The following is a 144,179-nucleotide window of genomic DNA, read 5'->3' on the forward strand; positions in this document are numbered from 1 at the left end:
AATCATTCAACTCACCATAATGCCGAATCAGTGGGCTCCCTGAGCGTGTCATCTGCCACGTCGCCTGCCACCAGCTGTCTGTCCTTGCATCAGGTGCCCCAGCGGAGCCCCCCTTACATCAGATGTCCCCAGCGGAGCCCCCCTTACATCAGATGTCCCCAGCGGAGCCCCCCCTCACATCAGATGTCCCCAGCGAAGCCCCCCCTCGCATCAGGAGTCCCCAGCAGAGCCCCTCCTCGCATCAGGAGTTCCCAGCGGAGCCCCCCCTCGCATCAGGAGTCCCCAGCGGAGCCCCCCTTACATCAGATGTCCCCAGCGGAGCCCCCCTTACATCAGATGTCCCCAGCGGAGCCCCCCCTCACATCAGATGTCCCCAGCGGAGCCCCCCTCGCATCAGGAGTCCCCAGCGGAGCCCCCCTCACATCAGATGTCCCCAGCGGAGCCCCCCCTCGCATCAGGAGTCCCCAGCGGCAGTGGGCCAGGGGGTAGGCGGGCGAGGCGGAGGGTGGGCTGCGATGGACTCATTACATCTCTAATAATACACAGCGCCCATTATCCTCCCTTCTACAAGCATTACTTAGGGCCAATTCAGTGCTGAGCACCAACAAGTTCAAGTTCACTGCACAGACAAACCCATCCTGCTCTCCCGCAGATAATCAATGAGACTATCAGCACCGTGCCCACAGCTCTATGTCTGTACATACCGCTCTGCTCTACCAGTGCCAGCTCACCTGCCCAGTGGTGCTCATGTCTCACGTTGTACTCCGCCATTGTGCCTGGACTCTGCCAGAACTTGCCCTCCCACTCTTATCCCACTAGATGAGGCGCTATCCAGTGGCAGTCTCCGTGTGAGTGCGCCCCCTGCCGCACGGAAGGACCAGAGCAGAAGAACATCCGGCCCGGGGGTAGGCGGGGCTAGGCGGAGCAGGGCGGAGGGTGGGCGGCGACACAGGAGCTCCGTCTAGCCCCCCAGCCGTCTTCCTCTTAAAAATGGCGGCCTGCGGAGACAATGTCTCCGCCGGCCGCGGACCTCTAGCGGCGGCGGCAGAGAAAATCCATGAGGAACCAAATTTCTCGGGACATTTCCCGGGAAACAAATAAATCGGGAATAGAGTCTAAATCCCGGGAATGTCCTGGGAAATCCGGGACACTTGGTAACTATGACATTGTTCTGTACATTATCTTGCCAGTTCAGGGGATGTGAATCTTCCTGCGCAATCTAAACGTAAAATTGTCACGTAAAAGGCATCAAATAGACCAACTTCTCTCACCGCCACAGCGCACCCGAGGCATCAAATAGACCAACTGCTCTCACCGCCGCAATGTGCCTAAGGCATAAAATAGACCAACTGCTCTCACCGCCGCAATGTGCCTAAGGCATAAAATAGACCAACTGCTCTCACCGCCGCAGCACACCTGAGGTATCAAATAGACCAACTGCTCTCACCACCGCAGCGCACATGAGGCTTCAAATAGACCAACTGCTCTCACCGCCACAGTGCGCAAGAGGCATCAAATAGACCAACTGCTCCCACCTCCGCAGCGCGCCTGAGGCATCAAATAGACCAACTGCTCTCACCGCCGCAGTGCCCAAGAGGCATCAAATAGACCAACTGCTCCCACCTCCGCAGCGCGCCTGAGGCATCAAATAGACCAACTGCTCTCACCGCCGCAGCACACCTGAGGTATCAAATAGACCAACTGCTCTCACCACCGCAGCGCACATGAGGCTTCAAATAGACCAACTGCTCTCACCGCCACAGTGCGCAAGAGGCATCAAATAGACCAACTGCTCCCACCTCCGCAGCGCGCCTGAGGCATCAAATAGACCAACTGCTCTCACCGCCGCAGCACAAATGAGGTATCAAATAGACCAACTGCTCTCACCACCGCAGCGCACATGAGGCTTCAAATAGACCAACTGCTCTCACCGCCGCAGTGCGCAAGAGGCATCAAATAGACCAACTGCTCCCACCTCCGCAGCACGCCTGAGGCATCAAATAGACCAACTGCTCTCACTGCCGCAGCGCACCTGAGGCATCAAATAGACCAACTGCTCTCACCGCCGCAGCGCACCTGAGGCATCAAATAGACCAACTGCTCTCACCGCCGCAGCGTATCTGAGGCATCAAATAGACCAACTGCTCTCACCGCCGCAGCGTGCTTGAGGAATCAAATAGACCAACTGCCCTCACTGCCGCAGCGTGCCTGAGACATCAAATAGACCAACTGCTCTCACCGCCGCAGCGCACCTGAGGCATCAAATAGACCAACTGCTCTCACCACCGCAGCGCACCTGAGGCATCAAATAGACCAACTGCTCTCACCTACGCATTGCGCCGGAGGCATCAAATAGACCAACTGCTCCAACTGCTCCATTTTTTCTTCACACTCCATCTATCTCCTTTGCGTGTGAAAGAGATGATCGGAAGATCAGACAGGGGACGTCAGTCTTCCCGCGCAGGCGCATTGCTGTGATTTCAGTTGGAGTATTTGATAGGATTCTTTGCTTCACAGTGCGCCTGCGTGGCCTTCGTATCACAGGCTAAAGGAATCCTATCAAATACTCCAACTGAAATCTCAGCAATGCGCATGTGCGGGAAGACTGACGTCCCCTGTCTGATCTTCCAATCGTCTCTTTCATACATAAAGCAAAGGAGATAGATGGAGAGTGAAGAAAAAACACAAGTGTGCTTCGGCAGTGAGAGCAGTTGGTCTATTTGAATCCTCCAGCGCGCTGCGGCGGTGAGAGAGCAGTTGGTCTATTTGATACCTTAGGTGCGGTGCGGCGTTGAGAGAGCAGTTGGTCTATTTGATTCCTCAGGCGCGGTGCGGCGGTGAGAGAGCAGTTGGTCTACTTGATGCCTCAGGCTCGCTGCGACGGTGAGAGAGCAGTTGGTCTATTTGATGCCTCAGGCATGCTGGGATGGTGAGAGAGCAGTTGGTCTATTTGATGCCTCAGGCGCGCTGCGGCGGTGAGAGAGCAGTTGGTCTATTTGATGCCTCAGGCGCGCTGCGGCGGTGAGAGAGCAGTTGGTCTATTTGATGCCTCAGGCGCGCTGCGGCGGTGAGAGCAGTTGGTCCTTTGATGCCTGAGGCAGGCTGTGGTGGTGAGAGAGCAATTGGTCTATTTGATGCCTCAGGCGTGCTGCGGTGGTGAGAGAGCAGTTGGTCTATTTGAAGCCTCAGGTGCGCTGCGGCGGTGAGAGCAGTTGGTCTATTTGATGCCTCAGGTGCGCTGCGATGATGAGAGAGCAGTTGGTCTATTTGAAGCCTCAGGTGCGCTGCGGCGGTGAGGGCATTTGGTCTATTTGATGCCTCAGGTGCGCTGCGGCGGTCAGGAGAGCAGTTGGTCTATTTGATGTCTCAGGCGCGCTGCGGCGGTGAGAGCAGTTGGTCTATTTGATGTCTCAGGCGCGCTGCGGCGGTGAGAGCAGTTGATCTATTTGATGTCTCAGGCGCGCTGCGGCGGTGAGAGCAGTTGGTCTATTTGATGTCTCAGGTGCGCTGTGGAGGTGAGAGAGCAGGTGGTCTATTTGATGCCTCAGGCGCGCTGCGGCGGTGAGAGCAGTTGGTCTATTTGATGTCTCAGGCGCGCTGTGGAGGTGAGAGAGCAGGTGGTCTATTTGATGCCTCAGGCGCGCTGCGGCGGTGAGAGCAGTTGGTCCTTTGATGCCTCAGGCACGCTGCGGCGGTGAGAGAGCACTTGGTCTATATGATGCCTCAGGCAGCTGCGGTGGTGAGAACAGTTGGTCTATTTGATGCCTTAGGCATGCTGCGGTGGTGAGAGAGCAGTTGGTCTATTTGATGCCTCAGGTGTGCTGCGGTGGTGAGAGCAGTTGGTCTATTTGATGTCTCAGGCGCGCTGCGGTGGTGAGAGCAGTTGGTCTATTTGATGTCTCAGGCGCGCTGCGGAGGTGAGAGCAGTTGGTCTATTTGATGTCTCAGGCATGCTGCGGAGGTGAGAGCAGTTGGTCTATTTGATGTCTCAGGCGCGCTGCGGAGGTGAGAGCAGTTGGTCTATTTGATGTCTCAGGCGCGCTGCTGAGGTGAGAGCAGTTGGTCTATTTGATGTCTCAGGTGCGCTGCGGAGGTGAGAGCAGTTGGTCTATTTGATGTCTCAGGCGCGCTGTGGAGGTGAGAGCAGTTGGTCTATTTGATGTCTCAGGCGCGCTGCTGAGGTGAGAGCAGTTGGTCTATTTGATGTCTCAGGTGCGCTGCGGAGGTGAGAGCAGTTGGTCTATTTGATGTCTCAGGCGCGCTGTGGAGGTGAGAGCAGTTGGTCTATTTGATGTCTCAGGCGCGCTGCGGTGGTGAGAGCAGTTGGTCTATTTGATGTCTCAGGCGCGCTGTGGAGGTGAGAGCAGTTGGTCTATTTGATGTCTCAGGTGCGCTGCGGCGGTGAGAGCAGTTGGCCTATTTGATGCCTCAGGCGCGCTGCGGAGGAGAGAGCAGTTGGTCTATTTGAAGCCTCAAGTGCGCTGCGGCGGTGAGGGCCTTTGGTCTATTTGATGCCTCAGGTGCACTGCGGCGGTGAGAGCAGTTGGTCTATTTGATGTCTCAGGTGCGCTGCGGCAGTGAGAGCAGTTGGTCTATTTGATGTCTCAGGCGCGCTGCGGAGGTGAGAGCAGTTGGTCTATTTGATGTCTCAGGCGCGCTGCGGAGGTGAGAGCAGTTGGTCTATTTGATGTCTCAGGTGCGCTGCGGAGGTAAGAGCAGTTGGTCTATTTGATGTCTCAGGTGCGCTGCAGCGGTGAGAGCAGTTGGTCTATTTGATGTCTCAGGCGCGCTGTGGAGGTGAGAGCAGTTGGTCTATTTGATGTCTCAGGCGCGCTGCGGTGGTGAGAGCAGTTGGTCTATTTGATGTCTCAGGCGCGCTGCGGAGGTGAGAGCAGTTGGTCTATTTGATGTCTCAGGCGCGCTGCGGAGGTGAGAGCAGTTGGTCTATTTGATGTCTCAGGCGCGCTGTGGAGGTGAGAGCAGTTGGTCTATTTGATGTCTCAGGCGCGCTGTGGAGGTAAGAGCAGTTGGTCTATTTGATGTCTCAGGCGCGCTGCGGAGGTGGGAGCAGTTGGTCTATTTGATGTCTCAGGCGCACTGTGGAGGTGAGAGCAGTTGGTCTATTTGATGTCTCAGGCACGCTGCGGCAGTGAGAGCAGTTGGTCTATTTGATGTCTCAGGCACGCTGCGGCAGTGAGAGCAGTTGGTCTATTTGATGTCTCAGGCGCGCTGTGGAGGTAAGAGCAGTTGGTCTATTTGATGTCTCAGGCGCGCTGCGGTGGTGAGAGCAGTTGGTCTATTTGATGTCTCAGGTGCGCTGTGGAGGTGAGAGCAGTTGGTCTATTCGATGTCTCAGGCACGCTGCGGCAGTGAGAGCAGTTGGTCTATTTGATGTCTCAGGCACGCTGCGGAGGTGAGAGCAGTTGGTCTATTTGATGTCTCAGGCACGCTGCAGTAGTGAGAGCAGTTGGTCTATTTGATGTCTCAGGCACGCTGCGGAGGTGAGAGCAGTTGGTCTATTTGATGTCTCAGGCACGCTGCAGTAGTGAGAGCAGTTGGTCTATTTGATGTCTCAGGCACGCTGCGGAGGTGAGAGCAGTTGGTCTATTTGATGTCTCAGGTGCGCTGCGGAGGTGAGAGCAGTTGGTCTATTTGATGTCTCAGGCGCGCTGTGGAGGTGAGAGCAGTTGGTCTATTTGATGTCTCAGGCACGCTGTGGAGGTGAGAGCAGTTGGTCTATTTGATGTCTCAGGTGTGCTGCGGTGGTGAGAGTAGTTGGTCTATTTGATGTCTCAGGCACGCTGTGGAGGTGAGAGCAGTTGGTCTATTTGATGTCTCAGGCGCGCTGTGGAGGTGAGAGCAGTTGGTCTATTTGATGTCTCAGGTGCGCTGCGGTGGTGAGAGCAGTTGGTCTATTTGATGTCTCAGGTGCGCTGTGGAGGTGAGAGCAGTTGGTCTATTTGATGTCTCAGGCACGCTGCGGCAGTGAGAGCAGTTGGTCTATTTGATGTCTCAGGCACGCTGCAGCAGTGAGAGCAGTTGGTCTATTTGATGTCTCAGGCACGCTGCGGAGGTGAGAGCAGTTGGTCTATTTGATGTCTCAGGCACGCTGCAGCAGTGAGAGCAGTTGGTCTATTTGATGTCTCAGGCACGCTGCGGAGGTGAGAGCAGTTGGTCTATTTGATGTCTCAGGTGCGCTGCGGAAGTGAGAGCAGTTGGTCTATTTGATGTCTCAGGCGCGCTGTGGAGGTGAGAGCAGTTGGTCTATTTGATGTCTCAGGTGCGCTGCGGTGGTGAGAGTAGTTGGTCTATTTGATGTCTCAGGCACGCTGTGGAGGTGAGAGCAGTTGGTCTATTTGATGTCTCAGGCGCGCTGTGGAGGTGAGAGCAGTTGGTCTATTTGATGTCTCAGGTGCGCTGCGGTGGTGAGAGTAGTTGGTCTATTTGATGTCTCAGGCACGCTGTGGAGGTGAGAGCAGTTGGTCTATTTGATGTCTCAGGTGCGCTGCGGTGGTGAGAGCAGTTGGTCTATTTGATGTCTCAGGCACGCTGTGGAGGTGAGAGCAGTTGGTCTATTTGATGTCTCAGGCACGCTGTGGAGGTGAGAGCAGTTGGTCTATTTGATGTCTCAGGTGCGCTGCGGTGGTGAGAGCAGTTGGTCTATTTGATGTCTCAGGCACGCTGTGGAGGTGAGAGCAGTTGGTCTATTTGATGTCCCAGGCGCGCTGTGGAGGTGAGAGCAGTTGGTCTATTTGATGTCCCAGGCGCGCTGTGGAGGTGAGAGCAGTTGGTCTATTTGATGTCTCAGGCACGCTGTGGAGGTGAGAGCAGTTGGTCTATTTGATGTCTCAGGTGCGCTGCGGTGGTGAGAGCAGTTGGTCTATTTGATGTCTCAGGCACGCTGTGGAGGTGAGAGCAGTTGGTCTATTTGATGTCTCAGGCGCGCTGTGGAGGTGAGAGCAGTTGGTCTATTTGATGTCTCAGGTGCGCTGCGGTGGTGAGAGCAGTTGGTCTATTTGATGTCTCAGGCGCGCTGTGGAGGTGAGAGCAGTTGGTCTATTTGATGTCTCAGGCGCGCTGTGGAGGTGAGAGCAGTTGGTCTATTTGATGTCTCAGACGCGCTGTGGAGGTGAGAGCAGTTGGTCTATTTGATGTCTCAGGCACGCTGTGGAGGTGAGAGCAGTTGGTCTATTTGATGTCTCAGACGCGCTGTGGAGGTGAGAGCAGTTGGTCTAGATTTAGATTGCGCGGGAAGACTCACATCCCCTGAACTGGCAAGATAATGTACAGAACAATGTGTGGATATGTATGCGAGTGTGAACATAGTTCTGCAAATACATTGTTCCGTACATTGTCTTGCCAGTTCATCATGTTCATTGCTTTGAATCTGGTATGATAAAACTCTGTATTTTTGCTTAACTGTCCATCTCCTTTGGTTTATCTGTGTGAGACGGTTGGAAGATATGACAGGACATGCTAGTGTTCCCGCGCACGCGCACTGCTGCCACAACAGTTGGAGAATTTGATGGAATGATTTTCGTGTGTTACACGCAGGCGCGGTGCGGCGGCGAGAGGACTTGGTGTACTAGTTGATGGCTTTTACACCGCAATCCAACGTGCAGAAGAAAGCCGTTCTCGTGCCCGCGCTCGCGCATGCGCAGTACAAGAGGTTGGAGTTTTTGATAGGGTGGAGATTATGACAGAACACCGTGCCAAGCCCTTAGCAGCGGCTCAGCTTCCTGGAGCTAGTGCTGTCATCATCGTCATCATCATCAACTGACCCGGAGGAAGGTGCGGGGCCCCGGAGAGCGCCATGAACTACTTATCACTGCTGGTGTGTGTGCTGTACTCGGGCTGGTGTGCCGCCTTCTACCTCCCCGGCCTGGCTCCGGTCAGCTTCTGTAAAGGAGAAAGTGGGAAGACCTGCAAGGTGAGGAGGACTCGGCACTGACAGGGATCGGAGGGAGGGGACACACATCGCCCTGTCATACACACTCCTATAGGATGACACTTGTCTTATTGGTGGGGATCGGAGGACAGTCTATGCCTCATACTGACTGATCCACCAAGTTATGTCTGTGTACACGGGGGAAATCTCCCTTCACTTCCTGTCCCAGAGACACAACAGGAAGTCCCGCAAACTGAGGGACTGTGTCAATGAGCCCCATGATAGTTGTCACTGGAACAAGTGTCCTCCCCACCCCCTGTTCTGGTGACAACTGTTCGAAGATTTCCCATCAATTTCTGTCTCTTCAACCATGGTGACCGATATAAATAAGGGGGTTAGTCCTCCAATGAGGACAGACAGAGGGTCTAACCTGCCCTACTCTATACAAAGCAAAATAAAGGCCATCGGCCCGGTCACTTGTTCAGCTTGTTGATAGTGTGGTGTGTGTGCACAAGGCCATAGAAATGAATGAAATTAAAAAGAAAGGATCGTCTTCTAGCCACATCTGTAGGTTGTTTTCCAAAATAAGCCAGATGTGTTTATAAACACACAGAATAGAAGTTCCCAATCCTTTCCTCAGCATCTTCAAAAACCAGGCCAATTCTGACATTTCTCACGTGCATTTTAAAAATCTCTCTCTCTTTCTCTTTTTCTCTCTTTCTCTTTCTCTCTGGTGGTTGTTACAATTTTTAATGTCACATGATATTTGCACAGCAGTTTATTAACCACTTCAGCCCCTGAAGAATTTACCTTCCTGACCAGAGCACTTTTTACGATTCGGCACTGCGTCGCTTTCACTGACAATTGTGCGCGGTCCTGTATCTAAACAGAATTGACGTCCTTTTTTTTTCCCACAAATAGAGCTTTCTTTTGGTGGTATTTGATCGCCTCTGCGGTTTTTATTTTTTGCGCTATAAACAAAAAAAAGCGACAATTTTGAAAAAAACGCATTATGTTTTACTTTTTGCTATAATATCCCCCCAAAAAATATATAAAAAAACATTTTTTTCTCTCAGTTTAGGCTGTAATGTATTCTTCTTCGTATTTTTGGTAAAAAAAAATCACAATAAGCGTATATTGATTGGTTTGCGCAAAAAGTTATAGCATGTACAGAATAGGGGATAGCTTTATAGTATTTTTATTATGTATTTTTTTATTAGTAATGGCGTTGATCTGCGATTTTTATTGTGACTGTGACATTATGGCGGACACATCGGACAATTTTGACACATTTTTGGAACCATTGGCATTAATACAGCGATCAGTGCGATTAAAAATGTCACTGGCAGTGAAGGGGTTAACACTAGGGGGCGGTGAAGGGGTGAACTGTGTTCCCTGGGAGGTGATTCTAACTGAAGGGGGAGGAACTAACTACAGGAAGTGACAGATCATGGTTCCCAGCTAATAAGAACACACGATCTGTCACTCCTGTCAGAACAGAACAGAGAAGTGTGTTTACACTCATGCCTGTTCTGTGTCTCCAGCTCATGATCACTCGTGTCCAGCGGTCATCGAGACCATTGGCCACGAGCATCGGCTGTGCCTGCTATCGGCTGGTCCGGAAGCGGTTAAACACACATTTTAATTTACAGAGAGATCCAGTGGCATTTAGACCCCATATCTCTCCTTTTGGCCTCCAAAGCATTTGATCAGATGCTGTACAAGCCGATAACGGCTTAAAAAACAAACCGACTGTAGCCAGAAGTGATGAGAGTCTTGTCACTTTGGGCTTCTGAAATAACAGAAGGGGAGGAACAATGCCAGTTCCTCTCCCTGTGTTCAGTGCAGCTAATTCCACCGGTCGGATCAGTCCTGGGCTTCCTGGTGGGATGGGAGAATCCAAAAAATGTGGGAGGGGGAGGGCCCCCTTCTGCTGCCTGTAAAAGTGATATACAGCTATACAACGATCACTTTTACTTTGTAGGAAATCCACATCTCGAAGAAAACTGTATCATGGTTATATGCTTAACCATGATACTGGTATATTGACCTCAATACGAGGCCGTATATATATGTACAGTAGTATTGAGGTGGTTACAAAAAGCAGCCTCTTGGAACCACCTGGTGCTGTGGCGCAATGCAATTTCATGCACCCAAAAATGCACCACAGAATTTAAGAATTAATAGCCCTATGAAGTCCACTCTCTGCTGACATCACTGGAATCAGTCCAGGCAGTGCGTCATCCCGATTTAGGAAGTCTGGATCTGCCAGCAGCCTGGACTGATGGCAGTCTCAGCCTCTCAGCTAGCCGCTGAGACGGTCGCTCCCCACCCCTCCACAGCTCAGCGCTCCAATGAGCAAGGAAGAGCAGAGCAGGAGAGCTGCTGTTTGAAAGTTAGCAGCTCTCCGCTCGGGGAGGTGAGAGAACCGAGCCATTGGTGGCGTTCGGTGGCTCAGCTCTCGGTGAAGAGGAGGCGGGGGACAGATGCAGCATCGGTCAAAAAAACCCAAAAAAAAACATACTTCTCTTTTAAGGCTCGTACACACTATACACTATAAGAAAATTGGGCGAACGTTTATGACCAAAGAATTTTCGTTTAGTGTGTACACAACTTTCAACAGCCGATTCCGAATTTTCTTACGGCAGGAACAAACTCCAAAATGTTTCTCATATGGGAATAGAACGAACAATTTTCATTCAATGTGTACCATTTTCGTACAAGAAAAATCAGAGTAGAAAGACTGCGCATGATCAGAAACAATAAACAACCAAAAAAAAAGCCTTTGTCTTAGGAGAATTTTCATACAAATTTTCGTTCATCGGTTCCGATTTGCTGTAAAACACAGAGGAAAATCGGACGATCGTTCTCCCAATTTTCTTATAGTGTGTACCCCACTTTAGCCTCTGTTTGATCTCCAGTTGCCATGGTGCTGTACACATGATCAGCCCTGACACCAGCTATTTGATGGCGTGATAGTTCAGTTGAGTGCACAAGCAACAATGACTGTTCTCTTTCATGGGATGCCTGGAATGTTTTGGGAAACAGTTAAATTGATGGGCTTAATTCCCTTTTAAAATTTAGGAAGCAATAAAAATATAAATCCAGAGAGAAACCTAGATGATGATGAAGAAGAAAGTTCCCATCTTCCACCGGATTGGAGCATACTTTATAAGTGTTCGTGCACACACAGAGTTAGGCAGGCAATGGCATAGAGGGCCGCTAGCGATAATCGCAAGTGAATCCAGCAGGCTGGTTGTACCCAAGTTGATTGATTCATCATCTTGGTACATTCAGCCTGCCCATACACGGTTCTAATGAGAACTGGCTGTTCATTTGGCTTCTGTCAAAGTGGCATGACTGAAAAAGGTCTTCTGCCAATGGCTAAGAGCACTGACCGGAGTGTTCTGGCAGGGGGCTGCCCCCCTGTCAGAACAATAAAACAGCAGTGGAGATTACTGTACTAACATTTGATTGTTAGTACAGCGGTTCTGACCTGAGCTGTCAGTTTTTTTTTTTTTGTTCAGTCCCACAGGGTTGAACGGAAAAAAAGGTGTGTACAGGGCTTTAGCTGTATAGAATAAGGTTTGCACACATGGAGACTAATATACTATAGTTCAGTATAAGTCCCCTTTCACACGGAGGCGCTTTTCAGGCACTTTCACACTAAAAAAAAGCACCCGAAAAGCTCCTATTCTTATTAAAATCAATGAATGCTTTCACACTGGGGCAGTGTGCTGGCAGGGCGGTGAAAAAATGCTCCTCTCCATTAAAATGAATGGAAAGCTCTTCAAAAGCGCTCAGTGTTTTACTGGCAGTTTAGAAGCGCCTCAGTGTGAAAGGGGCCTTACATGACATGTATAAGCAGACCGTTTTAAACATGCAGGAAACTACAGTCATGGACTGCATATAAATGACCCTGGAACTGTTTAGAATACAGCATTGATACGACAGACACATTTTGTTCAGTATCTTTATCAGTACTGATTGAAGATCATTTTTTTTTTCCCTTGAACTTCCTGGTCTGACGCATAACTGCTCCATAAAAGTTAGTGATTGCTGAGATATTTTTGAGTGACTACTATGTTAATAAGCAAAGAAACAGTCCACTGAAGGTACACTTGTAATAGTATTGTGGCACCTAACCCGTTCAAATGGCTGCCGGTGGCCCTTCAAATGAACTTTGAGTACGGGTTCACACCTATGCGAATTAGATGTGTGTTTCCCCACATCTAATTCGCATAGTAGGAGAGAGCCGGTTCACATATCTCCGGGGCGGCTGCGGAGCGCACTGCACAAAAACGCTGTGCGTCTTTGGCTCCGTTTCAGGGCCCAATTCAGGCATAGAATCAGCCCTGATTCGTCCCTGCAACGGGGAACAGGGACGCACAGCGCTCCTGTGTGATCCGCAGCCCGTTATAGTGTAAACCCTTCCATATACACAGTGAAGTGACTGACCTCAGGTGATACACAGAGAGGAAAGAAATCCACCTACATAAGTTGTACCTGTTTATCTTAAGTCTTCTCTTCTCTACAGGTGCATCTCAAATAATTAGAATATCATCAAAAAGTTAATTTCAATAATTCAATTCAAAAAGTGAAACTCATATTTAGTGATCTATTTCAAGCATTTGTTTCTTTTTAATTTTGATGATTATGGCTTGCAGCTAGTGAAAACCCAAAATTCTGTATCTCAGAAAATTAGGATATTACATAAGACCAATAAAAAAAGGATTTTTAATACAGAAATGTTGGCTTACTGAAAAGTATGTACAGTATGCACACAATACTTGGTTGGGGCTCCTTTTGCATGAATTACTGCATCAATGCGGCATGGCATGGAGGTGATCAGCCTGTGGCACTGTTGAGGTGTTATGGAAGCCTGGGCTGCTTTGATTACGGCTTTCAGCTTGTCTGCATTGTTGGGTCTGGTTTCTCTCATCTTCCTCTTGACAATACCCCACAGATTCTCTATGGGGTTTAGGTCGTAAGGGTTCGCTGGCCAATCAAGCACAGCTATACCGTGATCAATAAACCAGGTATTGGTACTTTTGGCAGTGTGGGCAGGTGCCAAGTCCTGCTGGAAAATGGAATCAGGATCTCCATAAAGCTGGTCAGCAGAGGGAAGCATGAAGTGCTCTAGAACTTCCTAGTAGAGGGCTGCGCTGACTTTGTACTTGATAAAACACAGTGGACCAACACCAGCAGATGACATGGCTCTCCAAATCATCGCTGACTGTGGAAAATTTTGCATTTCATTTTAAAATCAAGGTCCCAGAGTCTGGAGGAAGAGTGGAGAGGCACAGAATAGAAGTTTCCCCCTTCATCTTCCAGGACAGCTTACTTAGAGAGATGATAGGCTCCGCCCTCTACAGGAAACTCAAATCAGAGTTTAAAAGGTCCCTCCCTTCCCTTGCACCTCAGTTTGTTTTGTGTTTCCAGAACCTTCCAGGAATACACCACAATGTTTGTTTCTTTCTCCTGTTCTGGTGGCTGTGGTTGCTGGACCCACCTTCTAGATTCAGACTGTGTGTGCCTGGAATCTGAAGTCCCTATGCTAGAAGGTCTTTTTACCCCCCCCTTGGTGGTACTTGCCGTTTGTTGAAATTGGCAACTTCCGCAACCTGCCGGTCTTAGAAGCCCTGGAGATGTGTCACGCATGGTATTCTCAGAGCAGCATGTCCCGCGAGTCCTAAGATGGCGGTGCCATCACTTCCGGTTCATGTATACCCTTTTCCCATTTCCGTCTTTCAGGACAGCACCATAGGGAGACTTTGGCTCCTCCCCACTCAGGAAACACCGCCTTCAATTTCAAGATTTAAACCTCACCGTCCTCCCCGGCCCCTCAGTTCTGGTGTTTACTCTGGTGGGGAGACACCGCTAGGGGCCAAGGGCTGAAACAGCCAGGGAGGCTGAGGCTGATTTATATCCTGAGCGGGGGGGGAACCAAGTTCCCTCTCTCCCTCTCTCCCTCCTACCCTGCAGTCTGAGAGGCTAGTGAGCCCTTAGTGGCTGGTGTTTCCTCCAGTGGGGAGACACCGCTAGGGGCCAAGGGCTGAAACAGCCAGGGAGGCTGATTATATCCTGAGGGGGGGGGGGCAAGTTCTCTCTCTCTCTCTCTCTCTCTCTCTCTCTCTCTCTCTCTCTCTCTCTCTCTCTCTCTCTCTCTCTCTCTCTCTCTCTCTCTCTCTCTCTCTCTCTCTCTCTCTCTCTCTCTCTCTCTCTCTCTCTCTCTCTCTCTCTCTCTCTCTCTCTCTCTCTTTTTCTCTCTCTCTCTCTCTCTCTCTCTCCCTCCTACCCTGCAGTCTGAGAGGCTAGTGAGCCCTTAATCGACTGCACAGCGTGCTCCTCCAGCTTCTCTTGGCGAAGCAGTAAAGCTGGAGGGGTCCGCTTTCTTCTGCCCAGGGGTGGCAGAACAGCACACGGAGGTTAGGGAGACCACACGATCCTCAGAGGGAAATGTTGGAAGCGGAGGCTTCACGAACTGCTCCTGGAGAATCCTGCACCAGCCACTCAAAGGTAAGAGGAACCCTGGGGTGGTGTTCCCTTACCTCTTTCCTGTAAGCTCCACAGGTGTTTGTTTTCCCTTGGTGGTGGGGGGAAGGGTTGTAACCGGGACCCTGGTGGTGGTTGGTCCTGGGAAGAGCACCCCTGGTGGCCCTCTGTGGGAAGTGCTGGTGGATGAATTCTCTGACTGCTCTTCTTTTTAAATTTATTTTTCAGAGCAAGTCTACGGGGAAAAAAAAAAAAAAAAGCAAGTCGCCCATAATGCCAAGAAAAAATGCCCTTCATGCAGAACCACGATGGGGGAGTCTTGGTCCAAGCACAACAGAGTATTGCTCCAAGCTTAATGGATGCTCCCTCTGGGAGTGGAGAGAATCCAGGAGGCGCCAGAGAGGAAGTTGAGGAGGAGCCTGATAGCGTTTTTTCAGATTCCCAAGGGGAGTCGGAGGGAGAGGAAGTGGATGGGGAATCCACAAAAGCCTCTCGCTACAAACTTTCTCTGGAAGAAGTGGAGGAGCTCTTAGGAGCTATCCATACCACTTTAGGAACCCAGGAGGAAAGGAAGAAGTTATCACTCCACGACCAGATGTATAGGGGCCTAGGGGAGCATAAGAAGAAGGTGTTTCCGGTCCATGAGGTCTTGGTCGATGCCATCAAAAAAGAGTGGCAAGACCCGGAAAGGAAACCTTCCTTTTCAAGAACTCTTAAACGAAGGTTTCCCTTTGCAGAAGAGGAGGCGCTGGTATGGAATAAATCTCCTAAACTAGACGCGGCCTTTTCACAGGTCTCCAGGTATACTGACCTGGCTTTTGAGGACATGGGGGCGCTCCCAGATCCCATGGACAAGAGGATAGATTCCCTCTTAAAAAAATCCTGGGATTCTTCCCTGGGTAACCTCAAGCCTGCCATGGCGTCCACAGTGGTGGCACGGAACATGGAATATTGGTTGACGCAAATTAAAGCACACATAGAGGCAGGGACGTCTAAGGAAACGATCCTGTCGTCATTCCCTATGCTCCTTAAGGGGGTGGCTTATCTTGCGTATGTCCGCAAGATCTGCAGCATTATCCAATTCAGCAAGGAGAGCTTTATGGCTTAAGACATGGCAGGGAGATAACGCATCTAAAGTCAAACTTTGTGAAATCCCTCTCACAGGGGACTTGCTGTTTTGGGCCTGGTCTGGAGGCCGTCTTGGATCGGACGGCCGACAGGAAAAAGGCCTTTCCTTTTAAAAGGAAATTTGCAGAGACTAAAAGAAAGTCTGGCCCTCGGAAGAAGTTTGACCCCCCCCCCCCAAAAAAAAAAAACTGAACAGCAGAAAAAGGTTTGGGGACAGAAGGGCAAAGGGCGTGGGGGGGGGGGGGCTATTTTTCGCCCTCCTGAACAGCCCAAAAAGACCAAGTGACGGAACCACAGTGGGAGGAAGATTGGGGTGCCTCCTCCCACAGTGGGAGATGATCACCTCCAATCAGTTTGATTTGGGGATCATAAGAAGAGGATACCGGTTGGAGTTTGCAAAACCTCCACCACTCAGACTCCTTGTCACCGCGCTGCCAAAATGCGCAGAAAGGTCATCAGCTCTTCTTTCATTTCTACAGGAGTTGGAGGAACAGGAGGTGGTAGTACAAGTCCCAGAAGGCGAGACAGGCAGAGGCTTTTACTCCCACATCTTTGTGGTCCGCAAACCATCGGGGAAGTTCAGGCTCATCCTGAACCTGAAGCCTCTGAATGTCTCGCTCACCTACAAGAGGTTCCGAATGGAGTCTATCTACTCGGTGAAAGCACTGCTTCCCCTGAACTGCTTCATGGCATCGATAGACTTGAAGGATGCCTATCTGCACATTCCCATCGCAGAAGGGTACCAGAAGTTCCTCAGGCTGGCGGTAAATACCGAAGAAGGGACATTTCACTTGCAGTTCAGGGCCCTTCCCTTCAGGCTATCCCCCCCCCCCCCACATCTTCACCAAGGTCATGGTGGAAGTCCTAGCTTTTCTGCGGCTCAGAGGCATCTCAGTAGTCGCATACTTAGACGATCTGCTCCTGTTTGCCTCTTCCCCGGAACAGTTGTCGTGGGATCTACAGTTAACAAGAGACATCCTGGAAAATCTAGGTTGGCTCTTGAACCTGGAGAAATCCAACTTGATCCCGTCACAAAAGGTAATCTTTCTGGGTTACATGTTGGATTCAACAAAGCAAAAAGTCTTCCTTCCCTTGGAGAAAATCCAGAAGGTGGACAGGGCAATGTTGTTACTCCAGGGCAGTCATCAGATATCTGTAAGAAGAGCTATGTCAGCTTTGGGCTTACTGACATCATCGCTTCCAGCAGTTCAGTGGGCAGGATTACATTTTCGTCCTTTACAACTGTTCATCCTGAGGGTCTGGTGGCGATCACTACGGCAAGGAGAGTGAGTGAACTTGAAGCCCTCTCTGTTAGGGCACCCTTTTTTCAGGTGTTTCCGGACCGGGTGATTTTTAGAACCGATCTGGCCTTTTTGCCAAAGGTGGCCTCGAGTTTTCATAGAGGCCAAGAAATTATTTTGCCTACCTTCTGTTCGAATCCTGTGAGGGAACAGGAACATATTTTTCATAAATTGGACGTTAGAACGTGCGTCCTTCAGTACTTGGATAGTACAAAACCGTTTAGGATGTCTGAGTCTTTTTTTATATTATTTTCAGGGACTAAAAAAGGATTCAAAGCCTCTAGGCGTACAATAGCCAGATGGTTAAGGTTAGCCATTATTCAGGCTTACGTAGTCAGTGGATTGGAGCCCCCGGAAGGTATTAAGGCACATTCCACCAGGGCAATGGTGACTTCTCAGGCAGAGTGGGCTGGTGCTTCTCCGGAGCAGATCTGTAGGGCGGCAACGTGGTCCAGATTTAACACGTTCGTGAAGCACTACTGATTGGATCTACTGTCAGCAAAAGACCAGGCCTTTGCTGTGCTGTCCTGAAAGACGGAAATGGGAAAATCGGAGTTACCGGTAACATCCTTTTCCAGGAGTCTTTCAGGACAGCACAGATACCCACCCAAATTTTTGGACATTCCTGAAGAACTCATCGCATGAGAACGTCAGGTAAGATAAAGATTATTATGACGTTTTCTTGTGTCTTCCCAGCTGGCCGGAGGTCCTCTTGAAGAACTGAGGGGCCGGGGGGACGGTGAGGTTTAAATCTTGAAATTGAAAGTGGTGTTTCCTGAGTGGGGAGTAGCCAAGGTCTCTCTATGGTGCTGTCCTGAAAGACTCCTGGAAAAGGATGTTACCGGTAAGCAACTCCGATTTTTTTTTTTTTTTTTTTTTTGCATTTCCTTTCGGCTCTAGGTGTACCAAGATGGCGTCTGATGACGCACTTCCGGTGACGTGCCAAAACCAGAAGTGATGGGACGCATTTTCGGCCGCGAGGATTCATTTTCTCCAGGGCTTGAGACTGTGCAGGGCGACCGCTGCTAGACCCTCTCTGGTGGGACTGTGGTTTCACTATAGGTTATTGTTTAGTCTCAGCAGCTAAACAAGTTCCACAGGTGCCCGTAAGGAGGTTACTTGTCGCAATATGGATGCTGACACCACCACTGGAGATGAGGAAGCACCCTGCCAAGCCCATAAAGAAGTGTGGCAATTGCAGATCTAGATTGTCTGACAATACTTGAAACCTTCTATGTGATTAGCTGTATTTCACAGGCAGTAGGATCAGAATTGGTAGCATGTTTAAAGGGTCTGCAAATGACATCTTCATTTCAGGCTTTTACATCTAAATTTGCTACAGTAGAACCCTCCACTTCTCAGGCTGTATCTATTGAGAGAGACTTCATCTCTTTGAATCCTAACTTGAAATTAGAAACCTTGTATTCACGGTCAGTCTCTGACCTAGAAGATAACGAGAATTTAGCCTCCTTCTAAGAGTCCGATGAGGTTGGTAGCTCTGCACATTACTTTTTTCCAGTTGAGGAGGTCGATGAACTTTTAAAGGCAATTTACACGTCAGAACAGATTGAGGAACCTTCTCAGGCCTCTTCTGTTCAAGACAAAAATGTACAGAGGCTCGCAAGGCCGTAAACAGATAACCTTTCCTGTTTATCAGTCATTGTGAGACATAATACTGAGATTTTTAGGGTAAAAGTTTGACGCCATTACACGAGCAGGCGCAATTTTTAAGCATGACATGTTGGGTATCAGTTTACTCGCCGTAACATTATCTTTCACAATATAAAAAAAATTGGGCTAACTTTACTGTTGTCTTATTTTTTTATTCAAAAAAGTGAATTTTTCCGAAAAAAGCACGCTTGTAAGACTGCTGCGCAAAAACGGTGTGAAAAAAAGTATTGCAATGACCGCCATTTTATTCTCTAGGGTGTTATAAAAAAACAATATATAATGTTTGGGGGTTCTAAGTAATTTTCTAGCAAAAAAAAAACTGTTTAAAAAAACAGGTAAACACCTAAATTCCAAAATGAGGCTGGTCATTAAGTGGTTAAGTGCCCTAAGCTAGATGCTTCCCTTTCCCAGATTTCCAAAAACTCAGATCGCTCCTTTTTAGGATTCAGGCGTCCTCAAAGATCAGACAGAAAAACTGAATCCTTGTTACATAAGGCTTGGGACTCCTCTGCGTTTGCCCTGGGTCCTGCATTAGCCACCACATGTGTAACAAGGAATTTGGATGTCTGGGTCAAAGTTTGGATCATTTTCTCTCCTCTAACACTCCGGTGAAGAAATTAGAGAGTCTCTTCCACTAATGGCCAAGTCAGTAGCCTTTTTGGCACACGCTGCAGCGGATTCAGTGAAATCTATTGCCAGAAACTCTGCTCTGGTTAATTCAGCTAGGCGGGCAATATTGCTTAAATCCTTGGAGAGTGAAATCACATCTAAAAATAAATTGAGTGGAATCCCCTTTTAAAGGAAAGTTCTTATTTTGGCTCTACTGCAGAGACTGTGTTGACGCACTCCGCTGAGAGAAGTTAAAAGTTCCCGGAGAAACGTAATAAATTTCGTAGCAAGAAACCTTTTTGTGGCCCTCAGCAAGCTATTTTAAATTGGGCAAATATCAGGCTAAAAAGAAGTGGTCCTTTTAATAGAGACAAGGCCAAGACTGGAGCATTCTTTACTCCCGCAGCTCCTTCCAAGAGCACTCAATGACGGCAGGTTGGGAGTAGAAGGAAGACTATCCCAGTTTTTCAGTTAATGGGAAAAGATTACAGAAAACTCTTTTGTCCTTCACATAAGGCTACAGGCTGGAATTCAGCCTTCCCCCACCCCGTCGGTTCTTTCTCACCCGACTGCCGAGAGAACATGTAAGGAAACAGGCGATGTTAAATCTAGTCTCCCAGTGGGAATTGGAACAGGTAATTGTTCCAGTTCCGGACAATCAAAAATTCCAGGGGTTTTACTCTCTCGTGCTCCTTTATCCAGAAACCCTCTGGCAAGTTTCGAATGATAATCAATTTGAGCCTGCTGAACAGGTTTCTGGTAATCCGGATGGAATATATTTACACAGTGAGAAATCGTTTACTTCGAAGAGCTTTTATGGTTACCCTGGACCTCCAATGTGCGTACTTGCATGGTCTCAAACTGGAGGCCCTCCAGCTGTTGCAGAACTACAAGTCCCATGAGGCATTGCAAGGCTGACAGTTACAAGCATGACTCCCATGATGGGATTCGTAGTGATATGACTTGTAGTTCTGCAACAGCTGGAGGGCCGCCAGTTTGAGACCCTTGGTCTAGAGCATCAGAGGTTTCTGAGGTTTGCCATCCTAGCAGAAAACGGTCCATGTCTTTGGTCTCTTGGCCGACCCGAGAATATTTACTAAGATCATGACCGAGGTTATGGCCTTCCTAAGACTACAGGAAGTTTAAATCGTCCCATATTTGGATGACTTCCTAATTTTTTGCACAGGATCAGCAGAAATTAGAGGGGGATTTATCTCTGGCTCTCCAGAGATCAACCCAGACCTTCAGGTTACTCCCACAGGCCTCTATATGCTAAACAATGCCATTGTTTGGGTTAATGACTGCAGCGATCCCAGGGGTCCCATGGGCTCAGCTGCACTCAGGGACCCTTCAAGCTTTTCTCCTCAGATCATGGCATCACAATAAAAACGGCCTGAATCGGCTAGTCCCCCTTCCATTGGCGGATTCTCTAGATCTGTATTGGTGGGAAATGACAGAACATTTAGTATTAGGAAGGCCATGGGCTCAAAGCACACCAGTCAAACTTACCACAGATGCCAGTCTCTGGGGTTGGGGTGCCCATTCAGAAGGCTGGCATGGCCAAAGAGTCTGGCAGCCAGAGCAAGCGAATCAGTCATCAAGCTACAGAGAGCGTCTGGCTGTTGGCAAAACCTTACGAGCATTGGAACCCAAAATTCAGGGCAGAGAGATTTTGATCTTCGCAGACAACTCCACGGTTGTGGCATATCTGAACAAACAGGGGGGAACCCATTCAGACAACCTTCTGTCTGTCCCAACAGATCTTATGTTGGGCGCAGGCAACCATTTCCTCAATTTCAGCAGTACACGTCAGGGGGTTTCAAACACCCTAGCGGATTATTTAAGCAGAGTAAGCCTCAACAAGGACTGTTGGGCGTTTGAATACAGAAGTCTTCAGGGAGATCACATTGAAATGGGGTGTTCCCAGTAGTAGTTCTGTTTGCATCTAAACAGAACATGAAAGTGGAGGGCTTCTTTTCCTTAGAGGGGGAAAGGGAGCCGCTAGGGACAGATGCATTGACCTTTCCATGGACTTTCAGTCTAGCATATGCCTTGTCTCCTTTTTCTCTACTATCCCTGATAATCCGAAAAAACATTCAGGAACAGGCAACGGTTATTTTGATAGCCCCTGGTGGCCTAGGAGGAGTTGGTTTTCAACGCTGAAGGCGCTGTTGGTCTTTGGATGCTTCCGGAGCGCAAAGATCTCCTTCTGCAGGGTCCAGTTTACTATCCAGGCCCTCAAATTTTCCATTTGACGGCCTGGATGCTGAACAACTGAAGGGTTGTTCAGAAAAGGTCGCTGACACTGAGTAGTCATAAATTAGTCACTAGGAAAATTTATGGAAAAATTTGGAAGACCTTTTAGGTCATGGCAGAGAAGTGTGTGTGACTCCTTTTTCCCTGCCTTTAGTATTGGAATTTCTCCAGAGTGGCATTGACAAAGCTTTGTCAGTTAGTACCCTACGAGTGCAGGTTGCTGCCCTGTCAGTTTTCTTTGGTAGGAGGCTTATGGAATATCCCTTAAGAGATTTCTCTTGGTAAGATCTAGATCCACCCCGAGGTTTCTCAAACAAGTAGCCCCCTGGGACTTATCCCTACATGCCAAAGAATCTTTTTGAGCCTCTATTGGGAGCCACCTTAAAGTGGCTTACATTTAAAATCACATTTCTGTTAGCTATAACTTCGGTAGAAGGATCTCAGATCTGGAATCTCTCTCCTGTAAAGACCCGTTTTTGAGAGTTCTGGAGGACAGGGTTATTATAAAGCCAGATCCCCCTATACCTGCCCAAGGTCTCTACCTCCTTTTTTCACAGGTCACAAGAAGTGATTCTACCCAATTTTTGCAGTTCTCTTAAAAATAAGGAAGAATATGTTTAGCTTCCTGGATGTCAGAAGGTGCTTGGTCCATTATTTAGAAATCACTAGAGAGTTCAGGCGTTCCTCTCGGCTTTTGATTTTATTTAGTAGGCCCAAGAAGGGTACTAAAGCATCTAGAAGTTCCAGGATGATTTTCTTATCAGACCCCCTTCTGAAAACGTCAGAGCCTATTCTACCAGATCATTAGCTTCATCTTGGGCAGAACGTGCAGGAGCTTCATGGGAAGAGATATCCAAAGCAGCCATTTGGTCTTCTTCACATGCCTTCATCAGACACTATAGAGTTCAGATGATTTCCAGCAAGGGTCTTTCCTTCAGAAGGAAGGTTTTACAGGCTGTGGTCCCTCCTTAAGGTATGCAACTTGCTTATTCTCTTTAAGTAAGATGTCCTGGAAGATGAAGGGGGAAAACCCCTGTTAGACTTATCGGTAACGGTATTTCCATGAATCTTCCAGGACAGAGTCCAGATTCCCACCCTTTTTCTTTTTGTCCGTTTTTTTTTTTTTTTTTTACGGCTTGTTTGGAAGTTCCTTCACAACCTGGGTGTTGTCAAAGTTGGGAGTGCGTGTTGTTGTGTGTGTGTGTGTGTGTGTGTGTGTGTGTGTGTGGTGTTTTTTTTTTTTTTTTTTTTTCTTCCTTACGCACATGGTGGGGGTTCTCTCTATCTTCAATACAAACTGAGGTACAAGGGAAGGGAGGGGCCTTTTAAGCCTATCATCTCTCTAGGTAAGCTGTCCTGGAAGATTCATGGAAATACCATTACCGGTAAGTCTAACGGGGGTTTTCATGAGTTCCAATGTGATGTTTCCACTGTCAGTGATGATTTTGGGAGCCAGGTCATCTGCTGGTTTTGGTCCACTGTGTTTTATCAAGTCCAAAATCAGTGCAGCCCTCTATCAGGAAATTCTAGAGCACTTCATGCTTCCCTCTGCTGACCAGCTTTATGGAAATGCTGATTTCATTTTCCAGCAGGACTTGGCACCTGCCCACTCTGCCAAAAGTACCAATACCTGGTTTAACGATCATGGTATCACTGTGCTTGATTGGCCAGCAAACTGGCCTGACTTAACCCCCTATAGATAATCTGTGGGGTATTGTCAAGAGGAAGATGAGACACCAGACCCAACAATGCAGATGAGCTGAAGGCTGCTATCAAAGCAACCTGGGCTTCCATAACACCTCAGCAGTGCCACAGGTTGATTGCCTTCATGCCACGCAACATTAATGCAGTTATTCATACAAAAGGAGCCATGACCAACTATTGAGTGCATAATATACTGTACATGGACATACTTTTCAGTTAGCCAAACTAAAAGAAATGCTTGAAGTATGTTGCTCTGTGTGTAACGCATCTATATAAAATATGAGCTTCACTTTTTGTATTGCATTACTTAAATTAATAATATTCTTGATGATATTCTAATTTTATGAGATGCACCTGTACTTCGGATCAAAGTCCAGAATTTGTAAAGCTTGTCCGAGAGTTCAGATAAAAGGGGGTGGAGAGCTGACATTACACACTACAGAGCTAAGTGAGGAGATCTGAGAGCTGATTTGAAGGAAGAGGCATACCCCCTCCACACAGCACACAGGAACAGAGCCGAGGCTGTCAATCAGCTGGAGGTCCCTCTCTTGTCACCATTTTTCTCTTGGTGTCAGGAAGTTTACAACCACTTTAATGTTGAGAGGCAGAGCAACTTTCCAGGCCATCCCGCTAGCTCCCAATCTGAAGTCGTGATCGAGCGTTATCGGACACAGCTTGGTCACTGTGCTGTGAGCACACTCTCAACACACAACCGAACTGTTTGGCAGCCGATTTAAAGCCCACTTTTCCTGCTGCCACATATGTGTTCCTTGGTCTGGAAGAGGGTAAATTAGTATTCCAGCGGGGAAGGGTTAGAATCCCTTGTCAGATTTTATTGCCAATGCTATGATTTCACAGTAGTTCTGTAACTGTGATACATTGAGAAGTAAAAACATATCATTGTGGCAACAGATGGCAAGAAAGAAGGGCCATCCTTCCCCATTCTAATATTAAAAGATTTATTGTTGTCTTAGGCCTCACTTTCTGTTCTGGAGAGGTGAAGAGAAATGGCTTCAGCTGGGATTCAGCCTACAATATATTCCTGACAGTGGTCCTAACCTTTCCCCACAAAGAAAATTATAATTAAACTCCCCTTTCATCGCTCCCTCACCGATGCTCAGTTTCACTCTGCCTCCTTCTGGGTTCAACATCTTCACCATCTTGATTGGCTGCAACGGTGTAACTCCTGTGCACTGAGGTGTGCCAAGAATGTGTGTTTTTTGTTTTGTTTGGGCCAGTTCACACTGCAGCGATGCTGGAGCCCTGCGAATCCAGTAGTTTCCGCATCGCGTACAACTCGCAAGCCGTTCACCCCGTCCTATGCAAACTGCTAGGAGTGTCAATAGAAAACTAATGACACCCCCAAATCCGTTCGCATATTGCAGAGTGAACTGCAAATTCAGACAGAAATATGGTTGTGAACACCCATGCGATCTGCTTCTGCTGCGGACCAAAAAAAAGGGGCCTGTGCGAGTTTGGGCCGAATGCAATGCAAATTCAGCCATAAAATCTGCGAATCACATCCGATGTCTGACAGCACAGCAATGTGAACCGACCCTTTCTTTAGTAATGTGTTGCAAAAATCTATGTATTCAAAAGTAAAGTGCACTAATCACAAAACACACCACAAAGGAAAAGCCATGAGTTGCTGACATTTATGAACTGCTAGTTGGCTTGTTAATAGATTTCCATTTTTTTTTAATCATCTCTTAGCCTCTCGTAATGTTTGTATTATTTTCATTTCTCTATTGATTAAACCATTTTTCTCAAATCTTGATACTTTATTTTAGGAAGAAATTCAACTCTTCGTAAACCGACTGGACTCTGTAGAATCGGTTCTGCCATATGAGTACGACAGGTGAGTACCAAAACTCTTCTACACAGCTTTAACTTATATTAAAAGTTTTTCTGTTCATATGTGTGTTAAATATATATTATACTGCTGTTATAAAGTGAACCTATAGCATAGTCGGCACATGTTTTTAAAGAAGAACTTAAAGTGGTAAAAAGGAAGTTATGCTTAGTGTCTTGAAAAAGTATGTATACACCTTGAAATTTTCAACATTTTGTCATGTTACAACCAAAAAACGTAAATGTATTTTATTGGGATTTTATGTGATAGAGCAACACAGTGGCACATAATTGTGAAGTGGAAGGAAAATGATAAATGGTTTTCAATTTTTTTTTTTTTTTTGTTTACAAATAAATATGTGAAACATGTGGCATGCATTTGTATTCAGCCCCCCTGAGTCAATGTAGAACCACCTTTCGCTGCAATTACAGCTGCAAGTCTGTTAAGGTATGTCACTTTGCACATCTAGAGAGTGAAATTTGTGCCCGTTCTTCCTTGCAAAATAGTTCAAGCTCTGTCAGATTGGATGGAGAGCGTCTGTGAACAGCAATTTCTTTATCGTACATCACGGGACACAGAGCACCATAATAATGACTATGTGTGTTATACGCTTACCTTTTAGGTGATTGGACACTGGCAACCAATAGTAAGATGGTTCCTCCCATATAACCCCTCCTATACCGGAAGTACCTCCAGTTTTTTCGCCAGTGTCTTGAAGGTGATGGTCATGGCTGTTGAAGCTCTTCAAATTTCTTCAAAAAATGTCCCACTGAGGACGTTATAATCGGATGGCTTAACAAAGCTAAAGTGGATGGTACCCGAATCTTGGTTCAAGAACGAGGTATTGCTTGTAATGTGTCCTATATAGGCGCTGGACCCTTGTTAAGTTGGTATTCCTGGTCATTTATGGCCCAAGGTAAACCAGAAAGGGTGCTTTACAGGTCCAGGGGTGTGGACCCCAATATATGGGGGACCGTTCCCTGAAGGTCCTTAGAGGCGCTACCCGCCGTGATGGGGGAAGATTGGGCCTGGTAAGACAGGCCCTGCTGCTTGGGATGGTGAGTACTCCCTTGGGGATAATATATATATATATATATATATATATATATATATATATATATATATATATATATATATATATATATATATATAATGTATTTCCCTTTGAAACTGCTGGTAACCTTGAGCCTGTGTCTGGGACTACAGATGGCCAGTTTGGCGCGCTTTTTTTGAATACTGGCGTGCGTGAGTGTGCCTGCCGCGTGCGCGCCATCGCTGTGCGCGTGCACCGCTGCAGTGTGCGTCGCTGATGGGCCACGTGCGTCAGGACGGCGCATGCGCCGTGAGGTGGGCGTGCCGCCGGTCGCTGATGCGCGCGCTCACTCCCAAGCTAATGCTTTATAGCCATGGAGCTCCTGGCGTGCGCATGGACAACACAGAGCGATAGTTGGGCACATGAGTCTGGTGGTCTTGGACACAGTGGTGACAGGTTAAAGGCTGGTTATAGTTTGTGGGGAGTACTCTTTTTTTTTTTTTTTTTTTTTCCCTCGTGCGTAAGCAATGTCTTTCACAAAACGAGGTATAGGGAACAAGGCAAGCACAGGGGTAAGAGTCCCACCTCTAAAAACAGGAGACCAACCCCATGCTGATGCAGCCTCAATTTCTCCTGAAAGACCTGCGGCATCTGGCCTGGCTGAGCCATTGCATTTGTCAGGCATAGTGGCCACTACCAATATACCTGCCTCGGCTTATGTTACAAAGGAGGATTTGGCATCTGCCTTAGCGGGCCTTGAGGGCAAGATAGCTGGCATGATTGCCTCTGTGACATGGGGGGGAGGAAGCGTAATAGATCTCCCTCCCCTGAGGCTTAAGGATCTTCGGCTGAGGACTCTGGCTCTGAAGAGCCAATTTCAGCCTCCCATTCCCAAAATTTGTTTATCCAATCTCTAATTGAGATGGTGCGAATTGGGTTTAAGTTACCCCCGGTTCATGAGCCTGCACTCTCCTGTTCTACTTTGGGATCTTTGCGACCTCAGCAGATTTCCCAAGCGTTCCCTTTGCATCCGTTACTGGAGCAGGTGGTTTACGCGGACTGGGAGCACCCTGACAGGATATACTTACCTCCAAAAAGGTTTTCTGTCTTATATCCTATGGAGGAGAAGTTCAGGAAGAAATGGAGCACACCTTTGGTGGACGCTGCCATATCTTCTGTAAATAAAAGTTTAACCTGTCCAGTGGATAATGCCCAGGTATTCAAGGATCCGGCTGATAAAAAGCTAGAGTCCTTATTAAAGGCCTCCTTTTTGGTGGCTGGTGCAGCAGTTCAGCCAGCAGTTGCAGCTATTGGGATTTGCCAATCCCTAAAGGATCGCTTTAAAAGGTTGGTAAGGAACATACCTTGCCAGGAGGAATCTGCCGAGGAGTTATCGGAGATTCCTCATGCCTTATGTTTTGCAGTTGATGCATTGAAAGACTCAATCCAACAGATGTCTCGTTTTGAGTTATTGTCAATTCATATGCGCAGAGTCTTGTGGCTAAAGAACTGGTCTGCTGAGACGCCATGTAAAAGGCTACTCGCAGCTTTTCCATTTCAGGGAGAGCGCTTGTTTGGCGAGGATCTGGATAAATATATCCAAAAGATCTCTGGAGGAAAGAGTGCCCTACTCCCTATTAAAAAGAAAGGGAAGCAACCCTTTTATAAAATTCCTAATGCTCCAGGACCTAGTGCTTCTTCCCCTAAGTGGTATCGACGGCCTCAGCCGTCTGGCTTTAAAAGGCCCCAGGGTCAGAAGAAGCCCTGGACCCAAAAGCCACCCAAGCCCAGCTCCACGTCTACCTTGTGAAGGGGCGCCCCCGCTCTCACGGGTGGGAGGCAGGCTTTGGCTGTTTGGGGAGGCCTGGGAAGAACTGGTTCAAGACAGATGGGTCATTTCCACTGTAAAATACGGTTACAGAATAGTTCCGGGAGATCCCCCCCCAAATCGGTTTCTGTACTCAAGGGTTCTGTCGGATCCAGAGAAAAGAAGATGCCTATTCCTAGCTTTACACCATCTGCTGATGCAGGGGGTAATTGCAAAGGTTCCGCACGAGGAAAGATTCAAGGGGTTTTACTCAAACCTATTCACCGTGCCAAAACCAAATGGGGAAGTAAGGCCCATTTTGGACCTCAAGGCTGTAAACTTCTTTGTAGATGTCCGATCCTTCCGCATGGAGTCGGTTCATTCAATAATAAAATCCCTGAAGAAGGGAGACTATTTAGCGTCCATAGATATCAAGGACGCGTACCTTCATGTGCCGATCTTCGGTCCACATCAAAGGTTTTTACGCTTCGCTGTAGAGGGCAATCATTTCCAATTTGTGGCACTACCTTTCGGTCTGGCCACAGCCCCCAGGATTTTCACAAAGATTCTGGGCCCAGTGTTGGCTTCCCTAAGGTCTCAGAAAGTCTCTGTAGTAGGATATCTGGACGATCTTCTTCTAAAGGAATGCTTTCGCCCCTTACTAGTTCAAAACGTGTCATGAACAGTACGGGTTTTACAACGCCTAGGTTGGATACTAAATATGGACAAGTCAGCTCTTTGTCCGACCCAAGCCTTGGTATATCTGGGTCTGGTCTTGGACACCGCCCAAGAAAAGGTGTTTCTTCCTCCCTTAAAGGTCGCCTCCATAGTGGAACTTGTACAGAAGTTGAAAAAGGAACACCTTCTATTCGGCTGTGCATGAGGTTACTAGGCAAGATGGTGTCATCCTTCAGTGCAGTGCCATATGCACAGTTCCACTCCAGAGTGTTCCAGAACAGTATTCTAAAGGCCTGGGTCAAGTCAGCTCGAACTTTGGATCAGCCTATGGCTCTATCTCCACAGGTTCTATGGAACCTCTCTTGGTGGTTAAGAACCAGCAACTTGAAAAGAGGGAAATCTTTCCCACCGGTAGCCTGGAAAGTCGTAACCAAGGACGCCAGTCTTCTTGGCTGGGGAGCAGTCTTAGAGGAAGCATCTGTTCAGGGAATATGGTTCCAGACAGAAAGGACCCTGCCCATCAATCTATTGGAGATTCGGGCAGCTCATCTAGCTCTGCGATTCTGGACATCCAGATTGCGGGGTCTTCCTGTCAGAGTCCAGTCCGACAACACCACGGTAGTGGCATATATGAACCACGAGGGAGGTACCTGGAGTCGGGCAGCCCAAAGAGAGGTAGATCATATATTGACTTGGGCAGAAAAACGTGCAGTTTCTGTCGGCAGTGTTTATTCTGGGGGTGGACAATTGGCAGGCGGATTTCCTAAGTCGCCAGAAATTGTTGCCAGGGGAATGGTCCCTGCACCCCGAGGTTTTTCTACAGATCTGCCAATACGGGGGGACCCCAGATGTGGATCTGCTGGACGTTTGTATCCAGGACCAAGGATCCGCTTGCTGTCGGGATAGACGCATTAGTAGTTCCTTGGGATCAGTATTCTCTGATATATGCCTTCCCTCCGATCCAAATTCTGCCGCACTTGCTACGCAGAATACAGGAGGAACGAAAGACCGTGATCTTGGTGGCCCCAGTGTGGCCCAGGAGATCATGGTACTCTGAGATTGTGAAGTTGGCAGTAGGGGACCCATTGATCCTTCCTTGCCGTCCAGACCTGTTGTCTCAAGGGCCCATATTCCATCCTTCTTTACGGTTGCTGAATTTGATGGCCTGGCTATTGAGACCAGAATATTGAAAGACCGTGGTATTATGGGTTCAGTCCTGTCTATTTTGATAAACGCTAGAAAGTCAGTTTCTAGAGCTATCTATTATAGAGTCTGGAAGTCATACATTTCTTGGTGTGAGGAAAGAAAATGGAACCCTCGTAGGTATACGATTGGAAGGGTTCTCACCTTTCTGCAAGCAGGAGTAGACTTGCAGCTTGCTTTAGGGACAATTAAAGGACAGATTTCGGCCTTATCGGTTTTCTTCCAAAGACCAATTGCATCCCATTCTTTGGTGCGAACCTTTGTCAATTGTGTAACACACTTGAGGCCGCCTATTAAACCACCTTTATGTCCCTGGGACCTAAATTTGGTACTGTCAGTCTTACAGAGTCAACCGTTTGAACCTATTAGGCATATTCCTTTTGTCCTATTGACCAGAAAATTAGTTTTTTTGGTGGCTATAACATCGGCTAGAAGGGTGTCAGAATTGGCCCCCTTTTCTTGCAAAGAACCTTTTATGATTCTTCATCAGGACAGAGTGGTCATGCGCCCTCGTCCGGAATTTCTACCAAAGGTGGTTTCCAAATTTCATTTGAATCAGGATATCATTTTACCTTCCTTTTTTTCCAAAGCCTAAGACTAGGGAGGAAAGGTCGCTTCACTCACTGGATGTGGTGAGGGCGATAAAAGTTTACTTGGAAATGTCAGCTCCCTTTCGGAAGACTGACTGTTTTTTTTTGTTTTTGTCTTGCCTGAAGGTCCTAAAAAAGGACAGCCGGCAAAAAGTTCAACTATATCCAGGTGGATTCGTCAGACTATTATCCAGGCGTATGGATTAAAGTGCAGGGTTCCACCCCGGGATTTAAAAGCACATTCCACTAGAGGGATTAGTGCATCATGAGCAGTACGCCAACAGGTGTCTATGGCTCAGGTTTGCAAAGCGGCCGCTTGGTCTTCAGTTCATACGTTCACCAGGTTTTACCAGGTGGATGTGAGATCTCAAAAAAGTGGCTGTTTTTGGCCACAGCGTGTTGCAGGCAGTTTTATAGTCTCAGGCCCGTTGGGCTTAGGGATAATGTGTCCCGTCCCCCCCCCCCCCCCCCCCAGGTGCGTTGCTTTAGGACATCCCACATCATTATTATGGTGCTCTGTGTCCCGTGATGTACGATAAAGAAAAACTGATTTTTAAAACAGCATACCTGTAAAATCCTTTTCTTGGAGTACATCACGGGACACAGAGGTCCCTCCCTTCTTTCTGCTTCTCTGATGAATGCTCTCCTTGCCCGGCATGTCAGTTTAGGTAGATGACCATGTCTTGGTAGGTTTGCAGTTGTGCCATACTCTTTCCATTTTCGGATGATGGATCGAACAGTTCTCCGTGAGAAGTTTAAAGCTTGGGATATTTTTTATAACCTAATCCTGCTTTAAAGCGGTTGTATACCTGGAAAAAATTAAAAAAAAAAACCTGTGAGGCAAAGGCATAATGAGCTAGTATGCACCGCATACTAGCTCATTATCAAATACCTTAGAATGAAGCCCCTGCATCGCATCCTGGTGAACCCCGAGGGAGCTGACCTTTTCCCCTTGGTGTTTCTTCCGGGTTCGCGGCTCCGGTGCTGTGAGTGTGATGTGTGCTGCATGCGAGCGGGAGTCCTCCATTCCTGCACGATATGCCGGACCTTCACTGCGCATACGCTGCTGACGTCAGTTGCTGCATGCAGGGTGACTATCTCCTAAACTGTGTAGGTTTAGGAGCTATTCATTTTACCTGTAGGTAAAAATGTAAAAAAGGGGTATACAATCACTTTAAACTTTATCCCTGACCTGTCTGGTATGTTCCTTGGCCTTCATGGTGCTGTTTGTTCACTAAGGTTCTCCAACAAACCTCTGAGGTCTTCACAGAACAGCTGTATTTATACTGAGATTAAATGACACAGGTGGACTCTATGTACTAATTAGGTGACTTCTGAAGGTAATTGGTTCTAATAGATTTTACATAGGGATTTTTAGAGTAAAGGGGACTGAATACAAATGCACACCACGCTTTGCACGCCATAATTTTGAAAACCATTTATCTTCCTTCCTCTTCACAATTATGTGCCACTTTGTGTTGGTCTATCACATAAAAGCCCAATAAAATACATTTATGTTTTTGGTTGTAACATGACAAAATGTGGAAAATTTCAAGGAGAATGAATACTTTTTCAAGGCACCGTACCTGCTCCCTGCAATGGTATTGCACAGAGTGGCCCTTTTCTTCCTCTTTTGAGGTCCCTCAGCACTTTCCTCTCCTCGGAGTGCCCCTTAGCAAGCTAAGCTGTGTGCTAAGGGGACACTTGTGTAGGCACACACTTAAGCTGGTCAGTGTGCATCCATAGACTCACACATTGCAGCTTGGCCATGCCCCCCCCTGCCCGACACCCATCTCATAGGATTTGACTGACTGCTGCAGGAGCCAATTGCTCTCACTGCTGCCTGTGTGTCCTGTGAGGAGCGGAAGAGAGAGCAGTGCTGCTGCAGGTGGAACAGCACTGGATTGAGAGAGGTCTCAGGTAAGTGTTTAGGTAGGAGGGGGGGGGACAAGTAGTGGGACATTCTTTACCTTAATGCAGGGAATGCAATAAGGTAAAAATGTCTGGACTTTAGAACCACTTTCACCTTTTTCATAAAATTTACAACAAAAGGGCATGTTTAGAGATGTTTAGTATTGGCAATTTACAAATGAATACCTATAGATAATTGCAGGCTTTTTATTCTTTGCATACCTTTTTTTTTTTTTTTTTTTTTTTTTTTTTTTTTCTGTTCCTCCCCAGAACCAAGGGCAGAATTATTTCCCTTTTACTTCCTAGAACTCCAACTTAGAATTCTAGGACTGCCTCCTGGAACATGTGACTTCATCTGAGGGGGAAGTACTGGTGGGTGTAGTCTTCCCTGGATTCACTGTGAGGCCCCGGTTACATCACCAGTGCCTCACTCAGCCAGCAAGTGGATTAACAGGTTGAAGGACACTCCGCATTACCCACTTCTGTTAGCTCAGGATGTCAAGAGTCCCTTCCCTTTTATCTCTTTATTGGCAGTCAAGGCAGTAATAGTGTTTTGTTGGTAAGGAAATTCATCTTAGTGTGTGGAGAGAGGCAGAGCTCCGTAATACATCATACATGGCTGACAACACTGATTGGGATTTCAGTGTGGCTAAGGCATTGTGTTGTCAGCCCAAATAGGAAGTTGGGATCTCCCCGGATAACTAGATATTTTAAAGGGGCAAACCGTGTGTGTTTTGGATTTTTTTTTTTTTTTTTTTTTCCCGCTAACTTATGCTTTTTTTTTTTTTTTTCTCTTTTACATAGTTTTGACTTCTGCAAGGATGAACATGAGAAACACCCTTCTGAAAACCTTGGACAAGTCCTTTTTGGAGAAAGAATTGCTTCATCGCCATATATAGTATTTATTTATTCTACCTTACAAAACTGTTAAGATTCTTCGCAAATTATATACTATATTTATCTGCTTTTCAGCTGAATGCAGTCTGTTTTATTATGTGCAAGTTAAACCTATGTCCAGTTCAGTTTATTATGCAACTTAAAACTGGTCGATTAAAATATTTCACTTATACAGTATGTATTTCAATTCTATTTGCTAAAATGCTTTTAGTCTTATTCTTTCTGACTTCCTTTTGTCCCCAGTTTCACTTTAACAAGAATGAAAGCTGTAAGCCTGTTTGTACACGTGAATATGACCCAAACACTAAAACTGCTGAGCTTGACTTCATTAAAAAGGGTATACAGCTTAACTATCAGCATCACTGGTAAGTAGAAGGATCCGTCATCCATTCATACTGCTTCCTTTGTTTAAACTCCTATTAATGTCAATGTTTGCCTTTCAGTTTAGGAGGGCTTTTTTCCCTTTCTGTGTTATCTTTTAGGTTTAATTGCCTTTTAATGTTACACTATGTTGCAGCACGCATGCTCATGCACTATTGTGCGTTGTGGTGTGTTGCACAGATTTGATTTTAGGTCTGTAATGATGATTAGGGGCAGGTCTGATTTTAAGTCGATTGGCAGCCCATTTAAATGAACAGACTGCCTTAAAGAATAACTCCACTTTTGTTGAGAAAAGTACAATCTCCTCTGGGTGATCTATATGCATTACATGGATTTTAACAAACTTAGATTCCTACCATTTTGTTGCTCTGTAGAAATAGCTGTTTGTTTCACTATGCCCTTTGGATACTGATTCTGAATGGGAGTGACTGATTTATTATCAGCTGGTTCACTGGTTTCGATGAAAAAAGCTTGCAGGGTCTGCATCCTTTGAGAAGTATTTAAAGTGGGGTTCCACCCAAAAAACAAAAATACCTGGAAAAATTCTAAAAAAAAAAAAACAAAAAAAATTTGGATATTTTTTTTTTTTTCACTTACCTCTAAATGCCTGTTGCTAGGGGGTCCCTCGTAGTCTGCCTGTTCCTTTGCCTGGGCTGGTGACATCACTTCCCCCTCGGCACAGGAAGGGCTCCGCTCTGCTCCCTCCCTCCTGTCAATCATCTGGGACCCATTACAGGTCCCAGGTGATTGAGTGGCCAATCACGGCGCGCGGCGCCGCTCGCGCATGCGCAGTGGGTGCCAGGCTGTGAAGCCACAGCCCGGCGCCCACAGTTGAAATGCCGACGAGTGGGGGGGGGGGGGCTTCGATCCCCCGCATCGCTGGACCCAGGGACAGATAAGTGTCCAATTAAAAGTCAGCAGCTGCAGTATTTGTAGCTGCTGACTTTTAATTTTTTTTTTTTTTTTTTTTTTTTTTTTGACGGCCCCCCTGGGTGGAACTCCTCTTTAACCACTTCAATACCAGGCACTTTTACCCCCTTCCTGCCCAGGCCAATTTTCAGCGCTGTCGCACTTTGAATGACAATTGCGCAATCATGCAACACTAAACCCATAACAAATGTTTATCATTTTCTTTCACACAAATAGAGCTTTCCTTTGGTATTTAATCACCACTGGGTTTTTTTATTTTTTGATAAATAAGCAAAAAAAGATCGAAAATTGTGGAAAAAAAAAACATGTTTTTCTTATTTTCTGTTTTTTTTTTTTTTTTTTTTTGCAAAATGTTATTACTTCTTTAAATTTTAGGTCAAAATATGTTCTGCTACATTTCTTTGGGGAAAATAACCCAAATCAGTGTATATTATTCAGTCTGTAGGAAATGTATAGAGTCTACAAACTATGGTGTGTATATATCTGAAAATTGATCTCTCATTTCTTGAGGCCCAAAAACACCAGAACAGTACTAATGTTCCCCAAATGACCCCATTTTGAAAAGTAGACAGTCCAAGGTATTTAGTAAGAGGCAAGTTTTTTGAAGTTTTTGGAAAATAGGGAAATTAAGGAAAAAAGTCATTTTTTTTCATCTATTTATGTTTAGCATACTGTCACCAGTGCAGTACAGCACAGCGTTACCATGTGGTGGTGATCAGGGACACTGGTGACAGTATATGTAAAAAAAAAAAAATTATATAATATTTTATTATTATTATTATTATTATTGTTATTGTTATTGTTATTGTTATTGTTATTATTATTTATTATTATTATTTTTTTTTTAACACCCTGTGACCACAACAATACAGTTTTGCCATAGTAACACAGTACTTCTCTGGGGGAAGTGATCAGGATTTTTTTTTTTTTTTTTACACATTATGATCGCTTATACCAGTGAATTTCCTTGGTATAAGCAACCATTTTTACTGAATTAAACTGATTATTTCAGTGTCTTTAGTTGTGATTAGCAGTGATTGGCCAAAGCTAATCACATTGTACAGATGGGCTGTGATTGGCCCTGTCTGTACTATGTGATCACTATGACCAATCACAGCTAGCAACACAATTTGTATACAATGTATTGCATGATAGGAAGCCATCCATTGTTTACAACAGTCATGTGATCTGCTGTGATTGTGCCGTGACAAATCACACTGCTGCGTGGCAACTTCTGAGAGGATGTCATGACATCCACTCTGGAGGAGGAAACTCCCGCCCGGCAGGATGGCTCGGCGGGAAGTTTTTAAAAAAACCTTGGGGCGTATCTCACCAAAACTAAAATTCCTACTGCAAGGCATGTCTAAAGTTCGACTTATCTTAGCGCACTTCTTGGGAAAATCAATGAGCCACACAAGCAGAACATTACATTTCTGGGGACCTTCTGTACACCAACAATGTACAGAATGCCTCCAGGTTGCCATTGAATTACAAAAACTTGCAGCGGCTGCAGATTAAAAAGAAAAGGTAATTTTTAATGACATTAAATTACAATATATCTTGTATAGCAGTTGTATATGCTCCTTCCCTTTTTTTTTTTTTTTTTTTTTATGCAATATTTAGTTTCCATGAAAGTGGAGTTACCCTTTAACACAATGCACATTATGCATTACTAATGCATATACTATGCATTAAGGTGAAAAAATACCTGGAAGTCACCAGCCCCCCCCCCCCCCATTTTACTTACCTGAACCCCTTCATCTCTTCGGGGACATGCTATCTCTCTCTGCGGGGTCCTGGCTCTTGATTTGATAGATTGATAGCAGCGCAGCCATTTGCTCCTGCTGCTGTCAATCAAATCCAATGACGCGGGTGCCGGGGCCGAGTCCGGCATTCGTGTCTATGGACCCAATTGCTGGACTCGGGAGCACGCCCGCAAGGTAACCCCCCTGGGAGAGTGCTTCACCTAGGGGGCTATCTGATGCGGGGAGGAGCCGCGAGAGCTGCCGGAGGGGGACCCCAGAAGAGGATGTTTGGGGCCACTCTGTGCAAAACGAGCTGCACAGTGGAGGTAAGTATAACATGTTTGTTATTTAAAAAAAAAAAAAAAAAAAAACGATCCTTTACAATCACTTGGGTCCTAAGACAAGACAAAATGGGGTCAGGATTCTGTAGACCACAAATGATATGCCAATTAATCTGCATACAGATATAAAAGACACAAATGCATGTAGGTCAGTATCCATTAACCATTTCATGACCTCCTATTGTAAATTAACATTCCCCTGGCAAGCTCCCCATGCCAGGAGGATGTTCATTTAAAGTCTAGTAAGTTTTAGCTGCAGCAGGCTTTGGAAATTACTTTGATTTCTCGCAGACCACTGTACAGTGCAGCTGGATCAAAGGAAAGTTTGTGTCTGCAACAAACTTTCCTGCTGCCCGTTACATTTTTCTAACTGTTTCAGCTGCAAATCGCAGCGATACCTGCAACCAGAACGTGCTGCTGCTTTAAAACCTGCAAGGCTGCTATTCTTTCTTAATGGCACACAAATGTATCTAAAAACGCAACGCGTTTGCAGGAGGAGCAATCGCCGGGAAATCGGATGGTGTAAAAGCACCATGCTATTTCCTGGCCACTGTGTTTTTTAAAATGCTGCATGCACCTTTTTTTCCTGCAGTGCCCGCATAGATGTGAACCAGGCCTAAACCCGAACTATGAACTTCTATTCTTTGTGTTGGGTCTGTTATAACAAAACATTTTCAATGGTATACTTACCTGTTCATAAAATGCAAAGTGATGATCCTGCCAGAAACCATATGAGCTGTTTGTGCTGCACTGTTACTAATACCATTGTTTCTTGTGGACTACAAAAGACCTCCCCCTAAGTTATGATGGGGCTGAGGTGTTTTGTACTCTTATCTTAAGGTGACTATGCTGCTCCTCCATAGATACAGTAGAGTGAAGTGTTGTCACTCTGGGACAGGAAGTGTAATACTGGCAGGATTATTGAGTGAAAATAAAGGAATAAAGCCTAAAAAAAGAGGAAAACTAATGCAGCCACCACATCTAATGACTGCAATAATCTTTTTTTTGGCAGGATTTATAGACGCTTCAATTAATTGCACAGGCAATATTAGGGCTCATTTATGCCGCGTACACACGAGCGGACTTTACGGCAGACTTTGCCCGGCGGACTTTTCAACGGACTTTCTGAATGAACGGACTTGCCTACACACAATCAACCAAAGTCCGTCAAATTCGTACGTGATGACGTACGACCGGACTAAAACAAGGAAGTCCATAGCCAGTAGCCAATAGCTGCCCTAGCATGGCTTTTTGTCCGTCGAACTAGCATACAGACGAGCAGACTTTTCGACCGGACTCGAGTCCGTCGGATAGATTTGAAACATGGTTCAAATCTAAGTCCGTCCAACTTTTGAGACAAACAAACAAAGTCCGCTGGAGCCCACACACGATCGAATTGTCCGACGAAATCCCCTCCGCCGGGCAAAGTCTGCCGTAAAGTCCGCTCGTGTGTACGCGGCATTACACTTGCTTTGGCTTCAACACACATTAACAAGTAGTTTACACTTGCTTCAAAACAAGGCTTTGGACAGGCTTTGTTAAAGTTCCTGTCAGTAAATAAAATGGTTAGTCCTGTTTACACCTTGCTTTTGCTTTGCTTCAAAAATTATACCCCATGTAACTTTAGTGTTGCTTTAAACTGTCTTCAAAGCCTCCATAGAAGTCTATGGCAAAGCTTGCTTGAAGCCTTAATCAAAGGCTCATTGAAGCACCAAGCAAAAGCAAGGTGTAAACAGGATTGTAAGCTAACCGTTTTATTTAGTGACAGGGACTTTGACTGGCGTTCAGAGAGCTTTAGCAAAGCCTGTCCAAAGCCATGCTTTGAAACAAGTGTAGCCTTGCTTTTCTATGTTTTTGTGTATTTTGCATGTTATGGCTAATCTGAATGCTTTTCATATTTCTAGGATCATTGATAATATGCCGGTTACCTGGTGTTATGAAGTGGAGGATGGTCAGAAATACTGCAGTCCAGGGTTCCCTGTTGGGTGTGCAATCACTTCAGATGGCAGAGTGAAGGATGCCTGTGTGATCAATGTAAGTTTGATACTGGCAAGTGCTAACAGAATGTTTTAAGATTTTAAGAAGTGTTACAATGCAGCGGCTGGTATGTGGTGGGATGACCGCAATGCCAATCACATGTATTCAATAAACAAACTTTGACAGTGACATTGGCTGTTGCTGAGTATAAAGCGGTGGATTGCCTTACACTGCGCTGCACTATAAAAAAGTGCTTGTTTGTGGAAATCCAGCATCATCTAGCTCCTTCCTACCTAACTTTGTCCCTGGCCCATCCCTTTTGATTAATTGGATTTCACTTTTTTCAGTCATGGAGTGTCAGCATCACATGTCGGTGTTACCACAGCTTCCTGTTTTCTAGATCCCCCCCAATCAGCCATGATCTGCCTGCATTGCATAGAGAAGTATAAAGACCTGGTGATGATGTCACAGAGTCTAAGATAATGTATGGAATGAAGAGGTTGAGTGTAATAATTGCATTAGTATGATGATGTGAGAAGAAAGAAGAAACCATGTGTTGCAAATCCGCTGACTTCAGTTTTAAAACTTGCACTTAACTCCTGTATACTGTCTAAACTTTTGGCATATACATAAACTCTAAATCATACTGTTAAGTGTTGATTAAAAAGTAATTGAACATAGTTTTAAAACGACCAATGCAAGTATGAATTGGCATCAGTGTCGTCACTGTACAGCAGGCCTTAGACTAGGAAAGGCAAAAGCTGCACATGGAGTTAATCGGTTGTGCTACAGAATTCATGTGCTAACAAAGAACTGCAGGAGAGAGCAAAGTGATGAGGAGATGAGCTCTTCAGACTGCTATTTCCCCATTACTCTTCAAATACAAGCAGAGGACAGGGAGAAGACCTCATTGGGTTGCTTACCTGTAGAGAAAACTCAGGTCATGAGAATAAATAGACAGTAATACAAATCTCTAGGCAGGTACAATAGCTCTTAGAGAGAGAGAGAGAGAGAGATTTAATTATTTATATTTGTAGTCAGTCTTCACTTGGAAATGCGATACCCTAACTACCAAGGGCTGAGGTGTGCCTTGGCCTAGCTGGTCAGTGTGCCTGAAAAATAGGGCATACCCTGAATGTATAATGTGTGCGCATATGAAGGTTTAGGGAAAACGGGTGGGTGGAAACCCTGAATACGAGCCAACGCAGGATCAGGCAGAGGAGGAGGGATATGTACCCCCTCAGACTCCTTCCACAAATACAGGCTAGCCTCCGGTCAGCCTTCTGACTTGTAGTCAGAGTTTTCACTTGGAAATGCAATACCCTAACAACCAAGGCCTGAGGTGTGCCTTGGCCTAGCTGGTCAGTACGCCTCAAAAAGAAGGCAAAAAGACACCAAAGTAGGTGTGATAAGAAAGTTAGATAAAAGGTAGGTAACAAACCATCTAATAGGGTAGCGCACGCCCGGATGGCTTCCATATACAGATCCGATATGTATCAGCTATAACAGGATGAATACCAACGTCCCATGAATTGATAAAAAGGGACCCCCTGTTTGGAACCTGCGACTGCCCAGAACCCAAATAAATATCCTGTAAATGATTTGGATTGTGCACGATTTCCAAGAAAACCCAGACATGGGAACGAACTGCTTGTGGCGAGAGGATACGTGGGGGGAAAGGGAGCAAGGGCTGACCCGAGGATCACTTGCGATTTAACGCTTCAATGGACCCCAGTTAAGTAGCTCAGTGAAATTTTTGTAGTTTGAAGAGGGTGAGCCGCAAAAATGGATGACCTGACAGGAGTTTGCAGGGGTCTGAAGTGCTGGATATCTGTGGATGTGTTTGATAGTGTTGGCGGATAAGGCCAATACGCTGTGGTAATATGCACTGTTAAACATGGAGAAACCATGCCAGACACCCATAAACTGGTCCCACACTATATAAATCGGGTCGTGCTTCTGCTTGTAACCTGACAACCAAGTCTGAGTCCTGGACAGGGGAAGGAGGGCCAGACTCCATTGAGGGGAATAAGTCTCATGGAATGATTCAGCATACCCAAAGTGACTGTAAGCCCCCCCCAGTCAACATTGTTATCAAGAGATTAGAGCCTAGAGTGGAACCCAGAAAAATGATGACGTTAGGCCCGAACCTACCACTTTGTGGGCCGTCAAGGGGATGTTGGCTCAGCACACGCCCTGAGAGAGACTATAGATCCCTGGGTGGTAACCAGGGTCTCCATGCAACAGGACATTAACTGAATGAATTAACCTCTGACCCCCCCCCCCCCCCTGCAGGTACCCAAGACCCAGTGGAGTACTTGGCAAGGTTTCGAAGCAAGGACTGCTTTTGACCCAAGGGTAAGCCCAGAGCCCAGTGGTGAAACGACATCTACACCATTTATCTTGCCCCACCAACAGGCAGGTCTGATGGAAGTAAGTTCTAGCATTGTTGATATCAGCTTGGATACCAATACCCCCCCCCCCCCCCCAACTGTAGCAAGTGCTGAATCGTCAAATCAATGGACGAATACCTTGATGAAAAAATGTTTCCACAGGAAAGAGCAGCCAAAATGTAACAAACGATATTGGAAACTTGCCGCTGGGCACCCTGGTGGCCCGGGCCCCCTACCTTCAGAACGAAGATAAAGAACCAGACCAAGCACCCCTAGGAAATTACTGCCTCCAGTACCTTGATTGGCAATGAAAGCATCTGACGAGATGGTGATGAGGCCCGCGTGCAGGCCTGAAAAATATATCCAGCAGGGCTGTCTGAAGACCGGGGATGGGAGATTCCAACAAACACAGCCCCTGACAAGGAACGTTACTTGGCTCAGACATATTAAACCAGAAGGCCTAATAGACCAGACCAAGGGGATGCTGACCTAGCCTGCAGGAATGTAGAAAGAACAGGAGCTGGGGGTGCGCTGACACCCTGCCTCTGACCGCACAAGCTTCGGTCATCTCCATTCTGACTTGCAACCGAAGAGGTCGTGGAGAGCATATTTAGCCCACATGAATCTGCATCAAATAATAATGCCTAGAACATGTACCATGCTGGTAGATGAGAGTAGCTGGGATGAAATTGGAAACAAAACGAAGCGTACCGCCTTCCCGGCTGTGGCCAGGAAAGGAAACCCCTGTGACAAACTCTGCTGTGTGCTTTGGTATGAACCGACTCCTTAATGATGGAGTGCTACCATACTCTGAACACACCGCCCCCCAGCCAACATTCGCATGTCTGCAGAATTGCCAGGATATTCCCCCCCCATGATGCCGGCATGAAACTCGGGGAAGTGGCAGGGTGGGTGTTCCCCTCGATGATGCCGGATCGAGCACTGGGATAAGTGGGTGGAATATATATCTATATTCTACATTATATTTGCGCCTTTAAAGTTGTTGTTTGGGGTTATGGCTAAAGCGGTCAGCCGTAACCCCGGTATTTCCCTTTTCTTTTTTCTTTCCTTTTTCAGCTGGCGAATGTTTCTGATAAAAGTGATCTGATCAGCTGATTAGCCGCTTTATTGCTTTTAGAAACAGCGGGAGGGGTCAAAACACACACACCAGGCCCCCCCCCCAGCCACTCGCTGGTGTTTCTCGGGCTTACCGTTCTTAACGGCAAGTCCAGGAAATGATCTGCACGGCTGGTCACAGAGGTGAGGAGAGCCCAGCTTGTCTTTGCCCACCTCTATTATTTATTTTTTTTTAAAGCATTAGATCAATGGTTTTTTTTTTAATCTTTCAAAGAGAGAGGAGAGATTTTGGGGTCGTATAGACCCCAGATCTTTCCATAAAGAGGACCTGTCATCCCTTATTTCTATCACAAGGGATGTTTACATTCCTTGTAATAGGAATAAAAGTGATAAAAAATAAATTGAAAGGAACAGTGTAAAAAAAAAATTAATGATAAAAAAAATAAAATACTTTTAACGTGCCCCCCCCCCCCCCCCCCGTAACCATATAAACAGGTAACCTGTAAACCTTTTTAAAGCATCGCTTTAAAGCGGGGGTCCACCTATCTATTGTTTTTTTTTTTTTTTAGTTCATTCACAAACTTTTCTTCTCAGCATTACATACTCACATATTGTGTGTAATATGTCTGCCTGTGTCAGATTTCGTCAGAAAGAATAACTTATATTATTCACTGCAGGCGGTTTCCATCTTCATTGTGGGCATTTGAAGCCCACAAGCATTTATTTCCTGGATGTGGTGAATGCTGTGCTCCCAGCATTCACCGCTCATTCCCGCACATGCTCAGTGGCATCCTGGGAAGCCTGAGACTAGCTCCCAGGAGTCTGGGAGAGGCTAGAAACACGCCTACTCCCATGGGAGGAGAACCAGGAAGTGCAAAGAAGAATAGAAAAATAAAAGGTAATTACGGCGATTTCAGTTTTTTAAACGGCATGTCAGCATCTAGGCAAGGAAGAGAATACATACAGTTATTGTTCAAAATTTGGGTGGAACTCCGCTTTAAGTATCGTAGTAAGTTGCCATTTCATGAGCATGCGCAATTTTAAAGCGGCACATGCTATTTACTTGGCGTAATATCATAATTTTATATTTTACCAAAAAATTGGGTTATAAATAGTTTTTTTTGCTCTAAAATTCATCAAAGTGTATTTTTTCCCCAAAATCTGTTTTCAAAAACCAATTCGCAAATACTGTGTGACATAAAAAATTGCAACGATCGCCATTCTATTCTCTAGGGTCTCTGCTAAAAAAAAATATATATGTTTTGGAGGTTCTAAGTAATTTTCTAGAAAGAAATACTGATTTTTACTTGTAAACAAAGTGGTTATTAATGTGTCAAACATGTATCAAGGTGTTCCTTGTGTGTAATTCTTAAACTAATGACAACCTCATTTATTGACAGTAGTATAGTATTATTATTAGCATACATTAGCTTAGCACTTCTGAAAACATAATAGATTCTAGAATTCCCCTTTCATTTTGCAACAATATCGATCGTAAAATCTGTTCTGTTACAGGATAATTATGTTGAATTAACGCTCTGTGTATGTGTGTCTTTTCAGACCGAGTTTAACAGGAAAGACACCTTTTACCTCTTCAATCATGTTGATATAACAATCACCTATCACAGTGGTAGAGACGAAAACTGGGATGGAGCAAGGCTTGTTGCAGCAAGGCTTGAGCCAAAAAGGTGATTCATCTCCTGTATCTTACTATTTAGACTGCTTTGTATTCAGTAAACAAAATGCATGTACATTTGTATTCTGGTTAGTGGTCTAACCATTTAACTGGTACTGCCCAAAGTGTGTATATATACGTCATCAGTTTTAACTGGTTAATGCAGACTCGCACCTGCCGCAGCCGCTGTCAGCTTGGTTCCTCATTTCAGACAGTGATCAGCTTTCATGTACAAGTGATCTGAGTGGCTGTAGAGCGGGACTGAGAATACTGACATGTTTGTTATCTATTTATCCACGCATAGTTTTATATTTTACCAAACTGTGGGGAAATATATTGTGTTTGTGTGCACTAAAATTACCGTATTTATTGGCGTATAACACGCGCCAGCGTATAACATGCACCCCAAGTTTATGAGGGAATTTTAAGGAAAAAAACTTACATTTAAATACCCATCAATGCAGCCTTCTCAGTGTCCATCTGCAGCCTTGTCCATCATTGCAGAATGATCAGTGTCCATCTGCAGCCTTGCCCAGTGTCATCTGCAGCCTTGCCCAGTGTCATCTGCAGCCTTGCCCAGTGTCATCTGCAGCCTTGCCCAGTGTCATTTGCAGCCTTATTTAAAATGAGCGCCGCAGAGATACACAGAGCCGGATGTCCTGTGTACTCGGCTCCTCTCGCAGTCCTGCCCCTTGGCCCGGCTCCTATGATCAACATAACACAGGTCCAATGGCAGAACTGGGCGTGACTGCAAGCGGAGCCAAGCCTAGCCGAGTACACAATACACTCGGCTATGTGTATATTGGCGGCGCTCGCTCCTCCAGACAGCGGGGATCGGCGTATAACCCGCACCCACGATCCCCTGATTTTAAGGGGGGGGGGGGGACAAGGTTTGACAAACATTACTGAGTCATACAATAAGTTTTTTTTTTTTTTTTTCCACACACTAAAACCCAGGCCAATGAAATATGTCATGACACTTTTACCCCCTTCCTGCTCAGGCCAATTTTCAGCTTTCAGTGCTGTCACACTTTGACAATTGCACGGTCATGCAACACTGTACACAAACACAATTTTTATATTTTTTTTGAGACCAAGCTTCCTTTTGGTGGTATTTTAAAGCGGTAGTAAAGCCCGCTTGGTCACTTTTAACTACAGGTATAATAAGGCTTATCTGTAGGTAAAATTAATATCTTCTAAACGTGCACTGTTTGGGAGATATTCACCCTGGATTCAGCCTGTGACCTCACCGGCAATGCATACTAGCACATTATGCAATTGCCTTGTTGTGTTTTTTTTTTTTTTCTACTTTTCAATCAGCCGCAGTTTACGGCTTTAATTACCACTGGGTTTTTTTATTTTTTGCTGAACAAATGAAAAAAGACAGAAAATTTTGAAAACAATTTTTTTTTTTTTCTTTTCGTTAGTAAATTTTGCAAATAAGTAATTTTTCTTCTTCACTGATGGGCACTGGTGTGCTGCACTGATGATCAGTGTAAATTTCCTCTGTCACAGGGAAGCCAGTTATCATATGACATCCTCCCAGAACAAGAGCAGTCCCGCCCAGCCATCATTGTACAATAGGCCAGGCAGGAATCGGTTAAATACTTTTCTAGTCAAAAAATCTAATTTTTACCATGTGTGTGCAAAAATTATATTGTCGTCGTCCCAAAGTGGTTAAAGCCTAAAATAATCAGCGCTGAAATGCGGAGCTCGGGCAGATGTCCAAAGAATGCTGCAAAGAAAGCAATATTTACATGTTTCGGAGGTTTTCTTTGCACCACCCTATATTTTTTTTTTTTTCTTTAATTAACTGGGTTGTTTATCCAAGAAATCATGTGAGTTTATAGAATCTTGATACAGTTACATCTGCAGTTTGGTAGGGTCTTCTTTTTCAAGACCATTAAGGCAAATTCTCTGGGATTTTAGCTGATTTCCAGGATATATTTGTATTGTATATAAATAAGTGTAGCGCTAATCCTAAACATATACCAATGACATTTAAAAATATATTCATTTAGCAATGTGAATTGCAGAAACATTAAATGTCCAGTGACAAAATAGTGAAAAGTCCTCTTAGCAATCCACCACAAAGGGCAAAGTTGTAAAGTTGAAATCTTCAACCCATGTGTCACCTCCACATCACCAGAGTGGCCTAACTGCAGGCTTACCAGAATGGAATGACCCCCTGAATATGAGTGGTCAAAAGCACTTGTGGCAATATAGAACCCGGTAGCTCCTACTCCTATACTCCACAGAAGCTCACATCTGATCCAGTGGCCTAATAGCAGGTGTTTGATGCTGTGTAATCAGTCAGGCCACAGAATACACCAAAGTGACCCGTTTTCAGCAGAGAGCGGACTGCTGACGTCACGGATATCAGTCCAGGTACTGCGTCATCGTGACAGTCTGGATCCGCCTGGACCGACACCTGTGAGGCTGAGATGGCCCGCTCTGCCCTCTTCACAGCTTAGCGCTCCAATGAGAGTGGAGGGAGATCGAGGGAGATCGAGATCGGAGATCAGCATCATGTTTCCACCTCCGTGCTTGACTGTAGGGATGTGTTCTTGGGGGTCATAGTCAGCATTTTACTTCCTCCAAATACGGCCAGTCAAGTTAATGCCAAAGAGCTCAATTTTGGTCTCATTTGACCACAGCACTTTCTCCCAATCCTCCTCTGAATCATTTAGATGTTCATTGGCATGACTGTACATGTGCCTTCTTGAGGAGGGGACTCGCCGTGTTTGGAGGAAGAAAAATGCTGACTATGACCCTAAGAACATCATCCCTACAGTTAAGCACGGGGGTGGAAACATTGTACTTCGGGCTGTTTCTCTGCTAAAGGTATAGACTGACTGGCTGCAATAAGGGGCCAATGGATGGGGCCATGTATTGTAAAATCTTGGATGAGAACCTTCTTCCCTCAACCAGAACAATGAAGATAGGTCATGGATGGGTCTTTCAGCATGACAACCCAAAACCTACCGCCAAGGTAACAAAGGAGTGGCTCAAGAAGAAGCACATTAAGGTCATGGAGTGGCCTAGCCAATCTCCAGACTTTAATCCTATAGAAAATGTATGGAGGGAGCTGAAACTTCGAGTTGCCAAGCGACAGCCAAGATCTGTAAAAAAATGGACCAAAAGCCCTCCTGAGATGTGTACAAACCTGGTCACCTACTACAAGAAATGTCTTGGTTCTGTGCTTGCCAACAAGAGTTTCTTTACCACATACGAAGTCGTGTTTTGCTTGGGAATCAAATACTTATTTTACTCACTGAACTGCAACTCAATTTATAACCTTTGTATTGTGTTTTTTTCCTGGATTTTTGGTTGCTAGTCAGTCTGTCTCTATCATTTAAAATACACCTTTGATAAAAATGATAGACCCTTCATTTCTTTGTAAGTGGGCAAACATACAAAATCTGCAGGGGATCAAATAATTTAAAAAAAAAAAAATATATATAAATATATATATATATATATATATATATATATATATATATATATATATATATATATATATATATATATATATATATATATATAATACACACATGCATTAACCACTTCCCGCCTGGCCTATAGCAGAATGACGGCTGGGCATTGGTTCAGTTATCCTGACTTATCATATGACGCCCTGCAGGATAACAGCCGCCGTGGGGGCGCGCATTTTGGTGCGGTGTCTCAGTCTGACGCACCACTACACCGATCTCGGTAAAGCGCCTCCAGCGGATCAGCCGTGTCCAATCATGGCTGATCACGATGTGAACAGGAAGAGCCGGTGAACAGCTTTTCCTCAATCGCGTCTGATAGACGCGAGTAGAGGAGAGCCGATAGGCAGCTCTCCTGACGGGGGGTTTGTGCTGATTGTTTATCAGCACAGCCCCCCCTCGGATGCCCACACTAGACCACCAGGGAAGCCGCTAGGACCACCAGGGAAGCCCCCAGAATGTGCATGGCCAGGTACATCCCCCATGGCCATCTACATGTGAAAATCAATGCCCAACATATGCCAATCAGTTCCCACAAATGGGCACTGACTGGCACCACTATGGCACAATAAAAATTAGTGATTACCAGCAATGCCACCCCTCATCGGTGCCCCTTCAGTGCCGCCTTTTCAGTGCAGCCATATCAGTGCCCATCATTGAAGAAGAAAACATAACTATTTACAAAAAATTTTAACAGAAACAAAGAAACTTTATTTTTTTTTTTTTTTTTTTTTTCAAAATTTTCGGTCTTTTTTTATTTGTTGCGCAAAAAAATAAAAATCGCAGAGGTGATCAAATACCACCAAAAGAAAGCTCTATTTGTGGGAACAAAATGATAAAAAAATTTGTTTGGGTACAGTGTAGCATGACAGCTCTGATGCTGAAAATTGGCTTGGGCAGGAAGGTGTATAAGTGCCCGGTATTGAAGTGGTTAAGGATATCCTAAGCATGCATCATATCACATTGAAAGTACAAGATTTGTCTTCCACTTAAGAGAATATAAAAAGACCATTTCAATAGCCTACATGGTTCTACTTATAATGACCTGAGTTCGCTGTAACTGCAGCATTTGTTCCATCTCTCTTTGACCCATTGGTTTACCCTGGGGCATATACTGTATGTTCATGTTGTACTTTGGCACCTTTCACATATGCAGCTATGTGCTATGGGTGATAGATGGTGACTTCATTTATTACATATTTAATTTGTATTTATCTAAGGGACATGTTCCATTAGGGCTTCTTTAATGTAAAGATATTTATACCTGTTAGAGGAGGGCTTTTTAGGATCTCCTTGCTATGAAATACATTTCATTTTACTTATCAATTTATTTAACATTTTATGTTCATATGAAGCAGACCTAAATATGCAATCTTGCGTTTGGAATTCTGATGGCTTTCACCATGTTATAAATGCACTGCAAGCCTTGGATCAAATGAACCTGTAGTACTTCACACAGGGCTCTTTATACAGTCACTGGGAATAAGATATTCACATTTTGTCACTCAGTTTGGTAGGCAGCATTGCCAATTGGTTAATTTTTGTTCCTTTTTTTTTTTTTTGTTAGCTATAAACACACAAGTGTAAACGACTTAAAATGTGAGGGTCCCCCAATGGAGATACCCAAAGACTTAACTAGCCATCTGGATGTTATCTACACATATTCAGTGACTTTTCAAGTAAGTGTTAGTAAGCTATAAGTTATCCTCTGTGGAACGTTGCCATATCTTAATGTATTGAGTTAAAAGTAATCTTTTGTGTTTTAAAATATTTAATTTGCTTATTATCTTTAACACTAAACAGATTTTATTTCTTCTAGTCCTGTAAAGATCAAATATTGCTTATGTATTTTTCTTATACCACAACTGTGTAAGTTCCATGCACTGTGAAGTCTCTTCTGAACAGCTTCTGTACTAAAACTAGACTCTGGTTTTATTAGAAGAATTCTATATAGTTCATTTGAAAAGTTATAAAATATTTATTACCTTTACACATTAAAAAATAAAAATAAATATAAATAAATATGTGAGCTACACATATTGTATAGGTGGCCTTTAAGCGTTGAGATACCTTTTTCCTTAAGAACATGTTGCTCCAGGCTCCCTTATCTGTAGGCCTAGGCTCTTTCTTTTATGAAATGTATTGAAAAAAGGGTCCAGAGTTCCACTTCAGCAGGAAGCAGGTGACTGTGTGCCAGGACCTTCATGTATAACTTTCTGTAGATGGAGCCTGACATGACAATTTTCGGGAAGAAAAGTATGTCCCTTTTTTGTAATTCAAATAGTTAAAGCAGTGTTAAACCCAAAAGCAGATATTTATTATATTGCAGCTTACCTATTCTTAGATCTGAAGGATGTATTTGTTTTCTCTTTTAAGCTTTCTTTCCTTTTTTTTCATCTGGTGATCCAGCAAATAAGTCTGTTGCTGTCAGCTTTTAATAAATTAGAACTACGGTACTTCCGTGCAATGGTATAGAGAATGTATAGGGGCAGCAGCTGCCACCAAGTGATATGTCCTCCAGCGACAAGGATATATCTAGAATTGTGGGAATATATGTGGTGTAGCGCTACCTGATCCCCTGATGCTGCTTTGCTTCTCGTATCAAAACAATAAATAATAAATGCAAATTGGATCCAAAATCAAATAAATATGTGGTCTACAATACACATCCCCTGTGATGGAGGAATCGAATGTCTACTTACATGAGTGCTTAATTCTACCTATTGGATGCCCTAATAAATAACTTAATAGGTGCAAATAACCTTGGTGCACTACAAAACGCCTCCCCTCAAAATGCAAAGAAATGTGGACTGATTTTTAAGTATACTATTGATATATCAAAAATGCAATTGTTCTCATATTTAAAGTTTGTGTTCCGCGTGCAAATGTGCAATTCTTGTGTTGAAACTACAAAACACATTCCACAAGTATGCATACTGTTCGTATATAATCCTTGGTGCAATGGTCAGCATTCAAAGTCAGTGTTTGCTTTTAAATGGTGACACTCGTGCGCCCCCATTCAGAACCACACTCACTGCAATTCCTTGACCCCTTATAAATAAGAAGGTCAATCTGCGCTTGTAAATAAAGTGTCCACTGGCTCCAGGCTCCCCCCCACAAGAGATGTAGTTCCAGTTCTCTCTCTACTCCAAATGGACCATGGGATGTAAATCAAGAGGGAATCCTCCATAGTGTTATACCGTTTTATTTCAGTAAATAAATGTGTAAAAATTGCATTTACGGGTTAAAAGTATACACTGGCGCTTTAAAATCCCAATGCCTGGGCCACTCCTGTGTTCATCGGACTGGAATGGTGAACCAGGAAGTCATGCAATCGGCCATGCCCAAAACGTTTCGTCATCAGGAGCAGCCTATGAATGTTCCACTTTTTATTTATTCATGTGAGACCTTTATCCAAAATAAAAACTGTTGCTGTAACTGCTTGTGCAACTGGAGTTTGGCTTCAGTTTGTTAGGGTATCTAAATCTGCTAGTACAGGGCTCAAAATTTCAAATCCTGAGCTACTAGCCAGGCCTTAAGAGTTACTCACCACCAGTTGCCCCATCCAAACCCTACTCTGCCCCATCCCTAATTCCACCCCTAAAAACACCCTCTTCAGAACACCTATGGGTATGATAGATTGGGGGTGGGGGGTGGGATTGGGGCCATAGGTATGATTCAGATATATGCTCTCAATCCCCCCTTCCTCCCGGCACACTTCTTGTTCAATCCCCATTATACCAATGCCTCCAGCACATGTACTGCTTCCAATCACAGCACACTGTCATAGCTACCATTCTCCTGCAGCCACGGGGGTCAGACAGCGATGCACACTGAGGACGGACTGAGAGGGTTTGAGCCCGCCCACTTAGGACTTCCTTGAGACATGCACTGTCCTACTCCTTAGATGTGTGGCAGGAGATAGGTGGAGAGGGGTGCTCCCAGGCAGCTGTTCAATACATATTAAAATGCCTACACTGGGAGCTTGTGCAGGTCGGGCATGTGTGGCAGGAGGGATGTGGAGACGGGCGGCCTCAGATGGATGTACATTTCCTATTGAAATGGCTGCACTGCAGGGAGGGGGGCACTAGTTATACATTCCTGGGACAGCACAGCCCTGTCCATACTCGCCCTCCACATTTTTCCACTCATCAAATGCGAGCAGGCGAGTGAAAATTTTGAGGGCTGTACATCCTGTACATCGAACACTCCCCTCCCCCCCAGACTGACAGTGCTGTTGTCTAAAGGTGCCCCTGTGCTCCTTCATCCAGAGTGGGGGCACTCTAATACAGGAGATGTTTTACTGGCCAGATCACCAGGTAAGTACAGAGGGAATAAAGCCTCAAAAAAGTAAAAGTAAACTAATGCATCCATCACATCCTAATGATTGGTAAGATGCAATATATTACATTTTTTGTTTTACTTTAAGATTGGTTATCCATAAATGTACATTTAAAGTTGAAATCTGCACTAATGTAGTCTAAATAGAAGAGCCCTGTGTATCCCTATGTGAGTGCAATGGTTTATCAGAGGAATAAGGTAAAGGCAGCTTCAGTGTCTAGGCTAAAGGACCGTGCATGCCAAACTCCTGGTGCAGAAGGTGTGTGCTTTATTGAGAGCATGTGTATTTTGGGCCATTCAGCTCAGTACATTTTCAGTTGGGAAAGTAGTGGTGGGGGGAAGGGGGGCAATTGTGGGGGACTTGATGGGCGCACAGCGGGTGACCCATTTGAGTGGTAGTTTGTATCTGTTCAAAAACCCATTACTTGCTTCTAGATTATGCTGACAGGCTTGAGAATTCTAAATCATCCTAGTAGGGCACTCAGGAACACAGACTATACAGAAAATATTTTGTTTTTTGCTTGCGTGTAACTTGCTGCTCACCATAGCTCCATGTATGTATGATACATTTTTTTATGTCCTGAAAGCTGCTGCTTCAAGTGCTCAAGTTCCTATTTGTCTGCTGTGCCAGTCAGTCATCTTGCCTTAGCATTTTAATATACAAGATCTTCTTCATCTTTTAGGAAAATAATTCCAATAAATGGGCATCTCGTTGGGATTACATTCTGGAGTCCATGCCACACACAAATATTCAGTGGTTCAGGTAAGACCTGGGGAAAACTCCCATGGATTGTATTTAAAGCGGAACTTCACCCAAAAGGGGAAGTTATGTCGTCGTCGTCGTCCCCCCCCCCCCCCCCCCCCCCCCTCTCTTCTATCACATTTGGAATGTTTTTTGTTTTTCTTTTTTTGGGGAGGGGAGCGGGTGCCTGATTTTGACAGGTGCCAGTTCCCACTTCCAGTCGGATTGTTGCTGCGATCTGAGCGGAAGTTCGGCCCTCCCCTCTTTCCCCCACAAGCCTCTTGGGACACATCACAGGTCCCAGGAGACTGTGGGACCAATCACAGGGCGCGGCTCAGCTCGCTCATTCACAGTGGACAGCCGGCTGTGAAGCTGCAAGGAGTCAGTTGGCTGCCCACAGTTAAGATGCCGTTGCTTGCTAGTGATCATAGGAAGCCATTTATTATCACATACTGTAGTTGTTTGGTTCCTTTTTAAATTATAATAACAGAAATAACCCCAATGGCCCGGATCAAAACGTTTACGTACTCTGAAATGTTTGGCCTTGGTACAGACACATAAGGTCACACACACAGGTTAAAATGGCAATTAACCCTTTTACTGCCAGAGCCGTTATTGCATTTTTTGCACACATGTTTAATTAAAAAAACATGATTTTGTTTCTGAAAGCAGATACACTAGAGAATAAAATAGCGGTAGTTCCAATTTTCTATTTTACATTATATTAGCGCAAAGGTCACTAAAGTTAATTTTAGGGCATACAAGTGCAATAATTTACCCAATTTTTTTGGTAAAATTATAAAAGACAAGGTTGCACCGAGTAAATAGACACCCAATATGTCAAACCATAAATTTGTGTGCACCCGTGAAATGGCGACAAGCTTCAGTTCCCTATCTTTTCCATAGGCGATGCTTTTATAAGTCTCCTATAGGTCATCAGTTTGGTGTTGCAGAAGAGGTCTGGTGCTAGAAATATAGCTCTCACCCTGGCATGTGGCGATATATAACGTGTATCACAATCAACGATTTTATGTAGGGGCCCCCAATACGTTTGTTTTACGTTTGTGTGTATATATGGGGGTGAGGGCCTCAAAAAATGTTTGGGGGGGATTTTATGTGCTTGGGTGTAACTTTTATTTTTTTTACATTTAAAAAAAAAAAAAAAATTCCCATAATAATTGTTGGTGACAGGTTCTCTTTATGGAGACATTTGTTATCTAATAGACCCTGGATGTCTCCTTTTGTGTTCCACTGAATGCACCGCAGATCGCGTTGCATTATATTCTTTCTTGGTCATGCTGGCCGGGGGCACTGACAGGCGCACCTGGATGTGATCTCAAACACGTCACTTTCCGGGTCAGCAACAAGGAAGGGAGGAGGGGAGCGGGCACATTACTTGTGGGTGTATGAAAGCAATGGGGCGGCAGTTTAGCCACCAGAATGCTTCCACCTGACAGGCAGGAGTCTGCTTGTCCACACAATCCTAGTGGCTGCAGTCACTGGGAATGTGTGCAAACTCCCCCCGTCCCCCCACTGTCAGGTCAATACGACACACAGACCTGGCAGCAAAGGGGTTAAAGGCTAATTTCCCACATCTGTGGCTTTTTAAATTCCAATTAATGCCTGTGTATTAGTAGCCAATGAGTTTGTTGGCTCTCACGTGAATACTGAGCCATGGGGAGCAGAAAAGAACTGTCAAAAGACCTACGTAAAAGGTTATGGAACTTTATAAAGATAGAAAAGGATATAAATAGATATCCAAAGCCTTGAATATGCTAGTCAGTACTGTTTCATCACTTATTAAGAAGTGGAAAATTCAGGGATCTCTTGATGCCAAGATCAAGTAGACCAAGAAAGATTGCAGCCACAACTGCCTAAAGAATTGTTCAGGATTCAAAGAAAAACCCACAGGTATCCTCTGGAGAAATACAGGCTGCTCTGGAAAGACAGTGTGGTTGTTTCAAGGAGCACAATACGACGATACTTTAAAAAAAAATTAGCTGCATGGTCCAGTTGCCAGAAAGAAGCCTTTACTGCTCCAATGCCACAAAAACGCATACCTTACAACACTTTGACACGCTTTTACAGCTTCTGGCACACTGTAATCGGGAGTGACAAGACCAAAATCGAGGTGTGTGTGAATACCGCTCTAGGTCAGTCTCCCGTCTCCACCTCCACTAACACACACATCAGGTGGTGGCCCCGTTCATTGCGTAACGTTCATGCAAGACGACCAAAGACCTTGCATGACTTGGAGGACTTTTGCCTACAATACCACCTGCAAGAATTTGGGGCCTCATAGACATGTATTACAAAAGACTGCATGCAGTCATTGATGCTAAAGGGGGCAATACACAGTATTTAGAACTAAGAGTATGGAATTTTTTGAACAGGGGTCATTTCATTTGTTTACTTGTTCCCATGTTTTGCTGTATGATTGAGCCATTCTGTTATCGCCAACAGTTACAGAATATGAATCTCATGAGAAATAAATGATTGTTTGTTTTTTGCCTGCTCACTCATGTTTTCTTTAGGGGATGCAAACTTTTGAGCACAACTGTATATTTTCCCCACAACTAAATAAAATTAGGCTTGCCACAGGACTCTAAAATTGCATCATCAAAGGTATTCTTTCACAGCAGTGTTTAGTTACGTAGGTGCAGTTATTAAAGTCCATAAGCATTGTGGCTATGTGAGGTAAGCAAATTGGGTAATGATAGAAAATTTCGCAAGTAGATGTACAGGCAGTTGTTGCTCCTGTTATGATCTACTAATTTTAATAATTTTAAAAGATTATACATTTTTATCACATTTTGTTCTGTATAATTAAGGTCTGTTGGTTACTGGTATTGTTGGCCTCTTACTGTATGCTATATGTTTTTCAGTATAATGAACTCCCTGGTAATTGTCCTCTTCCTTTCTGGGATGGTAGCTATGATCATGCTTCGTACACTTCACAAGGACATAGCCAGATACAACCAGATAGATTCTTCTGTGAGTATTCCACACTTTGATCATAAGCATGGAAACCAAATGCGTTTTCACTGTGGGTTAATGCCTTCAATATAAGGGTTAATCATACTTTTACATCTTGACAGTGTGTTTTTACTTGTTTTAAACTCATAATAGTATGTGCAGATTCAAGAGCTTTGTATGCATTATAATTTATTTTTTAGCTACCGTTTTGATTTTTTTACTTTTTATTCACTTTTTTTTTTTTTTTTTTTTCTAGTAATTTGTGTAGTTTGCATATGTGATTCACCCTGTAAAATGTGCACGTTTTTTTACTTTCATTCCACTGCGAAAGTTACATGCAGAAAAATGCATTAGAATTCAGCAGGAAGAGTTTATTTCTAAAGACAAACTATGTTTCTGCTTCCAAACAAGGGACCTCTCACACCAGCAGCCGCCACACTTAAACTGCTTGTGTGTGCTGGGAGGACAAAGTGCAGAAGCTACATTCCCAGGGAATCACACTGTTTACTCCTCCTTTTTTATTTTTTTATTTTTTTGTTAGAATTCCACAAGTAACCTTTCATTAAGTTCTAGTCACAACGGTGTTGCAATACAGTGGTTTTTGACACAACCCGCTGCAATGAAAAAAAAAATACTGCATACAGCACTTTTTTTTTTTTTTTTTTTTTAGAGCACACCACCACAATGTGTTGCCTTGTCTTTTGGGTTGGGACTGCACTGGGCAAAGTTGACTAGCTCATCCCAATTCAAATTCAATGGAATTGAAGGTGTAGGTAGGTGTAGACAAGATGGAATGTTTCTTGGCCGAGTAGACCTTACAGGCAGATTTACAGTTTTATTTTTTTATTTTTTTTTTTTCCCCCAGGAAGATGCACAAGAGGAATTTGGTTGGAAACTAGTACACGGTGATATATTCAGACCTCCTAAGAAAGGAATGCTACTTTCTATATTCCTGGGACAAGGAACACAAATTTTTATTATGACATTCATTACACTGTGTAAGTACATATGTAGTGTTTGAATTGTGTTTTATTCACTTTAGTAGCATGAAACACCAGCACTATATGTTTTCTGAGAGCAAAAGATGGATGCCCCATTTCTGAATGTTACATGATATTTGTGTAAATGTTTTAAACATATGAAATCGTACATACAAAGTCTATATTTACAATAAAATGATTCTTAATGCAATGTAATCTCCCCATTTCTGCCCGCTTAACTGCACATTTTAAAGGCTAGGTGCACCTTTTAAACATAAATAATAAATGCAGAGTTTTGCAGGAAAAATAAAGGTGCATTTTTTTTATGTGTGTGTATATATGTATATGTGTGTGTATGTATGTGTGTGTATATATGTATATATATATATATATATATATATATATATATATATATATATATATATATATATATATATATATATATATACACAGGAGCCTGCTGGTGCGATGTCAGGCTCCTGCAGACATTTCCTCCAACTTTCTGCTTGTAACTCTGTATAGGCTTTCAGTTTTGAGAGCAGAAGGAAGTGTCTAAAGACTAAGAGAGCACCAATTACACTACTTTTAGTCCAATGGGAACTACAAGTCCACCTGCTACAGTGACAGATGGGAGTTGTAGTTAGTTTATTCATTTACAGATCGCTTTCTTATTTAAATGTGACAGCTGCTGCAGAGCGGAGAAACCCTCTGTCACGGGGGTAGGGGAGGGCTCAGGGGGTGGGGTGCTTAGAAATATGTTACTTGTTACACCTTAAATGTGGGTGTAACATGTTCCTAAAGGTGAACCTTAGCATTTAAGTACATAGTGGCCCTCGCATAAGGGGAATAAATCACTATTTTAACTTGGTTCAGGAACTGGGCATTTTTATGAAACTGAATTTTTTATTCTCTTTACACAATCTGTATAATCTAACTTTGGGAATTTTGTTCTCTTAAGTCTTGGCATGCCTTGGATTCCTATCACCTGCTAACCGAGGAGCACTGATGACATGCGCAGTTGTATTGTGGGTCTTGCTGGGAACTCCAGCTGGCTATGTATCTGCTCGGATGTACAAGAGTAAGTAACTAATATTTTAGATGCGATAGTAGAGCTAAGTAGCTTTTGTGACATTAGTTTTCATGAGTTTGTGTTCTCACATAACCCCTAAATAAAACCGCTGAATGAAGTAGCAGCAGCCTACTGAATTGATGATGTAAGTAGTAAGGACTGCATTCACCCATTTTCTGATAATACTAAAAACTTTGGCAATTAACTGCAGCTAGAATATTTATCGCCCTAATTTTATCCAAGATGAAATTGCCAGAAAAGATTTCCTGGTGTATTGAACTGCATTGATGCATCACACTTTGTGTGCGGGCACCGTTTTCAAGTTTCCTCCGGGGATGGAAAATTTTTTGATCAATAACTCCTGGGCGCAGTACCGGCATAATTTTAAGGTAATCCTGCATGGCCCCTGCACAGCCATAGTACTTCTGCGGTGCAGCAATGCCAGTGCTCCGCAAGTCTTTGGACACTTGTTGCTTGAGGATGATTTGCCACTTAGGTTTCTCTGCTCGGCACTCCTCATCTGCTCCCAAAAGGGGTTATAATAAGCCTACTGATCCTCAGCAAGCTATGGCATCGTGCTGGCAGAGAAGTGGGGAAGGATGATTGGATGAGCTCCCAAATCCCTCTATCAGATAGGGGACCCCCCTATACAACTCTCTTTGCAAGGGCTTCCCTAATGGTCAAGTTAGCTCTGAATCCCTGTCATCTGGTATTTCCACTTTTGCAGTGCCACAATCCTTCAGTTCTTTTGTGTCTAAGGAGGAATTTTCTTCAGCCAGTCTGGTTTGAAAGACCAACTTTTACAGGGTTCTCACTGGGTTGAAACGCCTGGTTTGCAAGGTTGGGTGCTCTTTTCCCCCTTTTTTGCAGGGGTGGGGGTGGGCTTATGTGTCATTGGAACATCCCCAGGGTAAGGACACAACTAGGAGGAGGAAGCTGTAGAGCAGCCTTCACTAAGCTGCTAACTGCAGTCCAGGTCTGGACTCACTGACAGCCCAGTACCGGACCGTCAGCCAGCCGGATCCCCAGCTGAGCGTCAGTCATTGGTTGCTAGAACTGCCAGCGGCCTTAGCAACCAATGATGTCACATGTGTGCCCTGCTTCCTGCAGCACACTTCTGCCCCCCCGCCTGCCTGGCTACAGTGACATATGACACAGGGAGCACTCTGGGGACACCTGATGTAGGGTAAGGCAGGTCTGTTTTCTTTTATTTAAAATGTGCATATAATTGGCCTACTTTGTTTTATTAAAGGGTTGTTTATTTGTCTTACATGTTTTTCCTGTTAAAGACTAGTTGTTTGTATTCCATACAAATACAAGAACAAATGTAAAGCCATCCAAGTTCAAACTGTCAAATGCTTAATGTCATAACTAAAAATTGACAAATATTGACATGCTATGGGAATTGTACATTTGCCATATTTTGATAGACTTACAATGACTACATCCTATCAGAGTCATAGCGCAAACATTTGTACTTGGGCTGGAAGAATATTTTAGCATCTGGACCTCCTTGAATTTTTGTTAATTACCCCTGAGTATCGACAAATGAGTCCTCACAGGAGGAATATCAAGGTCTGGGGCTGTCTCAGACATAGAAGACCAGAGTGGGTTTTCCTGGCGGACATGGTGCATACTAACTTTCAGGGTCTTTTCCTTCCAAAGACACTGGTTTTGGGTCCTGGTGGCCTCCTAAACATCCCAAATATTTTCCAGTCTGATGAGGTTCTCACAAGGGTCAAGCTTGTTCTTGATCCACTATTTTAGGTGGATTCATCTGTACTTCCTGAGCTATTTAGCATCAAGCTTCTGTTGCTCAGGTTTGTAAGGCTGCCAACTTGGTCTTCTTTTCACACGTTTACAAGGTTCTACTAGGTAGATGTTCACGCCTCTGCAGATGCCAGTTTTGGAGGAAAAGTCTTGTACACTGATTTGTAGTGAGTATTTTGGTTTTTGGCCTTGTTGCTGTGTTACCCACCCCTCATATTCAGTACTCTTGGAAATCTCAAGTAGTCAGGAAGTACTCTTTGCCCTAAAATCTACAATTTTAAGAAAGTTAGGGTTTTGGTTTACTTGTAAAATCCTTTTCTTTGAGTACCTCACAGAATACAGGGATCCCTTCCTCTGTGTTACTCATTACTACAAAACTGAGGCTATCACCAGCCAGTGTTGATGCGGGAATCCCTCCTGCCTGGCCATTGTCTTCTCCTGGCGAGGATGGCTTGCTAGTTATAACAGCCACTAGTGATAATCGCAGGTAAAACCCAGCATGCTGGTTGTACCTAAGTTGATCGATCAACTTGGTACATTCAGCCTGCCCATACACGGTTCAGATGCTGAACCGGCCGAGAACCAAACCGTGTATGGCCTGCCTTAGCTGAGCTGGGAGGGGTTATGCCACGGCAGGGGTTTCCTGCTTTTTTTTTTTTTTTGACCAGTGTCCATTCACTTAAAAGTGGCAACATAACTCAATTTGTCATGAATATGAAGTAGCTGAATCAAAAATTCTAATTTTCGACATTGTGTCAATTTTACAAACATTAGACTACAATGGCATGTAAACTTTAGTACATTGCATTAGTTGTATAATAACTCCTTCACCTTTTAGACCCATGCTTGCTCCTTCAGACCTCCAATCGGCCATAAATGCAGGAGTTTTACATAAATGCTGCAATGGTTAAAACAATGTAGGCATGTGGGCAGGCTTCTTTCACACACTGATGCTCTCAGCTGCTGGTAGACCTACACTGTGATGTCAGGGAGGTGGGTTGGCTGTGGACAGGCTGTGCTTTGTAATTAACAGCCAAATGAGCTGTCAATTATATTTTATGGCAGTGTTTCAGGTGTAAGTGAAAAAAATTGCAAAAGCTATTTCTCATTTCAGTGCTTCATATGTATGTAGCAAGCAAGTTTACACTAAATTGCTTCACTATACTCCAATTTTTTTTTCAGCGTTTGGAGGCGAGCGATGGAAATCCAATGTGCTTCTGACAGCCCTATTGTGTCCAGGGTTAGTTCTGTGTGTTTATTGTTAACCTGTAGTGATACAACTGTTCTTTAGGAGTAGATGTGATGTGGTAAAATGTTAAAAAATGTAAACAATTTGCTTATAATAGTGATGATTGTAGGGTAATTTTAAACAGAATGCCAGGCAAACGCCTAAACACACGAATGAAATTAATATAATGGAGCTGTGTTATTTTACCAAAGGAATCGTATCTCTGTCTATCCAATCCTGATAATTACACGGTCCTGTGTAGTAGTAGGGTAGAAGACATGACTTTTCTTCACTGCAAACCTGAAGTTCTATAGCTTAGTTATATGATTTGCCTGTAATGAAGTATGTCCCACAATGTGCAGACTGCTGGATTCTGTAGAAATCTTCTTTTCAGGGGTGTCCTGACCTGTTCCTTCTACTGATTTTTTGGTGCTCTTGGGGTTAACAGCTTGGGGTCTCCGGGATCAGCTGTGCTAAAGATGATCTGACAGACACGCCCCTTCCTGTCCTCTCCTCCATAAAGTTCTTTCAACAATTACACTGCATGTAAGTGTAAGTGATCAGATTTACCCCATCGTCAGATTGTGTTTTAAGCCGTGTAATCCATTTTTTACGGTCCTGTCCCTGTTGCATCAGCTTACATATTATAATCTGACTATCAACCAGTTCTACAAAGCTATTTCAAATGAGGACCTACCTAAACTTTCCAACCAATGTTTATCCAGTCAGACAGGCCCTTGAATTGTTGGTATCTCAGGAGATTGTACAGTTGTGTGGTACTGCACCCTTGGCACTCCATTGAAGTCGTCTTGAGGTCTCCCCCTTCAAGCGGTATATTCTTCCTGTGAAGGAAGTTCAGAAATGCAATAATCCCAAGTTTTCCTTCCCTCTCTTCTGCGTAGTAGCTCATGCCGATCATTCAATAATATGAACAGATCAGTACAGAGCCCAAACCAAGTCAGGTTTGCTATAGCCAGGAAGCCAAAAAGCACAATGACACAATGTTATATTTCTGACATCACAATATAGTGACCATATTCAGTGCAAGCGTGGTAATGACCTCCTGATAATCTGTTACTGCCCCCGTATTACACTCATCACAGTCTCCGCTACTGTGCATGGGTGGGATTGAGGGGGTCGGCAATGGACATACATTACTGCGCATATGTGGTCATCAAATTGCTAGGAATTATAGGAGCATCGTCCCATATCGGCTCATATTGATGACGTAACCACCTACCATATTAAACTAAAACCCATTCACCATCTTGAAGAAGGGCATGGGGGTGAAGGACCTATTTAATAACTGCACTACAATTTTTTGAATCTAACTAAACCAACTTAAAGCGTTTGTTAACCCAAAAATAAAAAAATGGATCCTGCTCCTTTAAAGAATGTTATATGACACAGTGCTTGTCCTGTGTCATTTGGCCCCCTGTAACACCTAAAAAAACCTGGCTGATCCTGCCAGTTTCTTCCCACCCCTCTGTAAACTGAGCATGGTGTATGTTGGCTACTGAGCCCTGACACCGTGGTCAGTTTACGTGCCTCTATCATCAGCAGCCTGCTATCTGCTCTCCTCTCTGCTCCTGTTTCCTAACCCCCCCCCTCTCTGTCTGTGTGAGCTGCCCCTCCCCCCTCCTGCTGCTCTCATAACACTAACCTGTATACACCATCAGCACTGCCTCCTATTGCAGTGTCCCTCTCTGTGAATAATTTATAAATGCTGTAAATACCTAATTTAAGAGCCGAGATTGCGATCGCATGACCAGCCAGCTTTCCTCCTTCCCTCCAGACTGACATCAACAGGGGAATCTCGGCCCCACTCGCTGCATCTCTGAGGAGGAAAGGAGGAAGCTGGCCAGTCATGTGATTGCAATCTCGGCAGTGAAATGAGGTATTTGCAGCATTTATTTTTATAAATCACACAGAGGGGGATACTACAATAGGAGGCAGTGCTGATGGTGTATACAGGTTAGAGATGCTTAATAACCACTTTAATTTCTAAACAACTAATATAATGCGTATCCTATTTTATGATCATGAACTTAAAATTTTCATTTCAAAATTAAACTACCGGGGAACACCTAAACATGATTTCTTTTATAAGAACTATGGGATGGGCTGTAGAGTTAAGTTGAAGGAAGCTTGAACAAGACTTTCGACCTGGGTTATGTTGGTGCCATAGACATTAAAGCAAGGATTTCACCACTGGGACCACAAAGACCTAAACTGAAGTTTATGTAGCACCCTCTACCATAGGTAGGTGCTAGAGGTATAGTGTTGTAGGTTCTGTCAGTGCAGGTAAATTTAAGCAGGCCTATGCTGCAAGATAGGCCTGTTTGTTTTTGATCTGAGGGCAGGGAGTGGTTAGTGTAGCAGTGGGTGTGACTGACATGTACTTCAGCTTTTGGGCGCCTCCCCTGCTTTCAGTGAGAATGTCCTGGAAGAGGGGCAGGACTGAGAGTTGGAATGGCATGGAGTACATGTGAGGAGCCCTGACCAATCCCCAACTAGGATTGGCAGGGGGGCAGGCCTTTCACATATACTCATGGTCAGCCTGCTGGAGGGGGCGTTGTCGGCTGGGCGAACAGAAGGATGGAGTGCTAGACTGTGTGGAGGCGGAAAATCCCCATCGGGGGGGGGGGCGACTCAGACGGAGGAGCTTGGGAGCTGGCAGGGGGCCTCTCCTTACACGGTCATGTAGCGGTGTCCTGGAACGGGAGCTGGAGAAGCAGTCGGTTCACACGGTGCAGGTAAATCCTTCAGGAAGCACTCAGGACAGGAGTTGGTGAGTGAGGCATAGTGGTGATCTGGAAGAGGCATGCCAGAGGAGCTGGGTGCAGAGCCTGAGGAGAGACTGTGGGGTTTTGTGCTAAATCGTTGCAGCCTGAGGGCACAGGATTTTCAAGTCAGGCTTGCTGGGACCAGTAGTCCATCAAATATCTTTTAAACCACTAGTGATATTTGTCAATGTAAAGACGGATCCCTATAACATTGCATATACCAATTTGTTCTATGGGCATCTCATATCCTTTCCCCAACGAAGATCAATCCCTTAAATAAAACAACAAAATAAAGCAAAAGACTTTTCATTGTCTACAAGTGTGACATATGGATGTCTAGTGGCAGGGTGAATATGTGTGGATGTTAGTAACTAGTGGCAACACACCGCTACATTTAGTACTACCACTATTAGTCTACTTAAAGCAGAACTCAAGTAAGCAGAACAACATATGAAGTAATGATATTTGTGGTTTAAAAATTGTAGATTTTTGCTCCAGCATCCAGTCTCTGTGCCAGTGTAAAAAAAAAAAAAAAAAATACTCGCCTAGATGGCTGCAGCATCAATCGGATAATTGGATACTGTGGCTGTCATTCGCCACCGCTATACAGAGAACTGAGCAATCACTGACCGCTGGTCACTCAGTTCTTGGGTCCTCTTTGAGCACAGAGCGATAACTGTCCGTGATCTGCTCCTCCAGTGCTCCCTGGAGTGCCAGGCTGTGAAGGGGGCCAGAGCGGCTGGCTCGGGCTCTCAGTGGTGTGCTGAAAGGCTAAACCAGCTGCTGGTCAGGTATCTGGGTCCCTGCAGAGCCTGGACTGGCACTGTGACATCAGCCAACAGCAAGTTTTAGCCCGCTGTCTGCTGAATCTGGGTCACAGTAGTGCAGAACTAAGTGAAGTACTCCTATGACCCACTGGAGATGTAGGGCCAAATGAGCTTTGGCCATACTTTGCTTGAGTACCTAATGACTCAGGCAGGGGAAGTCCATCTTAAAACTTTGTATTTTTTCTTCCCTTTAAGAAATTCATGATTTGGTGGCAGCTTGTAAAGTAAATGCATTTTTATAATCCTGAAACCTTGATTTTTTTTTTTTTTTTTACATTCTTTAAGATTTATGTAATGCATAGGTCCACTTCTACCATGCCTAGGAAGTTTATCTTTGCTAGTATGATCATTTAAGAATTGCATTTTTGATTGAGTTATTTCTTTTCTTACATTTATTTAAGCAGTCATAACTTTTGATTTATATTCAAGAGAATTTTATATAACAAAACTTGATTAAAGCTTTAAGCGTTTGTTACCCCAACACTTCATATTCCTGATATGTACCTGCTGTACCATGTACTTGTATGAGAAAGTATCCTGTTCTCTTTGTATTGCTTTCTTTATGTGAAATCCCTGGTGTTCCTGTCAGTCCCTCTGCTTTCCTATTAAAACCACACTAAAACAGGAGACACACCATCAGTTCTCTAGCTGTGCTGGGAACTCAGAATACTCTCTTCCAATGAACATACTTGTCCTGACACGCCCTCTCTGCACAGCCATTCACTGGGGAGCTTTGTGTGCTGCTGCTTCTCCTCCCCCCAGCTCTTATGCAGCTGAGAACAGGGAATGTGAGGGAAAGGGATATTTATAATGTTTTTTTATATCTATACACACGTTTTGCCTTTCTTTTCTATTTTAAATTGAATGGGTTGTTTTACAAAATGATCGTTTACAATCACTTTAATATAAAGACTAATCATAGACACCTGTTTACTATATTTTGACCACCAGAGGGCCACCTAGCTAAAACTACTAGTATGTCTATGTAATACAGTGGGTGCTAACTATATAAAGGGCGCTTTTAGTATTTGCCAGATGTGTTCCTTTGTTGTATAGAGAACTTTAGCTTACATTTTTTTTCCTTTTTTTTTTCACAGAATTATTTTTGCTGATTTCTTCATTATGAATGTAATTTTATGGGTTAAAGGATCTTCAGCTGCAATCCCCTTTGGGACACTTGTGGCTATCCTGGCAATGTGGTTTGGAATTTCTGTTCCCCTGACATTCCTAGGAGCATACTTTGGATTTAAAGAGAGAGTAAGTACCTGAAGAGAATAAACCTATTTTTCTGACATTAAAGCGTATCTAAACCTGAAAATAAAAATGTAACAGAATATATTTTATCGGGTATTAGTCCTTAGTGTAGTGCAGGGGTCTCCAAACTTTTTCAATAAAGGGCCAGTGTACTGTGCTTCAGATTTTAGTAGGGCTGGACTGAGCATTTGAGAGTAGAAAAATGTCCTGGTGTCAGTAAGCAATGCCATCATTGGTGTCAGTGGGAGAAATAGTGCCCCATTGTGGGTGTCAAGTGGGAGTAATGGTTCCCCTCATTGGTGTCAGTGGGAAGAATAGTGCCCCATCACTGGTATCATTGGGAGGAATAGTGCCCCATTGTTGGTGGCGTTGGGAGGATTGGTGCCCCTCATTGGTGTCAATGGAAAGAAGATTGCCCTGTTTTTTTGTCAGTGGGATGAATAGTGCACTTCATTGGTGTCAGTGGGAGAAATAGTGTCCCAAAGGCAGGATAAGGGCAAGCAAAGAGCCCCACCTGGCCCCCAAGCCGCAGTTTGGAAGCCATTGGCCTACATCCTTAGAAAAAAAAACCTTTAAAATATAAGAGGTATTTATACTCGACGGATCATTGCCAATTTGGCCATGTAAGAAGATACCCACATGGCCGGAAGAGCCAGGCTCTCCTGATAGTCAGATGGGGACCTGGTCCCCCCTAGTGGGTGAAAGATACGTTAAGGTTTGGGAGTTGACTTGTATATTAGGTCATGGTTTAAAATACCTAAGTAAAAAAGGGTTACAAGCCACACCGACCTAAATAAAAATGTTATAGTTAACATAAGGAGACAATAACTGTCTAAGTTAGCTATAAGAGAAGAAATCATTTAATATGTTATATTATTCAATGTGTGACTCCATAAACCTGTTACATCTTACATAATGAAAAGTCGAGATTTTTGTTCATTGTATTATAAAATTCCAATAAAAACTATTGAAACATTAAAAATATATGAGGTAAGTAGGTGTGGTCTATTAATATTTGATAATCCTGGTGTCAGTGAGAGTAAGCAATGCCATCATTGGTGTCAGTTGGAGAAATTGTGCCCCTTTGCTGGTGGCAGTGGGAGGTATGGTGCCCCGCATTGGTGTCAGTGGGAACAGTCGTGCCCAATCACTGGTGTCCGTGGGAGGAATAGTACCCCTCATTGGTGTCATTAGGAACAATAGTGCCCCATCACTGGTGTTGGTGGAAGAAACAGTGCCCCATTGTTGGTGGCAGTGGGAAAAAGAGTGCTCTATTTTCAATATCCGTGGAAGAAATAGTGCGTCTCATTGGTGTTGGTGAGAGGATTAGTTTCCCATAGTTTTTTTTTCAATGAGAGAAATTGTGCACCTCATTGGTGTCAGTGGGAGGAATATTGGCCCAAGGACCAGATAAAGGCAAGCAAAGGGCCACATCTGGCCACCGGGGTGCAGTTTGGAGACCACTGGTGTAGTGGATGCATTGGTTTTCCTTTTTCAGGCTTATTTTCCTTTATTTTCACCTAGTGATCCTGTGAATAACAGGGGCATGGTGGAAAAACAGTACCATGCATTTCCACTTAGAGACTGCCCACTGCATATATACTGCGGCAGGGCAGCTCTATTGTGCGTTGTTTCATGCACGAGATACCGTGTGCGCGTGCCCGCTGCACGCCGGGGGAGCACGCGCATCGGTCTGATGGACTCTATGTCGGCCGGCCACCTGCAAGCACTCTACAGAGAGGCAGAACGGGGATCTGACTATGTAAACAAGGCATATCCCTGCTCTGACAGGTGAGGACACTGAGATCATCTGCTCCTAGTAATCAGGGACAGGGATCTCTGTGTTGTCCCTGTCAGTCCATCCCCCACACAGTAAGAAAACGCACTGAGGGAACACAGTTAACCCTTTGATCACCCCCTAGTCTTAAAGCCTTCCCTGCCAGTGTCATTTATACAGCGATTAGTGCATTTTTTTTTTTAGCACTGATCACTGTATTGGTGTCACTGGTCCCCAAAAAGTGTCTCTTAGTGTCAGATTTGTCCACCGAAATGTCGCCGTCCCTCTAAAAATCGCTGATCCCCGCCATTACCAGTAAAAAAAATTAAAATCCCTAAATCTATCCTGTAGTTTGTAGATGCTATAACTTTTGCGCAAACCAATCAATATATGCTTATTGAGATTTTTTTTTTTTTCAAAAAATATGTCATAAAATACATATTGATCTAAATTGATGAAGAAATGTTGTCTTTTTACTTTTTTTTTTTTTTTTTTGGATATGTATTCTAGCAGAAATTTTCAAAATTGTGGGTCTTTTTTTTTGTTTATAGCGCAAAAAATAAAATACGCAGGGGTGATCAAATACCACCAAAAGAAAGCTCTATTTGTGGGGGAAAAAAGACATTTATTTTATTTGGGTACAACGTCGCACGACCGCGCAATTTTCAGTTAGTGACGCAGTGCCGTATCTCAAAAAATGGACTGGTCATTAAGGGGGTAAATCCGGGGCTGAAGTGGCTTATAGTGTATGAGGCTTTTATACAAGGTGTTAATTAAAACAATAAATATGTTAACTGTTGAGTGCGATTTGTTGGGTCCACTTTAGTTCCACAGCGACAGGAGAAATGCCAATATTCTGAGCATTCTGAGACTTGTACCACTGAGAAATAAATACACTTTGCATTTAGCTATACTTTTTAAATGTATTTATTTATTTTATATTTTTAGTTTTGGACAGAGTGGAGAGGGATTAAAACACCTGTCAGTTTTTATTGCTGTCTGTCCCACCATTAGGGAGCTTCACCCTCTTTATTTCTCTTGTTTACTGTTCTCACCAAGATTGAAAGTAAAAAAACATGCCTAATTTTGTGGTTGTCCCCAGAACCGTAACAGCAGGGATATCTTCAAATGCAGACACTCGTTTTGGTGACAAGCAGGGATTTACTGTTACTTTCTGTTTTGGCTTTAGGAAAGGAAGTGAAGGGAAATCTCTCCAATGGGACACAGATGGCAAAAAACCCGACAGGGGTTATAACCCTCCCTTTGGCCTGTATTTCTGCTTTAATGTGCTGAGACTTAAAGGTCTACAGGGACCAGAGAAAAGCAGACCCAGACTGCTGCTGCTTCTAGGTTTACAGAGACGCAGCAGTCGGACCAGCTGAGAATCGTAGATCTACAGAAGCAGGACAGACACTGTGCTGGTTAAACCTTGTATTCCTTTTATTTAGTGTGTAGCAGTCCAATGTGTAAGTAGTTGGTATAGTTCTCTTTACAGTCCTTCCTTCACACACCTCAGCCGATTTTGGCTTTTCAACGAGTACTGTGATTTGGATGGTGAGCAGAAAGACTTTCTGCAGCTGTTGCTGATAAGATAGGGTGAGGTTCTCATAGAAAACGTCACTACTTTTCAGTTCTGGTTATAAACAAGTCAGGTTTGGTAAATTTTTTTACAGATTCACATTCTTATTCTTAATTTTTAACCACTTCATCCCTGGAAGGTTTTACCCCCTTAATGACCAGGCCATTTCTTGCGATTAGGCACAATTGCGCAGTCGTGCAACGCTGTACCCAAATAAGATTGATGTCCCTTTTTCCCCACAAATAGAGCTTTCTTTTGGTGGTATTTGATCACCGCTGCGGTTTTTATTTTTTGCGCTATAAACAACAAAAGACTGACAATTTAGAAAAAATATATATATATTTTTTTTTACATTCTGCTATAAAACATAACCAATTAAAATCCTAATTTCTTCATCAATTTAGCCCAATATGTATTCAGCTACATATGTTTGATAAAAAAAATCCCAATAAGGGTATATTACATAGTCCGGTTGAAAAAAGACACACATCTAGTTCAACCAAAAAAAAAAAAATTACAATCCCATATACACAATCCTTCACCCATGGTTGATCCAAAGGAAGGCGAAAAACCCCAGCAAAGCATAATTCAATTTGCTCCAGCAGGGGAAAAAATTCCTTCCTGATCCCCCGAAAGGCAATCGGATTTTCCCTGGATTAATTTACAATCTATAAATGTCAGTACCCAGTTATATTATGTACATTTAGGAAAGAATCCAGGCCTTTTTTAAAGCAATGTACTGAGCTGGCCAGAACCACCTCTGGAGGGAGTCTATTCCACATTTTCACAGCTCTTATTGTGAAGAAACCTTTCCGTATTTGGAGATGGAATCTTTTTTTCCTCTAGACGTAAAGAGTGCCCCCTTGTCCTCTGTGATGACCTTAAAGTGAATAACTCAACACCAAGTTCACTATATATGGACCACTTCTATATTTGTACATGTTGATCATATCCCCCCTTAATCTCCTCTTCTCAAGAGAGAATACATTTATTTCCTCTAATCTTTTCTCATAACTGAGCTCCTCCGTGCCTCTTATCAGTTTGGTTGCCCTTCTCTGCACTTTCTCCAGTTCCCCGATACCCTTTTTGAGAACTGGTGTCCAAAACTGAACTGCATATTCCAGATGAGGTCTTACTAATGATTTGGGGCAAAATGAGATCTCTCTCTGGAGTCCATACCTCTTTTAATACAGGAAAGGACTTTGCACAAACAAATATTGATTGGTTTGTGCAAAAGTTATAGCGTCTACAAAATGGGGGATATTTTTTTTAATTTTTGTTTTGTTTTTTTTTTACTTGTAATGGCATTGATCAGTGATTTTTTTTTTTTTTTTTTTTTTAGCAGGACTGCGCTATTGCGGCAGACAGATCGGGCACCTAACTGACACTTTTGACACTTTTTTGGGAACCAGTGACATTATTACAGTGATCAGTGCTAAAAATATGCACTAACACTGTATAAATGACACTGGCAGGGAAGGGGTTAACATGGGCGATTAAAGGGTTAAGTGTATTCCCTAATTGTGCTTTATTACTGTAGGAGGGATGGGCTCACTGCATGGACACTGTGATCTGTGTTCCTGATTAGCAGAAACGCTAGATCAGTGTCCATGCCTGACAGCACAGCGGTCTGCTTGTTTACATCGTCAGACCGTCATCCTGTCTCCGTGGGGAGCGATCGCGGGTGCAATTTTATTCATTTTTTAAATTCAACGCAAACTCCCCCATCCATCCATGTCTCCATGCTTTATTTTGTTGAGAAATCATGATTTGTGCAGTATTTATTTGCTGGAATCCATCTGCCCTTAGCTCAAGCATGCAAGCAGGAGGGTGTCGAAAAAACCCCTGCCTAGGCCTGGAAACCAGGAATTAACTAAAGAAACGTTCCCATCTATTTACGAGGCTTGCAGCATAAGGATTAATAGTCCAGGTTGAGAGAATGAAGTTCCGCTTTAAGCCATTTGTGAATCTCCATGTATTAGTCATACATGCTATGTACACAAGGTGGCATCCTTCATACTCTCTCATCAATACTTTATTTGTTGCCGACAATGGGAAAAAAAAAAAAAAAGTCACTGGAGCATCTGGTGCCTTCTACATTTAATTATCAGCAGGGGGATATTTATGAAGTAGAAGTAGATAAAATTACAGGTAAAATGACAATTGAAAATAAATTGTGTAGCTCATTACGCTGGTTATTTGAGGCAGTACTGTCAAAAATATGGAAAACAAACAAATGTAATATTCTACTTTTTATAGATTGCACAACAATTGAATGTGTCTGTGATTCTGCGCAAAACCTCTCCACTAATAGAATGTGGCCAATGAAAAAATACCAATATGTGAATCTACAAAAAATAATGCTTTCAGTGAAAGAAGAAAAAAATCATACAAACATCTAAAGTGACTTCAGTGCTAATACATAAGTGAAGTGACTGATGCATACATATAAAGTGACTGAACAAAGTGCACGTGCGTTGATAGGAGATCTGGTGGCTTTCGTGGTGTTGGATACCCACTCGGGGCTCCCAGAACTCTCACCTTAGTGACACAGTAAAAGTGCCTGTTAGAATCCGTTGGATGTTGTGCTCTTTCCGTTTGGATGTATACTGGTGTTCTGATGTGCCTATGGATAGGCGATGTTCCCTCCAATGAGTAGGCTGTGTGCAGAGGGTCCGATACAAGCTGAAGATCCTGTCCAGGTAAAACTGGAGCACCACTGTGTGTACTGGGGGCCCTGCTCTGTATTGGGGGCCCTGGAGAACCTCTGAGAGAAGTGTCAGTGGTGGATGTGAGTGCTGAGCTCTCCTCACCAGTGAGGAGAGCTCACCAGTGAGGAGAGCTCAGCACTCACATCCACCACTGACACTTCTCTCAGAGGTTCTCCAGGGCCCCCAATACAGAGCAGGGCCCCCAGTACACACAGTGGTGCTCCAGTTTTACCTGGACAGGATCTTCAGCTTGTATCGGACCCTCTGCACACAGCCTACTCATTGGAGGGAACATCGCCTATCCATAGGCACATCAGAACGCCAGTATACATCCAAACGGAAAGAGCACAACATCCAACGGATTCTAACAGGCACTTTTACTGTGTCACTAAGGTGAGAGTTCTGGGAGCCCCGAGTGGGTATCCAACACCACGAAAGCCACCAGATCTCCTATCAACGCACGTGCACTTTGTTCAGTCACTTTATATGTATGCATCAGTCACTTCACTTATGTATTAGCACGCTTCTCGGCCTTTTGGCTAAGATCAAGTGTAGTATCTGTTCTTATCAGTTGCCAGAGGAGGCGATGTTGGCCCGACCAATAGTGGGAAGGGCGCATGCAAATCCGATGGTGTAATTGGACCTGGACAGACGGTTGAGGGAAAGTCATCACCTGTTGCCCATGGGGGCTTCAGTGGGCCTACCCAACCAGTCTAGAAAGGACCTCCTGGTGAGGATGGGTGCTGCACATGGGTCTGGCCGGAGGGTCGGGTCCCCGGCCTTCTGGCCTGGATTGTGGTAGCTCTAGCTACGGACAGTTATTTGGGAGAGAACGCTTACTACCCCTTTGAGGGGGGGGGGAGTGGCTAGTATCTCCCGAATGTAATTAGGTAGGAGTGATGGGAGCGACGGTGGAGCCTGATGGTAAAGGGCTCTCACCAAGCTTCTGGATCTCCATGCCTTTCTGCCTGTGGTGGGGGCTGCTGTGGTCTGGGCTGTGGGTCGGGGTTGAACTTGAAAGCCTATGGAGTAGTGCCCCTGGAGTGGCAGGCCAGGGGTGCCATAGAATCACTGTGTGTGGCAGACACTTTGATTTTGGGCACCAAGGTCACTACACCATATAACACGCTTTTTAAGCACCTGCCTCTTGGGCCGGGCCTTTTGGCTAGGACCAGAGGAATTTTTTATTCCTGGCCGGAGGGCCTGGTCATTGTTTCACACAATGGCCACTTCTTCACTTCCTCTCCACTATCCCTTTCCCCACTTTTTTATTTATTTGAAACCTATGTTTGTTTTGTCACGTTTTGTTTTTTCACGTTTTGCACGATGAGTAAGGATGCGGGTCCTCGGGCCAGCCCTGAAAGTCTTGGGAAGGGGTGGACATGGCCTTTTGGCTTAGTTCGCCCTCTCTCATGGGGTCTCCCTTCGGGGGAGCCCCACCTAGTACTTGGGTGGGTCCTGTTTCGGCAGGCCCTCCAGAGAACGGGGTCTGTCTGGTTTCGGCCAGATAGACCATTGTAAGTACCTTTGTCCCCGCAGGAGCGTAACGCCCCGGGGGATCAGGGAATTGGCACGTCTGTGTACCCGTGGCACTTTTTTGTGAGCACTCTTTATGTGTGTGCACATTTTTTATGCACCGGGTGAAGTTTTTGGGGTGTGTTTTGCACGCCATAGGCTTTCAAAAAAAAAAAAAAAAAAAAAAAAACTTATGTATTAGCACTGAAGTCACTTTAGATGTTTGTATGATTTTTTTCTTCTTTCACTGAAAGCATTATCTTTTGTAGATTCACATATTGGTATTTTTTCATTGCCCACATTCTATTAGTGGAGAGGTTTTGCGCAGAATCACAGACACATTCAATTGTGCAATCTATAGACTTTAGGTAGTGGAATGGTGTTCACTATTAGATTTTGCAGCATTACACAGATTATTTTTTAAATCACTTTAGTAGCGCAGAAGTCCATCGCAAGATACTACACAATATTCTACTTTTATTTTAGGTGAAGGTGTAAAGTTATACTTGCCTCCAGTAATGAATGATTGCATTTTCCTGTCAGTTCCCTTACCTGCCATTTTTCCTACCCTTTAGTATGTTATGTGGTAGTAAAAATTTATATTAGCTTTTAATAAACTGAGGCGCAGGGCAATAGGAGCAGTAAGAAGAGCAGACTACCTTAGGAACATGACGGTGGCAGATCTTTACACTGTGCATAAGTTTAGACTTACCTCTGCAGCCTCAATGTGCCCTGATCCCTACACCCTGATCTACCCAATATGACTTTTGATTGCTGCCTAGAAATTATGTGATATTTTTATTCTTCTCTTGTACATTTTGTAGTTTTTTAGCCTTTGCTGTTTCTTACGTTTTTTTTTCTTGCTTGCTTTTATAGTCTATTGAACATCCGGTCCGTACAAATCAAATACCGCGTCAGATTCCCTGCCAGTCCTTCTTCACAAAACCAGTTCCTGGCATCGTTATGGGTGGTATTCTGCCTTTTGGGTGCATTTTTATCCAGCTTTTTTTCATTCTCAACAGCATTTGGTAAGTTTGTTCCCCATCTGGCAGTACTTTTTATTCAGTGGCCACAATTAATATAATTCTGTACATTGGGAAGAAATGTATCTTATTCAGAATGACAATGTAGCAAGAAATAGGCAATACAGTTTATTTGGATACTTTTTTTAATGTCTTTTAGCCCGACCTGACTTTTAACCTTTTCTACAAGAGTAATTTTTTACCTATTGGGCTACCTAGCTCCTTCTTGACCCACTTGGAAGTTTAAATATAGGATGGCAATGCACGTAGGATTCCAGATTATTCACCACCTCATGACTACCCTCTTTTCGGCTCTCGGGGCTTGTTGCTTTACTCAGTAACAATGTTGTAAGTCGTTTGGGATGTGTCATATATCTCTGCCTGCATTTACTGTGAAGAATAAATCTCTGTGTTGGATCTGGAAAGCAGCAAACATACACAAATCATTTTAAAAGGAACTTGTCAGGGTGGACATATGGAGACTGCCATTGCTAACTTGTTGCATTGTTTTGCTGTAGGGCTTCACTTGGAAAGTCACTGATTTGGAACAAGCCTGTGCACATTTGGTATCCTGACCCTTCATTGGCTAAATGAGTGTTTTGCATCAGTGACTCATTAAAGGAGACGTTCACCTTTGGAACATATTCCACCTTTTTTTTTAGAGTGTAACATGTTCCAGCATGTGCAGCATCCCAGTTTCCTTTGAGTGAAAGCCACAGTGGCTGACGGTACTTGTAGACGTTGTAGTTCTCAATGAGCTATGAGGGCACTGGTGAACACTCTCTCCTTCATTGATTCCTCCTGCTCTCAGATAACTGTCTGCCCGTACGAGTTATGGGCAGACAGCTATGCTGAGAGTCTGCAGGAACCTGCAAAATGCATTGACCTAATAAATCGGATCTCAAGGCCAGGATAACATCACCCTTGACGACTGTTTTGAGGATATATTTTTAAACAAACCCTTTTTAAGATTTTGTGATATTTTGACTAAAAATGCATAATTTTTATAATTGATTGGTTAGTGTTTACTACACCCAAGGGGGTACGTTTTAAAGTCCCAGACAATCTTGTATCTCTAACTGTTTTTCCAGGGATGGTACCTCCTTAGGGTAGGAATTGGGGAATGCTCTACCCCCCACACACAAAACTTTGATTATCCTTTAAGTAGTCAACAAAGAGTAAGGATGACCTTCTAGGGCAGTGATGGTGAACCTTGGCACCCCAGATGTTTTTGAACTACATTTCCCATGATTCTCATGCACTCTGCAGTTTAGTGGAGCATCATGGGAAATGTAGTTCCAAAACATCTGGGGTGCCAAGGTTCGCCATCACTGATCTAGGGGATTACATCTTTAAAATCAACTCCTTATCAAACTGTCCACAACAGCATGAGACAACACACACTATATACAATATTCCAGTGTGCCTGTACAGCGAGTCCGACTAGCACAGATCAGACTGGGGTTCTCGGTCACCCTGTGCCCCTAATGGACACAGGGTGATTTACACATGGAAGGGTCCGGGGGAGCTGGACACGGAGTTTCCAGAGCTCTCCATGGTAAGATGGGTTGCACAAGCCCCCCACCCAAAGTGACTCCCGTCACAGGGGCTCCTATTGTTTAATAGGTTGTATTAAGATGGTAGATGTGAGAATGTGGTGGCACAAGGACAAAAGACATTTTAGTTTTAGATTCACAGAAGTATGCCTATTACTTAACTAAAGCTGGTCATAGATGGATTGAAATTCCTCCGGTCCAGGGGGGACCCGACAAATTTTGATCCATCTATGGCCATTAATAAATATGAATAAGTGTTGTGCATACCAGAAAAAAATAACCTCCAAATGATCCGTGATGAAAATATATCAAGTCATCAAATGAAATCAATTCACACTCAGTGCATTAGAAAAGTTCAATAAAAGTAAAGTACACGTGCACTAAAGGGCATAAATACAATTTAGAATTTATACAATTGTATTTATGCACTCTTTTAGCACACATGCACTTTACTTTTATTGAACTATTCTAATGCACTGAGTGTGAATTGATTTCATTTGATTATTTGATATACTGTATTTTCATCACTGAAGATTTGAGGTTATTTGTCTTAAAGTGTTATTTTTTTGTTCTGGTATGCGCAAAACGTATTCATATTTATGTATTACTGGTGGGAACTCAGTATGGTGTTTGCAGCAACCACACTTTGCTAATAAATTGTGTGTATATATAGATAATATAATACATATATATATATATATATATAATATAATAGTTTTGAGTTTCTTTATTGTACACATTAGTTCATACACCGTGGATCTGTTCTACGCACAGGCAGCACAGAGGTATTATTTCTTATTTACCATCTATGGCCATTCCCATTCATGAGAAGTCAGTTTAATGATGGAAAGTTTTTCTGTTCAATCGGTGCTGCAGCACTCACCCATATATTCTGACAGTGGAGGAGTCTCTGCTGTCAGAATACAGTGATGCAGCAGGGAGGATTCCCCCATCTACCTTGCTTGTGCGAATGGGGAAAATCCACATAATGTATGACCGTGTAAAGACTATCTGTCTTTTAGCATACTAAACCAATTATGCAGTTGGAATTCAACCCCCCCCCCAACAAAAATTACACATACTGCAGTGTTGCCAACCTACCAGATTGAAATTTACTGGCACGACACCCAAAATTTACTGGCACAGCCAAGTTTTTACTGGCATTCCCAAAAGTTAAAAAAAAATTACAGTTTTAAGTGCGAATTTCAGTATTTAGGCAACAAACAAGTTACATATGCAATTAGCAATGTGATTTACGGTAGATATTAAGTCAAAAAACTTATTTCTTATTTTCAGTATAGTAAAGGTGGATTATTGTAACCCATCAGTATTTTGTCACCTATGTCAAACTGGAGAGACTTCCCCTCAATTTTTGTCCCCAAAGAGAATGAGAGAGACTGCTCCCACATTCGGTTACTGTACATTACTGCCCATCATTCAGTTGCTAGGGGTTACTGCACAATAATTACCTGCAACTCCATGTCCCCCTCTGCAAACTGCTCAGTCCTGCCGCTGCTTTATTAATCACCACCCCCACTGCTGGTAGAGGGGTGAGGAAGAATGCACACAGCCCTGTCTGTGTGTCCTTGATCTCCGTGCTCGTTCTGCTGACCGGAGAAGGGGGGGGAGGGGACATCACAGAGAGCCTGCTCTGGCTCACTCACTTCTTGTCACAGACTTGCAGCCGCTCTGGTCCTGACAGAGGAAAAGCAGGCTCTCTAGAACATGCAGCCCATAGCCGTGCCTCTCCTCTGTCACAGTGTGGCCAGGAGAACAAGCAAGGGTGATGCCTGGTAATGTAAAGTGCAGGGAGCAGAGCAGACTCCCGCCCATCTCAATACAGTACAGCCACACTTTCGGCTGGCCGCATCTTCTTGTCAAATGTGGCGGGCTGCAGGAGGAGGACTGGTTACAGTAATGCTGAGTGGCGGTGGTGGGCGGAGCAATTCTCAGAGGTGCAGATCGGATCGTCTCGGCAGATTGCTCTTGGGCATCTCCGGGAATTGCGCATCCGCAGTTCCAAGCTGAGCTGATCACAGCCATTTTTACTGGCACTTTTTCCGTGCTACGGACATTTACGGGAAGGGGAAAAGTGACAGTTTTTTACGGGCTGCCCGTAAAAATACGGGCGGTTGGCAACACTGACATACTGTAGCTGCTGACTTTTAGTTCTAGGACACTTGCCTGTCCTATAATAAAGTGATGCCAGCACCCCAGCCAATGTTTCCATCGACTCTCGGGTGCTGCCGCCACCATTGCCTGTAAGGGAAACCGGCAGTGAAGCCTTGCAGCTTCACAGCCGGTGGCCTACTGCTCGGGGAAGGAGGAGGGGGGGCGAACTTCCGCAATAAACATCCGTTGGAAGTGGGGATGGGTATTTGTCATAAACAGGTACCCACCCCCCCCCCCCCCCGAAAGATGCCAAATGTGGCACCGCATGGGGGAGGAGGAGGCAGATAAGCAGAGCTTCCACTTTTGGGTGGAACTCCGCTTTTAATACTAAAAGTGGACTACTGCTTAAGTTCTATACAACACAGAGTGGTACCCTTATCCTATACCCCCCACTTATATTTTACCTATATTCCGAGAAACCTAGAAGACTGCATGTTTTGCAATGAAAATCTGGAAGCAGTATTGCCATAAAATGACGGAGTTTTTTTTTTTTTTAAGCAGTATTTGGTACTGGACTTATTTCTGAGAATGAGGTATGAGATAATCAGAAACTTTCAACATTCTGGTGGAATGAGGCACATAAAAATGTCCCCGAGATCTCCACAGACTTAAAGTGGTTGTAAAGGCAAAGGGATTTTTATCTTAATACATACTATGCATTAAGATAAAAAAACTTCTGTGTGTAGCAGCCCCCCTAATATTTACTTGAGCCCCCTCTCTATTCAGCGATGTGCCTCGGTTATCCAGGACTCTCCCTCCTGATTTGCTGAGACACAGCAGTGGCATCATTGGCTCCCACTGCTGTCAAAGTCAGTTGGCCTGACAGAGCAGCGGCTTTGCTCGGGTGCTCCAATAGCAAGCTGCTTTCTGTGAGGGCACTCGACAGGAGGGAGGGGCCAGGAGCACCGGCAACTGACCAGAGAAGAGGAGGATTTGGACTGCTCTGTGCAAAATCACTGCACAGAGCAGGTAAGTATAACATGTTTATTATTTTTAAAGAAAAAAAAAAAGACTTTAGTATTACTTTTAAGCTGGCTAGTGGGGTAGCAGTGACTAGAGAATTCAAAGGAGCAGGATGGAGAATTTTTCTTGAACAAATATCTAACAGTGTAATTAGTTTCCGTTCGGGAAATTACATTCATTCCAAAATTGAATGTTAAAAGCAAACAAAATTTTGAAGTACTGTCAAACAATATTCATCAAGTCATCAAATGTACTGATGAGAATTATCATACAAATGCTTTTATCTGAGCTACTGTAGTAGCTGGGGAATTCTCTGCATAATCAGGCATAAGACACAAAAATGTTCCATCACTAAGCATTCTCCATAGAAATTTGTAGAGATTTCCTTTCAGAAAGTGACATTCAAAGCCTGTAAGAGGTGTCATAGGGTTGAAGGAAGAGCTTTATGCTGGAAATGCAGAAAACATTGGGGGACCCAGCAAGGGGCTCGACTTCTTTGCAACACCACCAAAAGCACAAAAATAGGTAATTGATACTATTTTTACAGTGATATTAAAGTGTTTTTAAACCCTCATTTATGTGCACAGTTTTTAATATAAATGCACTTTTGTCATATATGCCTAACACACACACATGCAGGGTTTGGTGCCGTTCTTAAGCAGTAATACTGCGCAATGACTGAGTATACAGCTCCTCTCTTCCAGTGCAAGCGTTTGGATCAGGGTTGACCTAACTGAAAACAAAAAATGTTTGAATTAGCCAGCAGCCATTCGCAAGGATGTTATCCGAAGCTTGCCATACACTATGCATATTTTGGCCAGTTGGGTAAAATTTATTCTATGGATGGCTCTGTCACCACCCTCCCACCCAACATCCTTGAATTGAAAGTGAAATAGCAGCAGGAGACTCTCACCTTTCTTGGTGTATAACATGAATGGAGGAGATTGTTGGATTGTTTTTCATTCAACACGCAGATTGAATGAAAAAATTCTGTGTATGACCAACTTTTTATTCCTTGATGATTAAATGACTACTTGTGGGAGCACTTAAAAACCGTGTATAAAAGATAATTATATTATGGGACAGCTGGTTAATGAAAATGCAAGACATTGCATCAAACTTTGCTTTCAGGCAAATGTAACTCAATTGTGTAATTACAAAATATTTGCTGCCTTCATTCTGGATGACAGGTACACTTTAATATCATAACCTTGCAATGTAAATGATCAAAGTAAAAATAATAAAATAAAGTAAATGTGTGTGTAAAATATGGCCATTTTTTTTCTCCTACAAAGAGTTGCAGGTGCAGCATACTGCTGTCACCAGTTAGCCTGTACAAATCAATGGCAGGCAGCAGCTGTATGCATATAAACATGAATCTGAGCAGCTACATGCATACAGGGCTGTATGGGCTTACCCAAACCCAAAACATTTATTTTTATGTAATTCATATCATGCTTCTTTATACATTAAAGTGGAACTTTACCCATAGCATTTTGATAAAAAAAATTAGGTCCTTTAGCAAGGAACATACATTCCACCATAATAATTATGCCACCAAAATTAGTGTGTGCTGTAAAATGCCTCCAGCATTGCTCCTGTTTCTTGCTGGAGGCTGCCATTTTGCTGAAGCCCAGAGCCCCTGAACAGCAGTAAATCGTTAAGCAGAATTAAACCCATTGATTTAACGGTTTCAAAACCATTACATTCCTGGAATGATGGGATTGCCAATTGTCACATTTGCTTGTGTCCTCAGTCAAACTGTCAAACCATTAAATAGCTGTTATAACTGATCCATGGCAGTTGCAGATCAAACAGAAGCAGCTTCCTTGGCTGTAAAGGATAGAAGGGTTTAATTCAGCTTTAAGGCTGTCGGGCCGATCGGCCTCTACAAATTCGGCAGTGCCTAAAATGGAGAGCAACTGAGCATGCGCAGAGCAGGGTGAGACAGTGTATTACTGGATTTTCAACATTCTGGACACTTCTTTTTAATGCTTTACATTACCATTTACCAGCAAAAGGGACCAGCCTGAAGTGATGTAGCAGGACTTCATTTTCTGACTAAAGTTCCACTTTAAATGTGCATTGTAAACCAATTTTTTGTCTATTTTCTGCTAAGTTCCATTGGATGTGTATACTATAGACATACATGTGTGTGTTCACTTTATGTATTTTGTTTTGTAGGTCTCATCAAATGTACTATATGTTTGGTTTCCTGTTTCTGGTATTCATTATACTGCTGATAACTTGTTCAGAAGCTACCATCTTGCTGTGCTACTTCCATCTGTGTGCAGAGGTACTTTACCCACTTTGCCCATATTATATGTTGTGTTCTGTTGAAGGATAATTGCAAAAAAATGATCCTTTGTTTGATTTGGGCACCCCCCTTAAGTAACAGCATAGAGAGGTGTCCTCCTCAGTCTTCCTTCTCACAGTTGATGGATTGGATTCTGGTCAATGGAGTACATTGTTTTCAAAGGAGAACTGTTGAATTTTATGGTTTCACTTTAATACAAATCTTTATTGCTCAAATGAGTCATGGATAAATAAAGAAATTCAGAAAAAAGTTCAGAAAGAAAATGAAAAGATTAAACTAACGCTGTACACCCCTCCCCCTGATCCCCATTATCTTCATGGGTGATGAGTAGTCAGTGCCCACACAACATGTGTAGAATTTTGGGGATTTTAAATCCCCACTCTTTTCCCTCCTCTCTGTGCAGTGTTTCTGGGACATATCAGAGGGATTCTTGTGTGGTTGCTCTGATCTATCCAAAAAGCGCTGTAGAGGGAGAAAAGCGAGGATTTCAAATCCTCGGACAGCTGCATTGGCTATATGGGCACTTGACAGTTCTGCACCCACAGAGGTAAGTACAACAGAGACTGGGATATGGGGAGGTTGTACAGTAAAGTGTGTACAGTGTTCACGTTTTATTTTTTCTGAAAAGGTAAATTAACCCTTTAAAAAAAAATCATGTGGTTTACTTGCAATAAACCTACAGGCAGTACTTTCAAAAGAAACTGAACTCTGGGAGTTGTGCCCCAAAAAAGCAGGCCGGGGGTAAAAGGCTAGTCACCAGTATATACTATGGTCTCTCTGTAGTATATCTTTCCCTCCATTACTGACAATACCATACATTGTTCTGCACTGTGTCTCTGTGCAAAGAGAACAGTGAGCAACACAGTACTGAATATTCAGGGTTTTGTTTAGGCACAATTTAACATTTGTAAATGTTTCCTATAAGAGCCAATCTCTACTTTTAAGTTCAGGTCCACTTTTATAGCTCTGTCATAAGAGACCATACATAAGTTGTTTGCTATATTTTGTAATTTTTCAAATGTTCTTTTTTTTTTTTTTTTTTTTTTGCTTTTTCCTTTTAGGATTACCATTGGTGGTGGAGGTCCTTCCTAACAAGCGGATTTACTGCTGTTTACCTTTTTATCTATGCGGTTCATTATTTCTTCTCTAAGCTTCAAATCACAGGAACTGCGAGCACCATTTTGTACTTTGGATACACGACGATCATGGTTTTAATTTTTTTCCTGTTTACAGGTAGGTGGTAATTATAGACAATTCTCAGAAACGTGTTTTGTTTTATACAAGTTTCCTGTTTATTAAATGAGAGGATGTGCAAGAGACAGTCAAGTTTTATCTGTCTATATAACATATGAAGGCTTGGCTATTAAAACAAAGGGTGCAGCTCTCTCATTTTTAGCAACCAATTGCAGCTCATCTTTGACTAATCTTGGTACAGCAAAAACGATTGTGCACAAATCACACTGTTTTTACAAACATGCATGCAAGATAATGGCACTGCAACCCAATCATGCAATCAGGGCCGGCAAGAATACTTATTTCCACTTACCGTGCCTGACTTGCGGTCTCCACCTTGCAACACGAGTCCTTCCATGTAGGTAAAGTTGGCAACCAGGTGAGGATGAATAAAATGTCTCTCTATTTTGCTCAAGGATTACACACATTCCAAACAGAGCTAACACTGTTTCCTCCACTTGTACCGGATGGTGAGGGTGGTTGTAAATCCTAAACATTTTTTTACCTTAATGCATTACTTGCATTAAGGTAAAAAATGTTTAGGTTTTCAGCACCTCACCCCCCATTTTACTTACCTGAGCCCTCATTCGATTCAGCGTTGTGCATGTGTGCAGCCTTTTTCTCCCCTCACTTCCGGGTCTCGCTGGCTTTGCTGGGGCACCGGTGCAATTGGCTCCCAGTGCTGTCAATCAAAGCCAGTGACGAGGTAGCCAGGGGATGGACAGAGTGCAGGGGCCAGAAGTTTCGGCAGGGGACTTGAAAAGAGGAGGATCGAGGCGACTCTGTGCAATTCCATTACACAGAGCTGGTAAGTATAGACAGGTGTTTCTTTTTTTTTTTTTTTTACCTTTACAATCACTTTTAAGTCTACCTGTTACAAGACAAATATTTGGGTCACTGTAATCCTTCCTTTGAAAATGAAAATGGTAATTTGCTTTGCCCTTCCTTGGAACTCAATAAGGCTTTACTAGAGACTCACGCTAATGATGGTGTGTACCCCCAATGACCTGAGGGCCCGTCTACATCATATTGTTCTTAAAGTATATACAATGCAAAAAAAAAAAAAAAACCTAATGTAAATAATAGTAGAACAAAAACCAAATAATTACAGGATCCACAGCCAGAATAGTTGAAGGGATAACTTATGTGTTTATGTTTTATAAATCTTTATATAGATGGCCTGATCTTTCTTAACCTGATCTTAGCACCAATTTGTTACCAATTTTTCTATGAGCCATAGAAAATCATATTATTTTTCTAGTATTACTTTCTTGCTTTGCCATTACTAATTAGCCAGCAGTGTTTTTCACATTTTTTTTCCTGTATGGGGAGTACAGGTGGATGAAGAGTGACTAATTTTTCTCTGAAAGTTCATTCTCTTTAAAGAAGTGATAAATCTGTCATCTGGTTGGTCTTGGTAATCCATTTAAAAAAATGTGTGTTGCTTTTTACACATAGGAAAGACTTAGAGAGTTCACTGGCAAAGGAATAGAATCTGTCAGGTTTGTGTGGGAAAATTACTCAGTTTGTCCTGGGGACCACTGTCACTAGGACTTAAATTAAGGTAAAAGCCAACATTTTAAGTTGTTGCCGGAGCAAAAGTAAAGGGGACTAGGATATTTTTTTTATTTAGAAGGGTCTTTGGTACAGTTCAGTACATTTGAAGAAACCTCTACCCTTCGGGTCACTGAGGGCAAAAGAAAATTACAAGGGTTTCAATTTTTTTACTCTTCTATACAACATATAAAATGTTTGGCTGTACTTTAAGTCTAATAAGAATGAATATTTTAGTTTGGACAGAGGATGATAAGCTCATTCACGCACTGGTTTCCTGTTTCTTGCGGGCTCTGTTACTGAGACTTGTCCATCCTAAGCTATGGTTGTCCATCTGCTATGAGATGATGCTTTTTTTATCTTTCCTCTGGGGCTCATCCTGCTACTTTTAAAGTGGGATATTCTGTCGTATAACATTCCTGATAGTACATCTAATGTGCGTACGTGTTGTGACAGCGTGAGGCCCGGCCGCTGTCATTGTAGAAAAGACACAGGTATGCGGAGTGTGGGGCTCCTGAGTATCATAAAAAAACAAAAAAAACAACCTTCTGTGGTTTGAGAATTTTCAAACTGTGGAAGCTTCAAAGTGTTATGGGTGGGAAGAAGCTTCCAACCCAGTGTCCAGGCCTTGCAAGAGACCGGCAGGCTGTGTCCCCAGGTGCATATAGCCCTTATAATGATAGGTTTGGGCTAGACTTCAAATATTAGAACAGAAAAAACTGCCACAGCACTGATCTCAATAACTTAGCAAGGAATCCCTAGATAAAGTGTCCTGACCTGAATACTGTGCTATCTGGAGACAGGATATCACTGGCAACTGCACAACACATAGATACATAATGAACTGACCATACCGGCGCTCACTGGAGAGCCTTCCAGGAGTTCCAATATCTGACCTGAATTTACCAGGAATAGTTGTTAGCAGAAACCATCTTTCCAATTTGAGTCAACATTTAGCAGAGGGCAGAGAGATCCATTTTCTTAAAGTGGATGTAAAACCACACATATACCAAGTGAAGTGAACAGCCTAAGATTATACACAGGGATGAAACAAATCTCCCTACATACGTTTTACATGTATATCTGTCTTCGGCTTTATATATTGTTTACAAAGTGCATATCATGTTAGATTTTCTCTTCCTGTTCAACACTGCAGTGAAGCCTGGGCATACAGCCACAACAGCTGATTGGAGGAAAGGCACACCCCCCCCCCTCTCCTCATAGGTAGAGACTTTCAGCTCTGTTTGTTGAATAGTTCATGGTTCTGCTAATCTATTTATAGCATCCTCCCTAACACAAAACCCAGGCTGCCTTTATCTCCTGTGTCGGAGAACTTGTCAGGAGTTTTCGGGCTGCTAACAGAAGAACGGAGCAGGAGACCGCTAGGGGCCATAGTGCTTTGAAGACAGATAAAACACAGCAGATTTATGTGCCCAGCTCAAATTTCATTAATCGGGTTTACATCCACTTTAAGGACAAGCGTAACTGAACAGGTTTGAGTTGTCTAAGGAGCTGGCATTCAGTTTCTATGTGCCTTGTGTTAATTTCTCCTGTAGGCAGCAGTATCACTGTAGGTTACCTAATTATAATCAAGCTATGTCCTTTTAATAAACCACAGAGAAAACAGAGTATCCATCTTCCCTATTTTCCTCTTTTGCAAAATGTTATTTGATCTACAGCCACAGGTACACTTTACTGTGGCCACGTCAGATAACACATAGCAACTCCTTGTAAATCAGCTGTTATCTACAACACATTACTGTTCTCTACATCACATTTCTGTATAAACTTACTACAGTAAAGGAATAATGTTTACAGTCAATCTAGATTGGTATAAGTGCTAAAGTTCAGGATGCACTTGTAAAATCACTTAACCGATCTACCCACATTTCAGTAATAAGGAATTTCTATAATTGTCTCTAGCTCTATTTGAAACACTGGCAGAAAAAGCACTAAATTAGTGTAGCTTAAGGTTGGATCTGTCTAAACATACATTAGGCAAGTGAAAACATACACCAACAGACAACTGCCTCACTGTGTCTTCATGCCAGATTGGAATTAATTAATCTACATTTTTCCATGAAGTAGGCTTCCTTGAACGCAAAGAGACAGTCAGCTTTTTTTTTTTTTTTTAACAGCAGCCTGTTACAAAGACAGAATTGGCTGTTCATGCACATATTTACTATGCTTCTAAAAGGGGCCTAGTAGTCAAAGCAACAAAACTACCTTGCCTGCTTGTAGATAAACACCCTTCTGTATAAACACTATCGCTGATGCTGGGCAAGAAAAAGAAAATCACTCCATTGTTGTCAGTGACAGACAAGTATGAAGGAACAGCTGTAAAATCTATAGATAGATATTCTTTAGCAAACAAGTCAAACAACTTATATCGAGCAGAAACAATCTCTATAATGCTGGCTTCTCTTTTTTTTTTTTTTTTTTAACACAATTTAGTAAATACATTGCTGATCTGAACACAAAAAAGCTATTTTAAAATTTATTAACAACCATCTAAGGCCCCTTTCACATGGGTGATGTATGTGTAGTCTCCGCAGGGGAACTTTAGATTGATCCCCTTCTGGCTTGGATCAGAATGGTATGGATGCCATATTTGTATCCAATCTGAATTTCTCCTCCATTGGCTCCTGGCTACTATGCACAACTGCACCTGATTTTTCATTCTCCAGTTTTAGTAAATCAACCCCAGGGAGTTCTTAGCAACCATCAACCTAAAGGATGTATATCTACACATTCCTATATTTTTGGATCATCCATGATTTCTTTGTTTTGTGGTGAGTGACATTTATTGTCAGTCTGGCCCTTCGCTTTGACCTCGCCTCAGTTTTAAAGGTTCACAAAAGTGCCTGCACAAGTTTTGAGACTTCTGTGTCTCAGATGTACTCTAGTAATATGATAATAGATGTTCTGCTTCTATTGGAGTGTATTGTTTTACTTAAACCCCAATTGGTCAATCACACTTGGGACCTTAAACTTTCAAAGGGATCTTGAACATTGCAAAATTGTCTCCGATTTCATCACATTGCTTGGACCTTCTACTTCAGACCAAGATATTTTGGCCACTGTGGAAGATGACAAAGCTTCACAGTCGGGTTTGACATTTTTGATCTCTCTGATGCATCGGCTCTTCCTGAGGTATTACATGTGGGCTGGTACTAGGACAGACGATGTCCACCTTGCTCAGTTCCACTCCAGCATGTTGCAGCAGATCATCATCACTTTGTAGAACAATTCCAGTCTGTCCCTGGGTAGGGTGATTTGGTTACATCCTCAGTACAAGATGACAGTATCTTGACTTCCACACAGAACACAAGTGACTTTTTTTTACAGCATGCTGAAAAAGGACCGGCTTTTGTCGCTTATTAAAGAGATTAAAAGGATGAATTTACACTTTTGAGTATAAGTTTGAGAAGAAAATCGTATGGAAAAACTTTGTTTTACAACCTTTTATCAGATTATACTCCTACAGAATTGTACTTTTTTTAGGTTATGTGGAAAGATATTTGTCTTTGCCTGTTCACATATTTAACTTTTTTTTTTTTCCAGGTACTATTGGATTCTTTGCATGCTACTGGTTTGTCAGGAAGATCTACAGTGTTGTAAAGGTGGATTAACCAAGAGGACAGCAGCGGTTTAGGTGCATTTCACAGCAAATGCCTGGATATGAAGATACTACCTTGTACAGACTTGAAATGGATGTTGGGATGACACACAGTGATGACTGTCTCCAGAGATTTAGCACCTTGGGATATTGTGTTTACAGCATTCCATCAAGTTATTTTTATTTTTAAAAACCATTTGTAAACTATTGTAAATACTCAAGTGTAAGTTTCAGGAGGATGTTGAACAGTTTTTATTTAGCAATCCCCGGGTACACTTGTTAACTTTGCCCAGGACCAGTGATCATGATGTTATTTGATAACTCATTATGCTTTAAGGCAGTGTACATTTTTGCTACTGTGCCTTCCAAATAATATTCATGAGAGGTTTACTTGTACAAATGTTAAGCTATTCGTCCATCTATACTACATTCTATGTCCAACTTGTCTTTTTTAATTTAATATGATATGTACATTTTTATGGCTTATGTTTTAACACTTGGAAGTTGGTGTACTAGATTCTCAGTTTAAGGTTGTTCATTCTTGAAAAATCTCCTCTTTGTAAATGCTCTCGTAAGTATTCTATAAAAAGGCACCCTTTTGATCGTTGCTGGGAGCATAATTATATTACAGCTAAAAAAAAAACATTTAAAGGTATGCCATATTGAAAATGAAATCTTGTAATGCATAAAAGAACACATTTATCTGCTCGGCCCTTGAGGTTTTTTTTTTTTTTCAGGAATTGTAGTGTGCCTGTCCATTCTATTCTGTGTTTGTTTTTTTCTTTGGTGAACTGAGAACTCCTTATTGTAATGCAATAGAGGATTCCTAAACACACCCACTATAGGCTATTTGTTGCTTAAAACATTTGTAAAGCTTGATGGCGAAAAAACTCCCAGCCACTATCCTATCCAATTCTTCCTTGAAAAATCTGATACCTGCATTAGGTCGAGAGGAAGTTAACCAGCATGATATACTGTGCTCAGGTTAAGGATAGCATTAGCATCTCACAGATTGTAATCCCTTATGGCCTGCAAATGCCATTGAATTTTTTAAAGAGAATAGAATGGAAACAAACGAGTAAATGTAAACCTGAGCTAGCAAAAATTCAGTTGACCTCAAATGTAAACTTTACAAATTTGGGGAATTTAGATTAAGCATATGTTTAAATACAGAAACCATGTTTACCTGCAGTGAAAAAAATGGCATATTGAAGCCATCAGTAGATCCAGATACATAAAAAGCTGAATTTATATATGAATATAAACTTTTTCTATGAAAACTGATATTGACCCTACCTCTCTAATCTCATAAGCCTCCCTTTTGATCACTGAGGGTACTGCTGCCATGAGTTCTAAGGACCATTAGGAGGGTGAAAGGATGGGAAGAAAAGCTCAAAGTTATAATGGAAACAATGGAATTTACAGATAATTCTTACTATCTATATCCCATTTTGATATGCAGAGGTTTCACTTTAGGTGATTTTTTTTTTTTTTTAAGGTAATGCTAAACTAGTTACAAAGCCCAAGTTTGTGAAAGGTTAATGTTTTTACTATGACTTATGAATTAGATATTGTATCATGGCTTTCCTAAAGAGAAATGTTCTGGAGTCAGAGGAGTTGTCTAGCCAATTTTTTGTCCATGTTAAGGAGTTTGTATGTGTGTCTTTTTGATGCATCAACGAGAAGGCATTTCACCTCTGTGTGATAAAATGTTACTTTCAGGTTCTCTTGTAAAGATATAGGTATTGGATTCCAGGTTTTCTAGAAATGACAGGCCAAAATACATGATATGTATTTCCAGCCTTGCCTATGTCTTGTCTTGTCTTGTGCAATAAATGTTCTGAGACCAACAATTTCTTTTGCTCATATTGAAATGAGATTATGGATGTTACGATGGCTGGTACATAGAGATAATGTAACCTAGAGCTGCACGATTCTGGCTAAAATAAGAATCACAATTTTTTTTTTTTTTGCTTAGAATAAAGATCATGATTTTCTCATGATTCTCGTGGCTTAACATCATCTTTCACATTATACAAAAGAATTGGGCTAACTTTACTGTTTATTTTATTTTATTTTTTTTAATTAATTGAAGTGTATTTTTTTTCCCCAAAAAAATGCGTTTGAAAGACTGCTGTGAAAATACAGTGTAACATAAATTATTGCAACAATCGTCATTTTATTCCCCAGGTTCTCTGCTAAATGTGTGTGTGTGTGTGTGTATATATGTATGTGTGTGTGTGTGTGTGTGTGTGTGTGTGTGTATATATATATATATATATATATATATATATATATATATATATATTATAATATAATGTTTGGGGGTTCCAAGTAATTAGCAAAAAAATACTGGTTTTAACTTTGTAAGAAACAAGTGTCAGAAAAAGGTTTAGTCTTTAAGTGTAAACTTCCCTCATACAGACCGAAGTTCATTCCTTTCATCTAAGTACGAAAAGTTACAATGTTTATAGTTATCTACCAGCTGCAGACAATGTTGTGAAAAACTTGGCTGCCCGCTGCGTGAGCAGAGAACTCTCTACACTTGTTACATGAATTAATCTGGAAATTCTGCATGGAGATCGTGAGGGGGCTGAATCGAGATCATTATTTTTAACGATTAATCGTGCCGCTCTACCTAGAGCTAGCTGTAGACATCAGAGGGCTTTGGGACCTGCAGACCAATTCAACCTTAGAAAGGTATTTTTTTTTTTAAATATGACTTCATAAAAGCACTCAGTCTTGGGAAATCCAAACATACAAGCACAGTCTTCTGATTGTATCAAATACTAGTGCTATTTCCCCCTAGGAAAAAGGTACGTTTGTGGTATCTGCTCGTGCACATATGAGCCTCTCCGCCCATATAACTATTAATCATCCCAGTGAGTACCTCCATTTTTCTAAAAGTCTAAAGTGAGAATTTGCACTTTTGAGTTTTTATACTGGAAAATAAATTTTAGGTAAAGCATAAAAAGACATCCTTGGTGACAGGTTGAAAACACTGTAGTGCCTCCTCCTAGGCCAGACAGTGGCATAAGATGTCTGCTGTGAAAAAGTACACATACATATTTAGATTAGAGCAATAGATGATTTGCATCACACTGTTGCTCTTCCTTTTTTTTTTTTTTTTTTATAACTAGGGCTCATGTCACTGTAGTGATACTGTTGCAACAACTTTCCAGTGGCACAATTGCTAAAACCTAACCTGCGTTCTCATATGGTATTTCTTCCTCACCAGACTTCTGCAGCATTTCAGCCTAAGTGAGAGACCTCATTTACAGGTGTCCCCATTAATAGCCTCAAAAGATTAGTTTGTCATCAAACACCAACTGCATGCACTTTAGAAGTCTCATTTTGGAGCTCACGTGCAAATTCAGTGACTTACTTTAATAAAAGAACTGTTGCGGACTGGTATAACTTTCAGGTACTTGGATGATTTATGAACACTGAAGTTGTGTACCCTACCACTCGGGAACCATTTTTTTTTTTTTCTGTAAACCAAACAAAATCTGTTGCAACGGCTCCAGTTTTATTCAAATGTATTTTGTAATGCAAGCAGTGAAAGTTCCTGAATGTGACTTGGTATCACCCTTTTTCAATCCCCTTGAAGCTCAGACTGGTAGAGAATGAAGCAATACAAGGATCCAGTAATATGTGCTGCAGTGCACATATACCAGCAAGGGACATGCGTATAGGAGGAGAGAGCAAAGACTGGTACACATGGGCTGAGTATCGGCTGGTTTAACAGAAACAGTCTTACATTCAGCTTGTGTGTACCCCAGCCTGTTCGACAGAAGCCAGCCGAATGGGCATGCTGGAATACTGGCATCCGATCAGCGCTGGAAGCCAATGGTTATGAGTGCTGACCAGTGTGTTCTGGCCCCCCAAAATGAAGAAATGGTCGCACTCCGAATTTCCAAAAAAACTTGCTTGATGTACCTTTATTGTCACAAGTGTATCAGACAGACAGTTGACGCATTTCACAAGCAATAGCTTGCTTGTTCACAACTGGGAACAAATGAGAATCACAATTTTTTTGCTTGGCCCCCTGTAAGAACACAATAGCTTAGAGGGGAGATTGCTGGGCTGAATGAAAAATAAAGTGATAGCTTAACTGATGAGCTAATCCATTTGCTGCATCTTTATTTATTGTCCAGTCAAAGACTGAGGAAAGGACTTGTAAGTGTTACTTAACTGCAGTGGAAAAAAAAAAAAAAAAAAGCAGGCTGTGCTGTGTAACTGATTTGATGGCCCGGAATGCAAATCTTTTTGATAGGTAAAACAGCTACTTTTTAAATGTGTTTATTGTGTGTATTTCTGGATTTGCCTGGAGTTCACTGAACTGAACAAAAACCTATCTCTATAGGTGAAAAGGCAATAATAATGTACCAAAAAAAATCCTTCTATTCAGAATGCTAACTATAGCAAGGCAAATTTTCATACAGTGTATACTGTATATAATAGAACTTATGATCTGTCCAACAAAAATTAACACCTATATGTAAATAAACCACAGTACTTGTAAGCGAAATTCTCATTGCGCAGCTTGATTCTGTAATGCTGGGGCCAAACAACCAACAGCTGATCCATCCTGGCAATGAGGCAGGCCACAGAATGGGAGTTTTTCTGCAAGGCTTCTGGCAGTGAGAGGGTGGCTAAATAGCCTACAGGTATGTCACTTACATTCAGCAGTCAACTAAATGGCCCAGTTTGTTTTAAACTTTGTCTGCAATTTTAATAAAAAGATGAACTTACCATAGAAGTGAGAGGGAACTACAATCTGGAGCATAAGAAAGCACTACAATCAAAAGGACAAGCGGTGTTCTAGCACCTGCGAGAGGCTGGGGTCTATATTTATAATAGCTGATTGGGAGGGAGCTATTTTGTAACAGACAAAGCTGTTGGATGCTTGGCATCATGGCAAAGGTACAAAAGCAGAAAAAAATGTCTGTCTAGCTTTGTATCAAGCTAGCTTATGGAGATGGATATCTAACTGGTACCTTATCAAATTGGTCTTTTTGATGCTAATCTAAAATAGAAATGTTATAACAAAGAAATCGTTTTTTTATGCTGAATTCTCGGTATTGAACAAATACACTGGATAGAATAAAAAGCCCTGTGTTAGTCAATAACTTGATTGACACAGTTTTATACACAAATACATAATGAGGATGTTTGCACAGTATTGACAAAATGAGATGTCACCCATGATAATGAAGAAACCAGTAAAAAAAAATAAAATACAGAAAAAAAAGTGACTGAATTCATATAAAGCATGAGAAGCTTTTTATAATTTTGCAAAGGCATTTGGATGTATACCATGTTAAAAACTGTACCTCGAGCCATAGATGTATGGAAACCAAAACCTGGACCAAACCGAATGTGAATTGTAAAGGGAAGACTGGACTGTTTGATTAACTTATTGGTTCACTGGAAAGGGACATTACTTTGCTAAAAAAACAGCAGTATGTTTTATTAATTTAACCGCTTCAGCCCCGGAAAATTTGGCTGCTGAATGACCAGGCCTTTTTTTGTGATTCGGCACTGCGTCATTTTAACTGACAATTGCGCGGTCATGCGACGTTGTACCCAAACAAAATTGACGTCCTTTTTTTCCCCACAAATAGAGCTTTATTTTGGTGGTATCTGATCATCTCTGCAGTTTTTATTTTTTGCGCTATAAACAAAAAAAGAGCGACAATTTGTACTTTTTCCGCTAATAAATATCCCCATTTTTTTTTTAAAAGCAATTTTTTTCTCAGTTTAGGCCAATATCTATTTTTCTACATCTTTTTGGTAAAAAAAAAAAGCGTATATTGATTGGTTTGCACAAAAGTTATAGCATGTACAAAATAGGGGATAGATTTATAGCATTTTTTTTTTTAACTAGTAATGGCTGCGATCTGTGATTTTTATCGTGACTGCGACATTAAGGTGGACACATCGGACAATTTTGACATTTTTGGGACCATTGACATTTATACAGCGTTCGGTGCTATAAAAATGCATTTTTTTTTTTTACTGTAAAAATGTCACTGGCAGTGAAGGGGTTAATTGTGTTCCCTGCTACGTGTTCTAACTGAAGGGGGATGGGACTTGCTAGGGGAAGAGAAAGATCAGTGTTCATACTTTGTATATACACACGATCAGTCTCTTTTCCCCTCAGAGAACCGGGATCTCTGTGTTTACACACAGAGATCCCAGTTCTCGCCGTGTCATGCGCAAAAGCGGGAGCCCGGCTGTCGCGCACTCTCATCTCCTCGGCTCTGTCTCTCCTCTCCCCTCCGGCTGACGCCAGCGGCAGTGCTCGGCCCCGCCCACTGGAACTGTCAGCCAGGTAGAGGAGAGACGAGACAGAGCCAAGGAATCACATGATTGCAGGAAGACGCTGTGATATCATAAATATGTTTTCTGTACTGATAAAACACAGACACAGGGGAACATATTGTTCTAATACAGAGGGGATGGGAGCTTTTTTTTTTTTTTTTTACAAGTGGCTTAACAACCACTTTAAGTTATATGTAATAAAATGGAAAAAAAACAGGGAAAAAGTATGCGCTAACTGAAATCGATTTATTATGCCTAATACAAATCAGTCTGCCTGTTGTCAGATTTCTGTATAATGCCTTTTAAAAGAAACACCCGTGGGAAAATTTTTTAAAATTTACTTGTAGGTGGGGTGCGGCAACAATAATTCAGTCAGGTATGGTGATAAATTTGCATTTAAGCAATGCAGCAACAGTTCGCAACAATCCCAGGTGGAAGGCTGCCCAACCAGGTGCACTCATGGTTACAGCAACATGAACAGAGCGGGTTCCAGCCAGAATGACGACGCAGAATGCGACCTGGCTGTTCATACCTAATCGGCAAGGTGTCCAGGAGTATGCAACCCTACGCTTTCCCATCTCATCAGAACTTTTGCCTATTGCTAGTACTGTCCCTAACAAACGGGGTACCTTTTCCCTGCACTATCCACTCGCATAAACCACATAAATAGGCTCTGGCTGACCCAAGATGACTTCCAGACTGACATGGGGCAACACCATCCAACCGGATCGCTTCCCCAGTGACCCAGGAAATTATAGAGGAACTGGGTTCCTTCTGACTTCCTCTCTAGGTGCAGAGCTGCTGTGGTTGAGCGCCACCTGCCTGCATACTTGCTTACACCTATCTTCTGTCCACAGTGCCTAGGCAGATATGAGATCATGGGAATGCCGAGGGAGCCATATCTTGTAAGAAGACATGCCACTATGATGAAAGCTGAAGCTACTTCTCGTGAGATTTGGAATCCTAACCATTCACAGGATCTCTGCAGAAGGATTGTGTTATTATCCTCTATAGTGTGGAAGCCAGGTGTGAAGTAAGAATATTTTCAATTTTTTTCTCCACAGAAGGTGTTTCTTTTAGTAGGTATAATGTGGTATTTTGGCTTAGAGGTGTGGGCTAGTATGTAATAAGCAGATCTTGCATTTTAATTCAAGGTTTGTAAATGTGGAGCTTTCATCTCTTGTAATTATTTCAATGCTTGCTTGCAGCTTTATTCAGTTAAAGAAGAACCTCAAACCATGAATATAAATTATAGGTAGTGAAGCAGAAGACTGCAAACTGCTATGTGGAGGGTGGCTCAACACTCCAACTACCAAGATTTTAGGTCCGAAACTTAGGAAGTACTAAAACCTATGAATTGGCATTAAGCCTGGAAACTAGGCTGTTTAGAAGAAGAGATTAGCAAGTGTAGATTAAAACTTCTACAGGTTAATATTTCTTAAAGGGAAGCTAACAGAACAGAAATATACGAGTAGCCATTGCTTACATGTTTTAAAAGGTGCAAACTGTGGTCCTTTGACTTTGTCCTTGCTTCACTGCTTAGTTACTATGTGGAACAAGTATGCTGGTCAGGTGTCCTGGCACATCAGTTACTGTATACTTGTCCTGCCTTAGTGATTCACCAGATAGTGGAGCAATGGGGTAAGCATGGCAGCCCTGGTGCATACATCTTTTGAAAAGCAGTTCAACAACTGTCCTGACGTTTTTTTTTTTTTTTAAGACCGTATTTCCATTTAATTCTGCAGCCTGCTACAATTTTTTTTTTTAAACTGTCAGAATTTAACTTTTTTCTTGCACCTATGGCAACAGTTCTCTGAATACCGAGTACTTCAAAAGATGTCCCATTGCTTATTGGGCCAATCATTGCTATTTCTAGAAGTCTGCACAAAGCTTTATGTAAAATGTATGGCAGTCTCAGTACTGTTCATAAGTTCACTTATTGCATACTGGCCAAATAGCTAGAGGGGTGCATATTTAGTGCCTGCAGAACATAAGCAGGCATGAAAGTGTACTGAGGCCCCCAAATCCTTGCAGTGAATAGCAATAAATATTACAAACTTAAGAGGAAAGAGTAACCAATTACTCTTTAACCAATTAACATTCCCAAAGGGTTAAAGTGGCCCTAACAGTCTGCTAACACTTTACAAGTGCTGACAACAAGGCAGGGGCAGGATTTTCTTGTTACTTCACTGCTAATGAGAACCTTCTAAATCATTCTTCATTACTGTTAATTCTCTTTTTTAGGTTGTATTGGATTCCATGGAAAGCCTGATGTCCCTGGTTCCACACAAATCCTTGATCCTCATTATCATTCAGTGTTTGTGTGGACAAGATCTAAGGTAAATACAGTGGTAGCTTTGCAAGGGCCAAGATTGCAATTGTATCACCGTAGACATAATCTCTATAGCAGTGATGGCGAACCTTGGCACCCCAGATGTTTTGGAACTACATTTCCCATGATACTCATGCACTCTGCAGTGTAGGTGAGCATCATAGGAAATGTAGTTCCAAAACATCTGGGGTGCCAAGGTTCACCATCACTGCTCTATAGTGACCAGCTGCCATAGTTGTTAGTTTCAGCACCGACTCTGCATCCTTTTAAAATAAAGCACAGAGAATGTTTCTCTCTGTACTGGCAGATGCTGCCAGAAAGGAAGGAAAAAAAAGAAACATGCACAGAGAGAATTTCATAAACCTTTATTATAAGCTAATCTGGCTCCCACACTTATCCTATGCTATCAATACTTTTCTAGTCACCTACCTGGGTTAGATGTCCAGATCAGAAGTTCCAGTTTTGTGGCTCATAAAGGATTGAAGCCAGTAGCAGCCAGGCAACCAAAGCCGGCTATAGACAATGAGATTTTCGTTCCTGCAACCATGGGTTCTAGGAAAGAAAAAGTCAGTGTTGGGGGAATCTCTCCCGTGGAGCTATTGTTTTCTTCTGACCTGGGGGCGGGAAGACCTGTCCCGGCTGGGAGAACAGTGTTAAATGCTAGCAGCTATAGTTGGCAATAATCACATGAAAAATCTAACAGGCTGGTTGTACCCAAGTTGATGGATCAACTTCGGTACAATCAATCTGCCCATACATGGTTCAAATCTCAGCCAGTTCAGCAGGTTTGAACCATCTATGGCCGGCTTAACGGAACTAACTATCAGAAGGGCATCCACAATGGCATCCTTTCAGATGCCCTGTCTCTGATTTAATCTTTTTATGGGGCCCTTTGTCTTTGTTTCAGTCTTTATATTGAGCCTCTGAATTGAGGTGGGCAGGTATGTAATGGGTAATGAGTCACAACACTGACTTATTATTTTCAGCTAGAGTTATTGAGCTTTGTAAACAAACTTCAACAGAACAGGTAAGCAGATTCTTAAAAACATGAAAAGGAGCTAGAGTTACACATCCTCCTGAATGCATATACAATATTAAAACTCATTTGCAATATGTTCAAATGTTCAGTGCTAGAGCCTTTACTGGTTATTGAGGATCTAATATGATCTGCAAGCAGGACTGACTTGAACAAAAGGTATAGCTCTGTACAGGGCCTGGGCTTGCAATACAGGAGATGCACAGGGATCAGTTTGAAGATTATAACATGTATACTTGCAATTCAACAGTATTATTAGATTAATATTGAGTACCTCACTTTAAACACATTCGACAGACAAAGTGGCTGTAATGTCATTCTAGTTTTCATCTTGGGATTTTACAGCATTGATTCTTTTATTTCTATGCACTATTTTCCAATCATCCAAAATTTTCCTAGATTTCATTTCCAATGCTGGTGTTCTGCACCACCTGTGTCCCAGATGATGGTCCTAATACCTCTGCTTTTGTGGCATTAGGAAATTAAGAGAGGGCAAGTGACTCAGCTGAGGCTTTTACTCACAATATACACTGTGGAGCAAGATCCAGTTATTTAGCAAATGAAAACATCCCTCGGCATTATTCACCATGTAACTGACAGAACGAAATGGGGAGCTACAGTTCATTGAGGGAACCATGAATGCCAGCATGTACTGTGACATACTGAAGCAGAGCATGGTCCCCTCTCCTCGGGAGACTGGGCCGCAGGGCAGTATTCCAACATAACAACCCCAAACACATCTCCAAGATGACCACTGCCTTGCTAAAGAAGCTGAGGGTAAAGGTAATGGACTGGCCAAGCATGGCTCCAGACCTAAACCCTATTGAGCATCTGTGGGGCATCCTCAAATGGAGGGTGGAGGAACGCAAGGTCTCTAACATCCACCAGCTCCATGATGTCATCATGGAGGAGTGGAAGAGGACTCCAGTGACAACCAGTGAAGCTCTGGTGAACTCCATGCCCAAGAGGGTTAAGGCAGTGTTGGAAAATAATGGTGGCCACACAAAATATTGACACTTTGGGCCCAATTTGGACATTTTCACTTAGGGGTGTACTCACTTTTGTTGCCAGCGGTTTAGACATTAATGGCTGTGTGTTGAGTTATTTTAAGGGGACAGCAAATTGACACTGTTATACAAGCTGTACACTCACTACTTTACATTGTAGCAAAGTGTCATTTCTTCAGTGTTGTCACATGAAAAGATATAATAAAATATTTACAAAAATGCGAGGGGTGTACTCACTTTTGTGAGATACTGTGTGTGTGTCTGTGTGTATGTATGTATATATGAATGTATATGTGTGCATATATAGAGTATCTCACAAAAGTGAGTACACCCCTGTGAAGCTATTCTGAAAAACTTGACTGAAAAACAATTGTAAAAGCTGCAAACTATAAAAAGTGCTCTGACCCCTATATCTAATGAATATTAAAAAATAATAGTTGCGCTAATAAAACCCCAGTCACTCTGTGAATAAATAGTGATAATCCCTCCAGATTAAAAATTGATAAATATAGGTCTGGTTAGGTCAGAAGCATTAACTCAAGAAACACAATGATCCAATATCCACAATCTATGTAACAACCCGCGTGTGACATTGGATCTATAAATAATGATGAATATAAATATTATAAATAAACCAATGTAAAAATATATATATAAATATACTCATATATGGTGGGAAAATTGTCTATTAAAAGCCGTTCTCATTATATATAAAGAATATGTATGTCTATAAAAAACCGTTTCTGTTATAAATAGTCTGCTTTATATTCAGGCATGAGATAAATCAAGTCACAGAGCTCTCCCAATTTCCTCTATATTATGCGGATTTCCAGATGAGTGTTTTCAGGGACAACAAACATGTGAAATAAGCAGAAAGAAACATGATTGCGCAGTGACTAATTACTATTAAATAGTCACACTATACTGGATGCACTCACATAAACCTGAATGGTAAATGCCTGGATGAAGAGAAATCAGCCACTTGGGGCGCAGTGAGTCTTGATACTGCTCGTAATACACTGCTGCCCGGCCTCACTACTCCACGTCACTGGCTCCTCCAAAGAAACAACAATCAGCCACTTGGGGCGCGGTGAATCCTCACACTGCTCGTGCCACACTGCTGACCGGCCTCAATGCTGCACGTTACTGACTCATCCTACGCGTTGCATCACACGACACGTGACTTTTTCAAGGTTACTGCGCAATCATGTTTCTTTCTGCTTATTTCACTTTTTTTTCCCACCATATATGAGTATATATATATATATATATATACTATATAATAATATATACCTATATTTATCAATTTTAATGTGGAGGGATTATCACTATTTATTCACAGAGTGACTGGGGTTTTATTAGCGCAACTATTATTTTTTAATATTCATTTGATATAGTGCCTTTAAAATCCCACCCCAGGGGGTTCCTCAATTCCCAAAGGAAGGCGGAAGAGCGCTAGGTCTCTAACATCCAACAACTCCGTGATGTCATCATGGAGGAGTGGAAGAGGACTCCAGTGACAACTAGTGAAGCTCTGGTGAACTCCATGCCCAAGAGGGTTAAGGCAGTGCTGGAAAATAATGGTGGCCACACAAAATATTGACAAATTGGGCCCAATTTGGACATTTTCACTTAGGGGCGTACTCACTTTTGTTGCCAGCGGTTTAGACATTAATGGCTGTGTGTTGAGTTATTTTGAGGGGACGGCAAATTTACACTGTTATATAAGCTGTACACTCACTACTTTACATTGTAGCAAAGTGTCATTTCTTCAGTGTTGTCACATGAAAAGATATAATAAAATATTTATATAAATGTGAAGGGTGTACTCACTTTTGTGAGGTACTGTATATATAATTTTTTTTTTTTAATTCAAGTATAACTAAAGGCAAAACGTGGATTTTCCCTGGGAATTTCACTGTAGCTGTGAAGCGATATTGTCATCTAGATTTGATCTATAGGGAAAACTTTATAGTTATACATTAATGGTATCAGTTGCACAATCAGGATTCAGCTTAGCCTTGACGTGTACAAATAGATAAATATTTTCTATATTTTCTACCTCCTCAGGAGAGTTTACAACAAAGCTTGTGAACAGTGTCCTAAACTCAACAGAAAGAAAATAGATTCAGTATGGCGTAAAAACCACCCTCACCCTACATGAGCAGGTTGTCATGGATACATTGAACCTGTGCTCATGATCAGTACGCTGTTTAGGAAAACACGCTGTGGATAAAACCTTGTAGTTTTGTGCATGTAATGGGGTATCAACTCGCATTTTAATGACAACCTTGTCTTCAAGTCACAAAGTCATCTAATCGCCTTTCTTAGAAGCCAGAATGGCTGAGCTCTTTCCAGGAATTTCATCTACAAAGAGATTGTGCGTTCTGGGTATTTTAGTGTTACATTATACTATTTAGAATGGTAAAAATTATATAAATTTACAAATGTAATTTTTTGGTTCTGGATCATAAAATGGAATGATAAAGCTAACAGTTCTACACAATACAGATATATTCAACTATGAAAGTTGAGCTGTATGAGCAATGAAGCGTTTAAGCAGTGACGGCCGGTCCATAAGGGGTTCAGGGACGCCGCCCCCTCCTAATCTCCATGCGCCTGCCCCTTTTTTTTTTTTTTTAAGCACATTATTAGAGCTGGAGGCTCTAATTGGCTTTAAAAAGGTTGGGCTCAGGGAAGCCACCCGCGAACTGCATGGGGTAAGTGCGGACCCCCCTGGGTTTGTTTGCCGCACCAGCTGCCACTGAGTTTAACCACTTCAGTCCCAGAAGGATTTGCCCCCTTTTTGACCAGGTCATTTTTTGGGTTATGGCACTGCATCGCTTTAAAGCGGGGTTCCACCCAAATTTTGAACAATATCTGTATGTATTCTCTTCCTTGCCTAGATGCTGACATGCCGTTTAAAAAAATTTAAATCACCGTAATTACCTTTTATTTTTCTATTCTTCTTTGCACTTCCTGGTTCTCCTCCCGTGGGAGTAGGTGTGTTTCTAGCCTCTCCCAGACTCCTGGGAGCTAGTCTCAGGCTTCCCAGGATGCCACTGAGCATGTGCGGGAACGAGCGGTGAATGCTGGGAGCACAGCATTCACCACATCCAGGAAATAAATGCTCGTGGGCTTCAAATGCCCACAATGAAGATGGAAACCGCCTGCAGTGAATAATATAAGTTAATCTTTACGACGAAATCTGACACAGGCGGACATATTACACACAATATGTGAGTATGTAATGCTGAGAAGAAAAGTTTGTGAATGAACTAAAAAAAAAAAAAAAATGATAGATAGGTGGACCCCCGCTTTAACTGACAATTGCGCGTTCGTGAGACATTGTACAAAATTTATGTCCTTTTTTTCCCCACAAATAGAGGTTTCTTTTGGTGGTATTTGATCACTTCTACAATTTTTATTTTTTGCGCTATCAACAAAAAAATTGAGACAATTTAAAAAAAAAAAAATTTTTTTTTACTTTCTGCTATAATACATATCCCCCAAAAAAATAATATATAAATATATATATATATAACTAAAATGTATTCATCAGTTTAGGCCAATATATATTCTTACATATTTTTGGTAAAAAAAATAAAAATCTTAGTAGGCATATATTAATTGGTTTACGGGATAGATTTAGGGACTTTTATTTTTTTTTTGTTTTTACTAGTAATGGCGGCGATCTGCAATTTTTAGCGGGACTGCGACGTTGCGGCGGACACTTTTTGATGACCAGTGACATGATTAGATTGATCAGTGCTATAGAAATGCACTGATCAATGTAAAAATGACACTGGCAGGGAAGGGGTTAAGTGTGTTCCCTCAATGTGTTCTAACCGTAGGGGGATGGGCTTACTGGAACACGACAGAGATCACTCTTCCCAATCACTGAGAACAGTAGATCTGTCATGTCACTAGGCAGAATAGGGAAATGCCTTGTTTACATAGTTCCCCGTTCTGTCTGTGTACAAGGTGATCGCGGGCCACTGGTGGAAATCGAGCCCGCAGGCATGCTCCCGCTGCGCCGTGGCGTGAGCCCGCTATCCTCCTTGTATGGACTGATGTATAGGTACGTCAGTTCACGCAGGAGAGCCAACCTGACGCAGTATATCTGTGTGAGCAGGTCGGCAAGTGGTTAAGCAATGCAAATACTTTTTAGAATCACACGATCATACTTACCAACTGTCCCGAATTTCCCAGGACATTCACAAGATTTAGACCTTTTTCCCGGATTTAGCCATTTCCGGGAAATTCTTATTTTTCCCAATTTTTTTTTTTCTGCCGCCACCGCCGCTAGAGGTCCGTGGCCAGCGGAGACAATATCTCCACCGGCCGCCATTTTTCCGAAGACCAAAACAAGCAATTATGCCGCGTACACACGGTCGGACTTTTCGTCTACAAAAGTCCAACGGACGCTGACGGACTAAAGCTGGCTGGTAATCCGATCGTGTGTGGGCTTCTCCGGACTTTCAACGGACTTTTTTAGCCTAAAATCCGACGGACTTTAGATTTGAAGCATGCTTCAAATCTTTACGTCGTAAGTACGACGGACCCCGAAGTCCGCTCGTCTGTATGCTAGTCCGACGGACAAAAACCCATGCTAGGGCAGCTATTGGCTACCGGCTATGAACTTCCTTATTTTAGTCCGGTGTACGTCATCACGTACGAATCCGTCGGACTTTTGTGTGGTCGTGTGTAGGCAAGTCCGTTCGTTAGAAAGTCTGCTGCAAGTCCGCTGAAAGTCCGCCGGAAGTCTGTCGGACAGGCTGTCGGACTTTTGTAGACGAAAAGTCCGACCGTGTGTACGCGGCATTACTGTTTAGTAATGGCCGGGTGGCTGCCAATAGAATTTGAGCTGTGGCACCGCCCACCTCCCACCCGCTGCCGTCTGTCTGTGACCTGATGTAGGAAGGGGTGGGGGTGAGCGACGCTGCAGCTCAATTGCTATTGGCAGCCACCCGGTTAAGTATTTTGTCCCATTCTGTTTAGTAATTGCGGCGGAGAGAGTCTCCACTGCTGGGAATGCCTGATGTAAGGAAAGGGGGGATTCCATTGGGAGATGTCTGATGTAAGGGGGGACTCCGCTGGCAATGTCTGATGTAAGGGGGGGACTCTGCTGGCAATGCCTGATGTAAGGGGGGGACTCCTCTGGCAATGCCTAATGTAAGGGGGGGACTCTGCTGGCAATGCCTGATGTAAGGGAGGGACTCTGCTGGCAATGCCTGATGTAAGGGGGGGACTCTGCTGGCAATGCCTGATGTAAGGGGGGACTCTGCTGGCAATGCCTGATGTAAAGGGGGGACTCTGCTGGCAATGCCTGATGTAAAGGGGGGACTCTGCTGGCAATGCCTGATGTAAGGGGGGGACTCTGCTGGCAATGCCTGATGTAAGGGGGGGACTCTGCTGGCAATGCATGATGTAAGGGGGGGACTCTGCTGGCAATACCTGATGTAAGGGGGGGGACTCTGCTGGCAATGCCTGATGTAAGGGGGGGACTCTGCTGGCAATGCCTGATATAAGGGGGGGACTCTGCTGGCAATGCCTGATGTAAGGGGGAGTCAGCTGGAAATGCTTGATGTAAGGGGGGACTCCGCTGGGGACACCTGATGACATCTGGCTGGCGACGTGGCAGGTGACACGCTCAGGGCTTCCACTGATTCTGCATTATGGTGAGTTAAATAATTTCATTCTATATTACAATGTAATAATAGAAATAATGCACTTCAATCATCCTGACACCATAACAACCTTGGTGCCGGCATGATTGAAGCGCCAACATCAGGTGTTTGGGGTATCTTTATCTGCTGATTGTTAAACTTTCTGGAATACACATATTTCTACTGTTGTGTAGGATCTGGGGCTGCTGTCACTCCATCCCTCTTTCTCTCTTTTTCTTTCTTTTTCTCTCCCTCTTTCTTTCTCTCTTTATTTCTCTCCCTCCCTCCTTCTTTCTTTCTCCCCCCATCCCTCATTCATCTCATACCACACCCCTTCCGAGCCATGCCCATTTAAGACATGCCGACTATTTTGCTCAAACCATGTCCATTTTTCGCCGCGGCGCGCGTAGCACCCTGCATTTTTTCGGTTGCGGAATGCCCCGCCTACAAAAGAATGCCATGCCCCCTACTTATAGCAAGGCTCTGCCTACATGCAAAAAAGTGTCCCGAATTTTTTTTTTTGCAATGTTGGCAACTATGCACGATGTCACAAAAATGAACACAGGATCCAAGCACAGTGTCAGTAGATGAAAACAAGCTGTGCTGCTTTGACCAAAATTGAACATGCCCTTGTTATAGGTGTAGGACATTTCCATATCTCCTGAAGCCTGACCAGCAGGACGATGGTAGGACATTGGTAAACAAGGCCTAGCTAGTACTGTTCATCTTCACCATCACAGGAGCGAGCTCTCTGATTCAAACCCCCTCAAATGTGCTCTCTCCCCTGATGTGGTAGCTTTGAGCTCAGAGTTGAGAGCTCACTTCTGGGTTGGTGGAGATGAACAGTAAAGCTAGAACTTGCTTAGCAATGTCCTAGCAACATCCTGGGAGTTTTCAGTTGAGGCTTCATGAGGTAAATAAATGGCCTACACCTATTGCATAGTTGCCAACTGTCCCGGATTTCCCGGAAATCCGGTTCTTCACGGATTTTCTCCACCGCCGCCGCCGCTAGAGGTCTGCCATTTTAACGAAGATCAGGAAGATGGCTGGGGGGGGGCTAGACGGAGCTCCTGCGTCGCCGCCCACCCTCCGCCCTGCTCCGCCACGCCCCGCCTACCCCCCGCCCCGCTGCAAGTCTGTTATGGAAAGGGGCGGGGGTTCTAGCCATGCGGCCGGCGGACAGTCTGTCTACTAGGACACCTCTGAGCCTCAGGTGGGGGGGCGCACCGCTGTGGGAATCTGATGTGAGGGGGAGCTCCACTGGGGACACCTGATGTGAGGGGGAGGCCCTGCCGGGGGCACCTGATGTGAGGGGGAGCTCTTCCGGGGACACCTGATGTGAGGGGGGGCTCTGCCGGGGACACCTGATGTGAGGGGGGGCTCTGCCGGGGACACCTGATGTGAGGGGGGGCTCTGCCGGGGACACCTGATGTGAGGGGGGGCTCTGCCGGGGACACCTGATGTAAGGGGAGCTCCACTGGGGACACCTGATGTGAGGGGGAGCTCCGCCGGGGACACCTGATGTGAGGGGGGGCTCTGCCGGGGGCACCTGATGTGAGGGGGAGCTCTGCCGGGGACACCTGATGTGAGGGGGAGCTCTGCCGGCGACACCTGATGTGAGGGGGGGCTCCACTGGGGACACCTGATGTGAGGGGGAGCTCTGCCGGCGACACCTGATGTGAGGGGGAGCTCTGCCGGGGACACCTGATGTGAGGGGGGCTCCACTGGGGACACCTGATGTGAGGGGGAGCTCTGCCGGGGACACCTGATGTAAGGGGGGCTCCGCTGGGGGCACCTGATGCAAGGATGGACTCTGCTGGGACACCTGATGCAAGGACGGACGGCTGGTGGCAGGCAACGTGGCTAGTGACACGCTCAGGGATCCCACTGATTCTGCATTACGGTGAGTTGAATGATTTCATTTTATATTACAATGTAATAATAGAAATAATGCACTTCAATCATCCTGACACCATAACAATCATGGTGCTGGGATGATTGAAGTGCTAACACCAGGTGCTTGGAGTATCTTTATCTGCTGATTGTTAAACTTTCTAGAATACACATATTTTTATTGTGTAGGATCTGGGGCTGCTGTCCCGTCATTTCCCTCCCCCTCTCCCCCTTTCCCTCTCTCCCCCTTTCCCTCTCTCCCCCTTTCCCTCTCCATCCCTCATTCATCTCAGACTCTAACCACACCCCCTTGAGCCACGCCCATTTAAGCCACACCCACTATTTCATGTAAACCACACCCGTTTTTCGCTGAGCGCACCACACTTGTGTATCTTCCCTAAACCATGCCTACAAACGAATGCCCCGCACCCCTAATTATTGTACGGCTCCGCCTACAGCCACAAAAGTGTCCCACATTTTTTTTTTACAATGTTGGCAACTATGCTATTGAAGAGGCATTATTCAACTTTAGTCAAAGATGCACAGTTTGTTTTTATCTACCGACGCCCTTTATCTGCATAGGCAATTTTTTTTTTTTTGTAAAAGTGAACTAACCCTTTCAAAATAATGTATAAGCTCATGTGGAAACATTGGTGCAGTTGAAGTCGATGATTTAGTAGCTTTATGTGTCCATTCGCACTTGTACATTGCACATTACATACTGTACACATTTTACAAAGCAATAGAGCAACACATGTCAATGCAACGCACTGTTTGTAGTGTGTTTGCTGTCCGATTCATTGTGAATGATGCCCAACACACTGTACAACAGCAGTCAATGCAAAATGTGTGTTTCAGAGTGCTGTTATAAATAAAGTTTAATTTTCTGTTGATGTGCATTGGCAGCCCATTCATAATGAATGGACTTTTTTTTCAAAAGCAGTGAACATGACTGTGCAATATATTGCATGCTAACACACTGCAATTGATTGCTTAAAGTGTATGTAGCTCCCTGCTGGTCAGGTGCTAGGATAGGTCAATTTAGTTTGTGCCCATTGTAGCCACTTGGGGGTTAAATTGTTCTTTTAGGTAAATCTAGTTTGGCTCACTGTACCCAGTGAGGCTGGAATTCTGTTTTGGGTTACAGTTATGCCATGTACACAGGACCGGAGTTTTCGAGAGCAAAGGTCCGTCGGAATGAATCCGCCGGACAATTCGATCGCGTGTGGGCTTCATCGGACCTTTGCTGTTGAAAAATCAGACGGACTTTAGAAATAGAACATGTTTCAAATCTTTCTGAAGGACTCAAGTCCGGTCGAAAAACCCGTTTGTCTGTATGCTAGTCTGACGGACAAACAACGACGCAAGAGCAGCTATTGGCTACTGGCTATGAACTTCCTTATTCTAGTTCAGTCGTATGTCATCACGTTCGAATCAGTCAGACTTTGGTGTGATCGTGTGTAGGCAAGTCCGTTGCGTCGGAACTCCGTCGACAGTCCATCAAAAAGTCCTTCGGAGTTCAGTCTGTGCAAAGTCCACTCGTGTGTACACGGCATTAGTGTTACTAAACCCACATTAGTAAAATCAGTCTGTATATGCAATAAAGCATTCTTGTTATACTCACTATAGAACCGAAGGGGTCAATCCTCCACATTGTGTAAAAAAGGCTGTTTGATCCTGGCCTCCCTGATCCTCCCCTTCTTCCTCTATCCCCTGATAATTTCCTGATAACACAGAGCCTATGATGTCAGGCTGCACATGCTCAGTTTAGTGTGTATTGCTAGAGAGTTTTTTTTATTTCTTGGGAGAGTGCATGTGATCAGCACAGGGCCAATCAGCACTGTCCAGACAGAGGGTCAGGGGTCTTGCAGTCTCAAGACCCCTGAATTGGAAGCATCTGCTGGCTCCAAGGCACTCTCAAGCAGGGCAGCCGATCAAACAGCATGGGAACAGACCTTGTGAATTCAGATGCTGAGAGGCATTAAGGGGACGTGGCTATGCATTTCGAGGCAGTAATGCTTCTTTCTCAAGCCTGCCTACCTGTAAATTACACACTATAGTATTTATATTCTAGTTGTTTACTGGCTCCGCTGTTCCTTGTAGTCACATAGGTGGAATCCACTTCTCGGCATATAAGAGCTCCCCAGCCACTGGGAGTATAAATAGAATATTCTCACACTGGATTCTTACTACACTGCACAGGATCACAATCTGATGACAGCTTTAGAGCATATTGCAGGCACTTTTTATTCTACTACATGTGAACAGCCAATTACATTTTTGTATTAATAAAGATATATTATAATGCACTTAGATTGCGCCCTCTGGTGTCTCTTTGTATTACTACAGATATTTCCTCTATTTGCTGAGGAGCTGCACTTTAAGAGTATTAAAGCCAGCAAAATTAACCGTTGATGTACCTATTGTGGATGTGATAACCTTTCAGCTAGGATTTCACTACCTTAGATTGGTTACTTTTTGCACTATAACAAATCTCTTGTTCATTCATAGTAAGTATTGTCCCCAGTACTGTTTTTTTTTTTCCTGGTACAAAAATGTTTATTGTAATGAACATAACAACTTGACAACTGATCACCCACGCAGGAGTACAGCATATTAAACATAACAAAAAGGCATGGACTGAGAAAGTCAGCAGGTGACTTTTATAAGTACTAAATGTCCACTGGGCAACCTAGTGGTGGGATAAACCAAAGATCCATGTATGTCGCCCAAGGACCAACTAATGGGAGCCCATGTTGTAAGTGCACTAGCTTACATCAGAGGGCAATATACGTGCTGGTCTACTGGACACCCCCAACAGAGGTCGGGGTGAATAATTATCAGAAGAAGTACAAAAAAGAATTTGAGACCTGGCAGTGATAGGGCCCACCTTTGCTGACATGAGGCTAAGTCCAAGGGCTCAGGGTCACCCCAGGACAGAGGAGACCGAGGGCGGCCATAAGTACTGTTTTTATTTTTTTAAAGAAAAAAGGGTTTCACTAAACTTCAGCAATAGGCACCTTTCATACGACCAGGTTGGTGCGTCTGCCGGATTCCTGCGGCAAGAATCAGTGGATTCTTGCTGCTGGAATGACTGGGTTTGCAATCAGCAGTGGCCGCTCAGCCCATTTAAATTAATGGTAGGCTGACAGCTGCATCCAAACTTGGCCAACTTTCTCTAACCACTCTGTGTGCGGCTATATTCGAACAACTGCATGGCATAACCCGGTCATTCCACAGACTTTTCAGACTCTTGCTGCAGGAATCTGGCAGCTGCACCAACCCAGCCCTGTGAAAGGGGCCCTAAAATAAAGAAAAAGTCTTGGGGTTTAGCTTTAATGATCTGATGGGGGGTTCACTTTAATAACAATTGCAAAACATATTAATTAAATGATCACATGAATGGAAAATTACATTAGGATTCTGATACATAATAATAGCAAAGTATTTGTTTTCCAAATATTACTTATGATGAGAGCTATGTTTTTCTTTTTCCTAGCATTTTGGGAATACTTTATCTCGTAACCAGTTCGCAAATGGTCCCTGGTTTATGCATATACCACCTCTGCTCAAGTCAAGATAAAGATTGAGCTGAAGCCATGTCTGTGCTCAAATCCCAAAAACTTGGGTATATACTGTAACTGTATAACATATGAGGTGCTAGAGGGGTGTGATCCCTTTAACACACTTGACCAGCTTGAACACGTATTGCAGTGTATGCAAACCAAGAAACGCTGTGTTCTACAAATGCTTGCAAGAAGGGTGTATATCAGTGTGCAAAAGGTTAATTGGGAATTTTGTATGTCGAAGAATGAGGTGGCAATTAGTGCCCTTTCACACTGGGGCACTTTGCAGGCGATACAGCGCTAAAAATAGCGCCTGCAAAGTGCCCTGAAAGAGCCGCTGCTGTCTCTCCAGTGTGAAAGCCCCGAGGGCTTTCACACTGGAGCGGTGCGCTGGCAGGGCGGTAAAAAATGTCCTGCTAGCAGCATCTTTGGAGCGGTCATAGGCGTGCGCACAGGGTGTGCCGGGTGTGCCCAGGCACACCCGAATCCCCCCGTGCGCATTAGTGTTATCGCTCCATATAGCAACAGGAACATGGGAAAGATCTCCCTCTTACCGGCTCTGCCATAAGAGAAGTGTTTATCCTTTTCTCTTTCACTGTGCCAGCAGGGAGATCAATGTGCTGGAGTCATATATATGTAGATACATTCACATGCATGTGTGTTTGAGCTTAAGGGTGCACACCCTAATGCATTAGGCACCTATGGGAGCGGTGAAGGAGCAGTGTGTATACCGCTCCTGCCCATTGAAATGAATGGGCAGCGCAGCCTTCCCAGCGGCAAAGCGCTGTGCAGCAGTACTTTGTGGGTGGTTTTAACCCTTTCTCGCCTGATAGCAGGAGTTAAAGGCGCCATGCTAGCGGCCGAATACCTCCGCAAAAATACGACGGTAAAGCGCCGCTAAAAATAGAGGCACTTTACCACCGCCCCCGCCCCAGTGTGAAAGGGGCCTTATGGAAGACAAAATAGGTTTATCACCACTACTAATGAGTGGGTTTATTTTCACATAAGGCTCTATTAACCAATCCTGCAGAACTCAGTAGCAGGAAGCAAATGATTCCTAAGGGGTTGACAGCTGTGTGTAGATAGTTGCGGCCGCTGAGCCCATACACTGCATTAACAGACCATCAGTGATCGCAGCTGTTTGTGACTGTTCACACAGCCAGTGATCACAGCTGGACACATTTTGTGTACCATTGGTGATCGCTGGCTGTTTGAACAGTCACGACCGCTGACAGCCTGTCATTGTACCCTCCAGACTTGTCGGCCACAGCTTTTGTACACAGCTATCAATCCCAGTCGCAGGTATCAGTAGACTCTTACTGCTGGGATTCACAGAATGGCTAATCGCCCACGTGCATAAAGCTTAACGGGATTCAACCCAGATTGGGCCTACCCACAGCAGTGGCGGCCCGTCAATTAGGGGCGCCCAGACAACGCTCCCTCTCTCCAAGCCACCCCCTATATGCAATAGGTAGATTGATGCATAGCATGGATCTATCCATGGCCATCGCGGCCACCCCCTATTTATGCATCTGGCCCCTTTCAGGGCTCTGGGTGCATGAATTACAGCGGTCAGGTCTTTTTTTTTTTAAGCACCTGATTAGAGCCAGAGGCTGTAATAGGCTTCAAAATAGGGTGGGCTTGGGTCGCAGAGAATGCGACTGGAGCCCACCCAGGTGTGTTACAACAGCGAATCAATATTTGCTGTTGAAACACTGATCCTCAATCCGGCCAATCATAAGCAGGTGTGAGACTCATTTTCCGATTGGCCAAAAAGAGTAGACTCCCGATTGGCCGCTGAGGAGGGAAGAAACAGAAACTACCACCGCCGCCGCCGTGATGACCCATGGAGAGCAGGAGAATGGGAGGCTGCCGGTGATGGGGTAAGTGCTACTGACCAACCGACTGGGGGGAATGGTGGCATACTGTTTGCCGCCCCCCCCCCCCCCCCCAAAGAAGAATTTCTACCGGCTGCCATCGATCCACAGTATGCTGATGTAAAAGGGACCATAGGAAACTATTCACCAGTTAAAAATCCATGTTGAGAAAATTCCCATTTCCTTGTTGATATGTGGCTAAAACACAGGAATTAGTGCTCAAGGTTATTGTGTAATTTCCTTTATTTGTACTATACTAAGTCCAAATAAGCCATTAGTGTAAGTAAGACTTTTTAGTCAAACACTTACAACAGATTGTTCTCTCCAAGACTACAGGCCCACATTAAAATTTTAGTGGGTATTTTAGAGCGTTCATCTACATTTTAAGTAACGTGTAAAGAATTGGAGTGGTCAACAAGGACATGGCTGATATGGGGAGAGGTGATAAACAGAACGTATAAGGGAGATGATGGATCCTAACAAAAATGTCATCCTGGGGTAAGCATACTAGGTAAATTGATGGCTAATGAAGGACAGTTAAATGTTTTCAAGTGGTTGTATACCCTTACATATACTCATTGAAGTGACTGGCCTCAGGTAATACACAGAGATGAAACAAATCCTCCTACATAAGTTGTACTTGTCTTTCTGCAGCCCTTTCTTTACATTCCTTCAAAGTGCTGAATTGTAAAGCTTGTCTAATGCCGCGTACACACGACCGTTTTTTCCGTCAGAATAAACTCTGACGGTCTTTCCGACGGAGTTCAGATGGAGTTCCGCTGAAACAGACTTGCCTACACACGATCACACCAAAGTCCATTCGTTTAGAACGCGATGACGTACGACGGGACTAGAAAAAGGAAGTTCAATAGCCAGTAGCCAATAGCTGCCCTTGCATCGTTTTTGGTCCGTCGGAATAGCATACAGACGAACGGTTTTCCCGATAGGAATTGATTCCGTCGGAAAGATTTAAAACATGTTCTATTTCTAGGTCCGTCAGAATTTTTGGAAAAAAAAGTCAGATGAAGCCCACACTCGATCGGAATATCCGACTGAAATGATATGTGTACGCGGCATGAGAGTTCAGAAAAAAGGAGGTGGAGAGCTGAAGAGCTGAAGTTACACTCAGTGAGGAGAGCTGAGAGCTGATTGGAGGGAAGATACACACCCCCTTCACACAGCACACAGGAACAGAGCTAAGGCTTTCAATTAACTGGAGATCCCCCCTCTGTCACCATTTTTCTCTTGGTGTCAGAAAAACTTGTCAGAAGTGATTTATGCTGATAGCAGAGGAACAATGCAGCAGACAAAATTGACACTTAGTGCTCCTAATTGAGACAAGTACACCCTATAGAGGGATTAGCTTTGTTCATATGTCATGTCTGAGGTTTACAACCTCTTTAACATATAGGCCCCCGGCAGTGTATACCCTATTTCTTCACCCAAAACAAACAATATATTTTATGGAGAAGATCTAATGAAGATCTAGCTCATCTCCAGCCCAAACTGTTGGTTTATTTAAATTGTAGAGGTTTAGAGCCCCTGTTGGATTTTAATTGTGCATGTTCTGTGGGCAATATTATAGCATCTGTGTTTTTTTTTTAATCCTGTCTGTTTCTGTTTCTTATCTCAATGACCCCTTTTTCCTTATTTCATGTCCTGGACCACAAGGATAAAAAGTTAAGGAAAAGCTTTCTGATGGTTTCATGCAGCAGTAAAAAACCATCTATACCAAACAAAAAAAATTGGCTGGTGTTGGGCTTTAAACAAATAATGAAATGGTCCTTTGGTCATTCTTTCGTCTCCAGTCAATTTCTCCAGCCAGCTTCTGCCTGTTGACATTTTGTTGGGGAGCATTATGAAATAATTGACTTTGTAGATATCTGGATGCTAATGTAATGCAGTTGGTATTAAAATGGACTGCTGCCAAACAAAATATTTTCCAGATGTAATGTGGAAAGAGTCCTGGGCATTGTGGAGTAAATAGTGATTGATTGGTGTTTTATTTGCCAGAAACAGAGATTATTATCACACTTTGGGCAAGATGTCGAGTGACTAAATCGTTTTGCTGGAAGCTGAACAGTCTATGAATCAGAGGTCAGCATAGAATGTTCTCCATCTCACTCCACAGCTGGGGCTTACATGTATAAAACAAATTAGACCAGAATATAGTTCTAATAACTATTTTCAAAAAAATGTATATATTGTTTACTGTATATTAGAGGAAAACTGTCAGATCTGATGCCTTCTGTTCCTAATTATAAAAAAAACACTTTCATTTAGATGTGTGGATAATGTATGTCTTGCATTTGTGTCACATATGGCTGTAGAATTGTGGACCCACTATTCCAATTTGCAGGTAGGTGGTGGTGAGTAGGTCACTTTGGATTCTCTGGAGCATGGAGTGTAAGCACCAGCCATATTTCACCAAATCTTCTGATGAAGATTGATTTTGCAATTGCTGGTGCTGGGTTATGATTACCAGGTTCACCCTCCTTAAGGTGCAGAGACATAACCGTGCAAGCCGATACGAAAGCAGAGCAGGGGTATTGGTGGAGCTGAAGAGGGAAGTGAATCCAGAGAGAGAGATACGTTTGGTGCATGGGAGGTTATTCCAACAAAGAAACAGACACACAGGAGACATTAGGATTTCAGGAAAGAGCAGGGTCAAAAGGAAGTCAAAATCTAGACTACCCTGCCTGAAATACACTCACACCCACTAATTGGCCCCACCAAACAATGCTTTTGCAAAGTATGTACCCACAACTCTTTATAAACTATCCCAGGCCCACTAACTCCTATAAGAATGAACCAAATCCTAGCCCATCACTTTTACGAACATGGGAACTACATATCGATCTCTCGCCTATCTACCCAAATGGACAAACAGCCCATTCCCTCCTGGTCGTTCTTACTGCTCACACAGTGGGGTTTATTTACGAAAGGCAAATCCAATTTGCACTACAAGTGCACTTGGAAGTGCAGTCACTGTAGATCTGAGGGGACATGCAAGGAAAATAAAAAACAGCATTTTAGCTTGCACATGATTGGATGATAAAATCAGTAGAGCTTCCCCTCATTTCAGATCTTCCCCTCAGATCAACAGCGACTGCACTTCCAAGTGCACTTGCAGTGCAAAGTGGAGTTAGCTTTCGTAAATAACCCCCACTATCTCAAATCCCTAGACAAAAACTCTTCCTGCTCAAGGCGACTTACGCCTTTTGAAATGCTCTGCACACAAAAATCCCCACAACACCATCTTATATCCACCATGCACTAATTTCTCCACAGGGATCACCATCCTAACGATAATAAAGTATGCAAAACATGGGAAAGAGACCTATCCCTCATCCTATCACAAGAAGACTGGGAACATATATACACAAATAAATGTCTCCACTCAAGGGAATGCATATAAAATTAAATCCCGCTGGTACCGTACCCCATCCCTTCTACACAAATTTAAACCCACAATCCCAGAATCTTGCGGGAGATGCCAAACAGACCGAGGTACATTACAACACATTTGGTGGTCCTGTCCACACATCCAAAACTTCTGGAAGGAAGTCTGCCATATTACCTCTCATGTAACAACCTATGACTTGGAACTACAGTATCTCCAGCTCAATTCCTATTACACCACTCACCCCTACTACACAAAACCTACCATAAATCTAGCTATGGACTTAATAAATTCAGCAAAACAATGTGTCCTAATACATTGGGGCTCCCCCCCCCACCCCGATTAAGGAATGGTTCAATAGAATCGACAAGGTCGCTGAAGTGGAAGAATTAATCCACATTGCATGAGACACCCCTAAAAAATTTGGGACCAAATGAGCATGTAGGAAGCACGTCCAGTCAAATTCTTCCGTCTGAACAATGTGCCCAGCCAGTAATAGAATATAACCATCCTACTCCACTTTTTGACCTCCAATAATTATGACACTTCTTCCCTTCAGGGAAGTAAAAGACAACCACCCCTCTTCCCCCCCTTCCTTTTTTTTTGTTTTCTCTCTTCTTGTATTTTCTTTCCCATCTCCTGCACCCCCCTACCTCAAGCTTTACTCCCTACTACTCCCTTGACTAAGCCATTCTCAAAAGACAACCATGCATACACCACATAAGCCCATCTCATCGCATTCAATATGAACTCGATCTATTACGAACCTCCCCCAACGATGGACCTAACCTACACCACAACCAACACCTCTATGCCCACTTACCTCTTAGAAACCAATGATTATGGCCACCATCTCCAAATACAGATAGATCTCTGAACTATTTTTTTTGTTTAAGTTTTTTGTTGCTCAAAGTTATTGTTTACACAGACCCGTAGAATGAGTCAGAACTGGACCAATGTTTTAAAGGTTTATGCATTGTTAAATGACTCACTTATAACATGACTCTGCATCACCAATTGTTATTATACAACTACTGTTCAAATTCTCTGTATGTTACGTCTTCTCTTAAATAAAAAAAACATTATGGAAAAAATTAAAATAAAATCTAGGTGCTGCAACTAGAAACAAGGAACTCAAACTGGAACAGGAGCCTAGGGCTAGGTATACCTTATTGCTCAGGCCATGGGGTCTGCGCATGACGTGAATAAATTAGGAAGATTGGGAGGGTAGGCAGGAAAATGCCATGGAGTAAGGTATATGGCAGCAAGCGAGGCAGGCAATGCATATAGCTACTAGATTTGTGCCTCAAGGAAGCAAGAACAGAACACATGCTTATAGTACCAAAGGTACCAGCAGAACAGCAAAAAGGAGGTAAGGATAAACCACAAGCTTGAAGAACCAGAGGTATCAGTGGAAATGCAGGTGACTAATCAGCTCATCATCTGATCTGTGAAAATCAGTTTTTTGGAAATATCTGTGGGGCATTTGTATAATTTCAGTTACCAAGGATTGATTTGCTAGTCATATAATGCTTTTTTCTGCCAAATCAAAAAAAGGCATTTGCTGTTTTTTTGCCTAGATCTATACATTTCATTCTTGTACGGGAAGTTCAGGTCTTAGTAGCATTCACCATGTTCATCTTTAAGGCTCCATTCACACTAGCGCGTTTTTTGATGCATTTTGCATTTTGCAGAAATGCATGGGAATTTTTTAACATGGGTTCCTATGGAACATGTTCACATCAATGCTTTTTTGTATCTCTGCGTTTTTGGAAAGGGTCGGGGACTTTTTTTCATGCAAAAAGCAGCGTTTTGCATGTAATGGATTTCAATGGACAAGCATCAAAAACGCAAGTGCACCGTTTTTGCAGCATTTTTGCAGCGTTTTTGGTGCGTTTTTGGTGCGTTTTTGCCGATTTTTTTTTTTTTTTTTAATTTTTTTTTTTTTGTAATTTTTTTTTAAGACTGTAAAAAAAAATGAAAAAAAAAAAAAACCGCAAAACGCAAATCGCGGCAAAAACGCGGCAAAAACGCGGCAAAAACGCTACAAAAACGCTGCTCAAAAACGTGCCAAGCATGAAAAAAAAACCTCCAAAAACGCTCAAAAGCAACATGCATAGGTGTGAATCGAGCCTAAGGCTCGATTCACACCTACGCATTTTTTGTGCTTTTTGCATTTTGCAGATTTGCACTACAGATCGTGTTCCATAGGAAACCATGTTAAAAGGACTCTAGTGCAGATCTGCAAAAAGCACTAAAACTGCATAGGTGTGAATCCAGCCTAAAGGTTAGAGAGTCAGTGTTAACTTCTGGAAAGCTCACCACCCTCCTTCAGTAAAATATACTCATCCCACCCTCTAGCTAATCCTATAATTATATTTAAATTCTTTTTTTTTTTCTTTTAATGTCCTACTTACTAATTTCTGGAGATAGTTAGTATCCTTCTTTGGATGCCCATCTTCTTGCTGATGGCAGTTCCCATTGGCTGTCCATCGGTGGGGTCCTAATATGGTGCTAAAAATTCCAGCAGGGGCACAATGATGTTAGAACGGGGAGGGCCAAAAGACAGGGTCGCAGCACACCTACTCTAGCAGCTGTGGCCCCCTGGTATTCACACTCAGCAGAGGCACTGTGTAGGGTTATTTGACGGCTGATTCGGGTGAGTTAAAAAAAAAAGCTTTGAAAACAATGTCTAAAAGGGCGGAATAAATAGGTGGGTCAATACTTGCTCATTGATGAGCTTTAAGAACTGGATTAGGTGAAGAGCTTTATATATATCATTAAGATTTAGATTACATTATAGGCAACTCATTTTAAAGGTTAGTTTAGGTTTATTTTCAATGTTAGGTTAGTTGTTAAAATTCTGTTTGGGGGGGGGGTTAAGGCTTAATTTTATGGGGTAGGTTGAAGTAGATCTAAACCCTAACTGGATGATATTAAGTTTACTAATGCACTGTGTATCAAAAATAAGTGCCATTTTTTAAATTAGAAAATGTCCACCTTTTTTTTCATCTATTTTTGCATCTCAGTGCTGCTGACCTCCTTGTTGCAGCACTCGCCCCAGCATTGGCTGCACTTCATTGCTTTGGATTGATTTTCTGACCATGACAAAGGTGGACCATGTGTGTCAACACAGCTGCTTGTAGTCTCCAACAATGCCACATGTGATGGGGTGACAACCAGGGCTTTTTTTCAGCTGGAACTTGGTGGAACTCAGTTCCACCACCTCTGGCTCAGGCCCTCTGTTCCCTGCTCACCACTATTACTTGTATACATTGAAGTCCTGCTTCTGTGTTTACAAGGGACAGCTTGTCTCCCAATGGCTCCCACAGATCTGATCTCCTGAATGGACAAGGAAGATGCAGGTGCAGAGCAGATCCCAACTTCCCCACTGGATCATCTACCTACAAGTGAGAGAGGAGCCACCTATAGTGTGTGGGGAGGTACTAGAGCCAACAGGGTGCTTCAGTTTAATACAGCAACACAAGTATGACATGTGGAAAATGGTGCAGCTTTTAAGGAGGGAGGGAGAAGATGGGGGCAGTGGAAGGGGGGTTGCATGCAGTGGTCAGAGCTGAAGAGGGGTGAAAGTGAGATGTGGATGGGGGATGCAGAGGTAAGCAGCTTCAGAAGAAGGCTGAACTCTGCACTCTGTCTGTAATGCACCCATGAAGTTTGCACTGTGTGTAGTGCACCCCTGAACTCCGTACACTGTATGCAGTACACTCCTGAACTATGCACTGTGTACATAGCACAATTGCAAACTTTGCAAGTAGCACACCCTGGAACTCTGCACTCTGTGTGTAGTGCACCTCTGAACTTTGCACTGTGTGTAGAGCACCCCTGGAACTCTGCATTCTGTGTGTAGTGCACCTCTGAACTTTGTACTGTGTGTAGAGCACCCCTGGAACTCTGCACTCTGTGTGTGACATCCCCCGAACTCTGCACTCTGTAATTAATGCACTCTGGGTATTTAATGCCCCTTTAAGACCCTTGCACTGTTAGTGAAATTTGACCACACACACTATTTGATGTGGTTTGGAGGGTGTGTGTGTGGGGGGAAGGTTGGTTTTGGGGGTCGTGGTTGAGTTCCTGCACCTATTTTCTGAGAAAAAAAGCCCTGGTGACAACATATCGTAGGAGCATACCTAGGAGACAGGAACAGACATTTTTTGCCCTATAACAGGGAGAACTTGAACAAGGAATTAGGCCGACAGGTATTATTTAACCCCTTCACACCTAAGAGTACAACAAATCAAAATGCCTAAGCTCAATTTTGCAATTTTGACATTAGTGTTAGTAAAACTATACATATCATCACAATTACTTTGTGCATCCAGATGGATTATACCTTGATTTTTTTTAGGACAAATTGGGCTTTCATTTGGTAGTAAATAGTTATGGATATCTCCTGATTTTATTTTTTTATTATCAAAAGAAAACTGTCCCAAACTAGTAAAACAAAATCATTTTTTTTTAAATGTAGCCATATATTTCTTGTTACTACCATAACCTACCACCAAAGAACATCCCAAAATATTTTTTTCTGCTCCTGACGATCGCAATGATACCACATATGTGTATGTTGTTTGCACCTGTAGTACAGCCCAGAAGCAATAGTGCGCATCTTGCTTTTTTTTTTTTTTTTTGCCATACCTAAAACACACCGACACTAACTGACACTGATGCTAATAAAAAAATCCTTTCCAAAATATACTGACCCTGACCTTTGACCCCGACCTTGACCCTTGCTTTACCTTAACACTAACCCTGGCACTGACCTAGATCAAACCTTGATCTAGGTATTTTCGTTATTTATTTTACTTTTTTTCCTTTCTGCAAGGAACGAGACAGATACATTGGGGGTTATTTACGAAAGGCAAATCCACTTTGCACTACAAGTGCACTGCACTTGGAAGTGCAGTCGCTGTAGATCTGAGGGGAAGATCTGAAATCAGGGGAAGCTCTGGTGATTTTATCATCCAATCGTGTGCAAGCTAAAATGCTGTTTTTTTATTCTCCTTGCATGTCCCCCTCAGATCTACAGCGACTGCACTTGAAAGTGCACTTGTAGAGCAAAGTGGATTTGCCGTAAATAACCCCCATTGCATCCTTCTCCATTCACAGAAAGAAAGAAAAAAAAAAGAAAAACACAGGGGTGGGCTTCACAGTGACTAATCAGGAGAATCAGTAGATCCGGGTCTCAATTGTTATTATGGGACTCAGGGGTCTTGGTGAGACCCCGGTCTCTGTGCTCGGAGCGTGCCCTGCAGCGCGCTCCCAGCACAAGGGGTGAAACACAAATATACGCGCTCTCACGAAAAAAAGTCCAATGCTGTGAGGCTGCATATACAGGTAAAAGCCAGTAAATTAGAATATTTTGAAAAACTTGATTTATTTCAGTAATTGCATTCAAAAGGTGTAACTTGTACATTATATTTATTCATTGCACACAGACTGATGCATTCAAATGTTTATTTCATTTAATTTTGATGATTTGAAGTGGCAACAAATGAAAATCCAAAATTCCGTGTGTCACAAAATTCGAATATTGTGTAAGGGTTAAATTTTGAAGACACCTGGTGCCACAAACTAATCAGTTGATTAACTCAAAACACCTGCAAAGGGCTTTAAATGGTCTCTCAGTCCAGTTCTAAAGCCTACACAAACATGGGGAAGACTTCAGATTTGACAGCTGTCCAAAAGGCGACCATCGACACATTGCACAAGGAGGGAAAGACACAAAAGGTTATTGCTGAAGAGGCTGGCTGTTCTCAGAGCTCTGTGTCCAAACACATTAATAGAGAGGCAAAGGGAAGGAAAAACTGTGGTCAGAAAAAGTGTACAAGCGATAGGGATCACCGCGCCCTAGTCAAGATTGTGAAAAAAAACCCATTCAAAAATGTGGGGGAGATTCACAAGGAGTGGACAGCTGCTGGAGTCAGTGCTTCAAGATCCACCACCAAGAGACGCTTGAAAGACATGGGTTTCAACTGCCGCATACCTCGTGTCAAGCCACTGTTGACCAAGAAACAGCGCGAAAACCGTCTCACCTGGGCTAAGGAAAAAAAGAGCTGGACTGCTGCTGAGTGGTCCAAAGTCATGTTTTCTGACGAAAGCAAATTTTGCATTTCCTTTGGAAATCGAGGTCCCAGAGTCTGGAGGAAGACAGGAGAGGCACAGGATCCACGTTGCCTGAAGTCTAGTGTAAAGTTTCCACCATAAGTGATGGTTTGGGGTGCCATGTCATCTGCTGGTGTCGGTCCACTCTGTTTCCTGAGATCCAGGGTCAACGCAGCCGTCTACCAGCAAGTTTTAGAGCACTTCATGCTTCCTGCTGCTGACCTGCTCTATGGAGATGGAGATTTCAGGTTCCAACAGGACTTGGCGCCTGCACACAGCGCAAAATCTACCCATGCCTGGTTTACGGACCATGGTATTTCTGTTCTAAATTGGCCAGCCAACTCCCCTGACCTTAGCCCCATAGAAAATCTGTGGGGTATTGTGAAAAGGAAGATGCAGAATGCCAGACCCAACAACGCAGAAGAGTTGAAGGCCACTATCAGAGCAACCTGGGCTCTCATAACACCTGAGCAGTGCCAGAAACTCATCGACTCCATGCCACGCCGCATTAATGCAGTAATTGAGGCAAAAGGAGCTCCAACCAAGTATTGAGTATTGTACATGCTCATATTTTTCATTTTCATACTTTTCAGTTGGCCAACATTTCTAAAAAATCCCTTTTTTGTATTAGCCTTAAGTAATATTCGAATTTTGTGACACACGGAATTTTGGATTTTCATTTGTTGCCACTTCAAATCATCAAAATTAAATGAAATAAACATTTGAATGCATCAGTCTGTGTGCAATGAATAAATATAATGTACAAGTTACACCTTTTGAATGCAATTACTGAAATAAATCAAGTTTTTCAAAATATTCTAATTTACTGGCTTTTACCTGTATGTTTTACATCAGCGTGAAGGGGTTAAATACAATAATACGGTAAAGCTTATATAAGAGGTTAGTGATTTGGATGTAGATCTTCTTTAAGTGTGAAGGTTATTTGTTAGGGGTAGTTAACAGTTGAGCGCCCATAGGTGATTAAATGGAAGCTTTGCTTTTATCTAGTCTTAACTTCTGGTGCTAGGTTTCAGGCGCCTACAATTAATGTGCTATATTTATAATATGACCTATTCTATCTCCTGACACATCACTTTGACACATTTGCCACTTTTGAATGATAAATTATTGATTTTTATCAATCATCCTTCATTACGTAGAGAGACCTTCCGCATGCTAAGCTATTTTGTCCTCATTTGCTGTGTTGGGTGCACTAAAAATTACATACAGCAGAACAAATGGTAAAAGATGTGTTTCATTTCAAGAGAGTGACAACATCATTGTGGCCCTGTTGACCACAAAACACAGTTGGGAGATTTCACCATAGGAATCTCTAACCGATATAAAATTTGTTATAAAAATGGTGCTTGATATAAGCACAACATATCACTTTTGCTTGGGGTTAGCTGTTAAAACACTAATGGCCCTATTTTAAGGAATTCTAATTCTTAATTCTTAATTTACAATTTGCTCATGAAGACAGACTAGTGCAGTACTGTACACAATGGATTCTGATATCTTGCTATGGCTTACTGTAGTTAACAATTGATACCAAGGTTCAAGTCAGATGGAAATTTTGTTGCTGGCAGCATGTTGCCAGTGTCAGAATTACTAAACACACAGAAAAAACTCTGCAAACTGGGGCATGAAAGCGTGGGACTTGGAGGGAATGAAGGAGGACATCAAAGTGCAATAAGTGTAATGCAATTAAAGGTGGAGTTAATTTTTAAGAATTAGCACCTAGGCTAAATTTACTAAAATCAATATAGGTCATAATGACTTTTATTTTTAGCAAAAGCAAAATGTAAAAAATAATTGTCGCATGGCTTAACAAATTATGCTCTCGTTTTTATGTAAAAAACACAAACTTTAGATCATAGTGATTTGAAAATTCTGAGTTAAATAAGGTCTACAGTATCAGTTGATGATAAAGGTTAAAGGAAAATGACAAAGCCCGTTCCATATCTTTTTTCAAAGTGACATATCATTTCTAGTGGCCACCTGGGGCCTGATTTGCCCCCTCCCCCTCTCCACATTAAGGCCCCTTTCACACATGCGGACAGTATGTCCGTATTTCATCCATCCGTTTTCGGATGAAATACGGACATACATGCATCCCTATGGGATAGCGGGTGTCAGCGGATGTACATCCGCCTTACACCCGATGTTGTCCGGCTCCGCTCTCGTCCGATTCTGCGGACGGAAGAAAATCCTATTTTTCTCTCCGTCTCCAGAGCGGATCGGATGAACACGGACAGACGGTCCGTGTTCCTCCGATCCCCCATAGGGGAGAGCGGAGATCTGACAGGGCGGTCCCTGCACAGTGTGCGGGTCCCGCCCTGTCATCTGCCGGCTCAGCTGGGGAAAGCGGAGCGATCCCCGCTGAGCAGCGGATAAACACGGGGCGGATCAACACGGATCCGTCCCGTGTGAAAGGGGCTTAAGTCATTTTCACAGTCCATGAAGTCCATGAAAGCAAAACAGCACTGCAGACTATCCAAGGAGGCTTTATTAAGGCCTGGTTCACACTTATGCAGGTTGCAGTTTGCATATTGCAGGTGCATTTTGCGTTTTTCAATATATGCTTTTCATCCATTGAAGTCTATGTAACCAAAAACCAGAAAAAAGGCCCTGGCCCTTTCCAAAAAAAAAAATGCACAGATGTGAACTGTATCCATAGGAAATCATGTTAAATGGACTATAGTGTGTTTCTGAAAAACTAAAAACGCACTAGAAAATGCATAGGTGTGAACCAGGCCTCACACCTATGCATTTTTTAGTGCGTTTTTAGTTTTACAGTCTACAGTCCATTTAACATGGTTTTGTATGGGTCACGTTTACATCTGTGCATTTTATGGAAAGGGCCAGGGACTTTTTTCTGACTTTTGGTTCCATAGACTTCAGTGGATCGAAAACGTGTATTGTAAAATGCACCTGGAATATGCAAACTGCAACTTGCATAAGGCTCGATTCACACCTATGCATGTTGCTTTTGAGCGTTTTTGGAGTTTTTGTTTTTATGCTTGCCACGTTTTTGAGCAGCGTTTTTGTAGCGTTTTTACAGCGTTTTTGCAGCGTTTTTGCCGTGTTTTGCGTTTTGCTTTTTTTTTTTTTTTTTTACAGTTTAAAAAAAAAAAAAAAAAAAATTAAAAAAAAAAAAAAAAACGGCAAAAACGCATCAAAAACGCAACAAAAACGGTGCACATGCGTTTTTGATGCTGGTCCATTGAATTGTATTACATGCAAAACGCTGCATTTTGCATGAAAAAAAGTCCCTGACCCTTTCCAGAAATGCAGAGATACAAAAAGGCATTGATGTGAACATGTTCCATAGGAACCCATGTTAAAAAATTCCCATGCATTTCTGCAAAATGCAAAATGCATCAAAAAACACGCTAATGTGAATGGAGCCTAAGGGTGAACCAGGGCTAAAGCAGTATAGCTAAACTAACAGTAGCAGTGTACATTGTTGAGTTCAGCGAGATGTGCCTAAAATCACTTCTCAATAGACCCCTTTCACACTCAGGCGTTTTTCAGGCGATTTTGGGCTAAAAATAGCGCCTGTAAAGCTGCTGAAAAACGCCTCCCCTGCAGCCCCAGTGTGAAAGCCTGAGTGCTTTCACACTGGGGCTATGTGCTTGCAGGATGTTATATAAAGTCCTGCAAGCAGCATCTTTGGGGCGGTGGAGGAGCGGCTCCTGCCCATTGAAATGAATGGGCACCGCTCCCAAAGCGCCTGCAAAGCGCTTTGGCAGTGGCGATACACGGGCGCACTTAACCCTTTATTCAGCCACTAGCGGGGGTTAAAAGTGCCCCATTAGCAGCCAAATAGCACCGCCAAAATGACGGTAAAGTAAACTAGCTGCGTTTTACCATCAACACCCGCCAGCCCCAGTGTGAAAGCAGCCTTAAACAACCTTTCTGGTTTCCTTGTTGGTCATGCATGATAATAAATGTATGCAGCATACATGATATAAACAAACATACACAGTTCTGACTGTATGTGATGCACATAGTATCATGTCACAAGGAATCCAAGGTAAATAAACGTTTCATTACATTTTACATACATTTTTGCTGTTACCTTTGTTATTATTTTATACAGAATTTCAGAAGTGTTTGATTATTCAAATAGTTTATTGAATTATTCAGTACAAATGGTATCTGTTCTTTATTTTGCCCATCAAATTCTTGTTTTTATTTAGTATAAAGTGCATATAAAAGCAGACTGAATGCTGCAAGACAATGATATGCAATCTTTGGGTCTCCATTAAACTGTCAGCATGCCATACCATTATTCATTGTAAAAGTCAGTACACCTTTCATCGTATGATGTTAAAAATTTTAGACATTTAAGCTACATCCTTAATTTTCCCATGCTATGCTCAAAATCTTGCATTGTCACCCAAGACTATACACCAAGACTATACACCATTTCTAACTTCCAGTTCCAGGTTCTGAAGGTTGGCTGTCCCACTAAAATGGGTTGAGTTAGGAGTTTTGGATTTTAGATTTTTTTTTTAAAGCAGCTAGTTAGCCAATTTACCCATCCAGAAAATAAGGAATTTTTACATGCTGTAATTTCTATTACCCTGGGAAAACTTATGGAACAGATTAAAGCCTAGTGTACACGGTCCAAATATTGGGTGGCATCGGCCGGTTCAATAGAAACGACATTTGGCCCGTATGTACTGCAGCCAGCTGTTCCATGGGGCATGACCAAAAAAGGTCTGCTGATCGGGTCCTGATCAGCGCTCTCAGCCAATCAGTGGCTTTCATATTTAGGGGGACAATGGGGGGACAGGGACAAAAGTAGGGTGGCCAACTATAAAATGCAATTATATATATATCCTGGGGCCCTTTATTACGATCCCGCAATGAGACCCTTTCACATGTTTTGCAGTGAGACCCCTTCCTACTGTATTGGGGCCCCTCAGGGTGGCATAAAAAAGAGATATGTCACCAGCACACCAGGAAAATATAAGGGTCCAAAGCAGTGGGAGAACTACCAGGGTTGCAAAGATTGCACTTGCAACCGGGCCCTGGTGTTCTGCCACTGTGGGGTTCCCCAGCCTCCTCTTGCTGTCCTGCCCCTGCTATTGACAGCGCTGGTCTGGCTTCTGTCTCTCTGGCAGCGGTGGCAGTCTATTAGGACCTAGTGCTGGTGACATTAATCCAATTACAGGCAGGAAGACATTTTCCCGGTTCGCAGCTGCACAGTTTAAGAAATGTCTCACTGCCTGTGATTAGCCGTGTACAGTGTCGGCTTCCTGGCGGGATAAATATGATAGTGGTTTTATTGATCAAAGCCCACGCCTTACAGGCATGGAGCCCACATGGCAGCTGAACATACGGTTGGTTTATATATATATATATATATATATATATATATATATATATAGTTGCATTGTTGATTCTAATAAATACTGTGTTTATTAGATCTGACTGGGAGCATCACCTGGATCACATCCCGATCAGCATATCAACAGAGAAGGTTATACAGCATTACTTCTGCTAGGTGACCAGCTGGGGGCTCAGCTCTCTACAACCAATAGTGCCAGCCTTCCCCTGCATGCACCCACAATGTCACCAGCACTAGATTCCAATAGACTGCCACCGCTGCCAAGGAGACAGACACCAGACCAGCACTGTCAATAGCAGTTGCAGGCCAGCAAGAGGAGGCTGGGGAACACCACAGTGGCAGAACACCAGGGTCCGGTCGCAAGTGCAACCTTTGCAACCCTGGTAGTCCTCCCACTGCTTTGGACCCTTATATTTTCCTGGTGTGCTGGTGACATTCCTCTTGTTTTCTGCCACCCTTGGGGGCCCTAATACAGTAGAAGGGGGCTCACTGCAAAACAGGGTCACGTTGCAGGATTGTAATAAAGGGCCCCACAACAGAAGTAAAGGGCCTCAGGAGATAGTTATTTATATATATAATTGCATTTTATAGTTACCCCCCCTACTTTTGTCCCTGTCCCCCCATGTGCCCTTCCTAAATATGAAAGCTGGAGACGCCACTGACAGGAGGAGCAGAGGTGGGAGGAGGAAGAGCGGGAGCTGTATTCCTCTCTGATCTCTCATCAGTGAGGGGGGTAGGTGTGTTTGCAGGGCCGTGTAAGAGTGTCATAGACACTCTTGCAGAGCTGCAGCCACCAGTTTCAGAATGCACAGGCTGATTCTCCTGTCTGTAGGACAGGAGTAAACAGTCTGTTTTTTCACTGTCACTGACATAATGGGAGGTTTGCCCCCCCAGTGCTGTTGGAGTCCTTCCTGAAGTTGCTCTCCTCCCTGCCAATGAGGATGCAGGGGGAGGGAGCAGATCGGATGGCCGTGGCTATGCGAGTGGCTCTTGCATTATGTAGAGTGTCAGCAAGCAGAGGGAGGGGGATAAATTGCCCGCAGGAGCTGTCAGGGACGCTCTGCCTCTCAGGAGAGCCTGTGTCCACTCAGCTGCAACCCAAGTAGGGTTGCCACCTCATCCCTTTAAACCCGAACACATATTAATTACACAGGTTCTGTGGCTGATTAAGGTGGTAATTAAACTCACTTAGTGTCTTACCTGCATTCAATTAGCCACAGAACCCGTGTAATTCATATGTGTTCGGGTTTAAAGGGATGAGGTGGCAACTCTAAACCCAAGCATGATGCGGGGCACCCACTACATATAGAAACAAAAGGTGTTTTAATGGGGGGGCACATGGTGGGGCACAGCATAATGTTGGGGGGGGGCTAGGGCCCCCTCTGGCCCCCCCTTTGTGATTCCACTGCAGCCAATGGCTGAGAGCACTGACCGGAGTGCTCTGGCGGGGGGCTGCCCCCCTTTCATAACACAATAGCACAGCAGGGGAGATTGCTGTACTAACATCACATGATTAGTACAGAGGTTCCTCCAGAGCTATCAGTTTTTTTTTTTCGTTCAGTACTGCTGAATTGAACAAAAAAAACAATAGTGTGTACTAGGCTTAAGGCCTTATACATAAAATTATCTAAAAAAGAAATGTATTTCAGATAGCAAACAACGTCTCTCTTTCATGAATCTGGAAAGTAGGAGTGGGAAGTGGAACATATGAGCTGTCTTAGAGAGTTGATGTTACCCTATAGCAGTGATGGCGAACCTTGGCACCCCAGGTGTTTTGGAACTACATTTCCCATGATGCTCATGCACTCTTTATTGTAGTGGAGCATCATGGGAAATGTAGTTCCAAAACATCTGGGGTGCCAAGGTTCGCCATCACTGCCCTATAACAACTTTCTGGACACAAACTAGTCCAGTGATGATTTTTTAATCTGATTGGTTGCTAAAAAAAACAACAAAGTCTATCTGAATCAGCTTTAGCCACTCTGTCCAATGCTGCCAACACTTTTTCTCCTAGACATTTTTACATTTACATTGTTTGTGCCCACAATCCCCAAGGCCAGATATGTAACATAAGCAGGAGAGGCCAAGAGGCTTTTTTTCCTCTGTATAGGAATTGTCTCAACTTCAGTGGAAATGCAGGCATCTCATATAGGTCACTTTGCACCTTGTCACAATATTCTAAGCTAAGTCGGAGCATAGGGGTAGCTTTACTAAAACTGGTGCACTCAGAATCTGGTGCAGCTGTGCATGGTAGCCAATCAACTTCTAACTTCAGGTTGTTCAATTAAAGTATAATTAAAGACAAAACTTTTTTGTTTGTTTTGCATAGAGGGAAGAGGAAGTAGAACACTTGTCAGTTTGTTTTGCTGTCTGTTCTCCCAGTAGGGAGATTCACCCTCTCTATTTGTCCTGTTTACCAATAGTTTTGCTAACCCGGGGGTCCCTTAATTTGCAGGGATTTCCTCTCACTTCCTATTTGGCTATGAGACAGGAAGTGAAGGGAAATCTCTCCAGTGGGACAAAGATGGCAAAAATAAACCCTACAGGTAGAGTTGCCACCACATCCCTTTAAACCCGAACGCATATTAATTACACAGGTTCTGTGGCTGATTATGGTGGTAATTAAACTCACTCGGTGCCTTAGCTGCATTTAATTAGCCTCAAAACCTGTGTAATTCATTTGTGTTTGGGTTTAAAAGGATGAGGTGGCAACCCTACCTACAGGGGTTATAATCCTTCCTTACTCTATCCCACATTTTTAAGAAAAGTTTTGCCTTTAGTTTTACTTTAAGCTTTGCCAATACAATCTAGAAGCTGATTGGCTTCTAGTTTTAGTAAATAACCCCTCCTAGAACATGTTTTATACATGGTGTATAAAAGTTGCTTCCAGCAGACGGCTTTGTTTGGGGACCAAAGTTTGTGGAAAACTTCAAATGCCATAAATGAATGCTGCTTATAGGAAACATTGAATAATATGACCATGCCACCTGCTGCTCTGCACATGGGCACTGACATTTATAGATATAGATCAACATAACGTGGGGTTGATTTACTAAAACTGTAAAGTGAAAAATCCGGTGCAGCTGTGCATGGTAGGCAATCAGCTTTTAACTTCAGTTCAATTAAGCTTTGACAAAAAAAAAAAAAAAAAAAAAAAGAAACTGATTGGTTTCTATGCAGAGCTACACCAGATTTTGCATGCTCCAGTTTTAGTAAATAATCCCCCTAGAACATGTGTTGAATTATAGCAGAAAAAAAAACATAATTCATGTACACAGCAGGACTGATGCTTATGGGTTTCAGAGACCCTCTGAAGAGTTCACCGGAGGTATGCTAAAACACTTGGAGGTTGATCACACTTAGAAGCTGAACACACTTGGAGTCCTGTCTTAACCCAAAGTTATATCAGCTTTTATATGTATTTTGGAAGCCTCAATGTATTGAATGAATGCTGCTATAGGATGCATTAAATAATATGGGCATCTCACCTGCTGCTGTGTGTGCACATGGACAATGACATTTATAGATTGACACCCTGTTGAATTATATTCCACTAAAATCAGAGGAAATACTCATCATTCAAGTGTACACAATAAAGTAATGCCCATACATTTCCAATAACCTATAAAACCAGATAACGCAGTCCACTGAGGTGTGCTCAACACCCTTGAAAGCTGACAAACTTAAAGCTGAACATAGGGTACAAAAACTTTCATTGAAATATATTCCCTAATAGTCACAAGGGATACAAATATACTTTTGTGCATCAAATGCACACAAACCCAAACACAGTTATTACCTTGTAAGGCCCGGTTCACACTGATGCGCTGTGATTTTGTTCCGTCTTTTGTCCTTTGTGAGGTGCGAATTTACCGCGATTTTACTGCAAATTTACCACGATTTTACAGTGAATTTCAGGAGTTGGACATAACTGCGATTGATATTCTAGCCAATGGAATCATAATGTAAAAAAAAAAAAGTGTTAATTTCTTGTGTACTTCCTGGTTTTTGTGGAGAGTAGTGTGGTGGAATTCGCACATATGTGAACCATCAATGCGATTCAAGAACGATTTACATTGATGCCTATGGAGACTAAATTTGCAACGCAACGCAGTAAACTCCCACAAGACCCTTTTTTTTAATCGCATCGCATTCGTAGAGGAATCGCAACGCATGTATGTGAACGACCGTCATTGAAAACAATGACTTTAGGGATGACATGCGAATTTAAAGTGTTTTTGACGCATCAAATTCGTCATGAACTCGCATCAGTGTGAACCGGGCCTAAAAGTAGCAGTGAAATTGTCAATGTGCTGTACATAGCCTGTGCAGGGAGCAGAGCTGTGGGAAGGACCCAGCAGGCCCCGCCCACTACAGGTTTCCTGCAATTAACTACAGGAGGGCGGATATATGACCAATCACTCAGCACAAAAATAGAGAGAGCAGCAGTGACTGGTCCTTATACAGGAAGCTCCCGCACGGAGGCAATATTTTACACTGAATTACTGGCCGGATCTGGAAGAAATACACAAAGCACACCAAGATTCAAGTAAGAATATGCACACCCCTTGTATTTAGAAAATATTTGATTTTCCTGGAGTTAAGCTTTAGGCCCCTTTCACATGAGGTGGACTCCGTTTCTACGGAGCCCGCCTCGGTCCGCCGGCTCAGCGGGAGATCTGTCCGTTGATCTCCGCTGAGCCGGCGGATGACAGGTCCCTCTCTGCTCACTGAGCGGGGAGGGGCTTGTCAGGCGCCGCTGCCGCCTATGGAGGGATCGGACGAAAACGGACAGCGTGTCCGTTTTCGTCAGATCTCACCCGATCCGATAGCGACGGATCTGGACGTAGAGCCATCCGTCTGCTTTTAGCGGATCGGACGGGGTCGGATGTCAGCGGACATGTCTCCGCTGACATCCGACGCTCCATAGGCTAACATGGATCACCCGTTCAGGTCCACCGTCAAAACTGACAGGCGGACCTGAACGGTCCGATCGTGTGGAAGGGGCCTTAGGCTCTTGTGTAAAACAAGCCCATTTGAGCAGGGCAAATTTCAATTATGTGCAGTAACTGATATTAGCCAATCACGTATTCAGTACAAAGTGAACTAATTATACCAAGTGATTTTGTGATTGGCTGCCTCATTCTGTTTCTACTATGTTACAAAAAGTATTTTTTTTTCTACAAAAAAATCCTTTTTCTGATATGGATAGATAAAGTCTCAACAGACCTCTGTGCTACACTGATGTTATAGTTTATCCCCTGAAGTTTCATGTTCAAAGAAAAAAATATGCAGAAGTGGTATTGTCCTTAGAGCAAATTTAATCCGTCCAACTTCTCTCCACCTAACATCTGGTAAAGGGAGTTCATCATAAAAGTATCTCGTATCCTTAAAGTGCATGTAAATCCCAACCCTTTTTTTTTCTGCCTTGGATAGTATAGGGAAGGTTAGGAACCCCTGACTTATTTTTGCTCTTTTTGTCTTTACTGAGTAGATTCACCCCTTGACTTACATAGTTAGGTTGAAAAAGGTCCATCAAATTCAGTGGTCTGCAAATTGCAGTCGTGGGCCAGATACGGCCTTTGCTCGTCCTTATCTGGCCCTTGGGGCACAGTTCTTCCCACTGATATGAGGCACTATTCCTCCCACTGACACCAACACTGGGGACACTGTTTTTTCCACCACCAATAGGGCAACTTTCCTCCCACTGACACCAACAACGGGGCACTATTCCTCCCACTGACACCAACAATGGGGGACTATTCCTTCCACTGACACCAATGATAGGGCACCATTCCTTCCACTGACACCAAAAGTTGGGCTCTATTCTTTCCACTGACCTCAACAATGGGGCACAATTCCTTCCACTGACATCAACAATGGGGCACAATTCCTTCCACTGACATCAACAATGGGGCACAATTCCTTCCACTGACATCAACAATGGGGCACAATTCCTTCCACTGACACCAACAATGAGATATGATCCTTATCCCACTGACCACAGACGCTTTGTAATTTTTTTTTTTTTTAATCCCACTGGCCACCAAGCCTGCACCATTGTCTGCGCTCACTAACCTTGGGACATTTTTTGCTTCCACTGTCCACAATCCAAGGCCTAAAGTACAGTAACTTTGTTTAGAAAGTTTGGAAAACCCTGATCTAATTCAGCCAACTTGTTCTGATGACCATTGTCCCCAGTACTGTGATGATGAAGTTTAAAATGTTTGTGTTGTCACAAGAACAGATAGTGAAGAAAAATCTTCCAATGAGGAAACCTGTTTTGGTGACACCTGTCTCCTGATTTTGGAGGGATTATCTCTTACTCCCTTTTGTGTCTCTGAAACAGAAAGTAAAGGGAATCCTCCTTAATGGTAAACTGACAGAAAAATATCTGATCGGATATTTGGCTTTGCACACATTTAAATGGAAAGGTTCTCAGTTTACAGGCATAAATAACCTGGGAAGATTTGACTGAAATGCATAAGATAAAGATAGCACAACCGGAACAAAACTAGGGATGGATGTAGAGGCCTTTCTTTAAAGTGAGAATGCAAAATTTGGGTCCCCAGCTCTTTGCCATGATGGACATTATGACACACTTGCCTAGCAAAGCAATCCCTTCCTGTGCTGCAATGTCTGCGCTCCCCTCCATTGCTAGTGCTTACAACTTCACCTGGTCTTTTTCTGGTTTTTGCGTCTCCAACCATCTTGAATCACTGGGTCAAGATGACAAAACTCCTGCACGGGTACACAAGGGTCACTTTGTCCTTGAACAGAATTGTGCCAAGACTGTACACTAAGCTGTGCATGTGCATCTTAGTGTAAACGCAGAAAAAACACAACAGCTAACAGGTAAGGAAAAGAGACATACACTGCCTCTTTTGTCCTAAAAAGCCTGTCAGCAGTTTTTTAATACAGGGGTTTTTCTTTTGCTTTAATGGAGCAACAAGATGTGTGAACAGTACAGAAACCTTTGTAAGAAATCAGCAGTCATCATTAATGTTATGACTTATCTAGATCGATAAAAGGTTAAACTTGGCTGATTATTGTAGGTTACTACCTGTCAATGCTCTTTGCTACTGTATATTTTAATAAATAATTCCAAACATCACTCGCTGTACTGTACTTTGTTCTATTGGACTTGGCTTGTATAATTATTTGGGAGAGATATAGATAGATCCCACTCAGTAACACTGTACAGAATGCATTGGTTGGACTATAAAGAGAACCTGTCACCAGCTTCTATATTGGTTTTGTAATTCTGTTGCACCTTATTTAGAGTGCTGTCATGTGGGATGTCTTTCAGCTAGAATGGGCAAGCTCTGTTCATAGGACAAACTCTTATAGGGCGTACACACGGTCGGACTTTGTTCGGACATTCCGACAACAAAATCCTAGGATTTTTTCCGACGGATGTTGGCTCAAACTTGTCTTGCATACACACGGTCACACAAAGTTGTCGGAAAATCCGATAGTTTTAAACGCGGTGATGTAAAACATGTACGTCGGGACTATAAACGGGGCAATGGCCAATAGCTTTCATCTCTTTATTTATTCTGAGCATGCATGGCACTTTGTCCGTCGGATTTGTGTACACACGATCGGAATTTCCGACAACGGATTTTGTTGTCGGAAAATTTTATCTCCTGCTCTCCAACTTTGTGTGTCGGAAAATCCGATGGAAAATGTCCGATGGAGCCCACACACGGTCGGAATTTCCGACAACACGCTCCGATCTGACATTTTCCATCGGAAAATCCGACCCTGTGTACGGGGCATTAAAGTGTTATTAAACCCAGGAGCCTGCATTCACTATATCTGATCTCCCACAGAACATGAAAATGCAATTATTTTAGTAAATATAAACTGCTAAATACCTTTTCTCATCAGCAGTATATATAGTAGTCTTGTGATTTCTATCAGTGTCTGGTTAAGGCTTGTAGGAGGAGTTTTAATTATCCCCTGACTTTCTGTCTGGACAGTGCTTGGCCCTGTGCTGATCACATGCACCCTTCCGAAAAAAAAAAAAAAAACTCTAGCAATACACACCAAACTGAGCATGTGCAAAGTGCCTCCAAGGCTCTGTACTATCAGCAGATAGATTGGGGACAGTAAAAGTAGGGGGGGGGGATCAGAAAGGACAGGCTCAAGCAGCCTTTTTACATAATGTGGAGTATTAACCCCTTGGGTCCAGTAGTGAGTATAACAAGCATGCTTTACTGCATATACAGACTGATTTTACTGGTGTGGGTTTAGTAACACTTTAAGGCAGTGGTTCTCAACCCCTGTCCTCAGGACCCACAAACAGGCCAGATTTTATGTATTACCTTGGGGAGAAGCAGACTAGAATACTGCAATCACTGAGCAACAAATGATATCGCCTGTGATGTATCTTAGTTATCTTGCAAACCTGGCCTGTTAGTGGGTCCTGAGGATAGGAGTTGAGAACCACTGCTTTAAGGGGTAACATAAAACAGCCTGAACTGATGCAAAACAGGTCTCAGTAGGGACCAAAACAAAATCAATATTCTTTTCTAATCATCAAAACACCCAGGAAGAGCTATTGCTGACCTCCTTAAAATGCTAGTGACCTGGCTGTCTCTGTTACAAAGTGGTACTGAAATCTGATTGATTTTTACCTTAAGGTGGTTGTAAACTCTCCCATATACCCAGTGAAGTGACTGGCGTCAGATGATACGCAGAGATGAAACAAATCCTCCTACATAAGATTTACTTGTATATCTGCTGTCTTCCCCTTTCTACGCCCTTTCAAAATATGCAGATCCTGTTAAAAATCTTTCTTCATCTGCCAGCAGTACATAGGGAAGGGTGGAGAGACTGCAGTTACTGTGTCAGAGCTGATTGGAGGAATAGGACACACACCAACTCCACATAGGCAGAGGAACAAAGGAAAATGCAGAGCTGTAGTCTGAATAGACAAGCTTAGTGCTTATTTCCCTCTAAGCACCCTTCCGGACACAAATTTTTAGCCCATGTAATCTCATGTGTCTGAGAACTTGTCAGAAGTGATTAATGTTGTTAACAGAGGAACGACGCACCAGAGAGAAAGAAAACTTAGAGCTTTGGAGAGAGATAAGTAAACACTACATATATAGGTGCTTAGTTTAAATTTCAGGAATGGAGTTTACAACCACTTTAATGAATTCTCTTCCTGTCCTGGTCCCTGTCCCTAAACACTAATCTGGCTCCTGTCATTGCTCCAGTACTGTCCCCGGTTCCAGCACTGCCCCCCTCACTTCCTGCTGTCACAGGAGAAACGGTGGGCAGTGGAGCCATAGTCTCCTGCTGCTGTCAGTCAAACTCCAGTGAAGAGGGAGCAGGGGTGTGGCTTACCTGTGCTTCGTGTGTCTATGGACACACAGCTCCTCTCAGGAGCCCGCATACAGGAGAAAGGAGAAGCTGACAGCTTTGGTGGGGGACTGCCTGAAGAGAAGAATATCATTGCACAGAGCAAGTAAGTGTAACCTCTTTACCACTTTAAATTAGCCTTTAGTATCATTTTAAAGTATAACCAAAGACAAAACTTTTTTTTTGTGGAGAGTGGAGTGGAGAAGGTTTAGAACACCTGTCAGATTATTATTGGAGTCTGCACCCCTGTTAGGGAGATTCAGCCTTTCTATTTGTCCTATTTATCATTAATACCAAGAGTGAAAGTAAAGGTCTCAAATTTTTGGGTTGTTACCAGAACAGGAATATAGTGGAAATCTTCCAAAATGGACACTAGCTCTGGTGACCCTGGTGATAATTCCTCACTTTGACTGGATTTCCGCGTCCTGATTTGGCTATGGGACAGGAAGTGAAGGGGCAAAAAAAGGCAAAAAAAGAAGTGAAGGGATTAACAAGATCCTGTCAACCAGCTTATACAATTTCAGGTAAAAGAACAGAAAAACACATTTTTGATTTTTCTGTAATTCTCTAACACAATCCCCTCCGTCTTAGCATGACAGATCTATCCTCTTATGGGGGTGTATAATTACTGTCTGTGCTGACCCAGCATCTCCACCCCTCCCCTCACTTCCCTACAAACTTTTAGTTTATGCTCAGGTTGCTGACATCAAAATCCAAAATTTGAATCAACCAGCAGCAATCTCTGAGCCTTTGAATGTCTACTCAATGGAGATTTTTACAGATAATAAGATGCCTAAAATTCACATATAATCTTAGGCAGAGATTGTTGTTGAAATAAATGGTCTGGTGACAGGGTCTCTTTACAGCCCTAATTTATATAATTTTGGTAAGGATGTTGGATTATGAGCCCACTTGGGGGAGATTCTAATCCAGATGGTTCTATGTATTCTGCAAAGTGCTGAGGAATATGTCTGAGTTGTATTTTTTTTATATTATATGAATTCTGTATTCCAAACGTACCCATTTCAATGCATTTTGAAATGTCAGGTACATTTTCATTTAAAGAGCCAAACTCCTGAGTTAACTGGATTCAAAAAAATAGAACCCCGATTTGGTTTACTGTCTTAGAAAGGCTGTACACATGCTTATAACAAGATTGCAACTGTCATTTTTTTTTTTTAGTGTAAAAAATAAAAAGGTTAATTGGAAGCACATACATGTTCAGAAGGGCTAGGTACAAAGCAGTGATAGTAGATCATATAGGGTATGTATATGTTGAGGTATGTCATTAGCAGGTAGGTAAGTGACAGGTTCTCTATGCTACATAGAATTAAAAATAAAAAAATTAACAAAAGAAAATAATCTAAAATTATTTCACAGAAGCTTATTATAAGGAATGTTATTAATTAAAATGACTGAAAAAGAAAATGGTACTGTGAAAAATACAGGACTCCATGGCTGACGTCCATCTAAGAATACTAGCTACTTTTTCAGTTACTGACCTGGGACAAGAACACACATTAGCAGGTCAGAATGAAGTAAAAGCTCCTTAGTATTAAGGTTAATGCATCTGAAACAACGGTATCCATTGAATCACTATGACATTGAGGTAACCAGCATTTTAAGCAATGTTAACCTTCATATCCTCTCTTATTACAAGGTATTGTTTAGGCTTCCTTTAGATCTTTATGGGCAGTTGTGGTACATTACCGTCTGCATATCAACATGGATTATTGTACATGGCAATGTAGACTGCCAACCAAAAAATACCACAATACATATCTTGTATGTTGTCAGCCACTGTAGTTGTGCATTGGAGTTGTTCCATTTGAAATGGATGGCACTCCAACACACCACATGACCACCATCTGCATGCTAACATTAGCTTTGAAAGATCTTGCTGCATCTCACACCATCTTGCTGCCTACGTAACGCATATATGTGTAGCTTTAATGCCCACACAATACACATACGCATCCATAGGCGGCAGAACTTTCTGTGCTAAGAGCGTGCTCACTGAGCACTCCCAGCACAGTGATGGAGCTGTCAAAGACAGCTCTTGGTCTCTACTAATGATCAGGAGCCAGGAGCTGTTGTTATGGTAATTTTGATACTGTAATTCAGGATGCTGAAATAATCTAGCCCACCTATGAATATTTGCATTATTCAGATATAATCTGAATTCAGGAAGAAATGTTTCAATTTTTTATTAAAGCCTTGGGGAGCTGTACACCAGATGTCTTTGATTATCTATAACTGCAGACAATAAAACATGGCATTCTATTTAGGCTTTAGATCAGTGGTCTCCAAACTGCTTGCTTTTATCCGGCCCTTGGGGCACTATTTCATCCACTGCTACCAACAATGGGGCATAATTCCACCCACTGACACCATTGAAGGGGGCACATTTCCTCCCAATGACAGCAGTGATGGCAACGATGGAGCAAAATTCCTCCCACTGACACCAACAATGGGGCAAAATTTCTCCCAATAACACCAACAATGGTGCCCAATGACGTCAATGATGGGGCACAATTCCTCTCACTGACACCCAACGATGGTGCCCAATGACCTCAAAGATGGGGCACAATTCAACCCACTTACACCAATAACGGGGCACAATTTCTCTGATTGAAACAAACAATGGGGCATTATTTTTTCCCACTGACGTCAGGACCATTTCTACTTACATTGGACACAGTCCAGCCCTCCTAAAATCTAAAGGACAGTAAACTGGCCCTTTGTTTAGAAAGTTTGGAGACCCCTGCTTTAGATTCTAAGTCTTGACCAGCTTTAGGCCCCTTTCACACAACCGTTCTGGTCAGGTCTGCCTGTCAGTTTTTCAGGCAGACCTGATTGGATGGTCCATTTGTCCGTATGAACCGGCGGGTGTAAACAGATTTGTTTCTATTTACTCCCACCTACCTCTGATCTGATCCGGTCTGTTATAAACAAATGGAAGGGGATCCATTCTTCTCTGTGTAGGTGGATCAGATCAGAGGTAGTCGGGTGTAAATGGACAACAGAGTCCCTTTACACCTGGCCCTCCATAGAGCAGAGAGGACTCTGTCCGTGTCCGCTCTGCATAAACTGAGTGGACATGGCCCTGTCAACTGCCCGCTCTGCTCTGATCAGCAGGAGATCTGTGAGCTGATTGGAACAGAGTCCGCCCCATGTGAAAGGGGCCTTACTGCATTCTTTAACTCCAGTATGGCAGTTTTGGCCAGACCTTAGAAGGAGTGCTGTCAGTCACTTTAAACAAGCTGATTGAAAGCCTGCTAACAGCATGTTTAAAGGTAACCTGTACTCCGAGATCTAAACGCCCCCTGTCCTTTAAGAAAATGCTGGTTACTTGGCTTGTCTTGTTGTTTCAGTTCATCCACCACTTTTTGTGTCACTGACCTAGAACAGGTTTACTTACTTTCTGCCTGCACATTTGTTGTGGGTCAATAATTCAGAAAGTACTTAAAGTGCTACTAAACTCTCCAGTCCTTTACAGCCAAGGAAGCTGCCATCTTAGCCTCTGTTTAATCTGCAGTTGACATAGTGCTGCACATGTGTTCATCCATTTGATGGCTGGATAGACTGGTTGAGAGCACAAGCATCTGTGGCAATTATCATTCATGTCATGCCTTGAATGTAATTCTTTTGAGCAATAGTTGAAGAGATGAGTTTAAGTCATAGATGGCCAGGAAACTTTAAGAGGCTGGTCCTCAGCAACGGCAGCTGTCAAGTTTAATAAAAATGTAGACAAATGTTCTATACCGCTCCTGGTATAGTCTTATACAACACTCCCAAATGCAGCTAGTTTAAGTATGTTAATTTAATTTGTAATCCTTCATACTGTAGATCTCAGATTGGAAGAGTCAGCACTAGGAGCCAATCAGGTGTGCGGCAGTGATCATTTGTTAACAGGTAACATGCTGACAGTATGACAGGAGAGCAAAGGGCTGACATCATCAGTCAGATGCTGATCCTTAAAAGAGAAGTATGGGTTTCTTTTTTTATTTACCCATTATACTTACCTAGGCAGTCCGATGCGGCATCTGTCCCCCGCCACCTCTGCATTGAGATCCAAACCATCGAACATCGCCGATGGCTCGGTTTTCTCAGCTCTCCGAGCTGAGAGCTGCTGACTATCAATCAGCAGCTCTCCTTTCTGCTCCTCCACGCTCACTGGAGTGTTGAGTTGTGGAGGGATGGGGAGCAGCCGTCTCAGTCTCTCAGCGGCTCACTGAGATGGGTATCAGTCCAGTGACATCAGCGCAGAGCGGACTTCAGTCCGTTCTCTGCTTAAAACGGGTCACAGGAGTGCAAAACAAATTGGACTCCTGTGATCCATAGGAGAAGCCCAGACAAACAAGCTCAGGCTGGACTTCTCCTTTAAGTGCTGGTTCCCACTAGCGTGACCTCTGACCTCTGAGACTTGAGTCACACAGAGTCACATGATAAGGGGTAACACCTGGAATTCACAAAGAATGGTGCAGACAGATTTTATAAGTGTCTCTCGTGCATTCTAAAAGTGGTGAAGAATGCACCAAATTCATATACCTGTCCAGAACTTAAATTTGGCCCATGCTGAGCTACTTTAAGAATGGACGTGATACACTAAAATTAGTCTGAGACTGTTTTGCTCTGTATGCCAAAAGAGAGTTGGTCTTAATTAGCTCAACTTTTACATTTGACGCATTCAATGTAAAAATGGCACATTTTAGAACTACCTCAATTTGGTGCACAAGTCACTGTCAGAACCAAAAGTGTCACAAATACATAATGAATTTGGTGCAATAAATGAACAAGAGGGATTAATGCCAGAAAAGTGGCACAGCAGCTTTATTTAGTTCACCCCCATTATATTCAATGGTGCCTGCTCTCATCAATGTGACTCAGCATGGTGAGACTTTGGAAAAGGTTTCTGTGCTACTTTGGTGCGATTTACAGTGCAATTTGGCCCCATAGAATTTGCAGAGTAGCATGAAAGTTGCACTACATATTTGAACTGAAAATCACATGAAAATCACAATGCAGTAGTGTGAACTAAGCCTTACTGTTCAGTCACAGGCTGGGGGAGGCTGTTCTCATCATTTCTTTGCTCCTAGTTCTTTCCAGTGTTACTTGGCACACTTGACTGCAATGCCTTGCTATTCCTGACGCCTCTTTAACATGGGCGGACTGATTGGGTCCGCTTGTCAGCTTTTTAGGTGAACCCGATCGGACCATCCATTGCCCTCTATGGAACGCCAGATGTAAACGGACCTGGCAACATCCGATCCTTTCTGCTAAAAACAGACAGAAGGGGGGATCCATTCCCCATCCATCTGGTGGATCGGATGACAGTGGGATGTAAAAGATCAGGCGGTCCATTTACATATGATTGCCCATAGAGGAAAGTAGGCTGTGTCTGCGTCTGCTCTGCATAAATGGAATGAACACAAACCTGTCATCTGCCTGCTCAGCGGGGATCAGCGGACAGATTCCCCGCTGAGCAGGTGTATCAGGTGTATCAGCTAGCGGAGTCTGCCCGTGTGAAAGAGCCCTTAGGCGAGAGTGGTGATGTGAGGTCAAAGGGAGGAACCAGTGAGAGCAGCGAGGACCCGGACTTACACTCCTGGTAGTGTTGGTTTTGCAGCGGATGAGAACTTGAGTGAGTCGAGTGGTGTTCCGTGGCACAGTGGTACTAACTGAGGAAAGTGAGTATTTACTACCTTTTTTAGGGTAACAGCAGTATTACAAATACATTTTCATGACTTTGTCACTTTAAGGATGGGTTCACACTGTTGCGAATTGGATGTGGATTTTTGCCGCATCCAATTCACAAAAGCAGGAGATTTTGACTGACTCTCTATGGAGCCGGTTCACATATCTCCGCTGCGACTCCGGTGCAACTTTGCACAGGGGTCCTATGCGTCTTTTGGTCTGTTTCAGGTCCGAATACAGCCAAAAATTCAGCTGAAATCGGGCCTGAAATGGTGGACGAGGAAGCACCGGACCCCTGCTGTGAGCTGCATGTGAAGATAGTGTGAGCCCAGCCTCAACTAAACCTTCCAAAGAGAAATATGGGAACTGCTATTGCTTATCTCCTGCTGAAAATGCGATTTGCCGGGCAGTTATAGGGATTTTTCTGAAAGACAAAAACAGAACATTCCATAGCTCAACTCACCAACCAGTCTGCCAACTGACCAAATTAACCTGTCCAACAGTCTGCGTTAAAAACAGGGGTTTAGTTAGCACGCATTTGCAAACGCATGCATGATTTTTCTGGCATCACAACTATCTGAGTCACTGACCCATAACATGCAGGGGTAATAAAAGTCATAGAAGAATTTGGATTCCTTACCTAAGAGCTTGTTGTAGGTCAATGAATGACAGCCAGGCAGCTAGCATTTTCAGGAGGAGATTTCAGCAATGTCAGCTTTATGATCGTTCTTTTAGGTAGTTGTTTAGTTTTTACTGGGCCAAGATACTAGCTCTGTTCCCAGACCTCTCTAGACCTCAAACAAGGTTTAAGATCATCCATTCTAAAAATAAAAACCAGTTAGATACAAATTGGCCCAATAACATGTTATGGGCTGTGGGAGAAATACCTACAGGAAATCCACACAAACACAAGAAGAACATACAAACTCCATGCAGATAGTGTACCAGGTAGCAGCTGAAGGACTCTAGTGCTACAAGGAAAGAGCTGCTTGCCATTCAGCCGCTTGCACTCACCTAGGCCCAATGCAATAACAGTGCATTAAATCAAAGCAACCAATCATTTTACCTTTACTCAATTTGGACTAGTCTGAACAATTACAGATGTGTATCTGGATAACCGTGTTTCACACATTGTTCTTTGCCGTGTTAATAAAGCTGACAAATTGCTGTTCAGTGCATCGCTACACAATGGCAAGACTAGAATTAACACTTTCACTCCTAGACTGCACAAGTTAGAAGCAGAGAGCCGCAAAGAGAATGTTAGACTTCAAGTAATACAGATTACAATCTATCAGTAAAAATGCCAAAACAAAAAAAAAAAATATATAACCTAAAATATATTTGGCACTTATACTATGGAAGAACATATTTCTACCATACATTTACAGGCACCTACTAAAGTCTAGTCCATTGGCAGATTCCTTTTATCACTCTGCAACTAGTTAACAATATCTGATTCGTTAGATAAGTAATTTCTTTTTTTATTACAAAAATTATCATCCACAATGACGGGCAAAGCTTTGCTCCACAAAGTGACAAATTTAACCCTTTTTACTGGGAATAAAAAGAAACATAACAACTCTTTTTTTAGCAGTAAAATTGGTTAAATTCACACACAGTATTATTACAATCTAAACCCACTTTGAACACTTTTTATACCCATTTTAAATACAGAAAACCCCCAACATATCTATTATATAGTATAGAAACATCATTCTGTCTATTGTTTAGCAGCTAATAAGTTGTGGCAGATCGGGATCTATCTTTCGTTGAATCGACTGTTTTTCAGGGGATATATTGGCAGAACTGCTCTCTTTTTTGCCGTCTTTAATCTTTAGGTTGTTTAGGCTTTTACCGGTGATTACAGATATGGTAGTTTCTTCTTCTAGGAATTTTACTGTAGGCCCAGTGGAAAAATGAGATTGAAGTATTCTGCCATCTGTGAGTATAATGTAACTATCTACTATGGCATTTTGAGGGTGCACCTGCTTGCAGAAAAACCCATGCAATAACAAGAGGAATTCCTTCTTTAAGCTTTTGTGCATATATCCATAGATATAGGGATGGATGCAACACTGTAGGAAAAAGAGAACAAGCACTATAGATGCTACCCATTTAGGGATAATAGTACTGGCACAGGAGGAGACAATGCTCAGGACGCTATAGGGACCCATACTGATTATGTAGGAGGACAAGATAGCAAAGATAACCTTGGCTGCTTTGCAATGGTAGAGCGGTCTGTGATGACTTGTTTTGTCAAGTGCATTTAGCGCAGAAGATCTTGTCCCATCAGACCTGTCACATCCATTTGCCTGAACTGGATGAACTAACGCGTTTTGCCTCCTGGCTGCTCGGAACACCATCCCATAGCACGCCAACATAATGCTCACTGGTAAGATAAAAGAAAATAAGGCGCTGAGGATGGTGTAGGAATAACTTGAAGCCCAGAGTACTTTGCAGTAGTGGTTTTGAAGATCAAATTCAACTTTACCCCATCCGTAAAGAGGAGGGGTGCTCTGGAGGACGCTAAGAATCCATGTGAAAAAGATGAGCAGACTCCCCCTTTTTGGGGTCATCTTGGCAGGGTAGGATAATGGATGGATGATGGCCAGGTATTTATCGATGGACACTACCGTGATGGTGTTGACTCCGGCAAAAGCAAAGAGGTGCATGAGCACCACCACGGCACCACAGAGGCCATGTTCCAAAGGCCATATATCCGGGAGGGAGGTAACAATGACACAAGGCATCACCAGAATGGTCTGTAAAAGATCGGCAACCAACAGATTGAAAATAAAGCGGTTTGCAACCTGAAGCAGCTGTGGCTTGCGGTGAAAAACCACCAGCAGCATAATGTTCCCAAAGAGAGACAGGCAAAGCAGAGAAATAATAAGGGCAATCCTGAGTACAGTGTCGGGCATAGAGGGTGATCCTTGATCTACTGAGAAATGACTTTGGTTCTCGGTGGTCCTGCGGTCACCCAGCCTCTGCATGGTGAACCTGAGCCCCTTATCACACCTCCATCCAGAGTGGGGGCAAATAGCTGTTAGCAGCAGCGCTGAATGATGTTGGGACTTCTATTATTCCATCACTACATGATGCATCACACTCACAGAAAGAGTTCTGTATGTGCTTTGTACATCCATTTTTCTCCTTCTGCATCAGGACCGATAGCTGCACATAGACTGAGACTTCACATGATGCCGTATACCATGATTTTTACTTCTTCTCCTAGGAGGCCTATGTAGTAAATACAGACAACAATTTCTAAGGACAGAAAATTGGATTTCTTTTGAATATTTACATGCACAATTTAATAAATTATGTTCAAATTATTTATACAAATATGTGCCTCTCCATATTAATATATATATATATATATATATATATATATATATATATATATATATATATATATATATATTAGTCTCATTGATAATATAGCAAGGGACACTTGTCCAGCATGCATTGCTAATAATTAGGGAGGTAAA

General features: G+C 43.3%; 2 protein-coding genes and 1 pseudogene across 2 annotated transcripts in view; 2 read left to right on the forward strand and 1 right to left on the reverse strand.

Annotated features, from left to right (window-relative positions):
* The first annotated feature begins 7,638 nt into the window (after window positions 1–7,638).
* On the forward strand, window positions 7,639–88,877 carry LOC141108044 (transmembrane 9 superfamily member 2-like). The gene is made up of 17 exons (XM_073599235.1): window positions 7,639–7,930; window positions 24,843–24,910; window positions 32,931–33,024; window positions 33,267–33,388; window positions 38,325–38,454; window positions 43,428–43,555; window positions 48,601–48,712; window positions 52,058–52,137; window positions 55,002–55,110; window positions 55,958–56,090; window positions 57,031–57,150; window positions 60,094–60,151; window positions 64,850–65,009; window positions 73,465–73,616; window positions 80,486–80,597; window positions 81,680–81,851; window positions 86,970–88,877. The coding sequence occupies exons 1-17, from the start codon at window positions 7,814–7,816 to the stop codon at window positions 87,035–87,037; spliced, it is 1,935 nt and encodes a 644-aa protein (XP_073455336.1). The 5' UTR covers window positions 7,639–7,813; the 3' UTR covers window positions 87,038–88,877.
* Window positions 71,593–71,703, forward strand: LOC141109073 (U2 spliceosomal RNA; annotated as a pseudogene).
* A 51,039-nt stretch (window positions 88,878–139,916) lies between the features above and the next one.
* The window catches only part of GPR101 (G protein-coupled receptor 101), a 4,567-nt gene continuing 304 nt past the window's right edge, over window positions 139,917–144,179 (reverse strand). The window contains exon 2 of the mRNA XM_073599236.1: window positions 139,917–143,928. Within this exon, the coding sequence (XP_073455337.1) occupies window positions 142,416–143,681 (1,266 nt within the window). The 5' untranslated portion in view covers window positions 143,682–143,928 and the 3' untranslated portion in view covers window positions 139,917–142,415. The remainder of the gene's footprint in view (window positions 143,929–144,179) is intronic.

Source organism: Aquarana catesbeiana, linkage group LG09 (genome assembly GCF_042186555.1).
Source record: "Aquarana catesbeiana isolate 2022-GZ linkage group LG09, ASM4218655v1, whole genome shotgun sequence".
Lineage (NCBI taxonomy): Eukaryota > Metazoa > Chordata > Amphibia > Anura > Ranidae > Aquarana > Aquarana catesbeiana.

Excerpts from the sequence above, each read along its gene's own strand:
- LOC141108044 (XM_073599235.1), top strand. The coding sequence starts at position 7,814 with ATGAACTACTTATCACTGCTGGTGTGTGTGCTGTACTCGGGCTGGTGT. Across the intron at positions 43,556-48,600 it reads GCAAGGCTTGAGCCAAAAAG|CTATAAACACACAAGTGTAA; the intron begins GTGATTCATCTC and ends TTTTTTTGTTAG. Across the intron at positions 81,852-86,969 it reads AATTTTTTTCCTGTTTACAG|GTACTATTGGATTCTTTGCA; the intron begins GTAGGTGGTAAT and ends TTTTTTTTCCAG.